We start from the raw sequence: 144,179 nt of genomic DNA, 5'->3' as shown, positions 1-144,179 counted from the left end.
ACTGCCTTGCCTGCTCTGAGAGGGGGCTTTCAGCCTGTTATAAAGTCATATGCCATGGCTGTGGTTGATACAAAGAAAATGCTGTTCTCTACCACCATTGCATCTACAAAGTCCTGCCCAGCAGAATTGTTTCAAGTTGTTGGCAGCTTGGTAAACCATAGCTTCCTCCACTCTGAAACAGTCAGATTTTTCTTGCTGGAGCTTTTTGTCTACTTTAAGGATAAAGATCCTGTGATGGGTTGGGTCACAGAAACCCCCTTGGGACTGCCACCTGATGTGCTGAGACTACCTTTGAGCCCGTTTTCCCTGCCAGTGTGAGACTTCAGCACCCTGCCTTGTTGAGCCAGACACACTAGCCTGCTGCAAACACAGACCCAGGTCTGAACAATGTCCCCCAAAAGCTTCAGGCTTAACAGAAAATGGCTTAAGAAGTCCTCCTGTCTCTAGCACCCAGACCCCAATGGGATCCAAACTGCAAATAAATCTGTTTTACCCTGTATAAAGCTTCTACATGGTAAACTCATAAATTGTTCGCCCTCTATAACACAGGTAGAGGGATATGCACAGCTGTTTGCCCCTCCCCCCAGGTATTAACACTTACTCTGGATTAATTAATAAGTAAAAAGTGATTTTATTAAATACAAAAAGGAGGCTTTAAGTGGTTCCAAGTACTAACAGATAGAACAAAGTAAATCACCAAACAAAATAAAATAAAACACTCAAGTCTAAGCCTAATACAGTAGGAAACTAAATGCAAGTAAATCTCACCCTCAGAGATGTTCCAATAAGCTTCTTCTTAATAGCCTCCTTCTAGTCTGGTAATCCTTTCCCCTGGTACAGTCCTTGTTCCAGCTCAGGTGGTAGCTAGGGGATTTCTCATGACTGCAGCCCCCTTTGTTCTGTTCCACCCCCCCCCGTTATGTACCTCTCACACAAGGTGGGAATCTTGTCTCTTTGGGTCCCCACCCCTCCTTCTAAATGGAAAAGCACCAGGTTTAAGATGGATTCCAGTACCAGGTGACATGGTCACATGTCCTGGGAGACTCCAAGCCTTCATTCTTCCTGGCCTGACTCTCAGGAAGGCTTGCAAGTAAACAGAGCCATTTACAACCAATTGTCCTAGTTGATGGGAGCCATCAAGATTCTAAACCATCATTAATGGCCCTCACTTTGCATAATTACAATAGGACCTCAGAGTTAGATTTCATATTTCTAGTTTCAGATACAAGAATGATACATTCATACAAATAGGATGAACACACTCAGTAGATTATAAGCTTTGTTATGATACCTTACAAGAGACCCTTTGCATGAAGCATATTCCAGTTACATTATATTGACACTTACTAGCATATTTTCATAAAATCATATGGAGTGCAATGTCACAGATCCATCTTTTCATACCAGTCTGGCTTTCATTGTGGTAGAACAGTATCAGGAAGAGACAAAGGCACCATCTTCTCTGATTGGACATAGGACAGTACCATTTACTAGAAAAGCAGTGGCAACCTATAAGTTGGGTCCCTGCCCTGCCTAGCTGGTGAAAGCAACCGGAGATATAGTATATAGGGTTGAGATTGGTATCACCTGTGTGTGTGTGTATCTGGGTGCTGCTGCACAAATATTTGGCACTGGCAATCTTGCTGCCTCTAATTTTCCAAGCAGCTTGGATTACACTTGGGAGGGCTGTCAGGTTTCACTTGCATATTCTGGGCAGTCAGAATTTGAGCATGGAGAGAGGAAGATGTGGTGCAACTCTACGTCTCCAGTCATGCTCCTCTGTCTACCTTTTCTCACCTCCCACTTACACATGTGTATTCCCTTCAGAGACACGCTGAGCAGTAAGGGTGAAATTCATCCCTGTGCAGAGAGGCCAGTACAAGAGATATCACTTAAGCCCTCAAAGCTTAAATTATACATAAGGCTTAAAATGACACATAGGACTTGTACTAACCTTCGTGGGTGAGTTGCACCTGCAGTGTGTGACATACTGACTGCCCCTGTTAGCCTGGCTGTTAGGCACCCTGTATATTTTACATTTGAAAGTAAATGTATTCCTGGTAGTTCCATGCTAGTAGTCACCATGTGAAGATGGAACTAGAGTCTCCTGCAATGGAAGATGAAGATGCAGGCGTTTGAGACAGCTTTGGTAACAACAGCCCAGCTGCTGTTGTGGTTCTAAGGCTGTATTCTATCAGTAGTGAGAGCTCTTGGAACAAAACTTTTGTGTCTATAGTCACAGCCTATGCAGTCAGCTATTCAGCACTTAGGAATTGCCATACTGGATTAGCCCACAGTTCATCTAGTCCAGTATCCTGTCTCTGAAAATGGCTGGTACTTGAGCATTCCACATACTGCCACAGTTGAGAGAAATATATACAAAGGTTTGCATGTCACCTTTAATACTGAACCTCTTTCAAATCAGTGTCACACTATTGAATTTATTAGCTTAAAAGTTGAATGTTGCAATTCCAAGAGGTTTTACTGTAGCAGGGCAGAAGAAGTAATAATCTGTATCAGAATTACCAAGCAAGTAATTGTCCCTTATAGGTATCATTTGCTTCCTCAGACTTTTTATTTTAGAAAGTTTCTCATTATTGTCTCTTTCAATAAAACTGCTAACAGTATGAACCAAGGAAAATGTGCACTCAGGCAGCACTATTTAATATTTTGTAATTGGATTTATGTTTCCTCTGACTGTATTTTCTATTCTGTTTTTTGCATTTGCCACTTTCCTTTAGATATCAGGATGATAAATGGACCATGCATCTTTGAAAGCTGTATGTTTGTGGTGCTGGCATCATTCTGTTCCAGAGAGAATGGCAGAGCACAATACTTGGAACAGAGAAAAGTGTGTGGTCCAGTTTGAAACCACAGTATGACTGTATGTTCTTGTGCTATATTATAGCCCTGGGATAATGATTGAATTTCTTAAAAATTATTGGGTTGCATTACTCAAACACTTTTGTAAAATTAACCAGTTAATCACCTCAACAGTCTTGCAAAAATGTGAAATTGTACCTGCCCGGCACAAAATCTATCTGTCCATACTGGATGATTATGATGATAATAACTAAAACAAGAAATATTTGACTCACGGCTGGTTAGTGGGCAAATGAAAAATTACATAGCTACAGGATAACAACAGCTCCCTACTGAAATTTAGTAGCAATATCCTTGCAGATGGTAGTATCAAATAATCAAATTGAAATGCAACTGAGATAAGAAAAAAGCGACTAATACTGGATTATATGAGGGCATCATGAGAACATGTCTAGAGATATGTATTTTGTGAGATTATGTTTGTAAAACGTATGAGTAATAAAAAGGATATGACTCAAGAATGACTAACGGGAATGAGTTACAGAGTTTACTCTTGGGACTCAGATTTCTGGCTGTGGTGACTAAGTTTCTCTGCCTCCAATTCCAAGTATGAGATGAGTTTCTAAATCTCATTCATGGCGATGTTGTAAGAGTAGAAGGACTTTGTATTAATTTATGTTAGTCTTAATTTGAAAGTTAAAAATCCTAGACTGGGGCTCTATGATATATTGCACAGTACAGTAAAAGTTGCTTAGCATTGAAAGCTATATAAAAAGGTCTCAAAATGCTGTTTGTCCAATACATAATAGTGTTATTGCAATCACGTTAATGAGATGCATGTTAGGAATTATTGGTGTAAGTATTTCAGTATGAAACTCTCCAGAAAAAGCACTAAAAATGGAGAGCTGTGCCCAAGAAACCCTATGATAGCTGCAGAAACCACACCTGGACTGTCATTTAGGCCAGGGCAGTAGCTCTCAACCTGTGGTTTGTGGAAGACTATGCCTAAGGGGTCCACAAAAGAGCTGAGAACCACCGATTTAGGGGATTGCATTGTTGAGTCTCTGTCTTGTTTGGAGTCTACAAAGTAGTATCAAGCACAAAAAAATATACTGCAAAGAATCTTTAAAAAATAAGTTCTCAAATAATGTGAAAAACTTGGATGAAATAGACACATCTGAAATTCCTAAAGGAAGGGTTGTGTGAAGTTTGACTTCAAAAGCAGAAAAAGCCCTATCTGGAGTGTTAGAGGAGGAAATGATCATAGATCACAGAAATGTAGGACTGGAAGAGACTTCGATAGGCCATCTAGTCCAGTTCCCTGCCCTGAGGCAAGAGTAAATATTATCAGGACATCCCTGACAGATGTTTGTCTAACCTGTTCTTAAAAACCTCCAATGACAGAGATTCCCCAGCCTTCCTAGGTAATTTGTCCCAGTGCATAGCTATCCTTACAGTTAGGAGGTTTTTTTTAATGTCTAGCCTAAATCTCCCTTACTGCAATTTAAGCCCATTGCTTCTTGTTCTGTCCTTGATGGTTAAGGAGAACAATTTATCACCTTCCTCTTTATAACAACCTTTTACATACTTGAAGACTGTTATCATGTCCCCCTTTAGTCTTCTCTTCTCCAGACTAAACAAACCCAATTTTTTCAATCCTTTTTGGTCATGTTTTCTTGATCTTTAATCAAAGGGGCAGAATGGACTAATATTCTAAAGGGGGAAAAAAGCAGCCGTCACCATCACATGGAATACACAGGCAATGAAATTCACAGGGAAGTATCACCCTGATAAACTATCAAACAGTTCAGCAATTGCACATTGTACAGGCTGTAACTGATGCACTGGAGACTGCCAGACTAGCAAGATGTGAATTGCAGTTGCTTAGACATGATAGTAGAAGATCAAATAAGAATTGATGAAGCATCCTTGTCAAGAAATTGATGTATTATGACAGTATTTTGAACATGGGTGTGATGGGGCATCCGCCCCACACAGCATTGAAAGGGATTTAAGTGGCCGGGCAGGCCAATGAACTCCACTGGGTGCACCTGGAGGAGGAGCCAGGAAGCACGCCATTAATTAGAAGTAGGCTCAGCTGGGCAGGGACAGGCAGGGACAGTATAAAGCCCAGGAGCAGTAAGATGCAAGGAGGCTGTAGGAAGGCAGGGAAGTAGGCTACAGTTTTTCTCTGAGTGAAGGGAATTGGAAGGCTAGCAAGCCCAAGGAGCCAAATGAGTAGGAAGAAGCCCAGGGTAACAGCAGCAAGGGGTCAGACCATGCAGAGACCTTGGCTGCTTGTTATAGGGTCTCTGGGATGGAACCCAGTGTAGAGGGTGAGCCTGACTTTCCCTACTATTGACTGGGAGGTGGCAATGGTATTGGAAATGCCACCCAATCAGCAGTTCTGGAAGGACTTTGAATTCCCTGGAAGGGGGGACCTTTAGTGAACGAGCTGGAGGGCCCAGCCATGAAGAGGAGACAGCAATCCCCAGAGTGAGAGGGCTGCAGGGTGAGACAGCATGGGGGAAAGATCCTGCTGGAAGGAGAGTGCAAGCCTGGCAGAGTAAATAGTCAAAATAGTCAGCAGGAGGCGCCACTAGTGGTGAGTTAACTCTGCGACAATGGGAGGAAGAAAACATGTGGCTATTACACCAATGTTTCATCCAAATAATAGCACTGATCATGAACTAAGGATGAGGGCAAAGCTTGGATGATTCATGCAAACAGAAACCTGCTGGGTGGTTTGAATCTTCTGTCCCTGAGAAAGCAGGGTTACAGTAATAAACTGTTCTGGTAGCATAAAGAGTTTATTAAAATGTGTGCAGCCTCACTTGCTGGCCTTCCTTGGACCTGCTGAGTGGCCTGGAAAGTAAATAAGGATGTCTCCAGAAAGTAAGGCCACTTGAGGCAATGACCATAACAAAATAAAAGTCGCAATGTTTCTGGGGTTATTCCATGCTGCTTATACACCACCCTTCCTCAGAGTTGTGCCTGAAGGCCAATCCTGCCCTTAATTAAATAGCTCCTAGTTTCCATAGGAATTGATGAATTAGAAATGCATATAGCTATCACTTTCAGAGGTGTCATAGTGCTTCACAAACAGTAGCGTATAAGGGGGTGATTTTTCAAATGCACAAAGGGCAGTAAAGCACCCAGTTCCCACTGACTCAACCTCCTTCTCATTTGTGCTTTTGAAAATCTCCCCAGTGTTCTCCATCTGATCCCTGTGAGGCAGTTAAAGGGCCGAAATAAGAAGAAAAGGAGTACTTGTGGCACCGTAGAGACTAACAAATTTATTTGCGCATAAACTTTCGTGAGCTACAATTCATTTCATCGGATGCATTCAGTGGAAAATACAGTGGGGAGATTTATATACATAGAGAACATGAAACAACGGGTGTTACCATACACACTGTAATGAGAGTGATCACTTAAGGTGAGCTATTACCAGCAGGAGAGCCGGGGGAGGGGAGGGAGAAACCTTTTGTAGTGATAATCAAGGTGGGCCATTTCCAGCAGTTGACAAGAACGTCTGAGGAACAGTGCGGGGTGGAGTGGGGGAATAAACATGGGGAAATAGTTTTACTTTGTATAATGACCTATCCACTCCCAGTCTCTATTCAAGCCTAAGTTAATTGTATCCAATTTGCAAATTAATTCCTATTCAGCAGTCTCTCGTTGGAGTCCGTTTTTGAAGATTTTTGTTGAAGAGTTGCAACTTTTAGGTCTGTAATCGAGTGACCAAAGAGACTGAAGTGTTCTCCAACTGGTATCTGCTACTCAAGATCCATAAACCTGGAAATCCTGGATGCCCCATCATCTCAGGCATTGGCACCCTGACAGCAGGATTGTCTGGCTATGTAGACTCCCTCCTCAGGCCCTACGCTACCAGCACTCCCAGCTATCTTTGAGACACCACTGACTTCCTGAGGAAACTACAATCCATCGGTGATCTTCCTGAAAACACCATCCTGGCCACTATGGATGTAGAAGCCCTCTACACCAACATTCCACACAAAGATGGACTACAAGACGTCAGGAACACTATCCCCGATAATGTCAAGGCAAACCTGGTGGCTGAACTTTGTGACTTTGTCCTCACTCATAACTATTTCACATTTGGGGACAATGTATACCTTCAAATCAGCGGCACTGCTATGGGTACCCGCATGGCCCCCACAGTATGCCAACATTTTTATGGCTGACTTAGAACAACGCTTCCTCAGCTCTCATCCCCTAACGCCCCTACTCTACTTGTGCTATATTGATGACATCTTCATCATCTGGACCCATGGAAAAGAAGCCCTTGAGGAATTCCACCATGATTTCAACAATTTCCATCCCACCATCAACCTCAGCCTGGTCCAGTCCACACAAGAGATCCACTTCCTGGACACTATGGTGCTAATAAACAATGGTCACATAAACACCACCCTATACCGGAAACCTACTGACCGCTATTCCTACCTACATGCCTCCAGCTTTCATCCAGACCACGCCACATGATCCATTGTCTACACCCAAGCTCTACGATACAACCACATTTGCTCCAACCCCTCAGACAGAGACAAACACCTACAAGATCTCTATCAAGCATTCTTACAACTACAATACCCACCTGCTGAACTGAAGAAACAGATTGACAGAGCCAGAAGAGTACCCACAAGTCACCTACTACAGGACAGGCCCAACAGAGAAAATAACAGAATGCCACTAGCCATCACCTTCAGCCTCTAACTAAAACCTCTCCAACGCATCATCAAGGATCTACAACCTATCCTGAAGGACGACCCATCATGCTCACAGATCTTGGGAGACAGGCCAGCCCTTGCTTACAGACAGCCCCACAACCTGAAGCAAATACTCACCAGCAACCACACACCACACAACAAAACCACTAACCTATCCTTGCAACAAAGCCTGTTGCCAACTGTGTCCACATATCTATTCAGGGGACACCATTATAGGGCCTATTCACATCAGCCACACTATCAAAGGCTCGTTCACCTGCACATCTACCAATGTGATATATGCCATCATGTGCCAGCAGTGCCCCTCTGCCATGTACATTGGTCAAACTGTACAGTCTCTACGTAAAAGAATAAATGGACACAAATCAGGTGTCAAGAATTATAACATTCAAAAACCAGTTGGAGAACACTTCAATCTCTTTGGTCACTAGATTACAGACCTAAAAGTTGCAATTTTTCAACAAAAAAACTTCAGAAACAGACTCCAATGAGAGACTGCTGAATTGGAATTAATTGGCAAATTGGATACAATTAACTTAGGCTTGAATAGAGATTGGGAGTGGATGGGTCATTACACAAAGTAAAACTATTTCCCCATGTTTATTCCCCCCCTCTACCCTCCCACTGTTCCTCAGACGTTCTTGTCAACTGCTGGAAATGGCCCACCTTGATTATCACTACAAAAGGTTTCTCCCTCCCACATCCCCACCCCCGCTCTTAAGTGATCACTCTCATTACAGTGTGTATGGTAATACCCATTGTTTCATGTTCTTTATGTCTATAAATCTCCCCACTGTATTTTCCACTGCATGCATCTGATGAAGTGAGCTGTAGCTCACGAAAGCTTATGCTCAAATAAATTTGTTAGTCTCTAAGGTGCCACAAGTACTCCTTTTCTTTTTGCGAATACAGACTAACTCAGCTGCTATTCTGAAACCAAATAAGAAGAGTATTTTTGCCCAATAACAAATCTGGAATAAAATACATTTGGAATAAACCCCAGCTCTCTAGACTCTTAGTCCTGTTCTTTAAACACTAGACTGTGATCCTTCTATAAAAGTAGTTTGTTATGTCATGGTGTATGGCCTAGAAACAAGTATTAAAAGCAGCATTAGTGAGACTATTGCACCAAAGCTCTAGTAGATAATTAAGGGAATTAGAGAGTTGAGAAGTATAGACCATTATATAGCTGATGCTGAATAACCGTTTCCATTAATACTCCTGGTTTGACATGCTTATGTCTTTCTGAAACAAGCAGTCCAGAGGAGCCAATACTCAGCCTTGGTCTCTTCCTGAAAGTAATTTGGGTGTGCATGAGAATTTTGAGCAAAATTCTTCTAGCCATTTTCAGTTAAGGGGTAGTGGAAGGGAAAAGAGCATTTTCTTCTTGTAAAAGTGTTTGCCATTATAAAATAATTCTAGCCACACTTGTGTGAGCAGCATTCCAGCAAAAACAGCTGAAATCTGAAACTTGTCCTCAGTGTATTCAGTAGACCTTAATGATGACAGAATTGATAATCCTTTTATAAAGGGTATTTAATCCATAAAGATCAATGCATGCTGGGAATATTTGCATAAGGAAGATGTAAATGATTCACTGAAACCCATCCTGACACATCCTCTAGGAAAGAATTGCAGATAAGACAATTATGGCCACAAATGTAAAACTTTCTTCTTTCTAGGGCATTGGAAAGAGTGATAAGTAGCTATTGATCTCATTAATTATCCTCTATGAAGACGTTTCCTATCTAGGCTCAGTGCAGGTGGACAGACTGAATGTTCTGTTGCCCTGCTGCCCTCTTCCCCAGCTGGTGATGAAAACACTTCTCCCATTTGTAGATAGGGCCAACCACCTATCCCTGTTGTCAGAGAGGATACTCAGTCCTGCATATGCTCACTCCATAAACACATGCCCTGTTAAGTCAAAGTAACAGTGATGGATTTAAAGAACAGAATCCAGGAGAGCGATAAATCTCTTCTACAAGAGCAAGCTCTAAAGACCACTCTGAAAGCATTCTGTAGTGGGTAGGTTAAGGACACGTGGGGTTAGTTTAAATAACCTTTCCAAAGTGCCTTTCCTAAACATGGGCCCTTTTCTGCAAGGTGCTGAGTGCCTTCCAGTTCCACGGACTTCAATGAGAATTCACAGCAGTAAGTGTCCATGCATCCTTTACCTACACATATCACTTCCCCTATCACTAAAATATGACCATAGCTGGGGTGGATGTGGGGACTGTTTAGCATTGCTGGGCAATGTCAAATTTTATACAACAGTTTAGGACAGGAGGTGAAGATTGTAAGTGTTCAAGGAAGGGAGACATTTTGATAGGCAGACTATAGTTGTTCCAGCTATATTTGGCCAGGACACTAGGATTAACTCACTTACTCTAGAGAAAAGTTCCAATGGACTGTTTACTGTTCACAAGTGATTGGGATGTCAGTTTTATGTCTTACCTGAAAGACAACAGCACCGCTAACAGCAAAGTGCTCCCAAGCCTAGGGCAGCCACTGGTCCAGTGCTGACTCAGGGTATGTCTACACTGCAGCTGGGAGGGTGCTTCCCCACGTGGCAGACAGACGTGTGCTAGCTCTAATTAGCTACAATGCTAAAAACAGTAGAGTAAGTGGGGATAGCTCAAATAGCAGCTTGTGCTAGCTGCTAGAGTATGTACCCAGGGCATCTGGGTAGGTGTGTAGTCAGGTGGCTAGTCTGAGCTGCTGCTGCTACCCCAGCTACATTGCTATTTTTAGTGCACTACCTCAAGCAGAGCTGGCACGTCTCTGTCTACCTGCCCTGGGAAGCACACTCCCAGCTGTAGTGCAGACATACCCTCAGAGAAAGTGTTTTACACTAGTGGATTACAAAGATCACGTCTTACACTACCGTCCTCGGACATCTCCCATCCATATATTGGCCAGTTCTGATACTGTGTAACTTGTTCTGAAAAGATTAAAACTAAGAAAGTATGCCTGTAGGTTCCAAATTGAAGACTGACTCAAGAAGGCAGTAATCCAGGCAAAATGAAATTACAGTACTAAATGTAAAGAAATATTTATTGTGCAGGGGGATGGGGGGGGAAAGGGCATGCAATGTGAATATAAATCAACACTTAGAACAAAGTTACAGCCAGGCCTCAATCTCGGCTAGCTGAGGGATGCTGTGTATCACCCCAACACCACAAAGTGGTTCTACAGTCAGCATGGTGAGCCCCTAATGGATCATACAGAGATTAATCAATGGCCATCATAACAGCTCTTGTCCTAACATCCTCACCCTGTGGCTGGATTAAGGGGGCTGGCTGGGGGGAAAGGAGGTATGGCCGAGACTTCCCTATGCCTCAGAATCTCTGGCTGTTGTGACAGCCGCTGGGGGCCAAACTAGAACAGCCTTAGGGCTACTGTAACTCGTGTCTGGGCTGGCCTAGTGCAAAGTTGGCTGAAGGCCTCTGCACCTCCCTTTCCTCAGATGCACTAGGTGCTCCGTTCCTACAACTGAGGACTGAGGTTACACTGGATATTTTTATTTGTAATATTATGTAATATACTGTCCAAAATGAATCAGAGTGCCCCAAGAGAACTCAAAACTCACAGCAAACCAATGGCTAATGCATCCTTCTGTTGTTGAGCCACTAAACAAGAGAGATGTATTGCAGTTATACTTCATAAACACGATATCTATCCTAACAGTTCTGTCGGCATGTGAAGCAGTATGTATCAAGGTATGCATTAATATTGGGCAATAAAAGAAGAGAAAAGAATGCAGTTAACTAAGAAGAGGACAACTAAAGCCAAAGCAGAACCTGTATCTTGTTAAATCACCGTACCATTCAGTAGCATACATTTCATTAACACTCCAGGTTTAAGGGAAAAATAAACAAACAAAAACCCTAGAATGCTTCAGGAAGCATTTTCTTATGCATTAGGAGAAGACTGGACAGGAGGATCCTGGATTCCTCAAAGGACATTGACCTCGAAGGGCTTGTCTGCACTATCGTGCTGCTGTAATGCTTCACAAAGACACTACCTACACTGGACGGTGAGCTTCTCCCATTGGCATAGGTACTCCACCTCCCCGAGAGGCAGTAGCTATGTCAACAGGAGAAGCCATCCTGTGGACACAGGGCTGTCTACTCCCGGAGTTAGGTCGGTATAACTGTATCGCTCAGGGGTGTGGATTTTCAACACCCTGAGCGACATAGTTACACCAGCATAAGTTTGTTGTGTAGACCAGGGTTAAGATCCAGCGGGCTCTCCGAAGGATGAGAACTAAGGCAGAGCCTTACATGCAGGTGCTTGTTGTTACAAAGGTATGTGTCTGTCTTGTGCTTTGTCCGAGTGTGTAAATATTTTTAGGAAAGGGGAGAATATTAAATGGTTCTTTAAGCAAGCAGAGAAAAGCATAACGAAAAACAATGGATGGAAGCAGAAGCCAGACAAATTCAAATCAGAAATGAGGCACAAATTTTTAACAATGAGGCTGATTAACCTTTGGAACAAACTACTAAGGGAAGAGGTGGATTCTCCATCTCTTGATGTCTCCCAATGAAGATGAATGTCTTTTTGGAAGATATGATTTAGCCAAATACAAATTATTGGGTTCAGTACCGGGGTAAAATTTAATGGCCTGTGATACACAGGTCAGACTTGATAATCTAATGGTCCATTCTGGCCTTAAATTCCACAAATCTATTAAATATGACTTAATAGTGATCTGCTTTAAAAAGTAACATGAGAAAGGATAGACTGATTTGTATGTACAGTCTTCTCTGATAGATGTGGGATACTAATGGCTCAGTTTGAAAGCTAAAGAGTTAAATTTAAAAAATGTCAAATTAACCAGTCACTAACTGGTTCACTAGCCTATCATGGGTTTGAGTCAAAGATATGAGGCAGCCTAACCAAAGATTAATCAAGTTTGTTTGCCTGATATATTCAGACAGATTCAACTCCACTGTTCTGAGTTTGCTCTTATAGCTTCTTTTTTGCTATCACATCATGATCTTCTAGATAAGGGAGAAAGCCTCAAACAATAGAAGGTCTGTGTAATATACACACTGTTAGCACAGACGCTTTGCTGTTACTTTAAAATTGGAATGCTTTAATTTGGTATTTACATATACTGTATTTTATTCCCTACGATTATTAGCACAGTCATATTAGTGTTTATGGACAGATGACTAACTCTAATAAGTATGTTAAACTTCTTCTACCATGTTGTAGACATTGTAATATATAATGAAACAAGAATCTGATAAATCAGTTTTAGACAAGTCATGTTGTGATGTCACCATGGCAAGACACATACTCCACCTGCTATTGATTCACACCCTGTTTTTCCTCCCTGACATCCCTGGAAGCTAAAGTTTCATACCCTCCAAAACAATATTTTCCATTTATTATAAATTATGTCACCAAACAGCTGCCTTGTAAGGTGTTACCTTCTGCCAGATTTCCAAGATGTTTATGCCAATTCCTCCTCTAAATCCTTAGTGAAGTCAAATTTACAAAATAAATTCTTCAAGCAGCAAAGTACTGCTGTCACACCCTGGGTTTGACCCTGCAAGTCCTTAAGTCATGTGGAGAAGACAGATGCTGTGCAGGCTGAAACCATCCCATATGAAAAGGAGTACTTGTGGCACCTTAGAGAGTAACCAATTTATTTGAGCATGAGCTTTCGTGAGCTACAGCCGATGAAGTGAGCTGTAGCTCACGAAAGCTCATGCTCAAATAAATTGGTTAGTCTCTAAGGTGCCACAAGTACTCCTTTTCTTTTTGCGAATACATACTAACACTGCTGTTACTCTGAAACATCCCATATGAGAAGTGCACTGTGCATCCCATATAAGAAGTGCAAGGTGATCCAGCAATTCTACAGAACCCATTAAAAAAAACTATGGGAGGGGCATAGAGGTTGGGCATGTCTGGTACAATAGTTCTTAGCTCTCAGACATGGTCAGAAAACAAGAATGACAAGAGTTAGTTAAGGAGTTTCTGCTTTATCCACTGTGTCCTCCCTAGATGGTGAATCACTGCACCAAACTGAGTGGCCTTCTTGCCCCCCCTAGTGGCTCTCCTAACACATCTCCCTTCTTTCCCATCCAGGAGCAAGCCCTCTGTAGAATGTACATGCTTTTACTAAAGCATGTTAACTGGGCTTGCAACAATCTTAAATATTGTGTGCAGATCTGGAGAGATTAAAAAGATTGGGACTCTTCAGACTAGAAAAGACACAACTAAGGTGGGTAAGATAGAGGTCTATACATCTTGACTGGTGTGGAGATAGGGAATCAGGAAATGTTGTTTACTCCTTCAAATAACACAAGAACTAGGGGTCACCCAATGAAATTAATAGGCAGCAGGTTTAAAACAAACAAAAGGAAGTACTTTGTCACACAGCGCACAGTCAACGCATGGAACTCTTTGCTGGGGATATTTTGAAGGCCAGAACTATAACAGGATTCAAAAAAGTAGATGAGTTCATGGAGGATAGGTCCATCAGTGGCTATTAGCCAGGATGGGCAGAGGGGCAGTAACATGCTCTGAGTATCCCTGGACTCTGTTAGCCAGAAGCTGGAAGTCGCTGACAGAAGATCATTTGATTGCCTATTCTGTTCATTCCCTCTGAAGCACCTACCATCAGGCTGTCAGAAGACAGGATATTGGGCAAGATAAACCATTGTTCTGACCCAGCGTAGCCGTTCTTAATCATTGCATTCCTGTAGTGTAAAATGATTACTGGAGTCCACTGCAGGGGTGTTCTATAGCATTCTGAATGCTATGGAAAGATAACTGAATTTGCTGTTGCCATGTTCTTGTAGTGTTGATCCCAAGATATTAAAGAGACAAGATGGGTAAGGTAATTGGTCCAATAAAAGATATTACCTCACCCACCTTGTCTCAGTAATTGAATTTGCTGAATTTTCAGTTGAATAGAATATTTTTAAAATTTGACATCAGACAAACTCTACAATGTGTAGTGCAAACAATAAAAACATAAATAATCAGATTTGTTTTCTTAAATTATAAATGACTAACCCTGGGTGAAATCAATGAAAGTTCGGTACCCAAATACCTTTGATCTGTGCCTAAACTCTCTGCTTTTTTATTCATGAAAAAATGCATAAATTACATTTAATACTGGTCAGCTTGAAGTGCCCACTTGTTCCCACTAATCGCTTATTGCTGTGAAGTCAGGGTAACACATTAGAGTTGGAGCCAGTCTGTGTGCCTGAGTAAGCTCTGGCTGGGGAAAAAGGGAGGAGGCTGCTGTGGCACAATGCAGCTACAGACTCCATTGGGTTGGGAGGAGCAGAACACAGCTAAAGCCGTAGCTCCCCAATTTTTTTCTCCATCTGACTAGATGTCCTGGACCCCTTCCATTTCTGGTACTGCCAGCATGCCTCTACGAGGATGGGAATGCCCCTTTCACAGCATGGCCTCTCACACACCATGCATGAAAGGTCATGCAGCAAAGGAAGCCATTTTGAAAACAAGCTCTGCAAGCTGCATGAAAACTTTTTAAAGACACCATAATAGAGACTCAACTTAAATGTATACCCCAAATTAAAAAACACAGTAAGAGAACCAAAAAAGAGCCACCGTGGCTAACAACAAAGTAGAAGAAGCAGTGAGAGGCAAAAAGGCATCCTTTAAAAAGTGGAAGTTAAATCCTAGTGAGGAAAATAGATAGGAGCATAAACACTGGCAAATGAAGTGTAAAAATACAATTAGGAAGGCCAAAAAAGAATTTGAGGAACAGTTAGACAACCACTCAAAGTAATAGCAAATATTTTTTTTAAGTACATCAGAAGCAGGAAGCCCCCTGAACAACCAGTGGGGCCACTGGACAGTAGAGGTGCTAAAGGAGCACTGAAGGACAATAACGCCATTGCGGACAAACTAAATGAATTCCGTGCCTCGGTCTTCACGGCTGAGGATGTGAAGGAGATTCCCAAACCTGAGCCATTCTTTTTAGGTGACAGATCTGAGGAACTATCCCAGATTGAGGTATCATTAGAGGAGGTTTTGGAACAAATGGATAAATTAAACAGCAATAAGTCACCAGGACCAGATGAAGGAACTCAAATGTGAAATTTCAGAATTACTAACTCTAGTCTGTAACCTATCTTTTAAATCAGCTTCTGTACCAGATGACTGGAGGCTAGCCAATGTGATGCCAATTTTTAAAAAGGGCTCCAGAGGTGATCCTGGCAATTACAGACCTCTAAGCCTGACTTCAGTACTGGGCAAACTGGTTGAAATTATAATAAAGAACAATATTGTCAGACATATAGATGAACATAATTTGTTGAGGAAGAGTCAACATGGTTTTAGGAAAGGAAAAATGTGGCTCACCAATCTACTAGACTTTTTTGAGGGGGTCAACAAGCATGTGGACCAAGGGGATCCAGTGGACTTAGATTTTCAGAAGTGTACTTAGTGTACTTAGATTTTCAGAAAGCTTTTGACAAGGTCCTTCACCAAAGGCTCGTACAAAAAGTAAGCTGCCATGGGATAAGGGGGAAGGTTCTCTCATGGATTGGTAACTGGTTAAAAGATAGGAAACAAAGGGTAGGTATACATAGTCAGTTTTCAGAATGGAGAGAGGTAAATAGGGTGCCGCCCCAGGGGTCTGTTCTGGGACCAGTCCTATTCAACATATTCATAAATGATCTGGAAAAAGGGGTAAGCAGGGAGGTGGCAAAATGTGCAGATGATACAAAATTACTCAAGATAGTTAAGACCCAGGCAGACTGCGAAGAGCTACAAAAGGATCTCTCAGAACTGGGTGACTGGGCAACAAAATGACAGATGAAATGTAATGTTGATAAATGCAAAGTAATGCACACTGGAAAGCATAATCCCAAGTATACATATAAAATGATGGGATCTAAATTAGCTGTTACCATTCAAGAAAGAGACCTTGGAGACGTTGTGGATAGTTCTCTGAAAACATCCACTCAATGTGCAGCAGCAGTCAAAAAAGCAAACAGAATGCTGGGAATAATTAAGAAAGGGATAGATAATAGGACAGACAATATCATGTTGCCTCTCTATAAATCCATGGTATGCCTACATCTTGAATACAGCGTGCAGATATGGTTGCCCCAACTCAAAAAAGATATATTGAAATTGGAAAAAGTTCAGAAAAGGGCAAGAAAAATGATTAGGGGTATGGAACGGCTTCCGTATGAGGAGACATTAATAAGACTGGGACTTTTCAGCTTGGAAAAGAAATGGCTAAGGGGAGATATGATTGATGTCATTAAAATCATGACTGGTGTAGAGAAAGTACATAAGGAAGTGTGGTTTACTACTTCTTATAACACAAGAACTAGGGGTCACCAAATGAAATTAATAGGCAGCAGGTTTAAAACAAACAAAAGGAAGTATTTCTTCATACAACGCACAGTCAACCTGTGGAACTCCTTGCCAGAGGATGTTGTGAAGGCCAAGACCATAACAGGGTTTAAAAAAGAACTAGATAAATTCATGGAGGAGAGGTCCATCAATGGCTATTAGCCAGGATGGGCAGGAATGGTGTCCCTAGCCTCTGTTTGCCAGAAGCTGGGAATGAGCAACAGTGGATGGATCACTTGATGATTACGTGTTCTGTTCATTCCCTCTGGGGCACCTGGCATTGGCCACTGCTGGAAGACAGGATACTGGGCTAGATGGATCTTTGGTCTAACCCAGGAGGGCCATTCTTATGTCCTCCTTGTGGCAAAAGTGCCAGTATGCAATTCTGGCATGTTCCCTCCCTGGCTCAAGGGATGGAACTCCACATAACCCACAGCAGACTCCCAGATGTCTGGGGATCTGACGTCGGGAACTACTGAACTAGAAACAGAGGTCTGTAAGTTCTGCCAGCTTTGGGTCAAATTGCTTATGAGCTTTGCTACCAAAGCCAACATAACTTGCAAACTCTAGGAGCTTATTCCAACCCCTCCTTCCCCTCCACATTCACTTATTCTTAAAGAAAAACATAGGAATTTTAGTGCAATAGTGGTAGTAAAGTGGTCATCAAGGGGTTAACTTGAGGTTATTCAGGACAGGTCTACACTAGAAGTGCTATATCGGCGCAGCTGCAGTGTGCCTGATGAAGATGCTCTATGCCAACAGGGGCATAATTACTTCATCTTTGCAAGAGGTGGAAGATGTATCTGCAGGAGAGCGTCTCCTGCCAACATAGCACCAGTGTGGACAGTGTTTAGGTTGCTGTAACTAGCATTGCTCGGGGGTGGGGGTCTGTTTGGCAGTTTCATAGCCCTAGCACCTCTGGGCTTGCCATGCCAGTTATAAATATAAAAAAATTGCTTGAGCCCTGGCACCTCTTTCATGACAAATTAAGCACTGTTAGTGTCCCTCCCCACACATATAGTTGAATAAAGCAGCATGTTCCCCTCCTGCAGTACTTTAAGTAAAGTGTATTTCTTGTCCTCTGAGTGGTCCCTTTACAAAACTGACAACAAGGAAAATCATAAGAATAACAACTTCATGGAGCAAAGGAGGAGTGACGGCAATATAGTCAAAGATGGGGCCACTCATTTCCTGTCCATGAGATTATAGATAAGGACTTGAACACTCAGAAAGCAATTTTCCTGAGTCTCTGTGGCAGTAGCACCTACTCCCTCTTGGGGAGTTTGTTACAACCTCAGAATGCGGGAAATTAAAGTTTAGAAGACCTACCAAAGATCTCAACAGAGCACCACACTCCAAAGCCAGACGTTACTGTGTGTAATGGTTCAAGTTTTAGAGGAGATTGAGGAGGCCAGAGGAAAAGGTGCCTGTGTATGTGGCAGAGCTACAAAGATTAACTGAGTATTGCTCGGTTAGAAATGTCCCAGAGGAAATGCTGCAGGACAGATTGGTTTGATATTAATAATGAGAGAATTCAAAGACAACTGCTGGTTGGAGAGAGGGGAACTTAACCTGGCCCAAAGCAGTAGAATTAGCAACAGCGATGGAATCAGCAGTGAAAAACTGACAAGGTTTGCACTTAGAAGGCAGGGCCAGTGAAACTGACTCAGCAACAAAAGGGACTCCTGACAGCTGTTTCTACTGTGGAAATGCTCATTTTGCATGTGTGTGTAAATTTAAAATGGCCCAGTGTCATAAATGGTTGGACAATTTGTCATCTTTGCATTTGCTGGCTATCAAACAGTGTCTCAAGCCCAGGAGGGTAGACCCCAACAGACCAGAGAAAAAGGAAAAAGCAAAGGGGGAGGAAGACACACAGGAAGCGGTTTGTACTGTCTAAAAGGGAAGAAAAGAATTTGCAGGGCCAGACAGGGGGAGAATATTTTTTCCTAATTATTAATTTATTTAGGTTTAAAATCCTTGCCATGTAAATATCAAACAAAACAATCATTACAACAGTGAGCTTTTGTTTAAAGAGACATATAGGAGTAGAGTCATCAGACCTTTCTATTTAACAGGTATTACCATATTACAGAGTGAGCAACATTTCTAGTGCCTTCATTAAACTGAGTGAAATCTCTGATTACACATTAAACAGATCAGGCGTGTCTAGCAAATATTAATATTCAAAAAATTTGACAGGTGAGTATGTTTATCCTCTGTCTGTTTTGCTGGATATATAATTGGTGTATTAATTTTTCTAACAATAACCTCCCATATTATTTGAACCATTCCTTATGGTTGGACTACATCCAGGCTGTCAATTAAGAGGGGAGGGATGTAGTATAGTGGTCTTAAAGGGGGTAACTGGGTTACTCAGAGTATTATGGGTTTGAGCTATGCTCCACCTCACCCTTACTTTTTTCTTTTAGTTAGTGTCTCTTCCCTGTCCCCGCATCTGTTTTGTATATAGCTGAACAATGCAGCACCTTCCCAGCCTGCAGTACTAAAGTGTTTCCTGTGCGCTGAATGGGCCTTTTACAAAATTAAATTTAAGATATTGTGTGCTGTTTGTATGATGGCATCTAGGGCCTCATTGCATAGGGCTCTGTACAAGCACATTAAAAACACCCCCTTCCCCAAAGAATTTGCCGTCCAAGTAATTCAGCCTTTTTTTCAATTAATAAAACTAGGAAATCCAAAACTGCAACATGAAAATAAATGCTATTTTCTACTCACTGTTAAATGTGTAGCTTTATGTTTCAACTAATCGTGTCAGTAGATGTATGCCATAACACTCACAGGATGAGCAATGCAGCTGCATTGATGTTGCTGTTGAGTGCTTAACTTTTTCTAGTTTTTTGTGATTTTAATTGTGCAATCTGAATATTGCATTTAAATAGGATTTTTGTACTTTTGCATTTAATTATAAATTTCCTTTTCATTAAAATGTCATTCATTGGAATTTACTTTGTGTAATACACACCAGAACTAACTTAAAATAAAGTTAAGGCTACAGCACACTGAAATTAAAATAAGAATATTTACAGTTGAATAAAATATACTATATATACTCCAACATCTAGGATAAAGATGTTCTCTTAATGTAAAATGTAGTCCTTGACATGTGCATTTAATCTTAAAAGGAATTGATATGATGCCTAGCTAAAGCATGAATATTTCATTAGATCAGATTAGCTTTCGAACAGATCCAGTGGCAAACACCATGTCTGGCATTACAGGGTTCTTGTGTTCAGAATTGATTGACTCTGAGATAAAATGCATACTGGGTTACACCAAAAGAGAAACTTAAGTTCATCCATATTGCTGAGTAAGGATACAGTTAGGCACTTGTTTAACTTTAAGCACATACCTAAGTGCTTTGCTGAATTGGGGCCTGTGAGAAGGCAATCTGCCCCAACACTAGGGCAATACCTGCTGGTACATTAGACAAAGCAAGCTATAACATTGACTTGTGTGCTACTCCCTGATTTTCCTGTGCACTTCAGATAGTGCTGCTTTGGTTCACATTTCCAGAGTTTCCTTCACGTGCATGAGGGCTAGATGCATGATTTTTTTTTTTACAGTGAAAGCTGAGATTCTGTAATACAGTTCTATAGCAGTTTGGATACTGTGGTACCAGAACCATGGAATACAGAGGGCTTTGGGCAAAGATAGCGGAAAACAAATGCTCTCCTAGTGGGAGAAGTTGGGCTCTGGGTTTGCCCCAACCCCCAGAACAGCAGTTAAGAAAGGACAAAAAGTAGACTTTCCCCTCCCAGCAACTGAAAGGGGGGAGGAGGGAGGAGAGTAGAGGACAGGAGTGTGAGGAAAGATAGTGGAGCGCCTGCCATTCCAGCAGCCAGGAGGTGCATGGTGCTCTGACCTGTCTCTGTTAGCAGACTGATTAGTAGGTGTCTGGCATATCTCTTGAGCCTTTGGGCCAGATCCTCCAAAGATGGTGCAGGGAGGCCAGATTAAATCTGCTCCATAGAAGGGACTAACCCCAAACTGCCACTCTCCTGCAATACACACACCTTTCCCAAAGGGTCGGGTCCAATGGAAGGGGTATCTCCAGCTTCCAATCAACTAGCATGTACGCTGTTATCAGCCCCCACCCCTGAGTTTGCTGTAAATAAAAAAAAAAAAAATCCTGCCTTGTGCTAGAAGGATTCCTGTTGCAGAGGCTGCATCTGCTAGTTTACCTGCTCCAGACTGCTGTGCTAGCTGCTTCCACCAAGGACAGGACTAAGTCCTTAGGGCATCACAATGACTTTTGGGGTGGGAGGAGAACCCCTCCTCCCCAAGGCTTCTCTCTATACACAAATTTGACTAACCACACATTGTTCCAGCACCCTTCCTAGAATATATAATCTGAAGATTAAAATTCTGTACCAAATGTCCTTTATTCTCCCGGATAGCGTGCTTGTAGGTAACTCCTAAGGCTGTCTGTAAGAGAATTGGTATCACAGGGGGGGAAAAAATGACTTTTATATTTCCTGTTTGATATCAAGACAATGATGGATCAGCTAATGGTTACAATGTAGTGGTGAGATATCAAATGCCAGTAAACTAGTCACCAAAAAATGACTATATTTCTTTCCCATCCTGATGACAGTTAGGCTGAAGCACCTCAAGAGTTTTTTTTTTCTTCTGTTACTTCAAAAGTCAAATATTATGTCCAAGACCTGATCCAAAGTCCACTGGAGTCAATGGGAAGGGCCCTAAATGACAGCTGTGAAATACAGCCTTCTGATTTCTTAGTCCTTCATTGACTATTTGCTAGGTGGCAGTGGAATTTTTTGCAATAGTTAAATATTTTAAATCCTTGCCATGTTTCAGAGGGTGAAATTACACAAATGACAGGCTTTGCAATGGGAGATCTAAAGATGTTTTGTAGAATTCTCTAAGGGTATGTTTTCACTGCATCTGGGAGGGAGCCTCCCAGCCTGGATAGATAGACTCTTTTTAGCATGCTAAAAATAGCACTGTGGACATTGTGGCTCAGGCTGTGGCGCAGGCTCTTCAGCTCCAGCCATTGTGTCCACACTATTTTCAGCCTGCTAGCTTGAGCCCCGTTGTGTTGCACTGTCTGTGTGGGCAGGGAGGCTTGCTTCCACCTACAGCATACATGTATCCTGAGAACTCCCACAAAGCTCAACAAAAAGTTCCCAGCTTGTATTTGATGGTACCCTTTACATACACAATGCATAGTAGATACATACTTAGGTTTCAGAGTAACAGCCGTGTTAGTCTGTATTCGCAAAAAGAAAAGGAGTACTTGTGGCACCTTAGAGACTAACCAATTTATTTGAGCATGAGCTTTCGTGAGCTACAGCTCACTTCATCAGATGCATACCGTGGAAACTGCAGCAGACTTTATATATACACAGAGAATATGAAACAATACCTCCTCCCACCCCACTGTCCTGCTGGTAATAGCTTATCTAAAGTGATCATCAGGTTGGGCCATTTCCAGCACAAATCCAGGTTTTCTCACCCTCCACCCCCCCCACACAAATTCACTCTCCTGCTGGTGATAGCCCATCCAAAGTGACAACTCTTTACTTTATACTTAGGTTTGTATTTGAAGACTATGGGCCTATTCCAATGTCCATTTAAGTTAATGGAAAGCTTCTAATTGACTAAAATGGACTTTCCATCAGGCCCATGAACTCTGTGATCTTTAATGCAAGGCAGTGTATGCAATTATCTTGGATGACAACACATTTCCAGTGCATTTTGAGGTACAAGGGTGAAAGCAGATATCTAATGCAACTACATTTTGAGTGTTATTGCTTTGGGTCCTGATTCAGCAAGGTATTTAATGTCTAACTTTAAGACCAGTAGTTCTGTTGTCTTCAGTGAAACGACTTACATGCTTAGTTAGGCACACGCTTAAGTATCTTGTTGAATCGGACTCTTTATGATGTGGATTGTTACCTTGCTTTATATAATAAGTTACCTAATGAGTTCTAACCACTGCAGTTATATCAGAAATCAGCACAGATGCTACATTTGTTCACCAATCAGAATGATCTTTTCTATGTGAATATTATGTCTCAGTGCTTTTGTGTTCAGGTCTATTTTTTCATTAATATATCCAGAAGGAGAATTTCTTGGACTATTCACCTAACATTCTAAGAGAAATATTGCTGAGTGGGAGACGTTTCACTGCAATTTCTTTGGTGCTGACAGTGTTAATCTTAGAATCTTCAATTTGTTCAGCTTTGTAGAAATTCCATAAAATTAAATATTCAGTAAACAAGTGGAAGAAAACCTGAGAGAGATGAAAAAATCAAGAGGAACCAAGATAAAACAGCAAAGAAGGACTAAAAATCTATGTAAATGCATATGGATGATCATACATATAAGTGAAAATACATAAACTAGATGTTCATGGAATTTCTAAAAGACATGGGCTAAATTCAGGTAATCACTTTTGTGTTTGAAAAGATCTATTGATTTTTAAACTGAATGCAAAGGGAAACAATTGCATTTTATTTAATACAGAACAGGATGCTTCACAGTAGGTGTAACTGAGAAAGCTACTGTGTGTTGATGGAAAACAGATAAACCTTTAATGCAGCTTTTGAAGAAAGGTAATATGCCAAATGCCAAATCCATACCTACAGAGTATAGGATTGTGCCATAAATCAGACTTTATTAGAAAGCTGACAGCGTCCTCGCTCTCAAATGGCATTTCACTTAATTGTAAAACTATCTCACCCAGCACATTTATTAACATCTTTAACTTAAAAGATTAAATCAATTTGTTGAGTTGAACCACCAACATTCTGGTTGTATTAAATAACTGTTCATAATACAGTCAGAACTGTGCAAGCTACAATCCTTTAAATACAGTTGTTGCTAGCATTTCTAGGATGGGGTTCTCTGTAACATGGATTGACTAGTATAATTCTCAGAAAAGTAAAAAAGAACATGGAAAAGAATTGATTATCATCTTCTTTATATATTTGAAGATTGTTATCTTCTTTTCTCAAGACTAAACATGCCCAGTTTCTTTAATCTTTCCTCATAGGCCAGATTTTCTACACCTTTATCGCTCTTCTCTGGACTATCTCCAATTTGTCCACATCTTTCTTAAAATGTGATGCCCAAAGCTGGACACAATACTTCAGCTGAGGCCTAACCAGTCCAGTATAGAGCAGGACAATTACCTCATCTTATATACAACTCTGTTGTTAATACACTCCAGAATGTGATTAGCTTTTTTTTGCATCTGCATCATGTTGGGTCCTGTCCAATTTGTGATCTGTTATAAACCCCCAGATCCTTCTCTGCAGTAGTACTGCCTAGTCAGTTATTCCCCATTTTCTATTTGTGCATTTGATTTTTTTTCCTCCCTAAGTGTAATGCTTTGCACTTGCCTTTATTAAATTTCATCTTGTTGATTTCAGACCAATTCTTTAATTTACCAAGGTCCTTTTTGAATTGTAGTCCTGTCCTCCAAGTGCTTGCAGTCTCTCGCAGTTTGGTGTCATCTGAAAATTTTATAAGCATACTCTCCACTCCATTATCCAAATCATTAATAAAAATATTGAGTAGTATTGGACCCAGGACAGACCCTTGTGGGATCCCACTATATATATCCTCCCAGTTTGTCATTGATAACTACTCATTGAGTATTGTCTTTCAACTTGCTATGCGAACATCTTATAAGTAATTTAAACTAAACCACATTTCCCTAGTTTGTTTATGAGAGTATCTCTGGGACCGTGTCAAAAGCCCTATTAGACTCAAGATATATCACACACACAGCTTCCCCTCTAGCTACAAAGCCAGTAACCCTGTTAAAGAAGGAAATTAGGTTGATTTGGCATGATTTGTTCTTGACAAATCCATGCTGGCTATTACCCTATAACCCCTAGGTGCTTATAAATTAATTGATTTGATAATTTGTTCCAGTATCTTTCCAGGAATTGAGGTTAAACTGACTGGTCTATAATTTTCTGGGTCCTCTTTGTTTCCCTTTTAAAAGATAGGTACTGTTTGCCGTTCTCCAGTCCTCTGGTACCTCACTTGTCCTCTATGAGTTCTCAAAAGATAACGGCTTACAGGTCTGAGATTGCTTCGGCTAGTTCCTTAAGTATGCTAGAGTGAATTTTTTTCATCAGGCCCTGCCAACTTCAATGCATCTAACTTATCTAAATGGCTGTATCTTGTGTATTTCTGTTCCCAGCGGCCTCACACTAGCTTAGAGAAAGAAATGAACAAACCACACACATGCCTTTCTACAAGGAGTTCAGAAACAACTTTATAGCTCACACTTTTTTTTTGCTAAAAGTGCATAGTAATTATGTATACAGTAGTCAGCATCCAAGACTTTACAGAGAGCAAATTCCTCAAAAAACAAACACAATCCAATTGAAACGAAGATTCACACTGTTTTATTCAGTTGCATGCAGAGACCCTTAAGCAAGATATCTCCTTTATACTAAAATGTGCTTGAATCAGTAGCTGATAAAAAGATGCAACTGTCGCTGTATTTTTTTATGCCTCTCCATACTATTGACTCCCATTTGCAACTGCAAGCCTTAAGGCATTCACCTACAGCAGGAAGGTGCAATTGGAGGCTCCTTGAGATTTAAATATAGCCAGCAATGAAAAAGCTCCCAGGGAACTGGAAGTCTACTGGTGGTCTTTCCTCTTAAATAATTATGGGAACTTGCTCTCATTTGAGTCAATTGCTAAATTGCCATTGATTTCAGTGGAGCAGAGTAGGCCCTCCTTTAGCAAACTGTGAGGGGAAGAAATCATTTAGCTTCTTTCTACTTCAGCCCCAGCAGAAATAAACATATTGAAAGGAGGTCTGTATCTTTTGATCCATGTAAAACCTTCTTATCTTCTTACATCTCACCTGAGTATATAAAGGATGGTGCTCCACACTTCATACCCTTAGCTTTAAATTGTGCCTTAAAAGTTATGCAGCTGTACTGCTTGTAGCTGTGATTCTAGAGGATTTCTAGAGAGAAGGGCAAAATGGATGAAGAGACGGATCAGATGCGTTATGTTCAGTTTTGATGCATGTAAAGGGCAAGGCCTGAGTTGGCTGAAGTCATTGGGGTGTATGTATGTTAGATCGATCCAACAAATGAACAAAGTTTACTCTTCCCTAAATATTACTTATTTAATCAGGACTGGTGCAGCAGGTCTTTATCACTGAGATAAGAGTTAACAGAGTACAAAGGCCATGAGGCCAGATCCTACTCCCATTTACATCAATGGAAATCTTTCCCCATTGTCATCACAATAACTGGGAATAGGATCAAGCCCCAAATGAACAACCAGGACTCATGAATGCTAAAGGGCTGCTCTGTACAAATGAATCACTAGTCAGCATTTATAAAAGAAAAGCAAGCCTCTTTTGCTTTCCTCCCTGCTTCTCTGCTGACTCCTTTGCATTTAGTTGGCTTGTAAAAAGGTGTACCGTTCATTTGAGGCCTTCTGAGGTCCCCATCGAAGTCAGTGGGAGTTTTGCCATTGATCTCAAAGGGAGCAGAATCAGGCTCTTCTAGAGGTAGGACTATGAGGAGGATAGATAGGGTACACAGCCCACTTGTTTGTCCAGGAGTTCCTGATTTTAGAAAGAGCCATAGTCCTCTCTCAGGGAGATTAAAAGCCCCTTCGAATATGACATTCCTTGTGTCCATGAATATTACTTAGCACCTACAGAGTACTTTGCATTTTATTAAGCGCTTTACAAACATTAGCTAATCCTCAGAACACTCCTGTGAGGTAGGTAAGGTTTATTATTCCCATTTTACAGATGGGAGGAGCTCCTGGTTCTCAGGCCTCTCTTCAGACCACTTGATCATGTTGACTGTTACAGTCAATAAGACTTGCTGTGGCTATCTGGGTTATTACTGTATGCATTATTTGGTGCTATAAGGCATGTGGATGTCAACCCAATGACTTTAACCAGTCATGAAATGCAGTAATTCCTTACAATTGCACAGCCTGGAATATTGTACTGCAATGGAATTTATACATAAAAATAAAGCAAACTATCAGATTCACACTTTCGTTGGGTACTGTTGACATAAACATGATAAATGAGGCTGAATTCAGCACAGACACAATGAGCGGGGAACTTTAAACAAATAATCAACTCTCACATGAGAAAACATAATAATGATTCTAGTTCTAACTGCCAAATCTCTCCCCTGGCATGCAGACTAGAACTCTGTGTATCCATACCCTTTCACCTTGTTTCCAGAGCTCAGATGCTAGCCTTGCTGTGAAACAGCTGTGAGCTGGCTCAGCATTCTAGATTCTAACATACAAATGGATACACAAGCTTCCCACGTGAAGAATTCCAGTATTGCCATAGCACTATAGGAGAGTTTCTACAGACCAGCTGTGTAACTCACAGGAGTAATTTCTACTCTAGTTCACATGCTACATGTAGTTGGGAAGCTTGTCATTCCTCATGGACATGTCACTACCTAAGCTACGGTGCTGGGCACACATTCATTACAAAATAATGTTGTGTACCAACATTCTGTGTAGCAGCAGCCCCACACGTGGTCTGTGCACACCTGCACAAGTGTGTCAGGATGGGGACCATTGCTGGGCCAAGAAAGGAAAAGCATATAGAAAGCATAGGTCATGCTTCTGAGCCCTAGACACCAGCCCTCCATGACTCCGTTCACAAAAGCTCTGAAAAGTACCCACTCTTCAGGACTGGAGCAGAAATCTTTCACTCTCTGCTCTCTATGCTAGGTGTGTGTTTTCTGGCAGGTGCCTATACAATGCCCTGCAAGATTTTGTCCCCTACAATGCCCCCCAGGCTCATAGCTATTAGAAAGCAGACCTGCTGTCTAAGCTCTAGACATGACTGTGGATGCACTGAATTCTCTTAGGTATGATTGCAAGCCTAGGAATGGTTCCTACTCCAATTTAAGCCAATAGGAGTTTTGCCATTCACTTCAATCAGAGCAGAAATGGGTCCCATAATTGAGGGTGGTTTATCCCACTGCTGGCCTCCCTAACTCAATTATATTTTGTCTATATTCATTAAAAACTGGCCATCAAATATATCAGATTGTGTTGTTATCCACATATGTGCCCTTCAACAAATAAATATAAACATTCAAGTAACAGCTCCCTAGAAATTCTGCAGAGAAATGTGGCAATTATCATTGTAACCATTTAATATTAATCTGCATTTAAAACAAAAAGATATTAGTTATAATTCTGGAAAGCTAGGCAGACCTACCTGTACTCACTCACCCTTTGATACATCCAGTGCATTGACAATATAGTAAATCAGAAAGCTGCATTTGCGATCAGCATTCATAAATCATTCTACAGATGGGCTTAGATGTTAAATACACCTCAAAACTTTGCTGAAATACAAATGTTCAGAATGAAGCCATGTCCTGAATATTACCTAGTGGTGCCTTATTGAGCACAAATCTATAAATCAGGTGGGATTTACAGCCACGATTTATGAATGGAAGTAAGATTCCAGTTATACTTGCAACCATAGATAATCCAAGCCCATGTACTGTTGTCTGTAATGGGGATATATATAGATGATCTCACATTGCCTAACTGCAAATATCAAATGTATTTTTACAAGTTAGCCATGGCCTTTTTGACATTGCTTCTCAAGATACCCTCTACATTGTTACTGACAAGCACAAATAAAACTCATTATGTAATATGGTTTAAAGTCTTTCTCTACATTTGGATTATACTCTCAGCTGTTTCTGAACTGTCTCTTAGCATTGAGAGTTGTTCTTCCTGGCCTTTCTGATTTCTCGTACGTTTCTTCATTACTGGTTGGATGCTGTAATGCCATCTCTTAAAAAAAATCTTTGAAAGAAATAATTTATTTTGAAGCTTGGATGAGCCATCTAACTAATAAAAATGTCTTCTTTTAATGCGGGTGAATCACACCTGAAACATCAACATTAATTTCAAACTCACTGTATATGTGCATAATATATGTAGATGTTCTAACAGTGTCATGGGTCAGATCCTGCAGTGGCTCCACACTCAGGACTCCCTTGGAAGTCGGGGAGTTTGGAACATGGTGCAGCTGCCTGAGCTGACTCTGTATTTATCTAAAAGATTTTCAAAACTTTTCAGTGTGAACCACATCTTTAATAGAGAGACTGGTCCTTGAGATAATCTCCCCACCTACTGACTACTGTGCAGACCACCTCCTATCTTACTGGCAATTGAGTAACACCACTGGGGAAACTATAATCATTTACATGGATAAGTAATATCAGGAAAATGTTTAATGTAGTTTTAGCATCTTTTACTGCAGTTTAGCAGCTGGAAACAAGGAGACAGGCACATGGGACCAGCCTGCTCTCTACAGACCATCAATAAATACTCATGGACCACAGTTGCAGAACCACGGATTTACACAATTTAGTCACATACTTCATGACTCCTCAAGTGGCTCTTTCACAAGTTGTGTGTTAGCAGACCCATGGCTGACAAAGAATGAATGTGATATATTTGTGTTGGGCCATATCCTATTAAATACTGTAGCTCGATAAAACCAAAACTACGATAATGTAAAAAATATGTAGGGAAATAAGGTGAAGTGTACCCCCTTTTCCCTCTATTATCCACCTCTTGGGTCATGAGAAAAACTGCATCTCATTGGGCCACAACATGCCTCAATAATCACCAGATGAATGTCATGGAATGGGGAAGGATGAATTCTCTGTCTTAAACAACCTCAAAAGTAGGCAGTGAAGAGGAGAATTTATCTATGGATTCAAGCAGCCCTAACTCATGATAGGCGTAATCCTCCTTGCCAGATTGAAACTCTCTCTGACTTCAGTGAAAGTTTTGGGTGCACAAAGACTGCCAACTGAGTCCTATCTGAAAAGAGTGGAAGAAGTCATTGGACCAACGGGTCTTAATGGAAGCCACACTGGAAAACGTCTGCTTCTGCTCAGGCACAAAGGACTCTAGTGATAAGCATTCTGGGAAATATGTGCAAAGGCATAAATGGGAGTTTAAATGCACCACTTCCATTGACTTTCAGTGGAAGTGGAGCATCTAAAGGGTTTTTGTGTCTTTGAAAATCTCCTTGTGTTATGAGAGCGGTGGTTTTTGGAGTGACCCAAGCCCTCCTCAATGCCAACTGGCAAGGGGGGTTACAATATTATTCTGATTCTGGTATGTACATTCTGGTTCACCAAAGAATGTTATGTGAGGTCTTAAACGAAAAGCTGGGTCACACTGCTCATTGTCATTGTTGTGAAGTGTAGGTACAAATACTGTACTATGTAAGGAGTTCTGTATGTATACTGAAAATATGTTCTTAGAGTCTGTATTACAGCAGGGGTGGATAGAGGTTTCCTGTCAGACAAGGGATGTTTATTTATGTATTCTCTGTTGAAATGTAAATGAAGTATTTTGTCATTCACAGTGGGTCTTCCATCACCTACCTAAGATGAATGCAGATGGTTATAAGAATTTCAGCAAGAAACTAACAGAGAAACACAGCAGGGGGAAGAGAAACTTATCTTCAGATATACTTCAAAGGTTTGCTGAACTATATTTGGGGAACAGAGTAGATACCCCACCATCCTGCATTTAGGAAGTAAATGGGCAGTGTGTTTACATTAATGAAAATGGGATCACAACCAGCCTTCACTGAAGATGTTGAAAAAGGCTTTGGGTGAGAAACTTCATTCGACAAGGAGGCTAAGACAATAGTTGAGTTTAGTCTCTAGAAAGTGTGTTATGATTTTGTTTTATATGTAACCTTTGTGTTTCCATTACCCTTATTCACCAGCTCTTGAATCTCTGAAAATAAATTTATGGTTGTTTTTCACTATAAATATATCTCAGTGCTGTGGTATTAAGCAAGGTATTGATCCTGTGTTGAATCAGAAAAGTTGGTGTGTACACTGTTCTCTTGGGGGCAGAAGACCAGGTATTTCTGTGACATGGTATTTAGTGGATAAGGGGTTGGACATTACAAGGGAACACCTCAAAGGGTTTGGGGATTGGGCTGCACCTATTGTTAACCTGCAAGGTAAAGTAAGGGCTGGTATAGCCCAGAAAAAAGTACTTGTGTGGCTAACAGGCTGGTGGTGTCAAGGAGCTAACACCCAGTTAAGCACAAGCAAGTTTCCCTCTCTCTGGAGGCAGGAGGATAATAAGGTGACTCTGTCCTGGGTACCTTGAGAACCATCACAGGAGCTCCCTCTATATATGACAGTCACTGATGCATTCAGCCTTCAAAATCATGTTTGTGTGAAGACTTCAACCTCAAATTAAGGGCCTGATCCTGCAATCCCTACTCAACCACAACACCCTTTGATGACAATGGGAGTTTTTTCCTAAATCAGGACTACAAGATTGGACCCCAAATACTTAATTAGGGCTTGATGCATCATATCTTAAAACAAATGTATAGGCAGAAATGTATTTCCACAGGTAGAGATGAATCTGCCCTGTATAAAGAGTAGTTAAGTTATTGTGCAATATAAGACTAGAGTTCCAGTAAGTAGCGACATCATACATTTTTAAAATGGAGCATAACAAGTAGTTTGCCACCTGAACTTCGACCGTAATTTCCTTGTATTATATTATTGCATGCTTGTTGTTTGTCCAGTCATATAACCTTAAAATATTTCTGTTTAAAACCCCATCCATTTATAATCTACAAAATCTTTATTAGTATCAATAGTATGTTGTTAATAATTAAGTCATCCCTTTGCTGATAATACCTGGGTTACTGTGCAAAGACACTGCAAATTTGTATTTTTTTAAAAATCTATTCATGGGTGTTGTTAACCTGTAAACTGGAAGAGTCACCCAATTAAAACTTTTGGCCTCTGAAACATCCACAGCACAGCCACTTAGGTAGGGCTTTAAAATGTCCAGCTGCCGCAGAGGTAAACTGAATTATGAAGCAGCGGGGGAAGGATGTCAAAATATAAAACTGAGTACTTATCTAGAGCCAGATTCTGCCTCCTATAACGCATTCAGTAGTTCCTATGCATCTTCTGTAGTATCTTATTCTATAGTAATCTAAGGTGACAGAATCTGGCCCCAACTAACTAAAGAGCAGAAAAAGAGGGGAAGCAGAAATCAGGTTAATATACTTAATAACTTTAAAAAATAAATCAGATGTTGTTGGATTAGGGTCTTGAGGGTGAAATCATGTTCTCAGCTCCACGAACCTCCTATTGAAGTCAATGGGAGCTTTGTGTGAGTAGGAAATTAGGTTTTGGTTCTCCGGGCTTGATCCTCTTCTGGTCCAATGACTTCAATGGAACTGTGCCAATTTACACCAGCTAAGAATCTGGCTCTGTATTTCTATTTTGCCTTGGAATGACTATACCAACCATTCAAGCTTCAGTCGCACAAAATGACCAAAATCCCTTGATCAAGTTATAGCTCCCTAATAGTTCACAGTTGTTGTTTACCTTTCTCTCTAAAATCTTAGCTGTAGCTTGGTTGCCACAAAGGCAATAACACTAGGGGGAAAAAAACTATGGACAGCTGTCAACTTGTTTGCATTTAAAATCCAGTTCCAGTGCATGTGACCTCAAAGGGCTATTACAGTAGTACAGAAGAAGAACTTCAGTGCATAATCTGCTAGGGAATTCCACATAGGATTTGATTAAAAATCTGTGTGTATAATCCTGATGCCGGTGCATATATTGCTGATTTAAATAATCTCCTAAAAGTCTAGAGTTAGTAAAGGGGCCTTCACAGTTCATGCATTTTTTTTCCTAGCAAATTAAACAGTAGTGCTAAATGGTTTCACCTTGTGTCCTAAACAACAATGTAGGAGTAGTTATAAACAATAGTGCTTGATTTCTTCCCTTGGGAACCTAGTTGTTTTAAGAGTAATAGTAGTATTCTAGCAGTTCAGTGACTGACAGGAGGAAACAACCACTTTCAATAGAAAGGTACCAGGCTCCTTTGTAGATTTCATTTAAATTTTGCAGCATCCTCTAAAAAGAATAAGAACAGGAATCACAATAGGAATAAATATACCTGGCCACTTAGTCCTGTTTGCAGAGATCTGCAACGTTCAAAAATTTCCTTATGACCATTCCCAGGCAAAGCATTAAGAGCAGCATATATCCAATGGTGCCTAGGAAGGTAGGGGAGGCAGGTGGGGATTTGAGGAACTGCAACAGCCCTTCTTCTAGATAGTACATCTGGTCATAGATGCTGAGGAAGGTGAAGATGTGGAAGAGCTGGTGGCTGTGCCCGATGATGTCAAACAGCCCCGGCTGGATCCTCTCGGGGATCTTGCTGACGTTGAAGAAGGCGGCCACCAGGAGCCAGAAGTAGCGCCTGTAGAAGTAGACGAAGAGGGTGGGGTTCTGCCCCCGCAGATCGAAGAGGAAGCTCTCCAGCATGATGGGGCAGGCCATGCTGAGGGGCATGGCGAAGACGAAGGTCCGGATGGCGAAGGGGTAGGCGCACCACTCGGAGCGGCTCTTGCAGCACGCCACGGTGCAGGTGACGGCCAGCACAAAGGCCACCGGCAGCACCAGGGCGCTGTAGAGGGCGATGGGGAGGCTGCAGTCCAGCTGCCAGCCCAGGCGCTGCTGCAGGTAGCGGCTCATGGCCCGCGCGTCCAGCAGGCGCAGGCCGGGCAGCAGGTAGTAGGAATAAGCCACGGTGCTGGCGAAGCCGTAGTAGCTGATGGAGGCGTAGTCCAGGTAGAAGAAGGCGGCGCGCAGGCGCAGCGAGAGGCAGCTGAACACATGGGCCGTGCAGCTCATGGCAAACGTGAGCAGGACGCCCGAGGCGTAGCACCAGAGGGGCAGCAGGAAGGGGTGGTGGAAGGGCAGCTCGCCGGCCCCGCTCAGGAAGAAGAGCCGGCAGAACTTGCTCAGGAAGAGGAGCAGGGGGATGAAGTGGGTCCAGAAGTTGAGCGTCTCGTTGGTGGGCTGCAGCACCGAGGCCAGGCACTCCTGGGCGCTGCAGTGCAGCCGCCGGTAGCCCGACAGGATGAAGCACTCCACGAAGTCATCGGGCACCTCGTCCCAGCGCAGTAGGGGGGCAGAGGGAGGAGGGGGAGGCGCCTGGTCCTTGGCTGCCCGGCCTCCAGGCATGGTGCCCCCCTCCCCAGCCCCCTCGGCCAGCCGCGGCGCTGCTCCGCTGCGGGGGTGGCGGCGGGGGCGCGGTGGGGGGAGGAGAGGGCGCCTTTGGGGCCCCGGAGCCGCAGCCGCCGAGCCGGAGCGGGGCTGGTGATGTAAGCCGGCGAAGGAAAAGCCGCTTTCCCCGCCGCCGCCGGAGGAGGAATTGCAGTGGATTTGTGCTTCTCCTCCTCCTCCTCCTCCTCCCCCCCAGCATCGCTCATTGCAGCAGCGGCAGCATCGCCCCAGCCGACGCGCGGAGGCAGCTCCTCCTGCAGACGAGCCCAGCCTCGCGGTAATTCAGCCCCTGCCGCTGGAGGAGACCGAGACCCTGCCCGGCTGGGGGCCCCGAGTCCCCCCGGGAGAACGCGATGCCTGCTCCTGCTCGGTGGACGCCTCCCCCGCCGTGCCGGTTAATGATTGATGCGCTGTGAGCGCAGGCGGCGGGTTCCCCCGGCTTGGGCGGGGGGAGCCATTGATTTGTAAGGCCTGGGACAGTTCGCCTACCCCGCCCCCGTCTCTGAACACCCGATACACTGTCAGCCGGGGGATGAATTTTCCACTCCTCTCCGCGGTGCTGTGGTTTGCATGTCACTGTCATCACGGTCTCTCTCCCTCGGCTCCCTGTCGCGTCCTTCTAGGCAATTCACAAGGCAGCCACTTTGGGGAAGGGAGGTTAAGGGGAGGACGGTTTGGGGAGAAATACACAATAGGTGCTTTGAAACGGGCACGCTATTGTATTGTCTTTTTTTAAATTGGCCACATTGGAGTATAACCGACACAAGTGGAACATTAAAAAACCTTACACATTTTAGTGTGTTAAATGCACAGTCATACTAAATGCATCAGATCTGACGCATAAGAAGCCCTGACAACAGTAAGGAGGGGGCCCACTGGGAGAGAAGAGACAGCAATGCCAAAATCGGGAACCGCTGACCAAACAAAACAAAGACCTGGCAACCCCCTTCCCGTCCCCTAGGCGAGCTACCTGGTTAAACTTTAATTCATTTGATCTTTACACTCTATATTTCAATGAATACATCAAAGAACCATGCTGGCCATGTTTTCTTTTGGTGACATTGTACTATGGAAAGGACACCAATCTATGTAAAAGACTTGCGGTGAAATCTTTATTCTGCATGCCTGGGAAGAACATATATATATATACTGTACTTATGGTATGTAATGTGAACAGGAGCTTTCTGCATGCTGTGGGATAGTGAGAATCTGCAATTGGCTTGACAGCCGAGGCTCTGGATTGATCCTTAGATAAATCCTACATTTATCAACCATACAGTTATGTAATTGGTACAGTTACATAATCAGAATGTTAAAAGTGATAGAGAAAAATGCACTGTAAACATGTAACTACACTGAAAGATAGTAAATATAAGACAGTACAGAAAGTTCGGTAAGGGGCTGCAGGCTCATGGTCAAATGAATAGGATGTTCTTTGCTGTTCTGGTGTGTTTCCCCTTTTTGTTTGTAATTTGAACAAATCTTTCAAAAACACTTGGCAACTGTAGACCATTCTAAAATAATGTCTTTATCACATTGTAATACATAAAGAACAAATTTTCTACATTGTAATCATGTATAGTCATGGTCCTTTTTATATAATCTCTTAACATATTTCAGGTCCCTCCCATAGTCTTCAGGTCTTCCCCTGGTCTTCTTTTCTCAAAACTCAACATGCCCAATTGTTTTAACCATTCCTCAGAGGTCAGGACAGGTTTTCTAAACCCTTTATCATTTTTGTTGCTGTCCTCTGGAGTCTCTCCAGTTTGTCCACATCTTTCCTAAAGTGTAGCACTCAGTATTGAATACAGTGCTCCAGCTGAGACCTCACTAGTGCAGAGTAGAGCTGGGACAGTTATCTCCTGTGTCTTTCACTCCTGTTAATACACCCTAGAATGATATTAGCCTTTTTCACTGATGCTCACATTGTTGACTCATATTCAATTTGTGATTCACAATAAACCCCAGATCCTTTTCAGGAGTATTATCACCTAGCCTTTTATTCTCCGTTTTGTAGTTTTGCATTTGATTTTTCCTTCCTAAGTGAAGTACTTTACGCTTGTTTTTATTTAATTTCATCTTGTTGGTTTCAGATCAGTCCTCTTCCCTTTTTGTTCACTCCTCATTTCTGTTTTTCTTCAGCAGAACCTCTAGGGTATATATTCTATCCTGATATATTCTGTGCATCCCTATTGACTTAATAGTGTAAGTCTGGGCAGAATTTGACTTTACTACAGTAAGGTTAGATCTAAATTCCTACCCAGACTTTCCTTCCTATCTGTTTCCACACTGACATCAATGTTAGATCTAACTACCTGGAAGATCAATTAACTATTCACAACCAGCCAAAATGGCCACACAGGGCTACTGCAGCTGGTTAACCTCAGACTCAGATTGAGTTAAGAGAATATTTGGTGGTAGGACCCTGACACTAAACCTCCTTACTAAAGCAGAAGCAGAGTCCAGACATAAGCACACTTGGCTCAGAATTCCATACCCACTTGTTTTGTAATGCCTTCCACTAGGAATGTCTTCTCTCTTCTGGACAGTATTTTTAAAATTAAAATGGCAAGTAATTCTTTCCTAGCCAGCATTCAGTGGAAATAAGGGATACAAGGAGAGTAAGAAAGAGAGAAGAAGAAAAAGCGAGGGGAAAAAAAAAGTAATTTAGATTCACGGAGACAAAGTTCTTAGAGTTTCCTTTGTGATGTTATAGGTGAAAGTCTTTCCTGTGGAGAAGGCCAGTGCACCTCTTGTGCCCTCAAAATAGGGTTTAAATGGGACTTAAAGTGATGCACAGGCTTTGTTCTGTCCTTCTCACAGGGGGTATGTTTTATCCTATTAGTACTACCTAAACATTTGTGCCTGGTTCTTATATACAACAGTGAGAAGCAAAACGGAAACAGCTAACAGAGGTACCTATCTTCTAAGACAGTTTTTGAGAGTGACACATGCTGATCCATTATCCCATTATTGTTAGATGTACAACTCAGCTATTTATTCAAGTTCATCTATTTTTTTCTCCCAAAAGAAATAATGAATTTACCATCCTCTTGGGGACTTATTTAGCTAATACATCACAAAAATATCACTTATAACAGTCTGATTGGATCTGTGTATACTGAAAATTGAAAGGAGATTAAGGACCCAATCTTGCACTGCACAGAGATGTTACTTCTGTAGGAGTTGTGAGTGCTAAGGAATGCAGGGTCAGACTCTACCAGTACCCTTTCCAAGAGTCTGATAGCAGCAGCCTGTATGTGCACACCTCCTTGGTGTGGCATAGGGGGATCCTACACATTTTTCTCAGTGGGCAATATTCTTACGTAGTTAGAAGATAGTTTTTTTTCTTGAGTAAACATCTGTGCTGATGTTTAATCATACAAATATGCATCATTCTGATAATTTGGTTACTGTTTCATATGAGCTCTTATCCCTTGTCATGTCCATATCAACTCCTTAAACGGCTATCCTGACAGATTTCAGAGTAACAGCCGTGTTAGTCTGTATTTGCAAAAAGAAAAGGAGTACTTGTGGCACCTTAGAGACTAACCAATTTATTTGAGCATAAGCTTTCGTGAGCTACAGATGAAGTGAGCTGTAGCTCACGAAAGCTTATGCTCAAATAAATTGGTTAGTCTCTAAGGTGCCACAAGTACTTCTTTTCTTTTTATCCTGACAGATAATTTTACAGTGAAGTGATTATTATCTTTCATAATAAATCAGTACCCAAAATGATTTAATTTAGGAACCAGGATAACTTGCCTCCCCAGAGTTCTTTTTAGACTGAATAGACAGGAATCCTTGCATAATTTTCAGTTTTATCTCTCTGGTGTGACTAATTACACAGACTTTATAAACAGATTGTTGTTATGACACAAATAAAATGTGAACATGGGTCTCTTGGACCATGGATGTTCCAAGATGCCACATGCACCTAAAGGCCATTTTTTAGTTCAAGCTTAGAAAAGACAGACATTATAAAGGGAGTGAAATGACTGAGATAATTAAGGTTGCATGATAGTTTTCATTCTAATCCCTTACATTCAGGAACTTTTAAGTTTCTGACCATTTCATCTTCTGAGTTGAGTTTTTCCAGGCTTGGTCTGTGCCTGAAGTTAATTTTTCTTTTAAAAGTTTGAAATGGTTGCATTAATTATGGCTGCAAGCAGACTGGAAAATATACTTTTTACATTCTAAAAAGATTAAAAATAATGTAGTGGTTTTTTTGAACAGCTCACCAGAATGGCTGGGATAGAAATTTGATGGGGAAATAGCCTACTCCCAGGACAAATATTATGGTGAAATTAGGTTTGTTTTGACTGAGCTATGAGTCTTTTAAAATGGCAGTAGATTTGTATGTGCTTTCTTGCTCTAGGACCCAGTTCTGTCACCCTAACTAATAATGAGCCCAATCCATTCCTCCCAGAGGAGAATACTGCTTGTCCACATTTAGGGTGGCAAAACTTTTGGTGGCATGAGCTTAACCCAATTGGCTCTCTCTTATGTGCCTCTCCTTGTGATGCAGATGCTTTGGACATAGGCATAGGTTATTGGGAGCGGACTGCTGCTGGACCCCAGGAATGGATGATAAGTGCTCTCAAAATATTACTGCCTGCTTCTTCCCTCGAGAAACTACCTATAATGGAAGAGCAGAAATCAGGAGAGGCCCCAGAAGCTTACCTAATTTGAAAAAAAAATGCTGACAGCTCTCTCTGATTCATTACCCCAGACAGAAGAGAATGGGATTATCACTTCCCATTATCAGGGACCTGAATTAGTACAGAGCACTTATGCAGGACTAAATTCTCAGACAAAAATGACCATGGGGGCTGTGGCTATAGAACACCTAACCTGGAATGAACTAGTTGCAAAAATCAAACAGGCAGGGGATTTGCTGTGAGAGACTGGCATCTTAAAAAGATAAATCAGCAAAAAGACTACCTCAGAGCCAGTACCCGCGATCACATTTGTGAATAATGTTCCTCACTCTGCCAGTCGCCCTCCCAATGATAATCCCCCTATTTCCCACAACCCTGGGCAGCGCTGACCCAAGGAGACTCTTAGGAACATCATTTGGTTCTTCAACCTCAGACTTTCTGAAGGAGGGTCAAATCCACTTAAGAAGGCATGAATATCTCTCACATAGCACCTGTATGCTCCCTTGATTGGAACTAGCCATAAGGGTTGGGATGAATGGGTAAGAATGTGGCAAGGGGTCGACCAAGTAAGTAGAGTAAAAAGGGAATTAAGTGATTGGATTGAACCTATAGGAACAGGAATCACTTTAGTTGATGCTGCAAACATAGAAGTTCTGGCTAATAAACTATCATATACAACCAAAAATATAGGAAAGATGGGAACCCCATTAACAGCATCTTTGAAACAGTTAAGTGAGGAACAGCAAGCAGTTAATAAGTAAAGTATTTCCTGGGTGGGAAAGACTCATAGAAAAAGATTAAGAGTTAAGAGTTAACACTTCATACAATCACCACCAGCAAAGCTTGCAGTTATTCTTGAGAACTGTGACAGGCAAAGAAATTAGAGTAATCCACCCAGTAGTCTCACTGGAATTACAGATTAATGATAACTCAGTAATGTATTCCAGAGATCCTAACACTTGGGCTTGGCAGAAGGATAATGTGTGGAACACAGTAAATGTAAAGGGTTTAGGAGAAAAGAAGGTTTGGGCTATATCTGTGAAGACCAAGCATTGGAGGAACATGATGAATGATTCTTCCCACAACCTGGGAATAAGTCTCACTGTTCCTTCGATGTTATCCAGGAAGAGGGGTCTGTTATTGTCTATGTTGGTAAAGCATGTGTGTGTGTAAGAACGAGAGGTAATATTGTATTGATTAATGGACATTGGATTCAACCCATGTGCCTCATGTTAATCACTGTTTCTGTAATGTAACCACTATTGTTAGCTGTGATATTACGTTTACTGTGCCTATATGGACTGTACAACATTTGAAAGCCTATCCTGAGCTCTACAAGGAGGTTTCCCCCATTTCTCTGGGGATGGGTCTCACTGCCATTAAGGGACTATTAACTCATCCCACCTTAGAAACTGAGCTGCAGAAGCTCCAAACTTTGGGGGAAAATGGCAAACTTGAGATTCAGCACCACAACCAGGAGATCTCTAGGCTAGCAGTTACAGTTAAAAACAGAGGCCATCACTCCTGGTGGGAGCCTTTGTTTGGGTGGAGCCACAGTGCAACAGATCTTTTGAATATCATGCTTCACTCCATTGTGGTGATCATTGGTTTCCAAATTATACTAGCAATTGGTCTGGTTCTACTGGTTTGCTGGATCCAGCGACTGATGCGGCAGCTGCAATGGATTGAAGATGAGACCTGGAACAACGGAGTAAGGATATGATGGGGATACTCGCTCAGTGCAAGCACCCCATCAATGGGGGGACTCGTTACCTATCAGCTCTGTGTCATTGTGTTTGACTCACAAAAGACCTTTCCCTCCACCCCCCACGCAGCCTCTGCTTGAACCAAAACTGATCAGAAGAAAGACTTATAAAAAGCAATGAAAAGGCAGTGGGAGACACAACTAAACCCCTGGGACAAGGTGACAAGATTAAGGAAACTCCCCTAGCCTCATTTGCATTGAAGATGGAACAGGGAGGCATCTCCAGTAGCATACAGAATGGAGAACAGAGATTCCAAGGCAAGACCCGCATGGAACTCTGGGAGGAGAAAAGCAGGGAAGCACTGCATGATGGGGGATCTCTGCTCCAGATATTATTGAACCCATGCCTGTACATACCAAGCTCAGTAGTTATCAGACCAATTCTAGTAATAAATCCTTTATTGGTAACCAAAATAGTGAAACTCCCTAATTGCATGGTGAGCTCCCTCCAAGGAACACCGCTCATAGCGTGGAATGATCAGTTCCTATTGTCTAGCCTGCACAAAACAACTTTGGTATATTCCCTTGAGCCACCAGTTTACCCATAAAGAAATCTAGTGTTCTCCCTTGAACCATTGTTGTTTCCCTACAAAAACCCCTACCCATGCTCAAGTAAGTGTTCTGATGGCTGGATCCAAAATCTGCATCAGTTCCATGGGGACATCATCTTCTCCTGACTGATTGTACTGGGGGCTCTGCTTGTCTCCAGCACTCCGGCCTCTCAGCTACCACCACCACCATCTGAGACTCCTGATCGATTCAAACTTCCTGGAGTGGTGAGAACCCATCTCTCTCTCTCTCTCTCCTCTTCTCCCCCACCCCAACCTGTGGGTGTTTTTTGGCTTCCTTATTCGCTCTGCAGCAACGCTTCTTGTACCTAAACTAAAAGAACCCTGCAGTGCCCAAAAATTGATTCAAGCTTCACGGAGTGGTGAGAACTCAGCTCTTTCTCTAGGTATAGACTTCTGACCCTGACTTGTGTGATCAATTATAGTTTTCTAAAGCTGACTTTTATAATCAAGTTTAAGTTAGATTTAATATTATAACTGTTTTTTGTTCGTTTGGCTCCCCTATGGTTGTTACCTGGCAATACATAACTTTCATGGTTAAGCTGGTTGCTTCTCTCTCTCTCTCCCTCCCCTCCTCGTGGGTGTTTTTTGGTGTCCTCATTCACTCTGCAGCAACACTCCTCATACCGAAGCTAAAGATTCCTTCAGTGCCAAAAATCCTGTGGGGTTTGCTCATCAAGTGGATTACTACTAGAACAAGTGTAACGTGAAAGTGAGGATAGGGACGTGCTGAACCTGGGGCATATGACGGTGGCAGCTTGGAAGTGTTGCTCGCCCCAGTTTGCTCAGGAGTACTCTATGCGGTGCGGTGCTCCTGGCATAGGAGGGTGACAGCTTGGAGGTGCTGTTCCACCCAGCCTGCTGAATCCAAGGGCCTATGAGGGTGACAGCTTGGAAGTGCTGTTCCACCCAGCCTGCTGAGTCCAGGGACATCTAAGGGGTCAGCTTGAGAGTGCTGATTGACCCAGTCCTCTCAGACACTCTCTGTTAATGTGTGTGTGTGTTTGTTTGATTCTGGAGTGGAAGAACCCAGCCCTGTGGAACCTCGGTCCTGCAGGATAGTGTTATCCGAAATTGGGCCAGCTAGTAAGCTTAGGGAGGACTAATGACCACCAGAGTTTGGCAGAAAGCAGCATGTTTATTATTCTGATAGCTAAGCTCAAAAGAAAAGGAGGGGGGGAGTCATACTCACACTCACATACTCACGCTCCCAGGACAGGCACGGCATTGGAGATGCCAGGATCTTTCAAGGTAAGTGTCCCACAGCGCAGCAATGGATGGTGTGATGAAGATAAGTCTTCCCAAGGCACGATGGAATGCAACGCAGCGGTACACGCTTATGAGCGCACACTTGAGCACATGGCCCCTTCCCCATTTAAGGACCTGCTCCTCATGGCCTGCGACTAGAGAGGACTTGGCCGCATCTGGTTGGTCACACTCCACCTCAGGCAGTGTCCAGGCAGTGTCCATGCATTGGGTGTGTGATCGCTGCCTAATTAGAGTCCCAGACACTTTGTCTACCTTGGAGCTCTTCTGAAGCAGCCCATTCATCCCACAAGCATTCCAGGAGGGAGTGGGAGGGGGAAAGGCACTTCACAGGTATTCAAAGAGGGAGAGGAGACAAAACCGGGGAAGGGGGGGAGGGAGGGAGGAAGTGTAACAGACCTTTTGAGCATAGAGGTTATACATAGCGTAGTCATACAGAGCATACAGATCACTGCTGCTCCTACAACACTCTGCCCCTTGATCTATGATCATTACAGTAGTTGTTGTCCTTGTAGGGCACAGGTGATCTGTTGCAAACAGACCAAACAATCATAACTAGGTCAATATATCTAAAATCATTACAATTGACTAAACACCAGATATAATATAAACACAAATGCAAACAATCACAATTATAATAATTGGGAATACAATAAAACCATCATCATTACAGTAATTGGGTACATTGACAAACAAAATGAGGCCCAAGTTTAATGCTGCAATAGCCATCAAACAATAAAAGTCAACCCTAACCCTTAAGTATACACAACAAATAAGATTTGTAGGAGTACCACAGTTGGAAAGTGGAATTAACAATACAAGAAAATGTAACTAACAATACAAATGTATCAATAACAAAACTTAACAGCAAAATGATTATTAGAGAACCTAACAAAAAATAAACCTGATGTATTGGGGACCAAAGTCTTTTGGACAGAGGTGGATGTGAGTGATAATTTGGTTGGAGATGGGGGAAGCAGAGAGAGGAAAATGCATTTATCCTGTCTAGTGTAGTATCCCCTCTCTCTCTGGGCCCAATGCTAGCACAAGACACCCACCAGAGACAGACACAGAACATGCAATACAGACTTTGCCGCGACACTATCACCATGGTATTTCTATAACTCGTCAGCTGGTACCAGCTCTCCTGATGTTCCAGTTTGGAGGCTGAAAGATAGAAGCTCAGAAACAAATTAGAACAGTGCTCCCGCCGCGGCAGACCCTGATCTTTGAGTTGTCCGTGGTGTACCCATTTTCTCTCCGGGGTTTTTGCTAACTCTATTGCTTGCTTGAGAGTCAACTCGGTCTCTGCCACAGTGTGTCCAGTACTTGGAGCTGCCTTTCTTCCTGCGGGTGCAGGCCCATAGTTTCAGACCACCCTCTGGACAGCTGCAACATGGTGTCTGGGGTTTGGCCATCTGGGGTCCGGATCCAGGGGATCCAGATCAAACCAGATATCCCTGTCCCAATCATCATATGGTCCTGCATCCCCCTGGGCTTTCACCCCAATGGCAGCAACCCAGGCTGAATAAGCCCCACGGACCCTGTTCTCCCAGGCGGACCCCTCCAGGAACAGATCCTTCAGGCAGGTAACTGCCTGGCTCAGAGTAGCATTCTCTGTTTCCACCCGCTGCCTCTCCTCCTCTGCTGTGGCTGCCTGTACTGCTGCCACAGAGAGGGAAGAAGCCTGGGCGCTAGCAGTCAAAGTCTGCGCCTTCCACATATCCCGTTCCTTCTCCAACTCATTACATTGGTCCTTGAGTGAATCTATTTCAATGGCGAGCTGACTCTTTGCTGCCTGCCATTGCCAGCCTGCTTGCCACAGGAGCCAGGCAGCTGCAAGATCCAGTCCCACCTTATTGGGACTGTTTATAAGTGCATATTGATCCACATGAGCTCTAGTTCAGGAATTGTATTCCCAGGTGGAACTGCCCCTGGCATCCAGGGGTCTGCCCCTTTCTTTTGGGGCCATTCTAACAACACCCCAGGCGGCCAGAGTTTGGCAGAAAGCAGCATGTTTATTATTCTGATAGCTAAACTCAAAAGAAAAGGGCGGGTGTGTGTGTGTCACACTCACATATTCACGCTCCCAGGACAGGCACAGCACTGGAGATGTCAGGATCCTTCAAGGTAAGTGTCCCACTGGGCAGCAATGGATGGTGTGATGAAGGTAAGTCTTCCCAAGGCACGATGGACTGCAACACAGTGGTACAAGCTTATGAGTGCACACATGAGCACATGGCCCCTTCCCCTTTTAAGGACCTGCTCCTCGTGGCCTGCGACTAGAGATGACTTGGCTGCTTCTGGTTGGTCACACTCCACCTCAGGCAGTGTCCAGGCATTGGGTGTGTGATCACTGCCTAATTAGAGTCCCAGACACCTTGTCTACCTTAGAGCTCTTCTGAAGCAGCCCATTCATCCCACAAATGTAACCCTTCTGCCCATCAGAGTTGGCAGCAACAAGGGCCGGGTTCAATATCTAGGGGATCCATTCCAATAACACAATGCAAACCGGCTCGAGCCCCCACCCAGTGACCTGGGACAAATATATACCACCCCCGCTGGGCGCCTCCAAGAGGTAATACTTCCCATCTCGCAAGCACATAGTCTGAGTGTAGCAAAAAGCCTTTTAATAACAGAAAGAAACAATGTGGCATTATGTTGGGGAAACACCGCCAACAGGATTCGTAACACAACCCATGAGCAAAAAACCCATCGCAAGCAAATTGGGGCATGCCCTTTCCCTTTGGTTCTTGAGTCCAGCAACCCCAAATCACCCAAAGTCCCAAAAGTCCAATGACCCAAAAGTCTCTGTCCCTGGTCAGGGCAGCCCCAGAGTTCAAAAGTTTATCTGCAGAGCTTTACCTCCCAACCTGAGTGGAGATGGGGGCGGGGGTAAAAGGCACTTTACATGAACTGAAGCTGACCGCCCCACAGCTCCATAGGCCTTCGCTCCGCTCCGCTCCACTCCACTCCACCAGCCGCCCCACAAACTGCTTCACTCCGCTCCGTGGCCCACAAGCAGCTCCCACCGTCCCATGAACTGCTCCACCAGCCAGTCCACGAACTGCTCTGCTCCGCGTCCCACCAGCAGCTCCCGCCGTCCTATGAAAACTGCTCCACCAGCCTGTCCACAAGGCACTCCAACCGTCCCGCAAACTTCTCCACAATATATCTTCAGGTTCCCCCACTACTTAATACAACACTCAGTGATTTCAGCTCTTAGTCAGGTCAGCTCTTTGGTGAATTCAGCTTGTAGTAGGGGAGCCTCAGTACTAGTGCACCATTAGCCCAAAGTGAGCTCAGCAGCCTGTAACTAGACTCCAAATGAAACCAAAATTAGCTCTGATATTCCACAGTAGAGAGAGGACAAAGTGCAATTAGCATGTAAGGCCCTCACCAAAGGGCCCATGCCACCAAGTATTAATACTTGTCCCCAACCTCTCTCAATTCACAAAGTTTTGGAACCCATGACCCTTGCCTAGCGAGTGCTACTTAGTTGATGGTGGGTCCCTTCATCATAACAAAAGGCCAAGTACAGTTCCAAGCACAGTTCCCATAATCAGGGTAATAACAATTTATTCTTCCTGCCCCAATAACAGAGACACTGGGGATCCCACTGCAGCCAAAGTGACCATTTGGGCAGCTATGGCCTCATTCTAGGCGGGGTGGGTGTGCCTATGCAAATGAGATCGGCCCCTGAAGTTCTTTTCCACAACTTGCCACACCTCACCACCAGATGTCAGGGTGGAGCTCATCCTGACACTGCTTACACAAGCATTCCAGGAGGAAGGAGGAGGAGGAAAGCCACTTCACAGGTATTCAAAGAGGGAGAGGAGACAAAAGGAGGGGAGAGTGTAATAGACCTTTTGAGCATAAAGATTATACATAGCATAGTCATACAGAGCATACAGATCACTGCTGCTCCTACAACAGATAGCACCACTGGGCGGAAACTTGCAGCAGGGAAAAGTAGAGCTCCGTATGAGAACACAAGTATCACAAGCAATACACTGATAGAATTACAGACCTCCCCTCCCCCAGAAGAGTAACCCTGATAAATGAGCATATCCCAAAGTAACAGGCAAATCTGGTAACACTAATGTTGGTTATTATTGTGATGACAATAACTGAGGAGCTCCGATACCTGCATCCTTCCAGACCCACTACATTTTACTGAAAATATGTACAAGTGCCAAATATTATTTTTATGATTTTCTTTTTATTAGTCCATCTCTCCCGGTAGTAATCCTTCATTGATTTCTGCATCTCTGTGATGCCTCACTTAAGCCCAAGAGATGGCATGATATTATCATTCACTCACTGTATGCTGGCTGCTATTGTACTACAGGGCTGCTGCATTGCTTTATAAATAGCATGGATTCAGGAATTCACTTTAATTTGAAATGTATTGTTAGAGATGACTTTGTCACCCCTCCTTTTCTCAGCATACTCTGGATCATATTGCTCTTACTTTGGTACAATTTATTAATTACATGTTCCCGGAAGCTGAGCAGTAAGCAGCTAGATGGAGACAATGAGATGAGTAATTAAAAGAATTAATGAAGTGGATTAAATGAATGGATTAAAGCCAAAATGGGGCCTGCAATCACCAAAATGGTAGGTCTCCCCCAAAATGCTGGTATTCCCACAACACACACCCTTCCAGCTGGACATTTGTCTTTACCCAGAGTCCTTGATCTTCCTTCTAATCCAGGTATCTCAGTCAGTGCAACACCAGGTTAGTCCAATAGCATCTTGCATCCCCTCCTATTGCATCATCTCCTGCATCTCTGTGGGTACTTTCTATATATTTCATATTCTCCTGCTGCTCTGCCTCTAACTCAGGGCTCTATCTGGGCCCAGAGCTACATAATAAAAGATGGCAAGGAGTGGGTGACAATGCATATTAATCCTGTATCAAATGGGTAGGCCATCAAGAGAATTCTAGGAAGCTGGGGGGATTCCCTCATTGTTGTTGTCCAGACCACAAGAATACAAGGATCCTTCTTTATCCACCCCTAAAGATTCACTGGCCCAGATCACCCCTTCCTGTGGCAATTCCTTTATGACCAGGTTTGGGGGGATGTAAAATCTCCCTGACTGAGTTTTTCCTAAATCTTCTTGTCAGAGGAAGGAATTATCTTCCTCCCACTTCTCCCCTCAGAACTGACAGTGGTTTCACTCCAAAACTCGGGATGGAGCCCAGTGGATTTGTAGGAGGCTCATGCCCTCCCTATGTGGAGCAGGTGATGTATAAGGAGGTAAGTGTGGCTGTGGAGATCAAAACTGATTCTTCAGCATGGAAGGTGGGGTTCTGAACGATAGGGAGCAGAATGGACTGCAGCAGGCTGTAGTTTACAGCAGTCTTTGGTTGCTGTGTTATGTAATATTTAAGTAAAATCAATGGGGTGTTAGAAATAAGCTCTCTGTGCCCTTAATAAGAACCATACACTCTGTAGGGAGGATCTGTGGCTCCATACCAGTTGTAGGGGCCCCTACTGGTGTCCCCAGCTTCTTAGTTACACTGCTGGGGAGTTGTTCTGCATGGAGGTGTGTGTGTGCATGTGGCTTGTGTGTTAGTATGGCTGTTGAAGGTAGGGAGGGGCAGAGAGAAATGGGCATTCCCCCACATGCCTCCTCTGTGTCCAGCCACCCTCTGCTCAGCCACACAAGTGCGATCCTTCCACTCCCCTACCATATTGGAAAGTAATCCAATTTGTTTTGCTAAATTTCCTTTGTTCAAGTTTCTTTTCCGTGAATCAGAAATCATACTCGTCAAATGTAAAATCAACATCCATTCCAAATTTAAAATAAGCTATTTTATGATCGGAATTTACTCCATAAACGTAACAGATTTCCTTACAAGTGGTCTCAGGCTATTTTCTATTGTGAATAACTTGAATTTCCTCTTTTCCTTCTTTTAAACATCCTCATGAGAGATAACTGACATGCAATTTGAAATTTGGGCCCATACTCAATCCACTGCTTGTGCCTGCAGTAGCAAAGCATACATAAACTCCCAATGTAGACCAGAAATAACACACAATGAGGACAAATGCATTCCCTGGAGTAACTCAACTGAAGTCAACAGAGCTACATGAGGGACGAATTTAGCCCACTATGATCACTAACAAAGCAGATGCACTTAGATATAGAGATGTAGCCGTATGGAAATAAATGCTTGACAAAGAAACCTGCCAGTATTCCAGAGTAATGCTGCCTCCAGAAATTAAAATCTGCATCCTGTGGTGTACATCACATATGCTTGCTTACATCCATGGTTATGTGTAATTTTGTTTTCCTTTTGAAAATCAACTGTGCCATATGTGCCCTCTAGTGGGACTGGATAATTACACAAAGTGTGTTCTGCTCTGAAAAGTACCTTTTTACTCAACAGATCAACTCCCTGTGTGTATTCAGAGTCATACTCACATTAGGCTCCAAAAAAGTTTGTACAGTTTTTTAATCTTACTGCAAAGCTAATGCAATAATCAGCAAGTGAGCTGGATTTTATTCTTGCTGTGCATCAACAAATTCCAATTGCGGGACCAGATTATGTGCTCAGTTACACTTGTGTTACCCCGCTGAAGACTTACAATGTATACAGTCGTAACTGAGACCAGAATGGGAAGATAATGGGATTGAATAGGTGTAACTCTGGAGAATTTGGCCTGCAGAATCTTCATTACTTGTGATGATGAGTCAGAAAAAATCCATCCTGACTTTCAAAAAACAGACTGAGTCTGCTGGGTTGGCAGTTAGAAAATATCCTTCTCTTTAGCTATAAACTAAGCAAATTTGGTATGGAGTCACTGAGACACAGTACACATAGAACCCCAGTATGCCATTTGAATGAATTATCTCTGAGAGGCTTTTTACTAACCAACTGTAAATTTTCTGTACTCATAAAATAAGAAAACAGCAAACAAATCAATTACCACATTAACACAAATGATAATTTTAATAAGAATTCGATATGGAAATTCAATTTCCACTGTTAACAAGTTATTTTTATCAGAAGTTCTGACGTGTAGATTATGAAAAAGATTAAGTTAATCCATGCAAGGTGATTGTTTGAAAAATGAAAGAGGAACAATTAATCTCTGTATTATTTAGTGTGCATATGCAAGAGAGAAAGAGATGGGGGGTGGGAGTGCAAGGTCTCCCAAATAAAGTCAGCCTGAAACATTGTTTAAGGCCGGAAGCAAAACAGTTTTGCAGTTATATTACATGGAAAAGATTCCAGCACCATCCTCCACAAACTAGGAGTGGGAAACCTACATCGGTAGTATCATAAATATAAAGAGAAGGGTAAACCCCTTTGAAATCCCTCCTGGCCAGGGGAAAACTCCTCTCACCTGTAAAGGGTTAAGAAGCTAAAGGTAACCTCGCTGGCACCTGACCAAAATGACCAATGAGGAGACAAGATACTTTCAAAAGCTGGGAGGAGGGAGAGAAACAAAGGGTCTCCGTCTGTCTATATGCTGTTTCTGCTGGGGATAGAACAGGAATGGAGTCTTAGAACTTTTAGTAAGTAATCTAGCTAGGTATGCGTTAGATTATGATTTCTTTAAATGGCTGAGAAAAGAATTGTGCTGAATAGAATAACTATTTCTGTCTGTGTATCTTTTTTGTAACTTGAGTTTTTGCCTAGAGGGATTCTCTATGTTTTGAATCTAATTACCCTGTAAGGTATCTACTATCCTGATTTTAGAGGGGATTTCTTTACTTCTATTTACTCCTATTTCTATTAAAAGTCTTCTTGTAAGAAAACTGAATGCTTTTTCATTGTTCTCAGATCCAAGGGTTTGAGTCTGTGGTCACCTATGCAAATTGGTGAGGCTTTTTATCCAACATTTCCCAGGAAAGTGGGGGTGCAAGTGTTGGGAGGATTGTTCGCTGTTCTTAAGATCCAAGGGTCTGGGTCTGTAGTCATCTAGGCAAATTGGTGAGGCTTTTTACCAAACCTTGCCCAGAAAGTGGGGTGCAAGGTTTTGGGAAGTATTTTTGGGGGAAAGACACTTCCAAACAGCTCTTCCCCAGTAACCAGTATTTGTTTGGTGGTGGTAGCGGCCAATCCAAGGACAAAGGGTGGAATATTTCATACCTTGGGAAGTTTTGACCTAAGCTGGTAAAGATAAGCTTAGGAGGTTTTTCATGCAGGTCCCCACATCTGTACCCTAGAGTTCAGAGTGGGGGAGGAACCTTGACAGGTAGCTTCACCAGGCTGCCCACCTTGACACTGTGGATCATACTCTTCTTCTCAAAATCCTGTCATCCTTGGATTTTGTGAACATGCTTGACTACTCTCATGCACTGCCCCCCAATCTCCTCCCTTTAATTAATGATAAAACCTGATCTTCCTCACCATAATCATCCTAGCAATAAGTTACAGGTCTCTCACCCCAACTTTAGAGACAGGTTATCTTTGGCTGACATTTCATCTTATCAAAGTTCTGTAATATAACATGGTATATCCACAAAGCATCCCCATGATGGCAATTGTGTATGTAGCTATAAGCATGTCCATTGACTTAAACGAGACCTAAGTACAAGGGTGCTTCAGTGTTTTGCTGATCATAACCAGTACCTAAATCTTCACCCACACAGTGCAGTATGGAGCAGTAATGTAAAATGCTCCCACCAGCTCACCTTGCTCAGAAGCTGGGCAACCATGTTCAACACTAGCTGATGCTTCCTAGAGTATGTCTACACTATGATAAGAAACTCATGGCACTGAGTCACAGAACACAGGTCAACTAACTTGGGCTAGCAAGGCTTAGGCCACGGGCCTAAAAATAGCACTGTTGACAGTCAGGCTGGAGGACGTAGGCTCTGAGACCCTCCCCACTCATGGTGCCTCAGAGGCCAGGCTCTATCAACCTGAGCCTGAACATCTGCAGAGCTATTTTATTGCCCCACAGCCTGAGCCCTGCAAACCCAAATCAGCTGACCCAGGCCAACTGCAGCTGTGCCACAGGCTTTTTATTGCCATGTAGACATATCTCTAGTGGCCTTTGTAGACAGCCAGGTAGAGCCTGTTGCAGGAATCAACTCTGGAGATAATAAAGGCATAGATACAATTTCCCCCACCCCCGCCAGCATTGAAGTCCAGATTCAGCAAGACACTACTTAGCTTTAAGTGCATATATAGTTCTACTGAAGTCAATAGGCTATTCATATGCTTAAGTACCTTGCTGATTCAGAATCTGTCTTTCTCCTCATTCATTTCCCTCCCCTTCTCTGTCTATTCTTGGTCTCTCCCTCCCTTCCCCTTTGCTCTGCCCCTTTCTTTCTGCTCATGTTCTTTCCTTCTTACCTCTCTGCCCACTTTGAGTTCCCTACCAACCTTCCAGTTGGCTTCTCATCCCGTTCCTCCTTCGTTTTTACCCCCTTATGCCACCATCCATTTTTCCTCTTTTTTTCTATCCTTTCTCCCGCTTTCTTACTTAAATATTAAGGGGCATTTTGCTTCCAAAGTTCTGAGCTCCAAGCTTGCCTCATTATCCTACCCATTGTAAAGGCCTGGGAGAAGTAGCCACTCCAACAGCACTCTCTCACTGATGGGGGATCTTCTCCTGACTTTGCCTCACAGTGACATGCATGCTACAGGCAGAATGAGAAGCAAAGTCCCAGCTGCATGAAACAGTGCACATCTGGTGGCATGGGAACTGCATACAGAGATCAGGTTTCAGAGTAACAGCCGTGTTAGTCTGTATTTGCAAAAAGAAAAGGAGTACTTGTGGCACCTTAGAGACTAACCAATTTGCTCAAATAAATTGGTTAGTCTCTAAGGTGCCCCAAGCACTCCTTTTCTTTTTGCATACAGAGAGCAGCTCCCAAAACTGAGAGCAGGATCAGCAAGGGAATTATCATTTGAGTAAAGTACCAGAGCAAACATAAAAAACGTAAGAATGATTGTACGGGTCAGCCCACTGGTCCACCTAGGCAAGTATCCTGTCTTCAGGCAGAGGCCAGGGCCAGCACTCTGCCTAATCCCCCACCCTGTTACACCCTTACCAGTACACTCACTCCTGGGGCCTTCTTCACCACTCTCTTACGCCAGTGTTAAGCTGGTGTGACTCCAGTGCACTCAATGGTGTTACACGGGGGTAAAACGTGCGTACGTGACGGGAGAGTCAGGCCCCCTGACACAAACGCAGCACACTGCAGTATCTTTAGGTCGACAACGGCTGCCGCGCGCTCATCAGGCCGAGCCAGACCCGCCGCCGCATCCCCGCCGTCCGCATCGCTAGCTCGGCCATCGATTCGTCGCACTTCCCCCCCCCCCTCCTCCGCGCGGCCTGTCCCCTTTCCTCTTCAATCGGTGCTCGATTCCTTGCCGCCAGGGCTGAGCCAGGGAGAGAATCAAGATGGCGGACAAAACGCCAGGCGGGTCGCAGAAAACCAGTGCGAAGGTGAGGCCGCCTCGCGGGCCCTGTAAGCGGCGCCGCTGCTCGGGGCCCGCTCGGGGCACGGAGGGTAGCGGCATCCAGCCCCGGGGGCGGGGGAGCCAGGGCGTGCGGGACGCACGGACCCAGGTGCGCAGGCCGTGCGGCCTGCTCCGTCCCTCCCCTCCGTGGCGTTCCTGCGGGCTGCTGGCGGCGGGACGGATGGGGCAGCGGGGAAGGGCTAGGGCAGCAGGGAGGTCGGGGTCCAGGGTTTCTCCTACTGCTTAGCTAGCATCAAAAGGTGGGGGAGGTCTAAGGCCTGTGGGAAGCGCCCCCCTCCCTGCACCATTAGCCCGCGGGGCCCCCTCCCGGCACCCAGTGCTGGCACCACGTTCTCCCGGGGCGGGGGTTGTGTTGGGGCAGAGCGGGGTGCATCTGCAGCCTTGCTCCTCTGGGTTTGCCCTCTCCCAGCGCTGCACTTCTGGGGGGGTGGGTGGGATCGATGCCCCCCCCCCCTTTACCTGGATTCATGTTAAACTAGTTCTCTTGCTCATTTGGGATGGATTTTGCCACAGTTTTGTTTCACTGAAACGCTCACAATCTCAGTAGCTTTACAGGGCCTTGTTTGAAGGCCTTATTTTTAAAGCTTCTTGCTCTGGTGATGAACAGTTTTGTTGTAAATTTCAGTTCCAGATTGAAACCATTTCCCCTTTACTCTCTGTTTTATGCCTAAATTATTTGTTATAATGTCTCTGTTAGGGTGGGGGGCAACTCAGGTGTTCTTAGGCCATGTTTACATTACCATTTATGTCAGTAAAACTTATGTCACTCAAGGACGTGAAAGAAACACCCCACGAGGGACATAAGTTTTGCCAGCATAAATGGTAGTGTGCACAGCACTATATTGGTGGGAGAGTGTCTCCTGTTGACTTAGCTAGCTGCTCATTGAAGTAGTTTTATGTCAACCAGAGCACTCTCTCCCACTTTGGTATAGAGTGGCTAAATGAGGAATCTTACAGCTGCAGGGCTGTGCATCTGTAAACTTGCTAGTGTAGATGTGGCCAGTGACTCTGAAGAAACAGACAGAGACGTCCAAAATCACATGGCAAATCAGCATTTTCTAGTGTCTGATTCCTAGTCCTGTGCTCAGACTGCTAGGCAGTTTTTCAGATGTTTTTGGTGTGACAACTTTGCAGCCTCATGGAATGCATTTTCTCTGTGTTCCCAATTCCCATTGCTGACATGATTTCCTATAATACTGGAATAATCCAATATTTCCTACAATCCTGCAGCAACATTTGCACAGATCCTGTGTCCCCGTGGAGCCCCCATGCAGTTGTAGGATTGGGGCATATGAACCATATCCTCTGGACTCAAAAGTCTAGAAATGTTTGGAGTTTATATTTTTGTGGTAGTGGATGGAAATGAGGAAGAGGTTGTTATAATAATCAAAGGCCTCAATCCTGCAGACACGTGCATGTGCTTAACTTGATTCACATAGGTATTCCAATTTCCTACTTTGGAAATATTAAACCTGTTTAGGGAATGTTTCCCGATTGTGGATTAGAAATTCGTAGTTAATTTGAGATTGACTTTTCTGTTTCCATCTCCCGCTTCTCACTTCTGGTTGAAATCATTGGTGTTTTCCCTCAGTGAGCCAACTTTATTGTGCATATTTAACGCTGCTGAGGATTGAGAGGCTCGAGTCAAAACTATATGGTAGCCACTGGCTGGCTTGTTTAAAGCCACATAGGAAATCTGCATTTGATCAGGGTGGATGCTTAGGAGTAATACCTAGAAGTGGGAGAAACATTTGTTGCCTGAATCTCCCACAAAAGTGAGGAATTAGTAGGGACTATAGTCTACTCCAATGGTTGGGTGCTCTCCAGCACCTGGTAATGATCCTAGGGATAGTGAAGCCATAAATTCTCTTCCACTCAATCCCATTGCAGGTATTAAACTGTGTCTATACTATGGACCTTATAGCAGCACAGCTACACGGCTGTCAGCTACACGGCTGTCAGCTACACGGCTGTCAGGTCTCCTGTGTAGCTGCTCTATGCTCACGGGAGATTAAAGCACTCCCAATGAGCAGCAGTAGCTATGTCAGCATGAGAGCATCTCCCACTGACATAGAGCTGTCCACACCAGTGCTTTTGTCGGCGAAACTTATGTTGGTTTGGGGTGTGTTATTTCACACCTGTGGCCGACAAAAGTGCTATTGTAGACAAAGCCTTAGAGTGGCCAGCCAGTAACAGTATGTAGTTCTTCCTAGTAGCTGGCTATTCAGTCTTCCCAAGCGGAAGGGTCGTGGGCCAGGAATAGGATATGGGACTTGGAGAACCAAGATTCTGTTTCTGTTGCTACTCAATATGTAAATTATTTAACCTCTTACTCAATTTTTCCTTTCACCAAAGTGGGGATAACTTATCCAGCTCAGATGAAATGAATGATATATAGATATTAAATATATAAATGTCCCCCATCACTGGGGTGTTGTTTTTTCCCCCGTTGATCTATTCCAAGTATGATCAGAGAGCCTTATTTCCCCAGTCACTGCCTTCAATCAGGAAGTGGACCCAGAGTTTGGGAAGGGAAAATATACACTCAAGCTAAACTTTATATATGGGGACTTAGCAGTGGAAGTGTTTTATGTTGAAAACTGTTCTTGTATTCAAGGTAATTAGGAAGAGGTACATTAAAGTGTTGACCCGAATCAATATTTTGCCTTCCTCTTCAACATTGGGTATGGGTCATTAGAGTAAACAGTAGATTCCCTATAACTTGAAGTCAAAAATTGTCATCTTCATCACTTAACAGTGCAAGGAAATGCAAACTCTGCATTGCTTTAAGTGAGGCAGTGTATTAATAAAATCTGGGAAATAGCACTCATCTTTTTCTGAGTTAACAGCTTTCTCTGGTGAGTCACTATGTGCCAGGAACAGTGAAGTAAAATCTACAAAAATGTGCTGAGTTTCAGTGTGGTTGCTGTCCATAAGATTTGAAGAAGCAGTGGTGTTAACTTTCAGGTGGCATTTTAATTTTCATTGTGTTTCTACTTAAACTTGTAAGCAGGAATGAAAGATGTGGGTACTCACTCCTTCACCCCTGGAAAAATATAAAAGAAGTATGTGTCCTTCTCTTTCTTCCTCTGCTTTCCAGCAGCGATGGGTTGAATACCGGCTGCACCTGCTTTTACAAGTTTAGCAGTAGCAGTATAGTAATAAATTAAAATGTCATGTGCTTCAGAAGAAATGACTTCTAATTCTTTATTCAGGTCTACAAGTGATACAGATTTAACTAGTGAAATAGGAAATACACATAGGTATAAAATTTAATTTCCAGAAATTTTTGCTTATTTTGATATAAACTTTTTGTAGACAAGTATTTTAAGAGGAGGGGTGAAGAAAGTAGTGGGCCTTGAAAAATGCAGTTTCTCTTAGTGAATGGGAAGATTTCCCTTTTGAGCATTAGAACTTAAATTATTAGTTTCTACTGAGTTAAAGCTTATATACGAGTATAAATGTGAAGCCCTTAAAATTTCAAGATAACCCGTATAATGTGGGCAGATACAACATTGTCTTTCTGATGTTTTAGACAGCAATTGCTTTTGCTACTTTTCATAGTCTTGCCCAGCAGCAACAATATGTATTTAACAAAACTCAGTTTCAGTGCTGCTGTTCAGAATCCTGTGAGCAGTAGTAAAACTACTATATCAAGAATCCTGTCAATTTCACCCTGTGAGTTAGGTTTTTAAAAACCTATTGGGGCCACTGCCGCTCCTGCAGCTACATTTTATTATTAAAGCTCACGTTTGGAATTATTTACAGGGAAGAGGGCTCAAAATAAAAGGTTGGAGGGAAGCCTCTTTTCTTCCCCACCCTTTATTTGTAGCAGCCATGGGGGGACATGGGGGCGAGGGGGGGGGGAGTTTGTTTGAAGAGCTGAGGCCAGATTTTCAGCTCTTCTGTAGGACTGTTTGCACTTCTCTGGTGATAAAAAGCAGCTGTAAATGTGGCTTCTCTGGCACCATGAGCATTGCTCTTGTGGAAGCAAAGTGGCTAAGTGGTGTAGAGCCAATGTATTGGCATTATCTCACCACTTTTCTAAGCCTTTACCCTTAAAAGTTAGATCAACCTAGCTGCTTTGCTCATGAAAAATTTTGTGTCCTGAGTGCCGAAGTTAGGTTGACTGAACTGCTGGCATAGGTGTGTCTGTGTCAGTGGTCCCCAAACTTTTGTATTGGGGACCCCTTTCACACAGCAAGATTCTGAGTGCGACACCCCCTCCCCCCAAATTAAAAACACATTTTTTAAATATTTAACAGTATTATAAATGCTGGAGACAAAGCAGGGTTTGGAGGTGGAGGCTGACAGCTGGTGACCATCCACATAATAACCTCATGACCCCCTGAGGGGTCCCAACCCTCAGTTTGAGAACCCCTGGTTTATGTCAGTGGAAGATGTCTCTGGTGCTGTCGTGTAGACATGCTCCTACTATGAAGGTGTGATGTGGTGTCCTTATGCCTCAGTGATTCCCAGCTGCCAGAATAGACCCTTGGGGGCTATTGGCCATTGGTGCAACTTAGAGATGCTTCAAGTTGTGCCTTGAAATCCTCTCAGTAACTTCATGATCAAATGGCTTAAAGCTGTAAAAATCTGCATCTTTGAAGCATTCAGGGGGTTCTCCAGGAGAAGAAAGAGATACTCTTCTTCCTTTGAGGAGTTAGAGGGGAGATAGAGCTCAAATGTATTAGAAACTACTAGCTAGAAGCTGATAGGAATGCTGGAGTCTCAAGAAGTGGCTTTGGATGGCATCTTGATAATAAATTCTAGTGTCTGGAGGAGTGGAGGCTCAGTTTCTTTCCAGTGCAGTGACCCTCACCTATGGGCCCCTTGTCTTTTGTATCTGCTTGTGTCTAGTAGGCTGAGTTTTCTGGCTAGGAATTTTGTATGGTTCAATTTTTGGCAGCCCAGTTTGACACTTTAAAGGGGCCTGACTTTTCAAAAGTGCCGAGCACCTCCCTTCTGAAAATTGGGACCATACAAGGTTTTTCAAGTTCGGCACCAAAAAGTAGTCACTTCTGAAAATCTTGACCTTTACCTAATTTTGTTAGTAGGTAATGTTATCATAGTTTATAAAAATGTGGGTTTATTAAAGGAATTATGGGCTACGTAGGTCAAAACAATATGTTCGCTATCAGCGTTCCCTCTAATTTTTCCCACCAATGTGCGGAATGATTTTTATGTTCACCAATGTGGAGATGGTATGACACATCACCTTCATATCAGTGCACATAACAAAATTCATGTGGGGGGGTGGGGCCTAGGGGTTCGGAGTGTGGGAGGGGGCTCAGGGCTGGGGCAGAGGGTTGGGGTGCAGGTGTGTGAGTACTCTGGCTGGGGGTGTAGGTTCCGGGATGGGGCTGGGAATGAGGGGTTAGGGTGCAGGAGGGTGCTCAGGGGCTACAGTGGGGAGAGAGGACTTCCCCCAGCTCTCTATCCCCGCAGCAGCAGCACCTGGGCTGGGGGGGGAGAGGCACTTCTCCCTGCTGCAACAGCTCTGGGGTTGGGGCTGTAGGATAGGCGCCCCTTCCCCTGGCCCCAGCAGGTCTGGGCCAGGGGAGGGGCTGCGCCTGGGTCTGGATCAGGCTTGTCTGGCCACGGCTGGGGCCAGGCTGCCCCACCCCAGCCACGGCTGGGGCCGATCTGGCCACGTCACCCCAGCAGATCCGGGTGACCCATATGCAGCTGGGTTCAGCCACGCCGCAGCAGAGTTCGGGCTGGGGGAGGGGTGCCCCTCCCACGGCTGCGCAGGTCCACGGGAGGGTTCCTTAAGTGCCTGCATGGCACTAAATAGGCTGCTGCACGGCTGCGCAGCTTGCTGGTAATTTAGTTGGCTATGGTCCCAAATTAAGGTTTGTGAAGTATTTTGAAAATAATGCATCTCAGTGCGTATTTTAAAATGGTTTTTCATGTAGTACTGTGGAAGTGATATGACTTTTGTGATCTGACAATATTAGGGAATTTAAATTAAAAAATTTAAATCAGAACATAAGAATGGCCGTACTGGTCAGACCAAAGGTCCATCTAGCCCGTATCCTGTCTCCCGACAGTGGCCAATGCCGGATGCCCTCAAGGGAATAAACAGAACTAGTAATCATCAAGTGATCCATTCCTTGTTGCCCATTCTCAGCTTCTGGCAAACAGAGGCTAGGGACACCATCCCTGCCTATCCTGGCTAATAGCCATTGATGGACCTCTCCTCCATGAATTTATCTAGTTCTTTTTTAAACCTTGTTATAGTCTTGGCCTTCACAACATCCTCTGGCAAGGAGTTCCACAGGTTGACTGTGCGTTGTGTGAAAAATACTTCCTTTTGTTTGCTTTAAATCTGCTGCCTATTAATTTCATTTGGTGATCCTTAGTTCTTGTGTTATGAGAAGCAGTAAATCACACTTCCTTATTTACTTTCTCCATACCAGTCATGATTTTATAGACCTCTATCATATCCCCCCTTCATCATCTCTTTTCCAAGCTGAAAAGTCCAAGTTTTATTAATCTTTCCTCATATGGTAGCCATTCCATACCCCTAATCATTTTTGTTGCCCTTTTCTGAACCTTTTCCAATTCCAATATATCTTTTTTTGAGATGGGGTGACCACATGCATGCAGTATTTGCATGCAGTATTCAAGATGTGGGCGTACCATGGATTTTTATAGAGGCAATATATTTTCTGTCGTCTTATCTATCCCTTTTTAAATGATTCCCAACATTCTGCTTGCTTTTTTGACTGCTGCTGCACATTGAGTGGATGTTTTCGGAGAACTATCCACAATGACTCCAAGATCTCTTTCTTGAGTGGTAACAGCTATTCTAGATCCCATCACTTTTTTTATAGTTGGGATCATGCCTCTTATGCTTATCAACATTAAATTTCATATGCCATTTTCTTGCCCAGTCACCCAGTTTTGTGAGATCCCTTTATAACTCTTAGCAGTCAATTTTGGACTTGAGTAATTTAGTATCATTTGCAAACTTTGCCATCTCATTGTTTACTCCTTTTTTCAGATAATTTAGGAATATGCTTAGTGGCACTGGTCCCAATACAGATTCTTGAGGGACCCCCAATATTTATTACTTTTCATTTTGAAAACTGACCATTTCTACCCTTTGTTCCGTATCTTTAAGCAGTTACTGATCCATGAGAAGACCTTCCCTCTTATCCCATGACTCTTTACTTTGCTTAAGAGCCTTTTGTGAGGGACCTTGTCAAAGGCTTTCTGAAAGTTGAAGTACACAATATCCACTGGATCCCCCTTGACAACATGTTTGTTGACCTCCCCACCTCCCCCAAAGAATTCTAATAGATTAGCGAGGGATGATTTCCCTTTACAAAAGCCATGTTGACTCTTTCCCAACATACTGTGTTCATATATGTGCCTGATAATTCTGTTCTTTTACTATAGTTTCAACCAATTGGCCTGATACTGAAGTTAGGCTTAACAGACTGTAATTGTCAGGATTGTCTGTGGAGCCTCTCTCAAAAATTGGCATTGCATTAGCTATCCTCCAATTCTCTGCAACAAAAGATGATTTAAGAGATACGTTACATACCACTGTTAATATTTCCACAATTTCATATTTGAGTTCCTTCAGAATTCTTGGATGAATACCATCCGGTCCTGGTGATTTATTAGTGTTTAATTTATCAGTTTATTCCAAAACTTAATCTATTGACATCTTAATCTGAGACAGTTTCTCAGATTTGTGCCCTAAAAAAATGGCTCAATGTTGGAATTTCCTCACATCTGGTGCAGTGAAGATTGTTGCAGAGAATTAATTTAGTTTCTTCACAACTAAGTGCTCCTTTAGCTCGTCAATTGTACAGTGACCCCACTGCTGGATTGTCAGGCTTCCTGCTTTTGATGTACTTAAAAAAAAAAAAAAATGCTGTTAGATTTTGTGCCTTTGCTAGTTTTCCTTCAAATTCTTTTTGACCTACCTAATTATATTTTACACTTGACTTGCCAGAGTTTTTCTTTTCTATTTTCCTCAGTAGGATTTGACCTCTTTACACCTGCAGCCGCCTCTTTTACTCTGTTGGTTAGTGAAGGTGGCATTATTTAGATTCTCTTACTGTGGGTTTTTTTCATTTGGGGTGTGTATATATAGTTTAAGCCTCTATAATCGTGTTTTTAAATAGTTTTCATACAGCTAGCGGGCATTTCACACTTGTGACTGTTCCTTTTAATGTCCATTTAACTAGCTTTCTCATTTTTGTGTAGTTTCCCTTTTTGGAGTTAAATGCTACTGTGGTGGGTTTCTTTGTTATTTTCCTCCCTACAAGGATGTTACATTTAATTACGCTATGGTTGCTATTACTGAGGGTTCAGCTATATACACCTCTTGGACCAGATACTTGCCCCATTTAGGACTAAATCAGGAATGGCCTCCCCCTTGTGGGTTCCTGGACTAGCTGCTCCAAGAAGCAGTCATTAATGGTGACTAGAAATTTTATCTCTGCATCCTGTCCTGAGGTGATGTGTACCTAGTCAATATAGGGATAGTTATAATCCCCCATTATTATTGGGTTTTCTGTTTTTGTAGCTAGAACCCTGCGCGGATACAAAAATGTGGATCCGCACCTGATCCGCATCCGCCAGGATCAACCCACGATTCGACCCATGATCTGTTAGCTGTCTTTTACTGGTCTCCGCATCTGCACCAGCAAGCCGTCTCACAACGGCTAGAGACCGGGGAGGGGGATGTGGGGAAGGAAGTGGGTGGCAGGGTCTTGCAGGGAAGAGGCAGCGCCAGGGTGGGGACTGGGGGTAAGGAGCAGCATGGGGGTGGGGTCTCGAGAAGAAGGGATGGCGCAGAATGGGGAATGGGCATCGCATTGTGTGCTGCTCCTGGGAGCTTGTGAGCAATGGCACACGGCAGCAGCCGTGCAGGTTGCATCACAGTAGGGTGGGGTGCCGGGTCCCTGTTCGCTCCAATCCCTTTGGCTAGGGGCAGCCACTGCTGCCCAGGAGCTGCCAGGCCCAGGACTGGGAGTGCAGCCAGTGCTGCCGGGCCAGGCCATGGTGGGGACGCTGATGCTGCCCAACAGGCCCAAGCTGCGGGACAGGAAGCGGCTGGACTGGCTGCTGGCCACCGACCCCAAGAGCACTGCATCCCCCAGGTTGTGCAAGCCAGGTACCACGGGCCAGGTACTACCAGTGAGTAGAGCCATGCATGGTTGTATCTGTATCTGATTCACTATCTGCAAAAATGGTCCGCAGATATCTGCAGATTTGCAGGTCTCTATGTGTGGCCTCTCTCCTCTTTCTGAGCATTTCACAGTCACTGTCACCATCTCAGTCAGGTGGTTGGTAGTATGTTCTTATTGCTGCACTCTTATTATTCAAGCACTGAATTTCTATCCATAGAGATTCTGTGGTTTCAGAGTAGCAGCCGTGTTAGTCTGTATTCGCAAAAAGAAAAGGAGTACTTGTGGCACCTTAGAGACTAACCAATTTATTGGAGCATAAGCTTTCGTGAGCTATAGCTCACTTCATCATGCACTTTATGCATCCGATGAAGTGAGCTGTAGCTCACGAAAGCTTATGCTCAAATAAATTGGTTAGTCTCTAAGGCGCCACAAGTACTCCTTCTCTTTTTAGAGATTCTATGGTAGTTTGATTAATTCCAGATTTTTGCTATATTTGACTCTATACTTTCTTTTACATATAATGTCCTCCCCCAACAGTGCGAGCTATTTTGCCATTCCCGTTTATTTTATATGCTGGTATTACCATGTCCCATTGGTTATTATCATTCCACCAGGTTTCTATGATACCTATTATATCAATATCTGCATTTAATATCAGGCATTCAAGTTCATCCATCTTTGTATTTACACTTCTAGTATTTGTGTACAAGCACTTATAAAATGTATCAATATTTAGATATCTGTCTTTAAGTGATGTAATTGAATAGAACTTTTTTTTTTAAATTTTGACCTTTTTATAGTGGAATTGATAGTCACCTCTGTAATTTAGGTGGTAAAAATATTTCAGTTCTAAACTTCTGTTTCAGGTGTTTATATCTTTTTAACACTTAGGGCAAACATTTTCAGTGTTTAGACGCTGCTTTACATTGAATTATTTTTTGAAAGTTTGAACAAAATTGTTTGGATGCAAGTGGAGAGGGGGGAAAACAGCAGGCCCTCCGTTCGCGGCGAAAAAAGGGTATTTTTCAATCAAGTTAGCTTATTATGATTGAAAAGGCCTATTCTAGGCTACAGCACAACTGGATAGCACCTTCAGACTTGTTACTCTATATCTTAATGAGTGTTAATGTAACACATTTGAAAAGTTCTCTTAACTTAATCTAACACAATTGATAAACACAGCCTTTTGCAGACTAAGGGCTTGGCTACACTTGCGAGTTACAGCGCAATAAAGGAGCCCCGGGCGCACTAGCTCATTACCCATCCACACTGGGAAGGCATGTAGAGCGCTCTGACTCTGCGGCCACCGCGTTGCTGGTACTCCACCTCAGCAAGTGGAATAACGTTTGCTGCACCCCTGCAACGAGGTGTTGCATTACTGCGCTCTGATCAGCCTCCGGAAATGTCCCATAATTCCCTTAAGTCAAGTGGCCACTCTTGTCATTGTTTTTGAATCGCTGTAGGAATGCGGATATGCCCTTTGAAAGCTCTGTTTCTGACAGCAGGCTGCTTATCTGCTCCGAGACAAAGCAAGCCATTAGTGTGGAATGCTGTGTGTGAGAGAGGGGGGTGGAGGGGTCTGCTGCTGTCTGAACTTACAAGGTGGCATGCTGACGTGCTCCCAGCCCCCCACATACAAACAACACATTCCCTGTCACACTCCACCCCCCCCCCATTTGAAAAGCACGTTGCAGCCACTTGCATGCTGGGATAGCTGCCCACAATGCACCGCTCCCAATGCCGCTGCAAGCCGCAAATGTGACCATGCCAGTGCGCTTGAAGCTGTCAGTGTGGACAGACTGCAGCGCTTTCCCTATTGTGCTTCCTGAAGGCTGGTTTAACTCAAAGTGCTCTACATCTGCAAGTATAGCCATGCCCTCAGGCTGTGTCTACACTTAAATTGCTACAGTGGCAAAGGTGCAGTATCACTTCAGTGGAGACATGCACTAGAGTGACAGGAGGGGTTCTCCTATTGTAGTTAATTCATCTCCTTGAGAGATGGTAGGTAACCCTATCTTTGCAGGAGGTTAGATTTTTTTTATGCCTCTGGGTGATGTAATTGGATCAACCTAACTTTTTCATGTAGACATGGCCTCAGACACTGTGGAAGAGGGAAAGACACTAAACCATGAGAAAAATGACAAGCAATGACAGTTTCCTTTGGGGTACTTGGTAAGCTGTGAGCAGCAGCAGAAGCAGGGACTAGAGTTATTCATGGAAGAGTAGTACAGTAACTCCTCACTTAAAGTTGTCCCGGTTAACATTGTTTCATTGTTACATTGCTGATCAGTTAGGAACACGCTCGTTTAAAGTTGTGCAATGCTCCCTTATAACGTTGTTTGGCAACCACCTGCTTTGTCCACTGCTTGCAGGAAGAGCAGCCCTTTGCAGCTAGCTGGTGGGGGCTTGGAACCAGGGTGGGTCGGAAGCCCCCCATCAGCTCCCCGCTCCCCTAAGTTCCCTGTGCAGCAGCTGCCTAGCAGGCTATCAGTTGCCTGTAGTTCAGCTGTCCTTCCCCCTACTGCCACGTGCTGCTCCTGCCCTCTGCCTTGGAGCTGCTCCCTAAGCCTCCTGCTTGCTGGGGGGGGTGGAGGGGGTGGGCAGGGAAGAAGAAGCGGGGGCTAATGTCAGGGTGTCCGCCTGCACTTTGCTTATCCCATCTCCATAGAGTAGGGGGACACACAACAGGGCTCAGGATGGAGGGAGCTTCCTGGCAGCCCCTGTGGTCTCAGCTTGCTGATTAACTTAACAAGGCAGTGTACTTAAGAGTGGGTCAGCATACTTAAAGGGGAAATGCGCATCTCTCTGTCTCACACACACACAGGATGTGTGTCTATGGCCTTGGCTACACTTACAGATGTACAGCACTGTGAGTTAAATCCGCCTTCGTACAGCTCAGTAGGGGAAGCGCTGCAGTCTGTCCACACTGACAGTTGCTGGAGAGAGAGTGGGTTTTTGGGGTGCTGAGAGTGTGTCAGCACGCTGTCTTGTAAGTACAGACCCCTCTCCCTCCCCCTCCTCTGTCTCACTCACTGAAAGCAAACTTCAGCTGTTTCTTTTTTTCTCATACACAAGATAAGCAGCCACTCCCCAAAATGGACCCCAAACTCCCTTTCCCCCCTGCTCTTCAAGCAAACATTAGCAGTCGGCAATCCAAGGAGCCCCCCTGCCTGCCTCTCACTCATTCAAAGCAAACAGTAGCTGTGTTTGTTTTTTTGACAAGCAGCCCCCAAATCGGAGCTTTGAAATGTCACTTCCGTGTCCAGAGTTCACAACAAAACAATAGAGGACACTTCAGTTAAAAGGATTATGGGGAGTTTCCGGAGGTCAATCAGTACGTAATAACATTACTCCCCCCTTTTACGCTGGAGCGTCTCAGCCAATGTGCAACAGCTGTTAATCCTCTCGGGGAGGTGGAGTACCAGGAGCACTCCAGCCAGGGAGTCAGAGCGCTCTACGTGCCTTGCCAGTGTGGACGGGGAGTAGGGTAGAGCGCTCTGGGAGGCTTTATTGTGGTAAAATGTGCAAGTGTAGCCAAAGCCTCTGTCTCCGTCTGCCATGCTGTCTCCCCTCCCTCCATTTCTGCTGCCTTCTAGAGTGTGAGGCTACATTAACAACGAGTTTACCCCTTGAAGACTCAGCCAACTGCTAGTTCATCATTTAGCAATAAGGCATTCCCTGGGAAATATCCCACCCCTCTGACTTCACTCCCTCAACCAACCTTCACAATCATCACTGCTGTGTACAGTATTAAATTGTTTGTTTAAAACTTATACTCTGCGTGTATGTATATTTTTAAAATCTTTTGTCTGGCAAAAAAAATTTCTCTGGAACCTAACCCCTCCTATTTACATTAATTCTTATGGGGAAATTGGATTAGCTTAACATTGTTTCTCTTAAAGTCGCATTTTTTAAGAACATAACTACAATGTTCAGTGAGGAGTTACTGTACTTGAAAAATAGATCCTGCTGTAATGGTAGAGTAGTGCAAACTCTTCCCCTTTGCAGCAGCCGGGAACAACTTTAGGAGGTTAGAGTGTCACATTTATTAGACTTCTATAAGTGTAATGTGATACAAAAGCTGGAGTCCAAAACAGCCTGTCAAGCAGCACCTTAGCAGAAATTCCATCACCCTTCCTGGTATTTAGGGTTGGTTTCTTTCCCAGCACATTGCTGTTGGATATGTTGGTGGAATATGGCACCCCCTCTGTTTGGTAGGTTTTTTTTTTTTTTTTTTTTTTTTAACATCTTCTGTCTTGTATGTTTAATCCTTTAGGAAATTTACAAATGTGATCACATACCAGGGTGGATAAAAATCAATGATTAAAAAAAATAAATAAATAAAAACATTGGATTTTTTTTATTTAAATCAGATTTTTTTGATAAAATGCTTTTTGAGGAAAGAACCTATCTAAAGATAGTTTTAATTAAGATACATTATAGCTCAAAGATATCTCATCATGGAATAGGGATTATAATGTCTAATTCTATAGTATGAGACATTATATTGGGAGGGGATAACTCAGTGGTTTGAGCAATGGCCTGCTAAACCCTGGGTTGTGAGTTCAATCCTTGAGGGGGCCATTTAGGGATCTGGGGCAAAAATTGTGGATTGGTCCTGTTTTGAGCAGGGCGTTGGACTAGATGACCTCCTGAGGTCCCTTCCAACCCTGATATTCTATGATTCTATATTCATATAATGTTTAAGAAAAGTTTTGTAAATGAGTTCCAATAGTTCATGGATTAGGGACCCAATTTTATGGGGTTCCAGGGGCTTCTGTGTAGATTATTAGGCTAATCTTTCTAGCTATACCGTTAGGGATGCTTAGTTTTGCAGTTCTCAAACTGTGGATTAATGTTTCCAGACACAACACATTTTGTTAACAGCAAAAATGTTTTAAAATACATAATATATAAAGGTGAGAAATAACACACTGCAACCCTATTGTCCCTGTGCAAATTTGTGTACACAAAGTCAATCCTTTACCTCTCTAAAAGTGCAAAGTTTCAGAAAGTTCAATGAACAGAAGATTGTTGGGGGCGGAATAGATCTGGACAAGGGGAAGAAATCTGGAGATAAACGTGAGAAGGGCGGGACAGGCAGTAGAAACAAAAGTGAAACTGTTTGAGCAGTATATTCCAGAAGTCTTGAGGTCTTTCTGAGTGTAGCTAGGGTGACCAGATGTCCCGATTGTATAGGGACAGTCCTGATACGTGGTGCTTTTTTCTTATATAGGCTCCTATTTCCCTGCCCCTGTCCTGTTTTTTCACTCTTGCTGTCTGGTCACCCTAAGTATAGCTTTCATTGATTTGAGGTCTACCATACCATTCTCTCACTAGAAGGGAAAACTTACAATGGCAGCAGGCCGTAAAAGAGACCTAGTTTGGGAATAGGAACCATTCAAGAAATATCTGTTTGCTGATAATGTTTTAAAGAAAGTCACATCAGTGAACTGGTGGAAGTCACTTAAGCACTTGGATTCAGAGACTGTTGACATGATGATCTCACTTTCAACAGCAGTAATTTCTGCCGGTGTAGAAAGAATATTTTCTTCCTTTGGACTAATTCATTCCAAGTTGAGAAATCGTTTGGGATCTGAAAAAGGAGAAAAGCTTGTTTTTCTTTTCCAGATTATGAACAAACAGGAAAATGAAGGTGAAGACTACTGAGTTAGTTGCAGAAGTAAATATTTTAAGTTTCTCATGTTGACCTGGCTGACAGTCGATTTTTTTTAAAATATTTCATTTAACTATTTTAGTTAAAAACAACTTTATCAAAAACAAACCTGATTTTAAAAAACTTGAATGTTTAACTAAATTCAAATGCTTGTTTTGTTAAAATATTATATGTTTGCTGTTGAAGAAAAGAATCCAGAATACATAACATTGTTGTTTTAGTTGACTAAAACAATTTAAATATCTGTCTGGTGATGTTCTCCTAATATAGCATGGCAAGAAAATCCTCCAAATATTAATGATTAACCTGTTGAATTGGAGATAGTTCACCTCCCAAAGACTTCATAAATATCTGCTTCAGTTACCTTTGGTAAATAAAATAACCAAACAATCATTTATTTTCTGATACAGCTGTAAAACTAATCTGAAAAGTTTTCAGAATAAATCACTTAAAAATGTATAGTGTGTACCTTCTAAAAATGAAATCTACATCTATCTCTGAGTTGTGAAGAATATGTATTAAGGTTATAACAAACAACAAGAATGCACTTTTCTGTAGAAATCCATGATTAAATCGAGGCTTCCTGACTAGTGATTTAAATCAAATCTACCCTGTCACACACTCTCTCTCAGACTAACACAGCTGCTACTCTGAAACCTCTCAAAAAATAGTGTACAGTATTATTCACTATAACTTTACAACAGTGGCTATGTCTATACTACAAGCTTCTGTCAGCACAGCTGTGTCAGTCGGGTGTGATCGCTGACTGACATAGCTGTGCTGACAGAAGCTCCTAGTGTAGATGCAGTTATACTAGCAAAACTTCACTTTTACTGGTACAGCTTGCTTCTCTCATGGAAGCATGAGAGTGTTACTATACTGATATAAAATGCAGCTTTGCCAGTATAGGTGTGTCCATGCTAGGAATGGTTTTCTTGTATAGTATATTGGTGTTCCTGTACTGGTAATGTACTTCTTATGTAGACATAGCCTAAGTGTTACGCTTAATATGCTGGATCATATGCCTCTGTACCTGCCTCTGCTGATGCTCAGAGTTTTCCAGTGCCTCTAGTAAGGAACTTACAAGGGTTTTGTTAATTTAATTCCGCTGCTTAAGACAGCTGTGGCCAGCAGCCCAGGCACTGGAATTTTCAGTAGACCCAGGAAGACGACACTGCATCAGTTCATGTTTGGAAGGTTATTTTCAAAACATCAAGGTTAGAAAATTATTTTCTTTAAAAGGTGGAGAATTTCAAATTATGTGTAAGCCTTCCATGTTTTCCCATAACAAGTGAGAAGGGCGGGTGTTTCAGGCTTTGCTGTGCTCTTATTATTTTTCAAAATATGCTCATTTTAATGTGTGGTAACCAAATCATCCCTGCCATTTGTCTTTCATCCACTCCTGTCTTGTCATACACCTAGCTTGTCACTCCGAGGCAGGGACTGTCTTTTTTTATTACATTTGTGTAGGGCCTAGAACAGTGTGTCTCTGGTTGTAGATTGGGGCCCTTAGGCACTAGTGTAACACATCATAATGGGATATGGAAAAAAGGTTTGAAGTTGGTAGTTGGAAAGGAGGAAAAAGTGTTTTCAGAAAAGAAGTGTGGCTTTTTAATTTACACCTATATTCCCAGTTGCGCCAGTGAACTGGTGTTACTACCACCACTATGCTTGAGCTGTGCCTTGTGTTACCTCAGTAGTGAAAGTAAGACCTGTTGGTGCAGGTGAAGTGAGGAATGTGAAGATAGAATTGTATGGAGGATGGGAGGTGACACAGTTATTGTTTTCAATTTTTGAAGCCTGGCGGCACTTTGTATCTCCTTGTGGGCATTGTATCCTTGGCTTTTGTGGCTTTGGACTTGTCTCCACATGAAACTTGGAGTTCTCCCATTGGTGATGGTAATCCACCTCCCCAAGAGGTGATAGCTAAGTCATCAGAAGAATTCTTCCATCGACCTAGCGCTTATTTTCTAGTGTAGACCAGCCCTTTATTTAGTTCAGTTCTTGAAGCTCTGTCCAACATTTATCTTAAATGGATTTGGTGGTGTTAAAAATGGAGGTGGTTTCCTTAAAGCTACACAGTGCTTGCAGATGTAAGTGCTAATATCTTGGTCAATTGGAAACTGGCCATAATCGTAGCAAAGTATTTCTTAGACTACTGGTGCCTGCATTGTTCCAATCTGGATTGATGAGGAATAACATTTTCTTAATATGACATGTTTAAAAGACAAATTTCTTACAACAAAGAAGTCTGTTAATGCTCAGTAGCTAAGACACCTCTACCTCCATATAACGTGACCTGATAGAACACAAATTTGGATATAACATGGTAAAGCAGCGCTCTGGGGGTGGGGGGTGGGGCTGCACGCTCCGGTGGATCAAAGTATGTTCGATAAAATGCAGTTTCACCTATAACGTGGTAAGATTTTTTTGGCTCCCGAGGACAGCGTTATATCGGGGTAGAGGTGTATTGAGGAAATTTAAAGAATTACCAAATTTTTAGTTATCTCTACATTTTACTTTTAATTTCAATTTAAACATAAATGTTGTATGAAACAGCCATAAGTTACAGAGGATCCTCCTGTAGTAGTGGAGATTTCTGGAACATATGTATTTAATGTAATTTGCACTTTTTTCTATTCTGTGGCATCTCTCTAAAAATGTTTTCGATTAACAATAATCATCTAAAATTAAGGATCTTACTCGTTGAGAAGGGAAAATTGAACTTTTTCAGCCACTGTTAAGAAAGGTTTAATAAGGAACCTCTTCTAAACTAAGTACCCTATTTATGATGAGACCATATGTATATGTACTGGTCTTCATGTTTTGTCATGTATGCATTAGTTTATTTAATTTATTTAATAATAAATTGGATATCTTTAAGTATAATTGCTTTTACATAAGGATCACTTAAAAAGAGACATTGTTTTGTTCAGCCATGAACTAAAAGCTAGCAAAGCTTAAGAACTTGTTGCCAAAAACCATCTGTCTTTGGCAAGGCCTATCTGTTGCACATACTAGCAAACCTTTCTTCACAGTCTTTTTTAGATAACTAGAATTTCAGTGAAAGGTGAGTAGGGGATTCTAATTCTGTTACTTGTCTAAAAAGATAACTCTGCAAATTGCCTTTTGCCTTTCTGTAAAGCACTGAATTATCATTCTGATTTTCAGTATGATATGTTGAGTGACAATAAAAGCCAAGTAAATATAGATATTACATAAGCACCAGTGTAAAACTGCATGGACTGAGTCATCTTCATTTTGTTAATGGGGTAAAATTAGTTTGTATCAGTTTGAATTGAGTTTGCCAGTTTTTAATAACAAAAGTAATTACTAGGCAGGTTATAGTTCACTATAAACATTAATATTTGATTTTTTATAGATAGTATTTATTGAATGAGAGAGGTAGGTTGAGGTTTATAAAGTGTGTTTATGGAAAAGGTGCCACTTCGTCTGTAGCTTGAAGGTAAACTTTATCTTGGATTTTCAGGCTCATCTTCTCAATGTTACTACAGGTTGAATCAGATAACTTCCTGGCTCTATGTTCTGGGAAGAACATAGCTAATAGTCTATACTCCTGGGGGAATTTTGTGCCAAAAAATTAAAATTTTTGTGCACAATATTTAAGATTCTGCAAAATTCTGCATATTTTATTTGTCAAAATAACACACTATAATCATGCCAATTTCAATTAATTTGGTAATTTTTTTTCAAAATACCTGTCAGCAAGTATGCCTGTAACAGTACAGGTTTCCTGCATCCCTCAGAAGCTGTGCAAAGACTTGGGGGAGTCAGGGGTAATGGAGGAGCTGAGGGAGAGGGAAGTAATTGCTGGGATGGAGCCTGGGTATGGACTTAAGAGGTGGTTGGGTGTGGGTGGGAGAAGTATGGAACAGGGTTTTTTTGGGCAGAGAGGGATTGTTAGGGAGCCTCCACCATGTAGACCCTGGATGACCCCAACCCTCTCATTCAATCAGACACATCTGCCCCATCCTCATGTGTCCCTGCATCCCCTTCTCCCATCCCTATGTGGCTATGCACCCCACTCAGCCACCCCTTCCCCTATATGTCCCTGAAGACCTTCCCCCGTTCCCATGTGTCCCTGTGCCCCCACTCAGCTACCCCCAACTCCTATGTGGCCCTCCACCCCCACTCAGCCACCTCTTCCCTTCATTTGTGCCTGCACACTCCTCTCCCTGTCCCCATGTGGCCCTGCACCCCCACTCAGCCTCTGCCCCAGTCTCCCCCCGCATAGCCTTTCTGAATCTGTCTGTGACCCCCGCCATGTGCCCCGTGCTGTCCATCACCCCATATCCCATGCCTCCTAACCTGGCCCCACTGGCAGGCGCTGTGCAGAAAGCAGCTTCTTTCTCTTCCCTATTCCTAGCTGGGGCTTCTCCCACCGGAGAGCAGCTGCTCTCTGTTCTGGTGCCATAGTGGCCCATGGTGGGTGAAAGGAGTAACTGCAACACCTTTCCGGCAGAATGTATTTTCTACAGGGGGAAAAAAAAATTCTGCATGGCACATGAACAAGTAGTTGCTGAACCGACTAGAGGGGATGCCATTTTAGATTTGGTCTTGGTGAGTAATGAGGACCTCATAGAGGAAATGGTTGTAGGGGATAATCTTGGCTCAAGTGATCATGAGCTAATGATTCAGTTCAAACTGAATGGAAGGATTAACAAAAATAAATCTGCAACTAGGGTTTTTGATTTCAAAAGGGCTGACTTTCAAAAATTAAGGAAATTAGTTAGGGAAGTGGATTGGACTGAAGAATTTATGGGTTTAAAGGTAGAGGAGGCCTGGGATTATTTTAAATTAAAGCTGCAGAAGCTATCGGAAGCCTGCATCCCAAGAAAGGGGAAAAAATTCATAGGCAGGAGTTGTAGACCAAGCTGGATGAGCAAGCATCTTAGAGAGGTAATTAAGAAAAAGCAGAAAGCATATAGGGAGTGGAAGAAGGGAGGGATCAGTAAGGAAAGCTACCTTATTGAGGTCAGAATATGTAGGGATAAAGTGAGACAGGCTAAAAGTCAAGTAGAGTTGGACCTTGCAAAGGGAATTAAAACCAATAGTAAAAGGTTCTATAGTCATATAAATAGGAAGAAAACAAAGAAAGAAGAAGTGGGACCGCTAAAAACTGAGGATGGAGTGGAGGTCAGGGATAATCTAGGCATGGCCCAATATCTAAACAAATACTTTGCCTCAGTCTTTAATAAGACTAAAGAGGATCTTAGGGATAATGGTAGCATGATAAATGGGAATGAGGATATGGAGGTAGACATCACCATATCTGAGGTAGAAGCGAAACTCAAACAGCTTAATGGGACTAAATCGGGGGGCCCAGATAATCTTCATCCAAGAATATTAAAAGAATTGGCACAAGAAATTGCAAGCCCATTAGCAAGAATTTTTAATGAATCTGTAAACTCAGGGGTTGTACCGTATGATTGGAGAATTGCTAACATAGTTCCTATTTTTAAGAAAGGGGAAAAAAAGTGATCCAAGTAATTATAGGCCTGTTAGTTTGACATCTGTAGTATGCAAGGTCTTGGAAAAAATTTTGAAGGAGAAGGTAGTTAAGGACATTGAAGTCAATGGTAAATGGGACAAAATACAACATGGTTTTACAAAAGGTAGATCGTGCCAAACCAACCTGATCTCCTTCTTTGAGAGAGTAACAGATTTTTTAGATAAAGGAAACGCAGTGGATCTAATTTACTTAGATTTTAGTAAGGCGTTTGATACTGTGCCACATGGGGAATTATTAGTTAAATTGGATAAGATGGGCATCAATAGGAAAATTGAAAGGTGGATAGGGAATTGGTTAAAGGGGAGACTACAACGGGTCCTACTGAAAGGTGAACTGTCAAGTTGGAGGGAGGTTACCAGTGGAGTTCCTCAAGGATCAGTTTTGGGACCAATGTTATTTAATCTTTTTATTACTGACCTCGGCACAAAAAGTGGGAGTGTGCTAATAAAGTTTGCAGATGATACAAAGCTGGGAGGTATTGCTAATTTAGAGAAGGACAGGGATACCCTACAGGAGGATCTGGATGACCTTGTAAACTGGAGTAATAGGAATAAGATGAAATTTAATAGTGAGAAGTGTAAGGTCATGCATTTAGGGATTAATAACAAGAATTTTAGTTATAAGCTAGGGACGCATCAACTAGAAGTAACGGAGGAGGAAAAGGACCTTGGAGTATTGGTTGATCATAGGATGACTATGAGCTGCCAATGTGATATGGCTGTGAAAAAAGCTAATGTCGTCTTGGGATGCATCAGGAGAGGTATTTCCAGTAGGGATAAGGAGGTTTTAGTACCGTTATATAAGGCACTGGTGAGACCTCACCTGGAATACTGTGTGCAGTTCTGGTCTCCCATGTTTAAGAAGGATGAATTCAAACTGGAACAGGTACAGAGAAGGGCTACTAGGATGATCCGAGGAATGGAAAACTTGTCTTATGAAAGGAGACTCAGGGAGCTTGGCTTGTTTAGCCTAACTAAAAGAAGGTTGAGGGGAGATATGATTGCTCTCTATAAATATATCAGAGGGATAAATACCAGAGAGGGAGAGGAATTATTTAAACTCAGTACCAATGTGGACACAAGAACAAATGGATATAAACTGGCCACTAGGAAATTTAGATTAGAAATTAGACGAAGGTTTCTAACCATCAGAGGAGTGAAGTTTTGGAATAGCCTTCCGAGGGAAGTAGTGGGGGCAAAAGATCTATCTGGCTTTAAGATTAAACTCGATAAGTTTATGGAGGAGATGGTATGATGGGATAACATGGTTTTGGTAATTAAATATTCATGGTAAATAGGACCAATGGCCTGTGATGGGTTTTTAGATGGGGTAAGATCCAAGTTACCGGGAAAGAATTTTCTGTAGTATCTGGCTGATGAATCTTGCCCATATGCTCAGGGTTTAGCTGATCGCCATATTTGGGGTCGGGAAGGAATTTTCCTCCAGGGCAGATTGGAAGGCCCTGGAGGTTTTTCGCCTTCCTCTGTAGCATGGGGCACGGGTCACTTGCTGGAGGATTCTCTGCTCCTTGAGGTCTTCAAACTACAATTTGAGGACTTCAATAGCACAGATATAGGTGTGAGGTTTTTTTTAGGAGTGGTGGGTGAAATTCTGTGGCCTGCATTGTGCAGGAGGTCAGACTAGATGATCATAATGGTCCCTTCTGGCCTAAATATCTATGAATCTATGAATTCTGTGCCTGTGCAGTGGTGCAGAATTCTCCCAGGAATATATTATAATAGTATGTCTGGATATGGCTTCTGTTTAAACAGAGGCCCAAGGAATCTGTATTTAAACAATATAGCTTGGTTAAAAACATTTTGTCACCTAATGATCATATCACACAGACTTTATACTTTAATTGAATATGCATTCTGTTATACTTCAATATACTTATTCATAAAAAGGAGTGAAGTGGTGGGAAGGGAGAAGTAAATCAAGCTAATGTCTAAAAGTAGAGCTGTAAATTGCAACTCTACATTACAATCCTTAAATAATCTTTCTGAGGTTTAACTCTCAGACAGCAAGATATTTTTCACTAAGTTTGCAAATTCTTCAAGTGAGCCATTTTGCTATGTGATTTCATACTTCTGAATTGAATATAGCCATAAAATGATTGGATAGGTGAATTAAGTGATTAATTTCATGCGAAAGTATTAGAATGTTTGTCTAAAGATAAACTTTTTTGAAAAATTAAAAAAATACTCCCCACAACTTAAAATGCCACAAACCAAATCTCCTTCCAAAACGTCAATGATAAAATTGTAAAATAATCACAAGAATGCCAATAGATTATAATGTGTTGCAAAACCTTGAGCAAGTAGAATGGATGCATGTTTTTGTCCTTTCCTATCAATTTCTGGTTTCCCAATACTAGGCTATGTGGAGCCATATTTTCTTCTGCACTGAGGTCTACTTGTCAGAGCAGGTTGTGGGAGGGTGCCATTTGGGAACCAGTTTTACAGCTCCTGGACTCTTTGGGCTTATCTATGCTTGCCTTGCACATTAGAGCAGCCTATAGATCTGAAGGAGTTTCTATGCACTGCCTGAACAGCTTTAAATAGTAGTTTGCAGGGTATGAATCCAGGCCATGACTTTTCTAACTCTTGGATTACTTGCTTGAATTTGTCCCTAGTTGGCAATGATTAAAAATTATTGCTACCTGTTGGATTTTTGGAGATCAGTGTAATCTATCTTGTTGGTCTCATTCTAGTTCTACAGCATAAAAAACCATCGGAAAAATTAATACTCTTGTTTGTTCTCGGACAGCACAGATTGAATTGATGTTGAGATTGACCCTTTTCTTCTCTCCCTCCTTCCCCCAAAATTTCTGGAATGGCGCACTGGTGGGATAAAATAGAGAACGTTGTGCTTTTATGCATTCTGTACGTGAGTTTCAAATGCTGTGTCCAATCTGGGATGTTCCACATTCACCAAAGATTTTTATCCAATATGCTGTCCTATATCCCTTAGGTAACATAGATGAAATTTCACATTATACATATCCCCACTGTTGTTGAATAAGTTATGTACTAATGAACAGATACAGCCCTCCAAAGGGTAATTTCTCAATCTCCTATATTATGCTTAATAAAACAGCTTAATTTACTTATTGGAATATAGTAGGAAACAAACTTAAGATTTGGTCTAGATGTCCTTAGGCTCCTGTATAAATTCCCTACAAGTATTGTACTTCTGGGTGCAAAATGGTTGCTTTAATCCTCGTTTCTTTTTTGGAAAATTGTAGTTCTAGCAGCTGCAGGCTTGTGGATTACTATAATAAGAGGATTACCTCTTGTATACTTAGTTTTACCATGTTTATGGTGTTAGAGATGTTTTCAAATGCATTACAGTTTTCTTTCTGTCTTATTTGGTAATTGATATCCTTCTCTTTTGCGGATATAGCTGTCCTATATACATACAGACCCCTCAGTGTTCAAGTGAAAACATTCTCTGCAAAATAAAGGTTACTAACGTCTACCAGCTATGAGGTTAAAGGCTAATATTAGAAAAGATAGCAAGAAAGAAGTAGAAACAAGCATATCTTTTAAAAATACTAAATTTACTATTCAGAGAAAAGCAACATGATCTTTACTTTTTAACAAAATTTATTCATCAAGCTAATATCAATTACATGAAATACATTTAAAGTTTAATTTAAAATAAAATTTGATGTCAGCTACTATGTGTGTCACTAGTAGGGGTTAACTTCATTGGGTTGGAGAGGTTAAGATTAATTCCATCCAGATCTGGTTAATCACAACGTAGTAATAACTTGTACTAATATTACTCCTGGGGGAATTCTGCATGCACAGAATTCGTATCCCCTGCATATTTCTGGGGGGGGGGGGGGACTTTTGCCAGGGAAGCAAAGGGAAGCCCGCAAGAGTGGTCACCCTCCCTGGCATTGCAGGCCTGTTGGTTTGGGTGCCTGGAGCAGCTGTTAGAGATGTAAATCACTGCTGGGACTTGGTGGAGGGTGGGAGCTCTGCAGACTTGCAAGAAAGAGAGACGTTCTGTCTCTCTTGCTCACTATTGTGGCACACTCGGCATGGAGAGGTGTGGCTTTGGGGTGTTTCTGAGGAGATAGGTGTGGGGCAGAGCAGAATGTAGCAGCCTTCCTGCTTAGTGAATTGTTCCCATTGTCTCTGTGAATTCCCCCAGGAGTATAAAACAGGTGTAAAAGTTTTAAGGCTCCTTTACATTGCCAGAGTTGTGTGAAGGACAAATGCATATGGTGATTTAGTGATTAGAACTGGTCTAAATTTTTGGACTGAAAAAAATTCCTTTCAAAATGTGCTCCATTACCTGTTCGGTGCTGTCCTTTTTGGAGATGGTCAATAGCCAGCATAAATAGTGAGTGTGATTTCCCAGCCCTCACTTGCTCTTCAATTGCCTATGATGTAACACTTAGCATATGGCTGCATATATTTGTTGACTAATAAATAGAAATAAAGGGTCAAACCTAGCAATATTACTATTAGACAAAGGGAGTTTGGGGATTTCCTCCAGTGCACCCCACTCCCATTCTCTAGCCATTGTACTGTATTCTAAATAAATTACCAAAATAATTGAAACTGGCATGATTATGTTGCGTTATTTTGACAGATAAAATATGTAGAATTTTGTAGAATTTTAAAATATTGTGTGCAGAATTTTTACATTTTCACGCAGAATTCCCCCAGAAGTATAAGATCAACAAATCAAATTTAGTAACTAATTTTATAGCTTAAGACAAATGTAATGAAGCAAATAACATTATCTTTGAAGGCACTTCATGTTGACAGTGTCTAAGCAGGATCAATGCAACAGGCCTGGAATTAGTGTTTAAGATGGCCTCCCTCCCTTCCTGAATCCTGGTGGAAGTGATGAGTTTGTGAAATCCAGAGAGCTGAATTGAGATGTTCATGGATAAGGGCAAGAGCCTTTTTTCTATATCAACCCACATTGAGTATACCAGTTGTGTTGCTCAAATATTTAAAAAAAAATCTTAAATATATGAGGGTAAAGATGCATGCCAGGATACTGGTGGAAATGAGAATGGAAGCCCATCAGCTGCATCTGAAAGGGCCAATGTCTTTTGCTTATCAGTAAATGCTGCTAGTATATTCCTAAGTGACTTTTTTCCCCATCATTTGCAGGTCAGACTGCCAGATGCGGTACAAACAACTGGATCTGCTGATAGTCACGTAAGTCCTAAAGAATATAGCTATTAGATTGCAAAGAATACTTCACCTATTTTGCCACAGTCAGCCCCCACTGCTAGGTAATAATATAAACTATCAATATTCATTAGTAAATGATTCACAGAATTATTTTAACCTTGCTTTCGAGTCTCATGCATGTGTGTCTGCCTCTTGGGTTTTTAGCGTAATCCATTTGCACGTTTCCGAGATATGACACTCCTCATTTTAGCACTTCAGAATATTCTTAAATAACTTTGAAAACAATAATTGCTTAATGATGGTACTAGAGAATTTGTCTTCCCCTCACCTCTTTCTTGCCAGAAAGGGGTAGAATACTAGAACAAGATCCTTTCCTTCATAATAAATACCAATATTAGAAGAGCTGTATATAATATTCTTTGCAACGGCAATAGATGTTTGAATAAACTAGTTGTAAAGAGAGTATATATAGTTGAACAATTTCTTCAGTGTTAGACAAAGTGTAGCTCCTTGCCTGCTAAATTAAGTGATCTTTTAAGTGATCTGGTGTGTGAACTATTGTTTTCTAATTTAAACCTCTGCTTTTTAGAATGCCTAGTAGAGCAGATTTCTACAAAATCGACTGGTTAGGTTACTTGTTCTTGCTTTAAAAAAATTTTTTTTGCCTTCTTCTGATGATTTCTTATTTATCACCGTTATATAGCTGGTAAATTGATAGGTACACCAGCTTCTGAGCCAACACACAAATGATCAGCCAATATATTCAATGGCCAGGGTTGGGTACACTGGATGGGGAGGGCTCTGAGTTACTGCAAAGAATTCTTTCTCAGGTGCCTGGGAAATAGAGCTCTGAAACACAGCACCAAGCTTAGTTTGCGCACAGGATTTTTTCAAAATTTCAGTCTGTGTATGTTAGGTGTTCTGTTATCAGCTGCAAAATTGCATATAAATCACCAGCATTATTGTTTAATGACAGGATGTAAGCAGCTTCATTACAACAAGCATGGCGTTAGTCTTTGAGGTGGCCTCCCTCCCTCAATCCTGGTGCAGAGCCTTTGTACGAGTTAGAAAGACCTAGTTTGAGTTCAATTTCAGGTTGAATTTACAGGCCCGGTAGTTACAAAAATATCCTTTTCCTTTATTTAAAAATTTTTTTTTTGTGGTTTGCTCTGAAAGTTGAGACAGTAAGCCTGTGGAGCCCCCGATCCTACTTATGGTTGCTTTTTAGACTACCACTGCACTTCAAAGCTGAATCAGTGCATAGCTTAACAAAAGTAAAAAAAAAAAACAAAAAACACCTACAATGTTGATGATTTACAAGCAATTTTGAAGCTGATAATGGAACACTTTACATTCACAGTTTCAGTCTAGTTTTGTATGCAGGATGGTGTACCAGGTATGGTCACAAGCCAATACTTGTGGCTTCCTTCCCTCACAGGGGAGAAATCACTGTAGACTTCACCAGCTCAGTTTTGCCTTTGCTGAACACTTGCTCCCCAGCAGAAATGGGAAAACTTGTTAATAAGCTTGCTAGCCATATGCCCACAAAAAAGATGAGGGGTGCATCAGCAAGCTCTGAAGACAGTGCCGTGGTGAGAAATCCTTTATCCACCCCAAGCCTCTAGGAAGGAAGAAGGTGCTAACAGAGCATTGATCCTGGATCTTGCTTGGGCTTTCCATCCTTTGTATCAGCCTCTAGTTAGCAAGGCATTTGTAAATGGGGACATTTCTCTTCCCTCCATGCTCCAACCTGACTATTTAAATGGAAGCTTTCTCCTCCCTCCTTCTGTCTCAATTACTCTCCTCTTCCTGGCAACCTCTTTTTTTTTGGATGGGGGGTATTCCCCAAAAATTTTCAAGTACCTGGCTCTTTTTATAGTTTTTCTAAGCAGTATATAATTCTTGTCAATTTTGTAGCTGCTTACAGGATTTTGTATTCCAGCAGTGAAACAGTCTAGAACCTTGTTAATTTCATGCTGCTTGGGGAATTATTTTTTCCAAGTCTGCTGACAAGACTGTATTCGTTCACATTTGGAAAGTTTTCCTGGGAATCATAAGGGCACAAAACTGCTTTAAGATGAGTGAGCTACTTCACTCCCCAGGCCAAACTTCTCAGTGTTCAAGAGCAGTGAGCCTTTGGCCTTCTTATTCTCTCGTTCCAATTGTTGGACTCTGTTCTTGTCACACATCTAGGGCGGTGCATGTATGGACACCAGGCAAGTATTGTAGCTCAAGTTATTTCAAGCAATAGCTTCCTACAGTGCTATTTTCATGTTGTGTAAAAATGGCTTTGAGTAGGAAACTTCTATTAGAAGTGGTGTTAAATGACTAAGGCATTGACATTTCTGATAGAAATTCCATTCCAGACCGAAGTTTTTCCAAAGCTAACATTTATTTTTTTTGCAGCTGATTTTGAAATCTCTTTGGTATCATGACTAAGTTGTTCAGCTTACTCACTTTAACTTCTCACAAAGTGTGGGACCTGTTATTTAAAGAGGTTATGTGTTGCTGAGATAGCAGTCGTTAGCATCATTGTGTATAAATGAGTTGATAGCTGTGGTAGGGCTTCAAAAATATTTTGGAGGGGGTGAAGTGTCATACTATATGTAGAGATGTTCTGGTGACTACTGGGGATGTTTTCCTTATTCCCATATTGATTCATAGTTTCAATAACAAATAAGTTAAATTATTTAAAAATTGAGATTAATTTCTACTGTCTTTTGACTATTGGAATTTCAAAATAAGTTTGCTGCCTTGTCTCTTCTTCCCTTGCCAAACCTCCCCACTGCCCATTTCTTGGAGAAGTTGTCCTCCTTCTCAATGCCTTACTATCTATCTTCAGTCAGCGAAGCAGGAGAATCCTGCAGATGATGAGTTATTACTATTTCAGTATGCAGGTGTAATTTTGCTATGTGATCTTCCTTCTTTGATAGTCTTATGGGGGAGAGATGAAATTGGGAGAGTCAAGGAGAATGCGATATCGGGGAATGAAGGTTTTAATTGCCCTGGGGCTGAAAAGGCTCAAGAATATAACTTTCCTCTGTATCATCCCACAGCAAAAACATATATTGAAATTCTTCAATACTCCTTTAATTTTATTTCTATTAAAATCCTCCATCACAACTGGCTAGGATCACAAAATATTCTTCTGGCCAGGAGAATTTAATTAGCTGCAGCTCTTTTCAGTGCCTGTCCTTATTTCTTAAATGACTGCAGGGGTTGCCTCTGAGTTATGGAGCATATTGTTCTCCAGGTTTAAGCAACTAGGCATCTTCAGCAGTGTCAGCTTCTGCTGACACATGTACTGGGCTCACAGACTTTGTTAGGTTTCCCACAGGTTAGCGCAGAACATACCACAAGACCACCAATCTAGCTCATCTAAGGTTGGACGTTAAATGCTTCCTCCATAAGCTATTGCGGAATAGCTTTAAATTATCAAAATATTTCAAAATTGTGTTGCTGTTGGAAAACTACCTGTCCTGAGAGACAAGTCGAGGAGGACTTCAGTTTTTTTCCAAGTAACTAAATCAGCAGATTGGGTGAGTCCTTTCAGGTAAAATGTTACTTTGGATGTTAGATTCAAATGATGAAATGCATTTAAAAATTACTTCTCTAAACATTTTGTTTTCTGTTCCTTTTGTAGCCTCTTTTGGAAAACAAACTTAAAGCATTCAGTATTGGCAAAATGAGTGCTGCCAAGAGGACTTTAAGTAAGAAGGAACAAGAGGAGTTAAAAAAGAAGGTAATGGTAAATAGACAAGGTTTTTTTTTCTTCTTTTATATATGAAATTATCTTGCCATTTACTTATCCAAACAAAGAACTGGCAGTGAAAATAGAAATTCTGTTTCAGAGAATTAGTTGTAACTTAACTTTTTAAAAATTTAAATAAATAATACTGTAACTGTACTAATTTATTTCATGTGGTAATTTTTAAAACATTTGCTGCCAATTGTATTGGGGCGCACAGAGGTCTGCCTTTGAAATGGGAAAAAAGCCAGGTTAAGTCTAAATGAGAGCTCAGATTCTGTGGCTTTCCTGAAAGCTTTGGGTTATGACAGACTGAATGTCACAACAGTCACTGGACTGTAAAATCAGTCCCTCCCTTTGACCTGCTATCGCCTCAGGTGACTTTTCTGTTGTGTGGTTTTATGTTGTATATTATTTTATTTTAATTTCTACCAAGAGAATCAGTGGCACTGTTCTGTTTAGATATTTCAGTGCTGAAAATGTTTTATTCTACAAAATAGATTTTATTTTCAAACTAGAGATTTTTATCTTGGGAACATAGTAAATTTATGTTAAATATGGTTTGGTGCAGAAATGCACATATCAGATGTAAAATGGCTTAAGAACATCTTGAAATTTGGAATTTTAGTAAAGGCCTTTAACATGTTTCAATATATTATAACTTCTTGCTTTAGCTTGTGTGATGTCAACTCAGCTAATTAAAGTTGGGGGTTTTCAAAGAGCCTAAACAAGTTAAGTTCTCAACTTTCTCTGAATTTTCAGTGGGATCTAGCTTCCTACCCTCCCAAGACTCCTTTGAAAATCCTAATGTAAGGCAATGCAATGGTGTTTAATTTAATTTGCTATCTCACTTATTTTTATTAATTTGTCATTTGTGAAACACACCATTTAAAACTGAGCCCATTATTAACTTCATCCAGACACACAATTTGACTCTCATAGTATACACTAAATATTTTTTTGCAACACACAGACTAGCGCAGAATCTAAGGTCTTCGTCGTGTTTTTGTGTTTGCCATCTTCTTTTTACCTCTGAAATTATAAATCATTAAAAAAAAATCAACTCTACATTTATTAAATGAGTAATCATATTTGACTATACAAAACTGTTTGTCTCTAGTTCTTGTGTTGTTAATTCTTTCCACATTCCTGCTCTGAAATATTGTCTTGTCTGAAACTGAACCTTACGCTGAATTAGGACAAGTATCATGACCTCTAGAAAATAAAAAGGAAAGCTGTATGGCTACTTAAGGTTAGATGTCTCATGGATGCTGTTTGTAAAAATAGTAAACAAATTTAACATTTGGTGTGTAGGAGGATGAGAAGGCAGCTGCAGAAATTTATGAAGAATTCCTTGCTGCCTTTGAAGGAAGTGATGGTAATAAAGTGAAAACATTTGTAAGAGGAGGAATTGTTAACGCGTCTAAAGGTAAGACTTGAATATTTTATCCCCCACAACGTCTGATTAATTACAAAGAAAAAGGTTAGGTTTGGATTTTATTTTGTGTTTAATGCAGTATGTTGCTTGCCAGAATTTTTCATTATGCTTTTCGGAGATGTTTGTATAAATTATCACTTTTTTTATATTTAGAGGAAAGTGTTCTTTTTTTTTTCTTTTTTTTTTAAACCAACTACACTTTACACATGCTTTTCCTGAGTATTACATTTAAATTGCAGAGTGTGATACTATTACAGCATTTCATTTTGATTTATAAATAACTAACTAATTTTTTAGATTCTGTGTTGGAGACAGAATTTCAGAAATAAATACAAAAAACCTGATTCTTTGGGTCATTATTATGCAGTAACTGTTAACTGAGTTCCTTTTTTAAATCCAGATGAACATGAAACAGATGAAAAACGAGGTAAAATCTACAAACCTTCAGCACGATTTGCAGATCAAAAAAATCCGCCAAATCAGCCATCCTCTAATGAGAAGCCTCCATCCCTTCTAATGATAGAAACCAAAAAGCCTGTAAGTTATTCTTTTCAAAATATTTACTACCTGTTTAATCCCTCTTCAAAGCACTTATACACATTAACTACTTAGAGTGGTTTTATCCCCATTTTTCATATCAGAGGAACCAAGACATGGATATTAAGTGATTTGCCAAACCATATAGTAAATCATTGTAGAGATTAGAATGTGAAGGTCTACTAGTCCTGTATGCAGACTGGTATCCATGGCTCTCTAAAAATGGTGCTCTGTCTTGAATTCGTTCAGAAGAAATATTGTACATGCTCAACTATTCTTTTTAATCAAGATAACTTCATCATGAATTAGTATTTGGTGAATGTTAAAAGAATGTTCCCAGTCACTATTGAAGATATATATGGTTGGTACCACCAGCTATTCTGAAGGTTTCAAAACAGTTTTCATTTTAACCATCCGTTTTCAGATGCGTGTAACTTTAAGAAACTTTTATCTTTTGGACTGATCTATAGTTTCCATGCTTGGTCTCTGTCTTAAGGTGATTTTTTTTGAAGCTTAAGCAAAATCCTTCAGCTCTTTGAGTTATGACCAATAGCCTGCTTGACTTGCAAGTCTTCTAAGATGAAGCACTTACTTTCTCTTTCATTTTTCTCTCTTCTGTCAGTTTGCATATACATTGTTAGTTTGATTTTGTTTTGCTTTTAAAAAAAAAAACTGGAAAAAAATACAAATACTGTTAGGGGCACATTAAGACTGTGCAATACTGAACACTCAAGTCAGAATATGTGAAAGTTAAGGTTTAACCTGCAGACTTAATGCTGTTTCTGTGTCAATTCATTATGATGGTCTTTAACTACTTAATCATGTTTCCTAAATAGAATTCTTTCTACAATCTTTAGATATGTGTGAAGCATCTATAACATTGTGTGCTAGTGATATTAGTAGTAACAAGTGATATTAATGCAAACTCACTCCAAACATAAAACAATTTATGGATTTAGATAGTAGAGTCGGATATTAATGGACAACATAGAAGATATTTCACAGTGTGCAAAGATTTTCAATTACACAAAAGAGCTACTTAGTTGCGCTTCTTGAGTGCATCTTACTCCTCCCCCTGAGTCCTTCACTGTCACGTTGCTGTAAAAATGTTACTGCCGATGTAGCACTGTAGTGAAGACTTGCCCTTTGTCACTAAGGATGTAGTCAACTTTTGTGATTAAAATAAGTGTTAAGACTGACAAAGACATTTAACATCTTGTAATTCTATCTTAAGTAGTAAAGAGAATGTTTGAGCATGAGAACACAATTAAAGGTTGCATCGTAATGTATAAGCATGAAAACAGAGTTAAGGTTTACATTCAACTTTAACTTTTGTATTTCCTGACTCTGTGTTCAGAGGGCTCAGCCTTAATGTTTTTAAAGGAGGATTTTTTTGTCTGTGATTCAGTCATTAGGAAACCTGTAGACCAAAGACATTATGGATTGGAAATGATCTAAAATACAGGTGTCACAAACGTTTCTTTGACAAACCATTCATTGTGTGGTGTTCTGAAATATTGGCTGATGTATCCTTTATTTTAGCCTTTGAAGAAGGGGGAGAAAGAAAAGAAAAAGAGCAATTTAGAACTCTTCAAAGAAGAACTAAAACAGTAAGTTTGACTGTGCATGGAATGCCATCATAAATTAGCAAAAATGGCACAAATATTTGAATTTTTCCCTCTTACAGAGATCAAACCAGGGCTGAGATCATCACATCAGGTCTCAAACACTTGAGTGTTATGCCAACAAAGTATATGGCATCCACTAGCCCTTTGTGGGGAGTCAGATTTCAATGTTAGTAGCCAAAGAGTTTGGTTCTTTTTAAGCATGCTGTCCAGAAGTCTTAAGGCCCATGTACCAGATGGATTACACTGAGTATGTGCAGACAGAGAAGCCAACAGGGTCTGTTACCTTAAAACTTTCACAGCAGATAGATTACTCAAGGGGTTAAGCAGTAAGCCTTTGAACTTTACTAACTTGCCAGCGTCAGTTTGAGTCCCAAAATGGGCAGACCTCTGGGAAATGTGGTAAGAGACAGAACGTGTCAAATGTTAAAATGTCTGTTGGATTTTTTTTTAAATTTTGGGGGAATGTAATTTTTTTTTTCATTTAAAAAGACGTGAATGCTTGCTAACGGGGAGGGGAGCATTTTTGGGGGTGGAGGAGTGGGAGGAATGGGTTGAGAGGGGCTTGGGGCTGCATCATGAGGGGAGAGATAAATGGGGTTGGGTGGGAGTTCAGGTGGGGGACACTGGGAAAAGAATATGGGGGTAAGTTGCTGGTAGACCAGGATGTATGCAAATATCCACAGATACAAAGCAGGAATCTGCAGATTTGCTGGGCTCTAGTTCTGTGTTTCAGGGAATAGTAGGGGTTGGTGGGATCTTTCCTCACATGCTTAAAGTTATTGTAGCTGTCATTTAATAACATTATAAAGTTCTTGGGAATCAGACCGTATCTGAGATTTCTCTCACTGGCTTTGTTAGCAACCACACACTCCAAACATTTCAAAGCATGACCATTATTCCCATTCCATTGCAAGAAAGTGTGCCGCAGTAAGAGAGAGACAACACTTTGGAATCACATAGCAATGGGGAGAACAGTGGACTGTGACTCAGAAAACCTGGGCGCACTATTTGTTTTGTCACTGGCTTGCTTGGGTGACTTTGGCCAAGTCACTTTGCCTTTCTATGCCTCAGTTTCCCCATCACTATAAAGGGAAAAATGTTTTCCTTCTTGAGATCTAGTGATAGCGTATCTAAGAGTTAGGTATAATTATCATTATGGGTCCACAGGTAATTAATCTGTCATTAACTACACACCTGTTTGGTAATTACAGCTGCCTAAATGACTGCTAACTTCTTCTAACAATATTTCTCATGCTGTTAAAAACACTGGGCAATTAAATGGGAAAAAATCTTAGTTAACTCAGAGGTCAGGATATCTGTCTATAGCTCGTGTCTTTCCAGAGCGTTGAGTTCAGCAAAAGTCAAACTAGTGAAAACTAGGAAACACAGAGTTAAGGTACAAGCCCATGAAGTGTTAACTCTGTCGTCTTTGAGCCATTTCCCAGTAAGTCCATAACACACACACTCATAGTCTGCCTTTGCCCTGTAAGGAACAGGAGTTTCCTATGCTCTTGTACTTAGCGTACTCCACAGAAAGAACACCACATCTACTAGATTTTACAACTTCTTCAACCACTTTTACTCCCCCTTCACCCTTGTGCACACAAATCCATCAAACACCTTGCTTTTACTTATCCTTCATTCATCCCACAAACTACACCCATCTATCGCCTAATTGCTGACAGTCTCCAAGGGGACTACTGTTCCTCATTAGTGACACAACTCAGTGCTGAAATGAGGCATACTGGATTTCTGAAGGTACATATTACACCTCTTTTCTTTGATCTCACACACAGGATTTGGGGAGAGGGGTCACATATACCCGCAAAATGCCATGGCCCCCCAGATAACCTCATATCACAATCACAACTCTTCTAAGCTGTGCCAACTAATTCCTTCACCATTCAATATGGCTACACCTACACAGTGAATGCAGCTGGGGTTCATGCTAATGGCTATTGCCAACTCCAGGGGGCAGAGTTAAGGTTGTGTGGGTGTGTACCTTAACTCTGCACATCCTGTTTTCACAAGTTTGAGTTTTACTGAACTTGATGTTCTGGAAGGGCACAAGCTTTTGCTGGATAGCCTTAAATCTGGGATAACAGAGTCGTGTTTTTGGTTGGTTTTTTTGCCATTTAATTTATGCTGGTGTTCTTGCTGCTACTACCACCTCTGGGATTGAACTGGTCATAGCAGCAATGGTAAGTGTTTGCAAAAAAAAAATCCTGTTGTAAGACTCAACATTAGTTGAAAGTCTCTCTGCTAAAATGATCAGCAAAACTATTAACAGTGTTGACACTTAAAACTTTCTCTTTAGGGTTGAATCTCTCAGAGCTGTTTCAGTTTGTCTGATTGTGGCTTTTGAAACAGTGGACTATGATCTTCCTACTTAGAAAGATATCCTTGTAACTAGAACGGTTAGGAATGTAATTCAGTTTAAAATGAGACCTAAATTTTGCAAAAGATACTAAAAACACACAACTCTGTGTGGAGAACCTACATTCCACAATATGTCTGAAGTATTTCCAGGGACTAGCAATGAGTAATATTCATTAAGAGTGCTTTTGCGGATGACCCAGGATGACTGCTTTTGGATCAGTTAGCTGCTCTTGCAGTTTAAAGGGTGAGTAGAGATCAGAGATTGGATTGGATCAACCAACCACCAACATTATACTTCAATATCCAGCTAGAAAAACTGGGATCAGGGCATCCTCTGTTTTGCTAGATTGCTCTCAGTGCAACTTCCATTCAAAAGAAGGGACTTAAGCTTTTTTGCTCTTCCTGTTCCTTGAAAGTGAGCCACTGAATACCTTCAGGAGTGAGTACTACTTTTTATCTTACCGTCACTGGTTATATTATATATGGAAGTTGAAGCAAAATGATCAGATACTATAAAAAAGAGGAAGTTGAGGCTTCTCTTTTCACTCCCTCAGGATCCAAAGAAACAACATGTATTTCAGTAGTACACTTGTTCCACTTCCTGATCGGAATAATGAACAACAAAGTATTTGATTGTGTCTGTGTCTCTTACACTGTGGCCAAAGGAACTGTAGAGTGATACTGGTGACGAAAGATTCCATTTTTTTCAATGAAGATTGAATACAAAAGCAGTTTAGTCTAAACAAACCAAAACATGAAAATTCTTTGACTGAGCTTTGCACGTATCTCATTGGCTATGCCAAGGACTTCATGTCCCATGGACCAGAGGCAATTTATATGCTTCTGAATGTTGCCTGTGATCTCTGGTTTTATTAGATGACTTGTGGAGAATAGTATTGTGGAGAGTGGGGTGGGAGGTGGTAGCTTCTATGTGTGTGCTGAGCAGATTGTAGCTGAAGGGAAAACAGCCAAAATATCTTATTCTTGGATAAGAAGGTGTGCAAAGGAGGGCAGGATGGTCTGGGGGATGGGAGGTGGGCAGGGGATCGAAGAGGTTTTTTATAAACTTAATTGAAGAGCAACGGTCAATCTACAGTTCAGATAATTTTTTTTAATGAATGAAATTGTTCTTCAAAAACCAGTTTGTTTACATTGGCTGGCACGGGTTCCCAGTGGCCGCTGTTCGCTGTTCTTGGCCAATGTAAACAAACTGTCTCGCAGCCCGCCAGTGGATTACCCTCACTGGCCACAGGTTGCCCACCACTGCTCTATATCCACAGATGATAAAATACGTGTATGCCATGATATTAAATGTTTTGTTTTGGTAAGGTTGGATAGGTGCAAAGGACACATGGGAGTCTTATGGTAATTGATATAGAGTCATTGGGTTATAAATCCACAGATAGCCCTTGTTGAGAGTGACCAAACTTTATTACCGTCTCATGGCTAGTTTGTGAATATGAAATGAATTGGTGGTCTTATTCTAGTTCCTAAAACACAGATATCTACATTAAGAAAAATGACTACATTCAGCAAAACTTCTAATGATTGAATATTAATTTGTGTGACATTAGTGTCCAGAGGCCCCAACTGAGATTGGAGCCTCATTGTGCTGTGTACTGTACAAACATGAGAACAGGTCATACACCAAAGAGCTTACAGTCTAAATTTAGACAAGACAGAGAAAAGGTAGGAGGGGAAAACAGGTACTGAGAAGTGAAGTGACTTGCCCAGAGACACATGGTAGGTCAGTGGCAGAGCAGGGCACAGAACCCAGGTCTCCTTATTTTTTTCAAACCTTTGCCCTAGACCTTGATCTTGTAAATTGAACAACTTCTGGCACCTACAGGTGGCCCATCCAGGTTGGGGAAAAGGCAAGCTAATGGGGTAAAATGGGGAAGATTACATTTATGACTATTTCAGTTGTCCCATTTCTGTGGGAAGTAGAAGTGGGCTAAGTGGAAAACTTTGACTGGCAACTTGATACTTTTTACTGACACTAACTTCATTTTAAAATGACTGCTAACAAAATATTGAAGAATCACATTTTAGAAGATATTATTTTAAAAATTATTTATTAGAAATAACTTGATTTGTAGATAATTACTATCTGTATTTAACATTTTTGTAGAATTCAAGAGGAGCGTGATGAAAGGCATAAAACAAAAGGTAGATTAAGTCGTTTTGAGCCACCTCAGTCAGATTCAGATGGCCAGCGCCGTTCCAGTAAGTAATCATCATTTTATTATGTTTGTTTGTTTTTATAAAATGTATAGACTAAATGTACATAATCTCTTTTTATATAGTGGATGCTCCTTCAAGAAGAAACAGATCTTCTGGTGGTAATATAGATTCTTTTTTCATTTGTACCATATTATGTCCCTTAAATTAATGCATTGGGTTATAATAATCTTCTCTTCATTTTAGTACTGGATGATTACGCACCAGGCTCACATGATGTTGGAGATCCAAGCACAACGAATTTGTACCTTGGAAACATTAATCCTCAGGTAATGTTGGATCTAGCCATGTAACTAAGAGCAGCAGTTACATTGGATCCAGTTGAACTCTTTCAGGAGTTTGCTGTAGATTTTTATCTCAGTGAAATTGTGGTTACAGACTATACACTTAAAAAAGTATTATATATTAGTGAAAAATGTTATGGCATTGTAGAGATCCAGGTTTAGACAGTCGAGTACCTAGGGTAGGGTGTTTTCCGGGGAAGCATTTCTGCTATAGAACTCCTTGCTGGAAAAGATCAAGCTGAGCTGAAGCCTGATTGTGGTTGGGTCAGAATATGAGACGTTCCTTTTCAAGAGAGCCCTCCCCCTAGAATGGCACCCATAAGCAGCACTACCCTGAAAACTCCCAAGCATCTACGTAATCTCCTGTTTTTTCAGAGAATTGAGAGAAATAATATCACAACACTTAGATAACAAGGTGATATAGGTGCCTTAGAAAAACCGTAACTAGATGTTCATTCTGGTTTCTTTTCCTATAGATGAATGAAGAGATGTTATGTCAAGAATTTGGGCGCTTTGGACCATTAGCTAGTGTTAAAATTATGTGGCCAAGAACCGATGAGGAAAGAGCAAGAGAAAGGAACTGTGGTTTTGTTGCCTTTATGAACAGGAGAGATGCTGAACGAGCATTAAAGAATTTAAATGGTAAATGGGACTTTAAATTGTGTCTAGTCATAATTACCTTTTGGGGGAGGCTTGAAGTATAAGTTTGGGAGATATGTATCTTAGAATTAAGTTCTTTCAAAATCAAATAATGGAAAATATTGTGTGTCGTAGAAAAGGTGGAAACTTACCATATTTTTATTTTTTTTTACTTGCTAGTGCAGTTTGAAATGCCATTTTAAAAAATAAATGACTTAAGTCTCATAATGGCTTCCTTTTCTCTGAGAGTGAAAATAGTCTTTTCCAGAGGGTATGAAGGATACTACCATATTATAAATTATTATTTTTGCAGAGAGTGGGAGGGATACTTCTATATTATAAATAGTTAAAACGGTTAACAGTGAATTGGTTATTTTTGGTAAATTGTTAAAGCTGTGAATTGAAGCCAGGTCTATACTTAAAACTTGTGCTGGTATAGTAATATTGATTAGGGATGTGATATTTTTACATCATTTTTATATTTGCCAAAATCTTATTGTAGATGCAGACATACTTGCAAAAAAGTGTTTTGACGGTGTAGCTTATTTCATTTGCGGAAATGGTATAACTATGCCAGTGAAAGCACACTCTTGCTGATACTAGCTGTGTCTACACTAGGGGCATGTCTACTCTAGTGAATGTAGAGCAGCACAACTGTACTGATCCAGGTGCGCTGCTGTAAGATTGCTCATGTCTCCACTCTATGCCGATGGGAGAGAGCTCTCCTGTGGACATAATAAAACCACCTAAACGAGAGGCAGTATCTATGTTGGCAGGAGAGTGTCAGCTGTGCACATGAGCGCTTATGCTGGCAAAACTTATGTAGCTCAGGGGGGGTGTTTTTTTCCACACCCTTAGCAACATAAGTTTTGCTGCAAAAAGCGTAGTGCAGACATGGCCTAGGTTACTAGTATGGTACCACTGTATTAGCAAATCTTTTTTAGTGTAGACTAGGCCTAAATAACTCTGTACAGATTATTTTATAGCTCATCAATTTGATTTTAGTATTACAATCAATTGAATTTAACACAGTGATCATAAAGTTTTAGACTTGATGCACAAACCTTGTGCTGTAATACTGGCAAGGGATAAAGAGAAGAGTCTGCCAAGTGAAGATACAACATAAACCTTGAAAGAAAAAGTACTTATTAAAGTACTGCTTTTACGTAGGGGGATGAGGGGAAAGGCTTTCTCTCCAGCCCACATTTCCATTTTTGTTGTTGTTGCCAGTGAGTATATTATGATGAAAACATTTTTTCTTGGATTAAGGAAGATATGACCAGCTGTAGAATGGCTAGTGGTGGTTAGTTCAATTTTGCCACTATGACTGCTAGTGATTGCTTTGAACTTGAAAGTTCCCAGAGGGCATTCTGGCAGAACTTTCTGGATAATGAAGAGAGATCATGCTCCAAAAGTGCATTTAAAATTTGAGTGTACAGTTTTGATTTGCACTCATTAAAATGTATGTTTGTGAATAAAACTTCAGATTTTTTTTAATATGGTAGTTATTTATTCTCCAGTTTGGATAAATATTTAACAATTTTTATTGTCCTTGCTTTTTATATACTTCCTGTTTTGTAATGAGAGCGTCTTACCTTCTCTGTATCCTACATTCATGCTATCTTTGGCCTCCCTTAAGGAGTAGCTTGTTGTTTAATGTTTAATACTCATTTCAGAACTTCCATATGGAGAAACCTAGTATTTGGAAAGCTAATATTTGCTGAAGCTTTACCATTCTAACAACATTTAGGGTTTAAATATAGTATGCTGACCATGTTTCATTCTGTTTTACATGGATTGTGGAACAACATTCAACTGTGGATCAGCCAAAATGATTGCAGCTGTGGTCAGACATGGTGAAATGTCATAGTATAGACCAGGGCTTGGAGAGTTAAGGTTCAGTATATATGCAAAGAACCTGTGATTACCTGGATCTTGTTGGTTCTTTAAATATTTGAGTTATGTGCACTCTACTCTCCTGAAGGCATACTTTGAAACCATCCAGAATGAAGTATGTAGTGGGCTTTCATTTTGGTACGATGTAACCTGCAGTCTTGGTATAATCTTACCATACACTGTAAGTGAAAACAGATTAACCTTAGTATAGGCAGGCACAGGCCCAAAAGCCGTAATGAAACATTGCAAACAGTGGCACAGCTTTGATATAGCTTTCAGTTTTATCAACTATAACCTTTCACTTTTGCAGGCAAGATGATTATGTCCTTTGAAATGAAGCTAGGTTGGGGTAAAGCTGTACCGATTCCACCACACCCAATATACATTCCACCTTCCATGATGGAACACACCCTCCCACCACCTCCATCAGGACTGCCTTTTAATGCTCAGCCTAGAGAGAGATTGAAGAACCCTAATGCTCCCATGTTACCACCACCAAAAAACAAGGAGGATTTTGAGAAGGTAACTTAAAAATGTACCCTGGGCCATATCTAATTTTAAATATTAAATCTATGGTAGTCTTTTTCAATGGCTTTATAGAATTGCATTGTTCAGTCTGTTTCTGGCAGCCCTTAGCTACACAAACTGAGCTGTTCCCTGCCTTAGCCCAAGGGACCTTTATCCCTGAGGCATTGTCTGAGTACATTAGGCCATGGTATTGGGCCTTGTCTTATTTTCATTACTCTTTTAAATCTGGCCATCATTTTCCCCCTCCAAGCTCCCTGGGTTTTTTTCTCCTACGTCCCCCCCTTTTGTAAGCTGCCAAATTTGCAGTATCTAAATTATTTCCTTTAAAGCAAATGCTACATTTGAATTCAGATAGCTTATTTTTTACACTAGAATGAGCTCATAAAATAGTTCTTTTGACTAGATGACTGCTAGTAAGTTCAGATATTGAGTCAGTATTTGAGGATAGTTCTGGAGTCAGAATAGTTTCAGAGGTTTTTAGAACATTAGTTATGACAGTAAAAATGAAGGGTAAGTATTTTTTTTAAACACAAACCAATTTGATTTACATTTGTAAGAATTTGTTGATTCCTTAATGAATGACACTTAAATGATAGGGTTATTTTTTAAAAGGCTTGGGAACAGAGTAGCAAAAATCAGTATGAGCCAGGTCAAATAGTTGAGAATTGTTTCATAAATCAAAACTCCTTAATTATTCTCAGTGTAGTACTTATTCAGTGCATTGACGTGCATTCCGACAGGAATGTTCTAATACTTTGCAATTAGTGAACTTTTGTGATTCACTGAACACAACCATCTGCTTTTTATGTAATTGCTTAGTTATAACTTTCCAGCAGTGATTGCCTGCAAATCTTGTGATAGATGTGTAGTATTTTCAATGCATATGTATATTTTTGCTTGTTACTTGTTAACAATACTCACATATTCTATGTTTATTATCTGATGTGACTTCATATACAGACTCTGTCGCAAGCCATAGTCAAAGTGGTTATCCCAACAGAAAGGTACATGTTTTTCTTTATTATTACTGATCTAAATATAGAAAATATCCCCTTCGGAATTTTAAAGAAAAATTGTGATGTTGAGGAAAAGGTAATGGCTTGACTGAGCAATGGTTCTTTCATACTACTTATAATGGAAATTCATTTGTTTTACAGTCTATATGTCACATTTAATATTTACCTCAGCAGTTTTTGTTTGGTGGAGAAGAACAGAATTATGATTCTCAGCAGCCAGAGTTGAATACAAAGGTGTAGTTTGTGTAATTTCATCAGAGAACATTAGTCTGAGAAGCATTTGAGATTAGTGATAATTTTGTAGGTCTTGCCATTAACACTTGAATACATTAGGTCTATAACATTTCTGTTTCTAATGTAGTACTGCTTTCTTTTCTGAATTATGAACATATAACTCAGAATGCTGGTTCAGATGACCCTATTAACTGAGCTTTAAGTTACCCTTTTTTAAAATTTTACACACAGCAGTCAACTAGATATGTAATCAGGTGGAAAAGGGTGTTCTGTAATGCAAGGAGTATGTATTTAATTTTGGCCTCACACTAGTGTAGCAGTAGAGGCACTGATGTAGGTATACCCTTGCTCAGTTAAGCTAAAACCTTTTCCCAAACATAGGAACACAACACTGGTTTAAAAAGTAAATAGCACAAAAGAATACCAAATTCTCTTTGACATTGGCCTTGGTGAGCAACACCAGCTGAACTGTCTGCGGCAGCGGGGGACCAGGAAAACATCATGGGATGGATTGGGAAAGTATACAGTTTTTGACCAGACATTGGTACGATCGGCTCCAATAAATGTGGTTTTATTGTAACTGAAAGACATTTTTTGTTGGCCAACTTACAATAATTGACATTTTTAAATAATGCACTTTAAACTATCATCCTTTTGTACTACACTGTTTTTATTGTCATAAAATAGCCCCTATTTTTTTTGTATAAAAGCTTTTGTAAAAATAGTTTAAGGCAGTAGTATAAACATATTTTACAGTATACTCAAATACAGTGGTAAATTTTGCTAAATTTCAGGGTGGTGCAACTTTTGAACAGTGATGTGGGATAATTATAGTGGCCAGCAGGAATTTGCCTGTAAAATCAGACTTAGAAAGATTTATTGGTTAGTAAAACAAGTATTAAACTAGGAATGTGTGTAGTGCAACTAGCTTTCAGAGAAAACTATGCTCCCATTTTATGTATTGCAGCATTTTGAAAGCTCACATGGTGAGGAGTACTCCTCAGATATTAACTGAACTGTATTAGAAAATAACTTTAAATTCAACATTTTTTAGTTTCCTGTTGGTAACTTGATTGAAGTGACATTAGTGGTGCCAGTAGTGGAAAAATACTATACAATGTCCCTATTGTGCAAACATTTAATTTATGTGATTGACTTCAGTGGGACTAGTCACATGATTACAGATAATGTGTAAATATCTGCAAGATTAGGGGCCTAAGATTGTAAAGCCAGTTTCCTTCCTGTTGATTTGAACAATATTTAATATTGCATATATTCTAAACACTGAAGATTTTCTGTTTGTATTTTCATAGTTTTGCAAGAGAAACTGGTTTTAAAGTATTGGATTCTCACTGTAGATATTAGGAGTGATACGACCTTTTCAGAAGTGTGATGTGCTAAATCTTTTATCATATTCAGTCTTGCAGTTAGGACTGGATATCGTTCTAAAAATATTCTCTTGTTCAATCGCAAGTTAATGGAGTTGATGATGGAGTTGCTGGGTAAACTTCCATGGCTGTGTTATGCAGGAAGTTGGTTTAGATGATCATAGTGATCCTTTCTGACCTTAAAAATCTGTGATTTTTATCAGCATCAGGAGGCTTGAAAGTCTAATTGTAATTTTACACTGATATTTTCAAATACAGTTAGTTTGTACATTGTGAAACATTCTTGCTACTTGAACTTTCAGAACACTGCACTGAATAAAATGGCTTGCAGAATTATGTTGAGTATGTTTTCTGCAGGATGTTTCCAAGCTTGTCAAATGTATTAGTATGCAAAAAACCCCTGAGTTCTAGGTAGGGCTTAATTGAAGTACTGCTTTTGGTCTTTTGTGTGATATATGAAGGGAAAGTAGTCCTAGTAATAATTAATACATAATTCAGACCATTTGCCAATTTCTAAAGCTATAGGGACAGATTTTGTTTCTTTAGTCTTCAGTTTTTATTTTTCATTACATTCTTTAGTTTTGTGGAAAAAAATTGTCCGCTTAAAAACTTTACATCTGTGAGAGCTTTGAACTATTAAGACGGTAAAAAATAAAATAGTCATCACCTAGTAATCATATTAAGCACTTCGGTACATGGAGACACAAATGAAGTAATTCTGTATCTTCTTTTATGAACAGGTTTCAGAGTAGCAGCCGTGTTAGTCTGTATTCGCAAAAAGAAAAGGAGTACAAGTGGCACCTTAGAGACTAACCAATTTATTTGAGCATAAGCTTTCGTGAGCTACAGCTCAATGCATCCGATGAAGTGAGCTGTAGCTCACGAAAGCTTATGCTCAAATAAATTGGTTAGTCTCTAAGGTGCCACTAGTACTCCTTTTCTTTTATGAACAGTTACCAAATTTTAAACTTAACACTTTATGGGTTATAACCTATTTGGGGGTCACTGAAAGGGAAATATATGTACAATGTTCAAAGAGCCAATATCCTTTTGTTTTGCTTTAAATAACTGATATGGGGTAAAAACACAAACCAGCTAAAAGTAAAGCTGCATTTGTTTTGCTTGCACCATATCTGAAATACTTCCATCGTGAAGCGTCTCATTGATATGTGTAGGCTATGACCTATATTTGAAAACTTAGGGCCCTGTTTCAAAATATAAACCAATTTGCATCCTACTTTAATAGTGGTTTAGCCAACAGAAGGTCACTGTTAAATAGTAAATATTTTCTGATTGAAAATCAGTTTCTACCATATTGCAGGAGTTGTTTTACCAGTCTTTAAGCGGGCCTAAATTTTCAAATTAAAAAATATTTTCAGATTTTCATCTGACAGATTCATCTAACTGTGAATGTCTAAGGCTGTTGTTTGGAGCAACATGGGATCTAGCAATCTGTATAGATTTTGGAATTGTAATTTGGCTCATTGAGTTTGGGTTGCTACAAAATGGATGAAACATCAAATGGTATGTCTTGATAAATGATGTACAGGGTTGTTTTAATGGCATATATCTTTAACGTTGACCAAAAGGATGTTGGTTCCTTAATGGCCTAATTTTAATAAAATCTCCACCTGGTTTGTGTCAGGAATGCTGATGCACAATTTTGCACACCCAGATATTTCTTTCTTTTGTATGTCTTTAGCTTGAAAGCTGGATGGAGTTTCTATTAAATAGGTTAAAATGATAACTTGTATTAATTTTGAGTACTGCAAGCAAACAGTAGACACAGTCTACAGAATACTGACTAAGTTTTTAAATGTATCTGCACTAAATGATACATTTTAGATTTAATGTATCAGCACTAGTTCAGGGATCACTTTTTGTTGATGTAGTTCACTTTTTGGTGTTCAGTTGCCCTTTTTTATAGCTAAGATCATTATGTTAGCTTTGACTAAGGCAAAGGTTAGTTTTGACTAAGGCAGAAGATGACTGCGCGCTAAGTTGTTGACGTTTAGGAATAAGAGCTTCACTTAGAAAATGCACACTCCACCTTTATCAGGCATCATTTCATTTAGCACGGTTGCTCCACGTTACCTTATTTTTATACTATTTTTTTAACAGTACAGCAAAATAATCTCCTGCACACAGTTATAGTATCTTAGGTGGAGTGTAGTTTTGTATAGCGTTAGGTCTGAATCCATTTTTCTTTAACTGTGTTGTTGTTGTAGGAATTTGCTCGCATTGATACATCGAATGATAGAGTTTGTGGTACGTGAAGGACCTATGTTTGAAGCCATGATCATGAACCGAGAAATCAACAATCCAATGTTCAGGTGCTTATTTTTGTTTAATTTGTAGTAACATTGAATCTGTTTCAGTTATTGCTAATAATTATCTTTTTTAAAATATTGCAGTAGGAGATGCCTTCTGGGTGGATATCTTGAATGTAAATAAGTAAAATTTTGGAAATGAGTGAGTTTTACTAATTGTTCATGTATCCTGAATCAGGATGAAAAGCCAGAACTTCAAAATTTTTTGTGAAATGAAATTTCCTCCCCCCAAAAAATTTCTAAACAAAATAGTTTCAAAATGAAAAATTGAAGATTTTTGTTAAATAACAAAACATTCAGTTCTGGCATTTTCAACATGATTTTTTTCTAACTTTTTAAAAATGAAATGTCAGTGCAATTTAGTGAAATTCTGGTTTGTCAAAAGGATGTTTTTCCAGTGGTAAACTGTTTCGGTGAGCTCTAATGCTCATGCCATTAAAGCCATTGGTGAAGTCAACACCTTACTGATGATCTACAGTAAAATTATCTTTCAAATGACATGTGACTCCTAGTAGTCTGAAGAGTTCAATGTCATTGATAATAGTAGAGTACAAAATGCATATTTTACACAACGTGTTACATGAATGCCAGGCTTCAGTAAAAGTTAGGAGTCTTTCTATCAACTTTGAGCAGGAATTGGATAAGATCTGTGGTTGAATTTCAGAATTTCTGTCTCACAAGAAACTGACATTTTGAAATTTCCTTTTGTCCTGAATCTGAATGGAACTTCAAAATTTCCTGCAAAACAAAATTTATGAAAAACTGCAATTCAGAAAAATCAAAACAACCTTACCTTAATTTCAATAAGTTTGAAGTGTTTCATGTCAACTTTGTTTTAACTTTCATCTTAATTTATGCTATTATATTATAAAATTCTAAACAAAGCACTTTGGCCTGCCATAATATTCCCACAGAATGTTTAGATTTTGTCAAATCATCATTTACAAGTGGAAAACTGTTCAGTTGAAAAACTTTTGACCAGTTCTAGTCCCTCATGTACAACTTGAGTAACTGAACTATATTCTAGAGACTACCTTTACAACTTCCAGTGTAGTCCTGGGGGCTATAGTAGCCCTTCAAGCTGATGTCTCCCCCTTGCAATGGGGCAAGCCACTTAATTTTTGTAGGTCCAGTAGCTGTGCTACCAAAATCCTACTCAGTCCTGTGGCTCAGGGAGCTCTAATGGAGTTTTGCTTTTCATCGTGCCGCTTATGTGTGTCTCCATGTGTTGGTTCCCCAAAGCTGCTCTCACTGTGCAGGCTCAGCACTCTACTTCTGCTGCTCTTGGGTCGCTCTGTGGCCAGAGTGAGACGAGGGGAAGGAGTTGCATATTGATGCCTTTCATTTCTTTAAATAGTATTTCCTTTGAATTGTGTTTCAAATGTATACTTGCAATAACATGCTTTACTTTTTATTTCTCCCTGCCCCGGCTTAGGTTTTTGTTTGAAAACCAAACTCCAGCCCATGTATATTACAGATGGAAGCTTTATTCAATTTTACAGGCAAGTAATATGTTAGTGATAATTCACAATGTTGTACATGATAAAGTACAGGAACACTGTGACATATTATTGCTCTTTTTAGGGAGACGCTCCAACCAAGTGGAGGACAGAAGATTTTCGTATGTTCAAAAATGGATCATTTTGGAGGCCACCACCATTAAATCCGTACCTGCATGGGATGTCAGAAGAGCAAGAAACTGAAGCGTTTGTAGAGGAACCTAACAAGAAGGGTGCACTTAAGGAGGAGTAAGAATTTAAAAGATCTAGTGTTTTCAGTGGTGTCATTGTAATGTCTTACCTGCTAATTTGTTTTTTTTATAGTAGTATGATATGCCATCCCAGGCATCCTATTGTGTTTTACTATAATGTTAGGAATTTGGAACTCTCTTAGAACTATTGTTATGTTTTTAGTACAGTTCATGGATTTTTAGTGTGATTAATTCCTAGTCACCTTTTGCTTTTGACTTAGATTATGTTGAGTTGGCTTGCCCTGGCTTGTTTAACTGCTTGAGAAGTGCTCAGACTGTTTACGTCAGTGTAGCCCCCTATTTATGGGGGTTTGGAAGGATGATGTCAAAGTATTTGTTGGTGTCTTATCTCCAGCTGTTGGTGGGTGAATTTAATTCCAGAGTCTGGGCTGGAGAAAATAAATGAGCAGGTAAACATTGCCTGCTTTGGATGTCTGAAAAGAGTTAAATGTAAATATTGTCCCTGTTCAATCATCCTATCACCAGAATTTGATCTATCTTGACTTTATTCTAATCTGATAGACTTTTAATAATTTTATATCCACTGATTTTGTTGACTGAAAATTAAAATATGAAATAGCTACTAATTGCAGAGAGAAACTTAGTTCACAGGGCAATATAAAGTTCTGTTCTTCCATTTGCTGTAACTGCGATGACGTGTTAACAACAGTAGTGCACAAACTGTTATGTTACAAAAGGAACTTTGTGGCTGAACTTATTGAAAACAGCCATGTTAACTGCAACTCAATTCAAAACAGAAGCTAGAAAATTAAATTATTCTCCCTATAGTCTTCCATTTGATAAACAAATTCTAAGACTATTGTACACAAAAGAGAGTTCACAATAAGTGTATTCTTGCATATACCCTTTTGTATCCAAAACCCTCATGAAAGATTGAAAATCACAGGCATGATACTCCTCTCATATAGACATAAATTAGGAATAACTTTACTGAAATCAATGTAATTGAATCACTTGTTACACTATTATGAGAGGAAAATAGGGTCTAACGTCTCTCTCCTTATAAACATCTTCCATTTTGCCAACCTTTTTTCCCCATATGTTGCTAAAAGCCAATGTGTGGACTTCTATTTCATTATTTGTTCTTTCTTTTCACCAACATAATTATTGTAATATGTGTTTCAGAGTAGCAGCTGTGTTAGTCTGTATCTGTAAAAAGAAAAGGAGTACTTGTGGCCACTAGTCGTCACCTTCAGCCCCCAACTAAAACCTCTCCAGTGCATCATCAAGGATCTACAACCTATCCTTAAGGACGATCCCTCACTCTCACAGATCTTGGGAGACAGGCCAGTCCTTGCTTACAGACAGCCCCCCAACCTCAAGCAAATACTCACCAGCAACCACACACCACACAACAAAAACACTAACCCAGGAAACTATCCTTGCAACAAAGCCCGTTGCCAACTGTGTCCACATATCTATTCAGGGGACACCATCATAGGGCCTAATCACATCAGCCACACTATCAGCGGGTCGTTCAGACCGAGTCAATCTACCAATGTGATATATGCCATCATGTGCCAGCAATGCCCCTCTGCCATGTACCTTGGCCAAACCAGACAGTCTCTACGCAAAAGAATTAATGGACACAAATCTGACATCACGAATCATAACATTCAAAAACCAGTTGGAGAACACTTCAATCTCTCTGGTCACTCGATTACAGATGTAAAAGTCGCAGTATTACAATAAAAAAACTTCAAAACCAGACTCCAACGAGAGACTGCTGAATTGGAATTAATTTGCAAACTGGACACCATTAAATTAGGCTTGACTAAAGACTGGGAGTGGATGTGTCATTACACAAAGTAAAACTATTTCCCCACGTTTATTTTTTCCCCCTACTGTTCTTCACACGTTCCTGTCAACTGCTGGAAATGGCCCTCCTTGATTATCACTACAAAAGGTCCCCCCGCTCTCCTGCTGGTAATAGCTCACCTTACCTGATCTCACTCGTTACAGTGTGTATGATAACACCCATTGTTTCATGTTTTCTGTGTATATAAAATCTCCCCACTGTATTTTCCACTGCATGCATCCAATGAAATGAGCTGTAGCTCACGAAAGCTTATGCTCAAATAAATTTGTTAGTCTGTAAGGTGCCACAAGTACTCCTTTTTCTTTTTGTAATATGTACAGTTTTGAAAATAGGGTATAACTTGGCGTAGACTAGAGGAGAGTTTACAGTAGCCTTTGGTCTGTTTTAGTGGCTAGTTTGTCTTTAATGTTTAAGAGGTTTTCATCTTAATGAATATGTATATCTTAATCACTGAAAACATATAACAGATTATAATATTAAGGTTACTTTGGCCCTAAACAAGTTGGTCTCTCTACAAGCTTAATTAGAAATTTATAGGCAAAGTGCTGTTAAATTTATATGAAAATGTGAAAAACTGTGAAATTTTAGGCAGAGAGACAAATTAGAGGAAATCCTGCGTGGATTAACGCCTCGTAAGAACGATATTGGCGATGCAATGGTTTTCTGTCTTAATAATGCTGAAGCTGCTGAAGAAATTGTAGACTGCATTACTGAGTCATTGTCCATTCTGAAGACTCCTCTTCCTAAAAAGGTATGAAGAATTTCTTTAATTGTACTATATATAATTAGGGGACCTTTCTCTATAATGGGTGCATGCAGTTAAAAGCATTGTTCCCCATGTTTAAGATGATACTGAGTTTCTATATTAAAACCAGAGTTTGAAGTTGGCTTTCCATTCTTCTGAAAAGGGCCATTTTGTTCAAGCAAATTCTTATTCTTTCTTTGCCTAGTATTTTTCCATTCAAAACTTTTCACATTTTCCATTCCTTCTAAATTAGCCTTGTGTACAGGGGGGCATAGATGGATGGGAGGTTGCCTTTTCACTGTCTGAATAGAATATTGTGAGTTTTCATAAATATGAAAAACAAATCAGAATTCTAATCTTTACCCGATACGATTATACAGCAAATGTATGTACTAAAGTTCTGATGACTGTTCTTGCTGAAAATGATTATAAACATAGAAAAGGAAAGCTGGCATCAAGCTAGTTTAATTTAATTTAAAATAGACCAACGTCTCTTGAATTTGCATGTCTTGTATTTATCCCAAGATATCACAGTATTGTCACAGCATAATTTAAATTTTAAAAAGTTGGTCTTAATTTGGATGCTCTTTGTTGTAGATTGCAAGATTATATTTGGTGTCGGATGTGTTATACAACTCTTCAGCTAAAGTTGCCAATGCTTCATATTATAGAAAATTGTAAGTATCGGTTTCTTACATTCTTTATAGAAATAAAGGAATGTAATCATAGCTTTAAAAGTACATTCATCTAGTTTTTCCCTCTGGATAAAAGGGGCAGTGCAATATTGTATTGTAAATAGGACAGGATAAACCTTACTTCATTGGTGTGGGTATCATTATCGCGCACTCTCATAGTATATAGCATGCTTTTAAAATATGTGGTAAGTTTGCCCTTTTTGCTTGTTTTTTTTTTTCTCTCATGACCATCTTTTCATCTATGCACATGGTTTTCATTGGCTTGAATTTTAGAAGTGACCTTAAGATCCCAGTACCCATTTGCAACAGTTAGGCTGCTGCCTTGAACAACAATTTTCTGTTGTTTTTTCCTTCCATTCCTTGCACAGTTTTCCTCACCTAGCTTCTTAGTTTTCATCTTACTCTTGTTACCCTTTTGTAGCCTAATTCGTATCAGTGGATCAAATAGTAGCAGGAATTAGAATGATAGGAACAGCTGCTCCTTTGTGACATAGTTTATCACCTCAGTTTCTTATTTTGTGGTCAGTTGTACTGAATTTACTTCCAAATGTGCTGAACTTTTGGAGTGAAAGAGACAATGTCAACTTGAAATCAAATTCATTTAAAAAATACGAGTTGTTAGGAGTTTCAGATATATCTGTCCCTAAGTTTCCTTGCTGAATTTTATTGTTTTACAATCACATTTCTTCTCTCTCGTGTTACTGTGTAAAAGGCCCACATAAACAAGGAGAAGCATATTGTACAAGGAAATCATGAAACTGACTATGTATGAAATCCTGTCAAATGCACAATGAATACAACTGAAAGAATAAAGAAATATTTTTTCCTCCTTCCAGTGATGTTCCATTGTTAGCTCCCTTTCTCTCTCTCTCTCCTCCTTCTTCCGCCTCCACCCCCCCCCCCCCCCGCCATTTCTGCAATTAGTCATGCAGGTGGTCCCACACACCAATGTGGAGCCCCATTATAGAACTGGGGCTGTTGATGTTATTTGTAATAATAGTATAGCAAGTAAATCTAGCAGACAGAAGTGTCTTTTAAATGTTGACTTTGTCCTTTGAAAATCTGGAAGATCGCTATAGCACAGAATCTAAACTCAGAATTTTCCAAGCACTGTAAGAGGCACAGTATAGAGAACTTGCAATCAGGGAGAGGGAGCAAGCCTTTGTACACTTTTGCTCCTGGGTTTCCTTGGAGACTTGTTAAAGTTATGGCAGCCTCCTAGGCTGCAGCACTGTTTGGACTCCCCCAAAACATTGCAGCCCTCCACTCAGCATGCCCCCGTGTCAGGCTTTATAAGAGAGGCTTATGGCTGGAACAAATTTCACATATGGTATCTGTGTTTGGTTTATAGTTCAGTTCATGGCTACAAATCCTCATGATGAAACCCCAGTGTTTAAAAGGAATAGGTACCAGGTACATGCAGTATGAACTAGATTACAATCCTCATGTTACACTGTTTAATTTAAGAAATGTGTTTAATTCCAGTTTTGAAACAAAATTATGTCAGATATTTTCTGATCTCAATGCTACCTACCGTACAATACAAGGCCATTTACAGTCTGAAAATTTCAAGGTATGTGCATTATTGTTAAATGACATATTGAAAACATGAATTAGTAATATACTTCGGCACAAGAGAATGTGTTCATAAACAAAAGTTGATTAAACCCCCAAACTTCCAAATTAAGGATAGTACCATTTTGAACATGCAAAGTTCCATTTCTGTGTCTTCTATCATAGAAGAATTTAAATTTGTGTTCAAACTGTGTCCTTCTACAAATGTTACTTTAAAAATGCTTAGAAGAAGAAAAACAGCTTTTCTATTAGAAGGTTTTTGCTCGAGAGTAAAGATCAATATAAATGAAGAAAATACAACAACTAATTAAGTATATACTTAAGGAATTGGGAAAGAAATGAAGCATTTGAGAATGGATTTGTTCTGGTAGGGTCACTTTTTAGTTTTGTATTAGACAATGTATGTTTCAGTGTAAGAAATCTTAATGTGAGAAGAAATTGCCGGATGCAGAATACACAATCTTATTTTCACCCTTTTTGTTTGTTAGTGGTCGATAATTAGACTTTATAAAATCTTAACAGAGAATGGTCATTTGCTACTTTTAAACTAAATTTATTTCTAATTTCTATGTGCAGAAAACATACAGTATTATTTTTCTGTTGAAAATTGATTATATGCCAAATGCATGTTTTTAAAACTTTATAGTTTTATAGTGGTGTGCTATAAACTTCTGATAATTTTAAAATACCTCTTATTACAAAGTGCTAGTATTTTTCTATTTTTAGCAACGGGTAATGACATGCTTCAGAGCATGGGAAGACTGGGCGATTTATCCAGAACCCTTTTTGATCAAACTGCAGAATATTTTCTTGGGACTTGTAAATATTATAGAAGAAAAAGAAATAGAGGTAAGTGCTTGTCTTAACTAATGCTAAACCTTGATAATGGTGCAACTGGGTTGAAGCAACCAGAAAAAATTGCAAGGATTATTTTGGCACCCCTGATTGAGTGAGTGCTGCTGCTGTTTATGACAGGTTTGAAATTTATGAATTTTGATAAACTTGAGGTGTCTGTTGGCTGCTCAGGCGGCAGCTAAGAGAACTTCTTTCCATCTGTGCCCTGGAAGATAAATGTGACAGTTTCTTTCAGATATGGATGTTGCTACCATAATTCATGCCTTTGTCACTTTCAGACTAGATTACAGTAATGCAGTATATCATGGGGTTACATCCTGAGCTATTTGGAAACTGATGCTAGTGCAGAATGTAACAGGCCATTTACTTTGTACTCTAAGTACCTGGTAGAGCTGACTTGTGAATTTCCAGGTGGAATTTAAGGTGTTGGTATTAACCTTTTAAAGTCTCTCTTCGTCTGCCATAGTATCACAGTTGGAATTAGTGGAGCTACTTGAGCTGGAAGTATCTCAGTTTAAATGAGGGAACTGTTGGTATGTCATTATGCAGGATGGCCTCTGCAGTTTGCTTACCCCCACCTGGGTCTATCAGAGCCAGGAATTGCTTTTGTTTTTTTCCAGGAGAGGAAGTCTGAAGGATGTCTGTGTGAGGTGCAAAAAGAAAAGGAGTACTTGTGGCACCTTAGAGACTAACCAATTTATTTGAGCATGAGCTTTCGTGAGCTACAGCTCACTTCATCGGATGCATACCGTGGAAACTGCAGCAGACTTTATATACACACAGAGATCATAAAACAATACCTCCTCCCACCCCACTGTCCTGCTGGTAATAGCTTATCTAAAGTGATCATCAAGTTGGGCCATTTCCAGCACAAATCCAGGTTTTCTCACCCTCCACCCCCCCTCCCCCACAAACTCACTATCCTGCTGGTAATAGCTCATCCAAAGTGACAACTCTCTACACAATGTGCATGATAATCAAGGTGGGCCATTTCCAGCACAAATCCAGGTTTTCTCACCCCCCCACCCCCATACACACACAACTCACTCTCCTGCTGGTAATAGCTCATCCAAAGTGACCACTCTCCCTACAATGTGCATGGTAATCAAAGTGGGCCATGTCCAGCACAAATCCAGGCTCTCTCACCCCACCCCCCCTTTTTTCTTTTTTTTCCCGGGGACACACACACACACACACACACACACACACAAACTCACTCTCCTGCTGGCAATAGCTCATCCAAACTGACCACTCTCCAAGTTTAAATCCAAGTTTAACCAGAACGTCTTGGGGGGGGGGGGTAGGAAAAAACAAGGGGAAATAGGCTACCTTGCATAATGTCTTAGCCACTCCCAGTCTCTATTTAAGCCTAAATTAATAGTATCCAATTTGCAAATGAATTCCAATTCAGCAGTTTCTTGCTGGAGTCTGGATTTGAAGTTTTTTTGTTGTAGGATAGCGACCTTCATGTCTGTGATTGCGTGACCAGAGAGATTGAAGTGTTCTCCGACTGGTTTATGAATGATATAATTCTTGACATCTGATTTGTGTCCATTTATTCTTTTACATAGAGACTGTCCAGTTTGACCAATGTAAATGGTGAAACCTGTGTGAGGTGCCTGGATGTATAATTACAGTGGGATGCACTGTAGACTCCTAGTTGTTAGAACACCCAGAGCATGGGATGGGTCCTTACTGATGTTTTTTTATAATTAAATATATATATGTCCTAAATGAGGAAGATCAAATCACTTGGGGCTAGTAAACAAATACAGGGTAGGAACAAGTCTTTGCATTGCAGCACTGCCAAAATATAGTATACAGGAGTTGGTAACTGAAATATAAATGGAAAGTAGGATTGGTCTTATTGTATTGTGAATGCTAACAATAGAATCAAGAAAACATACAAGCCTGAAGGAAAGTGCTTGCTTGTGCTTACTGTAGTAGAAAGATTATTTAGGGATGGTTAATTATGTGAATATTGCTTTGTGTTGCTACCAAGGAGGGAGACTATTTGCCAGTTGCTCAGTTTAAAGTCTTTCAGGAAATCTTTCACGTATCTGAAGTCAGGTGCACAGCTGTGTGTCCTTCAGTAAATTAAAGCATTTGCCTCATGAGCCAAACCTGTACTTTATATATGTGTTTCATCGTCCTTTCCTTTGGATATGGATATTGCAGAACTCTTAAGTAATGTGTGGACAAATTCGAGCTTCCTAGTTTTGTGTGAGATAATTTAGTCACTTCTGTTGAAATTACACAGCAGTGTAAGGAGCAAATATCAGTTTAGAGTAATGTGCTAATATATGTGCTACCAGGAACACTTCGTTATTTTCTATTTAAGATGTGTTTGAAGCTATAACTTAAAAAAAAAAAAATCCAGAAAGTAAGTAAATGTTACCTGAAATGAATTAGAGAAATTAAAGTAAACAATTTAGATCACTCATTGCACAGCCCCTAGCTGAAGGAATTTAAGTATTTACCATAAATATATTTGCCTACAGGAAGTACCAGATGATCTCGATGGAGCTCCCATTGAGGAAGAGCTTGATGGTGCACCACTGGAAGATGTAGATGGAATTCCTATTGATGCTGCTCCGATAGATGATCTTGATGGAATCCCCATTAAATCACTTGATGATGATCTTGATGGTGTACCTTGTAAGTTCAACTTGTAATTTGGAATTCTAGGTTTCCTGATACAATGTACTTAATGCTGATATAGGAGCTTGACTTGAAGAAGTTAATAGCCTTGTTCCTCATTGTAAACTTGAATTTCAAAATGAAGTACACCTAAACATTGAGCAGCAACAAGGAATAAGACAGAGTATGTAACAAATAGAATGTTGAGTTGATGAGTGACTATTTTTAATCTTATGATCTCAACAAAATTAATTTATAATTTGTTGTTTTTAGATTGTAATCTCTTGGTGCAGGGACCATGACTCCCTAAATGTTTGTGCAATGCCTACTGTGGTGGGGCCCCAATCCTGATCCTTTTGGGTGTTAATAGTGATACAAATAATAAGTAAGATGGCACAAGGCACTTAAATATTTTATTAGACTGCAAATGCCCTAATAAAATTCAGAGTTTAAGATCTACTGAGAGAACTTTGGACAATGATTTTCTTAATATTTTTTTCCTCAACAGTGGATACTTCTGAAGAGTCTAAAAAGAATGAGCCCATATTCAAAGTTGCCCCTTCAAAATGGGAAGCAGTGGATGAAGCAGAATTGGAAGCTCAGGGTTAGTTTAAAAAAATGTTTAAAATTGAGGCACTTTTGTAAGTAAATTGGAAATTTAATGTTTTACTTGGCTGCTTTTCATGAACACTTGTAAGCAAGCTATCTAAAACTATTAATGCAGTTTAAATACCTTCAATGATAATCTCTTCCTTCAGCTATAACTTTCTGTGAAGTAAATTGAGCTTTGTTCTGCATGTTTTTCATACTTTAGTAACATGTCAACTTTAAAAATCTTCCAGTGCCTAACAAATAAATATTGGAAATCATTTAGTGATATACTACAGATTACCTATTCCCAAATCTTTATTCTAAGGATAAAATTTTTAAAGAACACCCAGAGTTGCATTTTCAAAAGTAATGTAAGTAGTTGGGCTCCTAAGTTCCATTGATTGGTTTTGAGACTTAGACTTATAATTACCTATATAATTTTTGTAAATGGGACTTAAGCTTCTGAAAGTTACTCAGGTGCTTTTGAAAATTTTACCCTAAGTTTGCTGTGTGTTGTCATTAAATAATAAATCAGAAATATATTTAACTATTCTGATGAAGTGCAGTTTTGAGTAAAGATGTAATTCGTTTCAATGAAGAGGGGATATTTGTAGTAAACACTGGATGCTACAGAGTTGTACATTTTGCATTTTTTAATTTTTACATATGACTGTCAAATTTCAGATGAAGTAACTTTTGTTTATCTTTAAAACTTTCTTATTTTTTCTTCCAGCTGTTACAACTTCTAAATGGGAGTTGTTTGACCAGCATGAAGAATCAGAAGAGGAAGAAAATCAAAAGTAAGGCTCTAAATGTTTCTAGTTTACCCATGTAGGCTTCTTAAAGTTAAGGGCTGCCTTATTGAAGTCTATGGCAAAACTCTTGTTGACTTCAGTTGGGCCAGGATTTTCATCCAAGCTGATGTAATAACTACCTTGGTGTAAGATTACAAATTCTAAACCCTTTTCGGGAATTTTTTGAAATTCAGATAATTTTGAAAAATTATTATCCCTCTGATTTAAGAATTCCCCAGTGCATTTGTATATACAGTAGTTCATTAGGTTACAACATTCCATATAACAGTAACGTGTGACTGGCAAACTAACAGCGTATTGATTTTAGTGTAAAGGTCCATTCCAAGCTTGGATTTTGGTAGCAAGGAAATGTCATCTTTATTGAATAAAGGCTATATTTAAAATATTTTTGTTTATGTAAACAGTACAGTTTTGTTTCTAGATTGCTTTGAAAGCAATATTTAACATCATATAACTTATTACAATTATAGTGTACATATGCATTTTTAACTGTGAGAGACATCATTTTAACTATTCTGCTTACCCTATGCCAGAGGTCCCCACTCTGTGGGGCATATCCCCCCTTGGGGGGTGTATGGAAGAACTTTAAGGGGGACGTGGCTGGGCCCAGGTCAGCCTCCATGGGGGTGCGGGAGTGGGGTGGGAGCGCGACCCAGCTCTGCTCCTGGCCCCACGCCCGGGATCCTGGCTGCCAGTCCCCTTACCCCTGTCCGCATTCACACGCCCACCCCCAAATCGTGGCCCTGCTCCTGGCCCTGGTTTGGGCGGGGAGCTTGGACAGGGTAAGTGGCGGGCGTGAGGTAAAAAGTTTGAGGACCACTGCCTTATGGCGTGTATTCTTTAGACCCTTCTTGTTTACAGTGTCACCTGAAAGTGAGAACAGGTGTTCTCATTGCACAGTTGTAGCCAGTGTTGCAAAATATTTATGTGCCAGATGTGATAAAGATTTATATGTCCCTTCAGAAGCAGTGCAGACCGACACGTGTTCATTTTCATTATCTGAGTCAGATGCCACCAGCAGAAGGTTGATTTTCTTTTTTGGTGGTTCGGGTTCTGTAGTTTTTGCATTGGACTGTTGCTCTTTTAAGACTTCTGAAAGCATGCTCCACACTTCATCCCTCTCAGATTTTTGAAGGCACTTCAGATTCTTAAACCTGTTGCTATCTTTAGAAATGTTACATTGGTACCTTTTGCATTTTGTGAAATCTGCAGTGAAAGTGTTCTTAAAATGAGGAACATGTGCTGGATCATCATCCAAGACTGCTATAACATGAAATATATGGCAGAATGCAGGTAAAACAGGGGACATACAATTCAAGGAGTTCAGTCACTGCTGGCTACAAATGTGCCATGCAAATACCTGTTCTCACTTTCTGGTGACATTGTAAATAAGAAGAGGGCAGCATTATCTCCTGTAAATGTAAACAAACTTGTTTGTCTTAGCTATTGGCTGAACAAGAAGTAGGACCGAGTGGACTTGTAGGCCCTGAACTTTTTACATTGTTTTGTTTTTGAGTGCAGTTATGTAACAAAAAAAAAATCTACATTTGTAAATTGCACTTTCACGACGGAGAGAGTGCACTACAGTATTTGTATGAGGTGAATTGAAAAATGCTATTTATTTTGTTTATCATTTTTACAGTGCAAATATTTGTAATAAAAAATAATATACACTTTGATTTCAATTACAACAAACAATACAATGTATTTGAAAATGTAGAAAAACATCCAAAATATTTAATAAATTTCAATTGGTATTCTATTATTTAACAGTGCAATTAAAACCGCAATTAATTGTGATTGATTTTTTTGAGTTAATCGTGTGAACTAACTGCAATTAATTGACAGCCCTAGTTAAAATCCGAATTAAAATTTGAAAAGAGGGAGAATATGAAAATGTAGATATGAGCAAGATTTTTAGCACTGCATACCTTTGTTAGTCATTGCTACATTCTGATTTGATCAGTTATTCTCTGTAATAATGTCAGTTGAACTCTTTCAAAAGGAGTTGTATTCAGTAACCCATTAGTGTCAAATAGTATATGTCTAATACTACCTGAAGTTTGACATGTGAGACTTGCATAGAGTCTAAAGGTTCTAGACCATCTAAAGGTTCACTTTCTACTTTGAATCAGAAGAGCAGGTGGTAGCTTTCCCAGATATATGATTTTCTTGATACTACGAGACCTCGTGCAGTGTTATAGTTTTTGAGAAGTCTCTGGTCTTTTGTTCTTTAAGTAGTTTGAGAGCATCAATAATAATAATTACAGCATCTTAGACTGCATTATGTGTTGAGCTGCAGCACTCTAGTGGCAAGTTTGGGAATACCATTATACAGTTAGATACTTCTGATGTCTGTTCCCAGGGCTGAGAGAAGAAATGTAAAAACAGAATACTTTTATTTTGTTTTGGAACTAACTACATTTGAAGAAGCAAAAATTGCATCACTTAGATCAATCCTGTAAATATTGTTGGGTCACCATTTTTAGCTTCATAATTATGAGAATAATTATGAACTAAGTGACTGAGTTCATATAGTTTTTGAAGCGCTTTGTTGGGATGCATTTAGTGTACAGTGTAAATAACTGAAGCTTAAATGTATGTTTTATATATTAAAAAAAAAGAGAGAGAGAAAGTATTAGGGTAGCTACCTCATGCACCTGGTCTGTCACACAGTACACCATTAAATTGCAAGTTTAGGTGTATCGGTTAGTAAGATTAACTTACCTAGAAATCTGCAGAAGTACAGACCTAAGACTGTAAGAAGTACAGACCTTTCAATAAGTAAGATTTGTAATGTTCAAGCAAATTATTGCATCAAGCAGATATCTGTATACTAATGGATTCTGTACTCTTGCCCTTTAAAGTCAAGAAGAAGAAAGCGAAGATGAGGAGGATACTCAGAGTTCTAAATCAGAAGAGCAGCATATGTATTCCAATCCCATCAAAGAAGAAATGCCTGAATCCAAGTCATCAGTCAAGTACTCTGAAATGAGTGAAGAAAAGCGTGCCAAACTCAGAGAGATTGAGGTCAGTGTGTTTAAAAAAAAATAAAAATAAAATAAATTGATTTATACCAGAAATATAATTGTTTTATATTTTGAATTAAATAACTCTAGTCCTGCAGTATGGATTCTCCTAAGTTCATTCTATTTTATAGAAGAGTTATATGTACTTAGGAATATCCACCCACAAAAATGCATTAAAGAATGAAAAATGTGGGCATGAAGGGTCACATGTGAAGTACAGCCCTATTCTTCAGTTCTGTTGTTTTGCTTTCCTTCCACTCCACCATCTGCCTCAGTTTGCTCCTTGATCCTCCTTCCCCTCTTCTGGCAAGTAGGCGTGACTCTTGGGCTATTCAGGGACTGTCAGGTCCCTTTGTGGCGCTGTCTCTAATTTTCCTGCTTCAAAGTTTCTTCTCTTTCCAGTTTTTCTTTCTGTCTATTACTGCAGATAGAACAAGTGCTAGAAGTTACTGCTCCAAGTACCAGGGCCACAAAGCAAGGGAAGCAGAGACCACCTAGGCAGGTGGGGAATTGAACTGATGATCTTAGTTCAGCATATAGTACTTGCTCCTTCTCTGTTCCTCCTCCAAGCGGAGTTGCAAGAATATCTGCTGAACTTGGGGAACACAGATTCTCTCCAGCCCCTATCCTCGCACACACCTGTAAGTGGCTGATTGGCTGAAGAGCTAAGTGGGAGTGGAACTAAAGATCCTTACTCAGCATGGGCTCAATCAGCAATGGGGGGCTTTTTGTTGCAGGTGCAATACAAAAATGCAAGACTTAAAACTGCACCATTCTCTCCAGCTTTTATTCAGTTTAAAGCTCTGTGAATTGGGCTGTGATACTTGAAAAACTGAGATCTCTAGTGCACCCAGACAATAAATAAAAATGACACTACAAGGCTGTTAAGCCATGTATTGTAGATTCAGCATCTTGTGGAGACAAAACATTATTTACGTTTTGGTTAATGTATTGTATGTGGCATTGCAACCGCTTACCCAACAATCACTACCAAAGCACTATTGTTATATACAACCAGTATATAAATATACTCCCACGATACCTTTAAAAGACATGAAGAAATAATATTTTGAGCATGCCAATTCTTAGTTTTTTCCGAATGTGCTTTGATATACACTGTTTAACAGCTCAGATTATTAAAATTAACAGGCCATAATTGAGCATTGTGCCCTCCAAGAGTTTGAAAATTTACCTGGTAAGAAGCAGTTCTGATAGATGAAATCTGAATAATTAAAAAATTTAAATAGAATTTATTTCTGATTCTGCTCTTGGTGGCAATAATCTTGCAAAAAAACCCAACAACAACCCCTCACCCACACACACATTATGCTAGTATAATGAAAGTTCATTTGTAAGCTAGCTTCCAATTTGCAGTAATATTTGTTGTATTACTGGTTTGTTGTTAAACTCTGTTCAGTATGGGTATTTGTAATGTACCAAACACCCTTGTGAATGTTGAAGCAAACTGCACGTTGGTTTACTATTTCACGTACTACTAATGTTAACATCATATTTTAGCAATGGTGCAATTTCAGCTAGCGCATGCATTTGAAATTTTTTTTTAAATGATCTCTTACTGTTTGTTCTTGGTGTTAGGTATATTGCCATTTGAATTTCAGACTTCTGAGGTCCTCAAAAAATCTTCATTTTTAGTTTTCAAAGCATCTCAAGAATTGTGTAGTAAAACTTAGATTTTGAACTTTCTGCTTCAGGTCACCACTGACAGAAAACAGTTGAAATTTGCTCCTGATCAGAAGTATATTAAGGCATATTACCATACTTTTCCCCCCTCTCACTCTCAGAAATGAACTTTGTAGCCTGACTTGAAAATAGTCTTCAGTAAAAATCCCCTCAAAACGATGATGTTTCTAAGCAGTTTTGCAGTCACTTTTCTGGACTCTGCCTTTTGGCCACTACTATGGACCATTGTTTCTTTCAAGACGTCCCTTGTTTAGTTGGCCATATTTAAGTTTTTCTCTCTGAATGAATCCACAGGCTGTTGAATTGTTAAGTCTGGTGCTTTAAGAGGCATCTTATATCTTCCCTATTTTAAACAAAATACTTTATGTTGCTGGTGCTGGCCTAGTTCTTGATGCTGGTTACAGTTTTGGGATGTTCCTCAAGCTACAGTAGAATCTCAGAGTTTTGAACACTAGAGTTGTTTGCAGAGACAAAAAACAAATATAGTACCGTGTAAAACATAAACTACAAAAAAAAAAAAAAAGGCAAAGCAGCATTTTTCTTCTGCATAGTAAAGTTTCAAAGCTGTATTCAATCAATGTTCATTTGTAAACTTTTGAAAGAATAACCATAAGGGTCTGTTGAGCATTACAAACACTTCAGAGTTGTGAACAACTTCCACTCCTGAGGTGTTTGTAACTCTGAGGTTCTGCTGTACTTGCAATCATGATTGGATTTTTGTTCTGGGGGAGAAAAGGAGAAAAATCCTTCGAGAAGCGGGAAATGTATACCTTATAAGCCTGCTTTTGTGAGGATGTCTGTCTGATAGGACTCTTTCCTCCACCTACCTTTTCTCAGAGTGTATTGAGGTACCTTTAAAAAGAAAAAAAAAAAGGATTTATTGCTCTACCTTTCTTTAAGGTACTGTTTTTTCAATCTTTTTTTATTTTTGTGATTGGCTTATTTTCTTTGGGGAGCCTTTGATTTCCACTCAGTAGCATTCCATGGGTAGCCCTTAGAATACATAGTGGCTTTTGTCCCGAGACCAGTACAGCCGGTAACCCAAAACCTTAAATTTGGCATTCTGCCTGTCTGATGCTAGGGAACATAAAACAGGAGTAAGAATCCTGCCAGAATATCTGCAGAGAAGTGTTTACAAGGTATTTTCTCCATATGCAATATGGCTGAGTTATTTTGCTCTAAGAACACTTAACTTTCCATTTTCTCAAAAAGAAAAGGAGGACTTGTGGCACCTTAGAGACTAACCAATTTATTTGAGCATAAGCTTTCGTGAGCTACAGCTCACTTCATTGGATGCATAACACGGCTGCTGCAGACTAACACGGCTGTTACTCTGAAACCTTTCCATTTTCTGACTCTTAACTCATGCTGGCACCTTAAAGACTGATAGATTAATTTGGGCATAAGCTTTCATGGGTAAAACACCACTTCTTCAGAGGCATCTTGTAACCCACGAAAGCTTATGCCCAAATAAATCTGCTAGTCTTTAAGGTGCCACCAGACTCGTTGTTTTTGTGGATACAGACTAACATGGCTACCCCCTGATACTTAACTCATGTTAACATTTCTTTGCTTTAATAAATATATTTTTTGAAAAAGGTGGCTTTTTGAGGAAAAATAAGTGGGTGACTTTTAATATCTAAGTGGACTGTAGAGACAGCAACAAATGTTTATAGATACTGGAAGACATAATGTAAATAGTGCACAAATCAGTAATGAAGCAGGTAAATAAAAGCAGGAAGCATAGAGCATAGTCAGTTGGAAGAGGGCTTAATGATTCAGTGCTGCTTATATGCAGAAACTGAATAGTGTTAAATTAAGGCTTTAGAAAAAGGTGAGAAGTTGGAGTAAAGTTTTATGGTTTGAATCAGTTTGATGGAAAGTTTAATGTGCAGAGACAAAAATGAAGTTCCTCACAGGAAAAATCACAAAGACTCCCTGGCTACTACTGTGACTCGTGGTGGAGGTACCATCACAGTAAGGACAACATTACTTATAGCAGTGCTACTGAGCTGAATGTCACTACTGTAATGGGCAGTGAATGAAAGAATATTTACATCATTAAAATAATCCCTCTTGAAAGTGAGTTAGTTTACCAAAAAATCCCAGAAGAAAAGGATAATTTTGGCTTGTGTATCACAAACACTTCATTTCGGTCAGGTAGAATTCGGGGTTAAATGAAAAAAGACAATTTCTAAGAAAACCTGCAAATGAGAGATTGAAATGGTATGGTAAGACACCCAGAGTAAACTTTCATTTGCAAGAAATATGTAGGCAGTGTTCCGAGAGAGATTTTAGGTTGTAGCAGAATCAAATGATGGACACTAACTGAGTAGAATAACTGTAAACAAATCTCAGTCTTCATTTAGTTCTTAAGTATGTAAACGGTTGCATGAGACTAAGGTCAAATACACAATTTCACCACTTTGATGTTGATGTCCTTTCATATGTGACACTTGTACATTTAATATTGTGAGAACAAAATACCCAAATAATTCGTTTCAACCAAGTTTCATTTTAAGCCAAATTGTCTGTCTAATTGTCTGTTGGATAACTAAGTCCAATAAAAATGTATTTGAAATGGTGGTTATTAATTTTGCAGCTTAAGGTGATGAAATTTCAAGATGAATTGGAGTCTGGAAAAAGACCCAAGAAACCAGGCCAGAGTTTTCAGGAACAGGTTGAACACTATAGAGACAAACTTCTTCAGAGGGTAAGAAATGTTCTTTATATATTCAATACTGATTCTAGATTTCAGATGTAGTGTTGCACTAAGGCAATGTATTCACAAATGCATTTAGTTGACATTCTACTGTATTGTTAAATTAAGTGTTTCAATCCAAGTGCTTTCTCCAGAATGGATACCTTTTTACTTTCCAAAGTATATAACTCATATTTCTCAGTTCATCATGATTTGGTTCCTTGCCATCAGAATGTGTTGAGAAGAAAACACGCAACAGTTAAAGCTCTAACAGTAAATTTATTTTGGGGAAAAAACAATGCATAGAAAAAGTGCTGCCGAAAATAGCTTGTAGCGAATGAGTCAAGAAGTTTGAGAGTCACTTATGGACCTTATTGAGTATATAAAACAAGGTAGACTGGCTTGAGTGGAAACAAATCTTCAGTTTACACTTAAAGATTTTTGACTGTTCCGTTGGTAAATTGATAAAAACTTCATTTTGTGAAATGCTTTCAAATAGCGAGAGAGAGAATGGCATTCAGGACACACATTACTCAGAACTCTTCTAGTTTCCCTACACCTCAGTTTGTTCTAGCTAGCTCCAGCTTGGTGCTTAAACCCCAGAATGAATCATTCTGCAACATTACCACTACCATTAGTCTTCTGTGGCCTCCAGAGCCAGCTCAGAAGAAAGTGGTATCTTACAGAATTTTTAAAATATATCCAAAACAATATAAAAATTGAACTTCTCAAAACCATGGCAAGTAAATGAAAAACACTTTTAACCTGAGTTTCTCTGGTCTGACTTCGTAGTTTGAGTTCTAGTAATGGTGGTTGTCAGGCTATCTGGGGTGGCTCACGAGCGTAAATACCAACTTCAGGGCAGACTGTGAGGAAGCAGTGCACAGACCCCAAATAGGGTGCAAGCCCTATACTTAGAGTTCATCAGGAGTTCATACGTGACACTTGATTGAAGTGCTATAACAGCCTTAACATGGAGTCGCAGATGGTCCCCTTGGGTACTCAGCCTGTCTTGCCACTTGGGCAAGCTTACACCAAAAATCACAATAATATTCGGTTTACTCCCAGTTCCAAAGGACCAGTCACTTACCCCAGGTCAGCTGCACCCTAGATCTTTCACCAGAGACAATACTTGTAGCCAATCCTATTCATAAATCTTTAGTCAGTTTATAAACTAAGAAAAGTAATGAGAGTTATTTACAAATTTAATGCAGGTAAACACACACACACGTCTTAGGCTCCAAAAAGTAATAGAAGCTGCTGTAGTGTGCAAGCTCTGTTGGCATGTCTACACAGCAAGTAGACACCTACGGCTGGCGTGTGCCAGTAGGTTCGGGCTGCGGTGCTGTTTGATTGCATACTTCTGGGCTCAGGCTGGAGCCTGGGCTCTAAGACCCTGTGAGGTGGGAGGTCCCAGAGCTTGGGCTTTAGCCCTAGCCCAGAAATCTGCACAGCAATGAAATAGCCCTGCAGCCCAAGCCCTGCAAGCCAGAGCCAGCTGGCATGGGCTAGCTCGGGTGTCTAGTTGCTGTGTAGACATACTCTGTATGTCCTTTAGGGCTAACCCAGGCCAAGCCCCGGGGAACTCTTGCTTATGCTTGCAAATCTTCTCACCTCAGATTTCAAGCAGCATAGAGTTACTGTTCCTTTTTCCAGGGGTTTTTATTCTCTTCCCTCAGAGTTCAAGCTGATGGGATGAGTCCACCTGCATGTCTCCTCTTCTTTGGGGCAGGGTGTGTGTGTGTGTGTGTGTGTGTGTGTGGTGGGGGAAGCACCATGGCTCATTTGGTTTCAGTGGGCCTTCTTGGTGGTCAGGACCTAACACCTTCTGTAAGAAACTAGCATTTCTACATTAATTAATACCCCTTTCCTGTTTGTTGACTTACACAATTACAGAGGTTTACAATGCATAAAACATAGGGCACAGATATTATAAGGAAGATTAACACATGTGGCATGCTACAAGCATTCCATAAAGACTAAACACATTATTGTAAATCTAATACCTTTTTTTAAAAGTACTAACACACAGGTGAACCAGACTGGTTTTCAGCTATGCATTTGTCAATGTTCAGTGCGGCCTTGGCGTGAACTGGCACCTAGTCTGCCAGCATCTCATAGTCTTACAGAATTATTGCTTCTGGCATGTCACAGCAAAGCTTGGAACTACCCATACAATTTATTAGAAGCTAAATATAAATGTAGTAATTTGTGTTGAGTACTTCTCTGACTCTTTTCCTTTGGGGCATTCAGCACACAAATGTAAGGGTAACTCACTTAAAAAGAAAAGGAGTACTTGTGGCACCTTAGAGACCAATTTATTTGAGCATAAGGTCTTTTGAGCTACAGCTCACTTCATCGGATGCATTCAGTCAGAGTGACTGAGTGACTTACCGTCCGACATCTGTAACAATTTTATATATGCCAGATCCAGGGATGGAGGACTGGGAGTAACAAAGCTCTCCAGCCTTATCCCTTCTATACAGGCGAGGCGGTTACACAGAGTTGCACACTCTAAAGACTGGACAATTCAGTACATCGCATTGGCTAATGGCATAGAGGACGAATACCAAAAATTGTGGTTGGTCGCGGGAGGACACCAGGAGGCAATGCCTGCAATAACAGATCCAGTGATCATTGATCACAGACTGCCACGTCCTTGAGTTACCGAACGAATGGGAGAAGCCGGCTCCCAAGGTTGTCTATCCAATCCCTTGCAACTGGAGAGCTACTGAATTCTCCCACTGGGAAAATCTACCATGCCAAGGCAGTGGAGTCACTCGTTTTGGAAATGACCTGATCAGCAATGACTGGCTGAAACATCATCGTGGGTTCTCCGAGCGTCAATTCCTTACTGCCTTAAAACTGAGAGCAAACGTGTATCCCACCAGGGAATACCTAGGGCATGGCAAAAACAATCGCAATGTACAGTGCAGGCATTTTAATGCCTCATATGAATCGCTTTCTCATGTTCTGTGACAATGTCCGGCAGTTCAAGATGCACGTATCCACAGGCACAACAAGTTATGTGGAATACTCACACAAGAAGCCCGTAAACTTAAGTGGACAATTTATCAAAAACCACATCTGCACACTGCCAATAAAGAACTATGAAAACCAGACCTTGTTTTTGTCAAAGATGGAACAGCCCTGGTTGTTGATGTCACTGTTTGCTTTGAATACAAAGACCAAACTTTCTCTGATGCGGCGGCTGAGAAAGTCCGACACTATGCATCTCTGACAGATGAAGTCAGAAAACTAACGGGAGCCACTAAGGTCAAGTACTTTGGCTTTCCCCTCAGCGCTAGAGGAAAGTGGCCCAAAATAAACGAGCAAGTCCTCTCGGCCCTTAGTATGTCAGAGTATGTGCAAGGAAGAGCTGCTAAACCCTTCAGCCGTAGAGCTCATCCGATGAAGTGAGCTGTAGCTCACGAAAGCTTATGCTCAAATAAATTTGTTAGTCTCTAAGGTGCCACAAGTACTCCTTTTTGCGAATACAGACTAACACGGCTGCTACTCTGAAACCTGTCACTTAAAAATAGATTTGCAGGTCACCTTTAGGAAAGAGACCTGTCAAAGTCCAGAATGGTGATCTATGGAGGAAATGTACACATCTGGAGAATGACAGCAGCTGTTAGTGCTTACTGGTTTCAAACACAAACTTCTGTTTTAAATGTAGTTGACATTTAAAGAGTCTTTTTTACTCTGTCTTAGCTATAATTGGAGAGAGAAGTGGTGGTTATCTTGAGTAGCAAAGGTGATGTATGTAGTAAACTGGAGTCACTTAAAAAAATAAAATCACAATCAAGATAACCATGTCAGATGCTGTGTGTTCTGCAATGGCTTGATCTTGATTGGTGTTCATTCTAGCAGTTTGTAAGCATAGATTTCTATGTCATTAGCTGGCTTTGTTCTTTTTTTAATTTTCATTAAATTATAAATATGTAAATAAAATGTAAAAAAATATAAATTATAAATGTTAAATATGGCAGTTATAACGGACATTATTTACAATACTGGCATCAAGAGAGTGCAGTTTTTCTCTATTTGGTGAATAATTCTTTTCTTTGGGTTTGCTACGAAATAAACCTAGCAGTTCTGCCAAAGCGTGGTGCATAAATGGCTGATTTGCAGTTAGTGCATTAAGCTTTGAGATGGTTGCCCTTTTCTGCCTATTTAATTTACAGTAAATGAGCATTTCAAGGGTAAAGTTGCCTCATAGTATGGCAGTCAGTTTGAGAAAATAGCAATGTTTAGCTATTTAATAGCTTCATTGTTGCTAAATGTTCAAGGTCTGTCTAGTTGAAACTAGTCTGCTGTACTACCAAATGTGCCAAGTAGCCCATTAACAATCCATTGACTTCAGTAGCATGGTAGTGTGTCATTGTACTACAGCAGGTTTAGTGGACTAGCAATCCAAAGTTAATGCTTTAACTGTAACTATTTCAAATTTAAAAGATGTGACATTAGAAATAATATAGTTGTCCTGGGATTTACTGTAATGTAGAACATAATCTTTCTGAGAGATCTAAGCATTTGAATTATAATCCAAATAATCTCAAAAGTCAGTCCATTTGAATTCCTGGGCTGCTTTATTAGCATCTATAATTATGGTGCTGCCATGCATCTGTTATCTCAGCATCTGGAGTGCTTTATCCTCCTTTCATGCTATAGTGTATAGCAGAATTTTCCCAACTACAGAGGGAGCTTTGAAATAATAAAAATGTAGACATTATGTTGAAGCCCATATTTTATCTTGTTTCAGTACCTATGCTCAAACTCACTAACTGTATAGTCCTGTCTCCTGTAATCCGGGGGGGAAGGCGGGGAGGGGAGGGGAGATCCAGCTGGCAAAATTAAACTGAACATGTTCAGCCATCAACCTGTATGGTCTCCTTTCTAATTTTATTGTTGATGCATGTGACAACATACACTGTTACAGGGAGGAGTGGGGACTGGTACAGTACTTTGATTTCATTTTTCTATAACATTGGATAAACTGTCATAAGGTAGTCTATAGTTTCATTCTCAAGACAGGGACCAGAATGTATATATTTAAGTAGATAGAGGTACCTCTTATTCCTGAAAATGGAAATTTAGAAAATGTAGGTGTTAAGATGATGATTAAATTTTCTGAAACCTATCAGGAAAAGTAAATGTAAGATTTGTGGGTTGGTATAACGATTATTTTCTCCAGATTCAGATGTTGATCATGTCCCTCCAAACTTGTAACCCAGTAGTGGATACACTGGATACCCTTTCTCCGTATCATAGAACAAATCTTACCTAATCTTAAATTCTCAGTTGTTTTTAATAACTCAGGAAAAAGAAAAGGAGCTGGAAAGAGAACGAGAGAGAGACAAGAAAGACAAGGAAAAATCTGAATCCAGATCCAAAGACAAGAAGGAAAAAGAAGAATGTACACCAACAAGAAAAGAGAGGTGCAGCTTTTATTCTGTCCCAGAGCACATGGAAACCATTTGTTTAATAGCTTTGAAGACAATATTAGACTTTAAATTAAATTGTATTTGTGGTTCTTGCCGTAATAAAGGAATTCAGCTACTTAAAATTTAATCTAATTGTAGGACAGTAAAACACAGGATTCTGAGTTTAACAGATCTTGTATTCTAATCTGCCCAAACCACTCCTCAAGTAACTTTCTGAACCTTTTGTTTCAGTCAATGCACCTGGAAAAGTGGGTAAAAATAGGACTTCTATGAAAACAATTAACTGTGTTTAGCTGTTATTTTGGGAATAAATTAACTGTGAAATAACTTTTTGGTCTGAAAGCTGGACCTAAAACTAAATTACTTCGGAAAAAGTAAATTGCTCACGTCTAAATATTCTTCACCTCACTACAAAAGTATAAACAGTTTAAATTGTACAGTCGCTTTTAGTCTGTGTGCTGGCCCTCTACTAATGTATGTGTTTAGCTGGAGTCTTGGCGCTGCCTCAGTAAGCATAGCTACATTATTTGTAACTTGTGTTGCTTTTTCAAGAACTTGTAGCAATATTGTATTTAATTGCAGCTTTGTCACTAATCCATAAACGGATCAGTCATAGGTTGTAGTTTGTGAACCGGATAAAAAGTCTGACCAAGTACTGAACTATTTGGAAGCTGTGATTTTAAAAAAAGTTAGCACTATGCTATTTTTAAGGAATGACTGAATGAAACTGCGTATTAAATTGACAAAGAATCTATATAAAAGGAGGTGATCCCTTTGTAGGGGTGGTGTGTGTGAATTATTATTTTTTCGGTTCTTTTATAAAGGAAAAGACGGCACAGTACATCACCCAGTCCATCTCGCAGCAGTGGCAGTAGACGAGCAAAATCCCCATCACCAAAATCGGAGCGCTCAGAGCGATCTGAAAGATCCCACAAAGAGAGCTCACGTTCCAGGTCATCTCACAAAGATTCTCCTAGAGATGTCAGTAAAAAAGCCAAACGGTAAGCTAGGCATCTCTTCTGGAAATCTACCCTAAATTATACAAGGCAGCAGTACCAATAAACCACATGATTCAAGGTCCTTCCTTTGCCTAATGCCAAACTACAATAATAATGCCCCAGTTCTGGGATTGACAACAGAGTTGCACACCCCACCACAGTATTAATGATTATTCATTATCTTTCATGTCATGTTTGGGAAATGCAGCTTAAGCGAAGATTCTCACTGGTGAGAGACCTGGAGTAGACTCAAGTTTTTGGTGGTTTATGGAAGACATTTTAGCAGTGTAGAGAAGAAAACCACTGTTGTCTTGTCTTGTCTACACTGGGGCTTCCAATGATGGAGAATTACTTCCTAAATTCCTGACTCTAGATATGGCATAACAGTATCCTACTGCTCCTGTCACCAAAATACTGGTCTCTGGATTTATGCTATGCATGAGATGAGATATATTTCTCATTAATATTTTGTGTGGTTTGTATTACTCTGTTTGCATTCCAAAACTCAGGATTGCTCTGGAAGTCTAGATGCATGCTATACTCATGCATTTTGTTGCAGTCATGTTACTGAAGTTTCAGCTTCTACTATTAGTGACTCAGCAGAGAAGAGAAAAATTGTTGTTGTGCATTATGTTTGTGATGTTTCTTCTTCAAGCAAAAGTATGTAAGCACCTCCTCGTAGACAAAGTTAGCAATTATATTAAACCAGAAAGTTGTTTGGGGATAATTATATCTTTCTATAGAGTTCATGCAGTGGTCATATAGCCTGATGAGGCATGAAATCAATTTAGATTAGATGAGATTAATCATGTGCATTAAGAGTGGACCAGATGGTGCCGTAGGTTTATTCATTTTCCATTTGTCTGTAGATTCCTGGGTTCAGTCACAACCCATGAACATGTTTGGTTAGAGTGCTAGATATTTTCCAGATATTAACAACACGAGTTAACATAATCGCATGGAATAGAAATGAGCAATGTTGGAATAAGTTGGTGTTAACGCAAAGGCTAAGGTGCATTTGCAGAAAGAACCATGTAGGAAAGCTTGTACATTATTTGCCTTCTTTAAGTGACACTGATTGGTGCTGTTTTTCTCATACTTTCTGAGCACTGAAACTGAGTCAGTGCACATACCACGGGGGGAGAAATTGTACATGCTAACTGATGTTCCTAGGTAACAAATTTCTGTTTACAAATGACAAATACAGTAGAACCCCCTTTATCCGAGCCTCCATTATCCATCTCTCCGTATTAACCACCAGCACACACACAGGAATATGGGAAATTAATGCTTCAGCCTCGGGCAGTGGGGCTAGGGCTGTCAGCCTGTGCTCTGCGTGGTGGGGCTGAAGCATTTAACTTAGCTGGGCCCAGTGTAGTGTGGGGCCCTGGGCAATTGCAACTAAAAGGTTGAGAAAGGTAGACAGTCTCTATAATGTTCAGGGTTAAAGAGTAAAGAGTGTAAAAATGATCAATACCTGTACAACTTGTTAAAAACTCATGTTGGTTTTCTTGTTAATAAATGAACAAAACATTGTTTGCAACAACTAGGGGTTTGTATATTCTGTTAAGTAGATAAGAAGGGGGAGGGCATGTGTTAATGCTTCTCTGGGAGGGGTCAGCTAATTTAAAAGCAACTCTACTTCTTGAAATGATTGCCCATTTTCCTCATTATCCAAATTTTTGATTATCCGATCTGGTCCCGGTCCCAATTAGATCGGCTAAATGGAGTTCCCCTGTATTTTATTCTAAAGTAGATCAGAAGAAAGGGCCATATAGCTGCAGAAAAAAAGCAAAGGAATTATCTATCCGTATGTAATCAAACTTTATTTTTCAGATCACCATCTGGCTCAAGGACACCCAAAAGATCAAGAAGGTCACGATCCAGGTCCCCTAAAAAGTCAGGGAAAAAATCCAGGTCGCAGTCCCGTTCTCCACACAGATCTCACAAGAAGTCAAAGAAAAGCAAACACTGACAAAATGTTCATATTTTTTATGATGGTGTCACTTACTGGAAATGCGGTTTTGTTTTTGTGCCTGAACAGTCTGTTTAAAAAACAAAAAAATCAAACAAAAAAGCATTCCTGAATTTTTTGTGAATGCATGTGTATACTCATGAGTAACTGCATCTGTAGACCTGTCATTGTTTTATATTGTACAAAATATCTTCATTGTGACTATTTCCCCAAATGAAACATTTTTTGTGTTTAGAGATTTCATCAGAAATGTGTGTATCTGATCTGCTGGCGGTAGTGATATTTTTGTTTTAGAATGTTGTGACATAGCAAAAATAACACAAATGTTTTCCCCTTTTTGTAGCTTTGACAATTTGAATTAGATTTCAAATAAAATCTGAACAGAAATTTAAAACGTGGTTTTCTTGCCCCACTTATGACACAGATCTTTAAAGGCATTCATAGTTTGTTTGGAAGTACTGTGTATTTCAGACATACTATGCTGTTTAAAAGCTTTCTTCAATGGAGTATACAACATCAACGGCTGTGGTCCTTTTTCGTTAGTTTGAATATCAAAATAAAAGCACCTTTGAATCCAGCTGATGGGTATAATTTCCCATTGTGATGCTTAATGTAGAAGCATTTTACCAGTTTGGTGCCTACAGTTGGGCACACTTAAAATTTCTGATGTACTAGAGATGTTACCAGTTCTGGTGGTATTTCTCTATTTTAAGTATGGGGAATATCTCTGAAATCAAAGTGAATTTTAAGTATAGGGGTACTATGTGCAATGATGCATCTATAAGCCACATTAGTGGCATGCCTTGGGAACAATGAAAGGAAAAAAAGGCCAAAGGCTGGATGATTTTCCTCAAGAAATATAGTTACAATGATTGCAACATCTAGTACATTCTGATTTGTTTTTCTAAAGTGGATTTTTATTCCAAAAGCAGAGCTTTTACATTACATGTTTTTTATTGACTAGATTTCCCAATTGTGAAAACTGTTCAAAATAGATTAGAAGAAATTAAATTTTTATTAACTTGTTTTTTTATTTAATCATATGTTTGAACCAAACAACTGTAACTTTTTCTTCATTTTAGATTTTCACCTCCTTTACTCTGCTCTTTAGGCCTCAATGTAACTTTAAATCCCTTCAGCTTGGTCTGCAACACTTACTTTCTTTTTTTATGGAAGAAAAAAAAATCAGGAGGGTTCAGTGTTAATACTTGGAGGTGTGGGTGGATTGTAATAAAAATTTAAAATAAAAAAGGGACCTGGCCTCCTGTGAACTGTTTCTGAAAGGCAAAGCTGTGCTCATCACATCCATGGAGTGCTAGATGACCTATTATTATGCTGGCGTACTTGTGGCTTTTAAAGTCTGAACTTTAGAAAAGGGGGGAAAATTGTAGACTACTTGTATGTCAGCTTAAGATGCGGAAGATGGTTGCAAATACAGGTTCTAAAATACCTTTATTAAAACTTTTATATTTGGCCCCTTAATCTTTCCTCCTCTCTTCCAGGAGAATACATGTGTGCTACAAAGGCTTTCTTGGCATGAGTTTTCAGTGGAGGCATTACTCACAAGAAGTGAATACACAGTCATGTATTAGTTTTTGTAAAATGGAGTAAACAATTGTAGAAATGTTTGAGTTCATTTTTAAAATATTTTTCTTATCCTTTTGCCTATAAAACCAGACAGGCTTAATACAAAGAATTCAACTATACAGGCCTTGGAATGAAATAATTATATTATTATTTTTTTAAAATGATCTCAAATAGCTTCTATTTCAATACTTTGATTTCAAAATATATAGGGCCAGAAGCAAATATGACACGAGTTGAAGGGGATAGTTCTTCAGTGAGAGAGCGCTCCTATTTTAGGTCAAATAAAAACAAAAGCAGAGTGCAGTTAATTCAGATAAATGCAGTTTATCACATGAACATCGTACCGACATTTACAGTATGAAGTGTGGACGTTATGTTTGGGGGAGGGAGGAATGTCATTGTTATAAAAAATGAAAAAACATGTAAAGCCTACTACCGTACAAGAGTTGGGAATTCAAAATTATTGTAACATTACAATCAGTTATTAGTCAAGTTCCAAGTCAAGTAGCTATAGACCTATAACAGCATGGCTAACTTCACTGCTGTATTTTATAACCGCTTTTATTAGCACCTTTAATCCATAAATACTTCTATTGCCATTCCCTTCTATTTTGTTCTGTTTGCTCATTTTTCTGGCTTTGGAAAAGCTATTTAATAATACACTTTCAAGAGCTATTAAGAATCTGTAAACTTGATACCAATTCCTATTTTATTGTTGAAAAGAACGCCTTTTGTCTTCCTTGTACATAATTTTGTTTATAGCTTGCCTTGTCTGGCAATGTGGTGGTAAAAAAAAAAATACAGAATCTTTACACAGGAAATGCTTAACTAATATTGAAGATGCAAATTAAACTAAACAGAATAAAAATTTCTCCACATTGTCTAACTCTTGGCAGCATGACTAGATATAGCTTTCATCTGAAATTGGAAGAAGTACATTTTTCTGATTATGTAAAGGAGAAATCTGTGTTTCAAATGTATTGACTGAACTAGGGCCAGGTGATGCCCACTATAACTGAGGAAAAAGGGAAAGCACGGCCAGTGAAATATGCTTCACCTCTCCCTAGCCTTGGACTTATAGAAGCCCTTATGTACAGTTACTGCATGACTGAGGGCTCTGAGTTATTGGGTCTCGGTGTAGTCCGGGAGAAGGAATTATATGACACTGCTCATCTTACTGCAGGGATGGTGTGAACGTGTGGATGGAGGAACTGCTGGTGGTGGAGATTTGGAAAATGGCATAGAGAGGTTGGTCCTTATTCAAGCTGCTCTGTGTTTTGTAGAGTTGGGTTTTCTAATGATCATCTGACTATATGGCAATTTAGCAGAGCGACCCCCTATTTTTCCATGTGGCCTCAAACCCTCCCCATTTGACAAAAAAGAAGTATAGGACAATCAGTGACTCCATATTCTCTAGATTATTCTCTGGCAGGTGCATATGTAAGCCTTAATGATGTGGTTTATACAAAAGCAAGGAAATGGAGTTTAACCTGCTGTAGCATCCACAATGGAGTCCCATTCTGGCTGCATAGTGTCCCTGAAGCCTAAAATGCTAGGCGATGATGCTTACCTTAATGCTTCCTTAAACATTAGAATTTAATGTAAGCAGTGTGTGATTTAATCATCCTTTAATCTGGCATGCACATATTTAAATTGGTGAAGTGTTTTCCCAGTTGTATGCTAAACTCAGCATTATATGCCCTCCTGATAGGCATTGCAAAAGAAAGGTCTCTGGAGCTGATGGAATTCTGAGTAGCTGCAAATTTATCCCTTGTTGTTTATGAACTAGTCCTGACTTCTCTGAATATATTTGTGTTAGCCAAATTTACAGGATTTCTGAAACTTTCCATGTGTGGGCCACATTAATGGGGAGAGTCTCTTGTGACAACTATGCTTTTGTGGAAAATCCATATTAGGCAAGTTTAGGCATAGTATTTTAACAGGTGGAAAGGAGGAGAGTGAGCATCATCATATGGCACTCCAGTTCTCTGCAGACCTTCAGTATGTGCTTGTCAGACTACAGTTCGAAACCAGACAGTTTATACAATTTCAGCCTAAGTCTTGGTCTCCAACTGTTCAGTTTGGCCAAATTCACAAGGGGGTTTTGGGGTGAGTTGCAGTGGCTAATTTGTAGGTACCCAGCCTCCAAGTAGAATTCACAGCCCTGGGTTAGGCACCCCGGCTCCCTGTACAATGCAGGGGGAGAGTTAGTTATCTTAGAAAGATTCACAGAAGCCACCAAGCTGAGCAGGGAGCCATCTAAGCTAGCCAATAGGAAATGCCAAGGGGAGCCCCACCCCACAGAAAGAGTTGGGCACCTAAGTCCTAGCTGGAGGCAGGCGTCTCCCTCTAATCAGGATTCACAGCTGTGAGCCTGGAGTTAAGCACCTAAACCAGGTCAGTCTTTTCTCAAGAAAAACTCTGGTAGTGGCCCTGCTTATCCAGTAGCCCAATGGTTAGAGCGCTCATCTAGGATATTGGAGATATGGGTTCAAACCCCTACTCTGCCTAGTTTGGAGCAGGGTCTCCCACCTCCCAGTTGAGTGCCCTAGCAGACAGGCTGTAGCATATTGTGTGGTGGGTTGGTCACTGCTGTTGAAGCTGTCTCACTTAGGACTTAAGAATGCTTAAATATTCATTGGTTTAGAGAGGGAGAGAATAACTTTATTACCCAATAATTAGGGAACTCACCTGAGATGTAGGAGACCAGGTTCTAGTCCCTGCCCCAGAGCAGGCAGTGTAGGATTCTTTAAGTAGATACAACTGTGTATTCCCTTTCAGGTCCCTTGGGTGTGTATGCCCCTAGTGTGCTGGAGCCAGAGAATTTTGCCTAGCAGTACCGGGAGCGAGACAGTGCTCATGCTTTGTGGCTGTAGCCCCACCCCTTGCTATATGAGTCATCACCGTGCTGACCCCACTCAGTTCCTTCTTCCCATCTGTGGTTGTAGTTGGAGCTCTCTGTGTTTTAACCTCACAATCCCACTATTTTTAGTGTTTTTTCTAATGGTATATAATTAGTATCCTTAATAGAGTTAGAGTTAGATGTAGCATGCATTAGCTATGGTTTGTGTTTCCCTGGTAATGCCCTCATCAGGGTTTAAACGCTGTCTGTTGTGTGGGGTAATGCCCTTGCCAGGGTTTAAACATCTGTTGCTGTGCCTAGACAAAGCCCACGTCAAGGAGATAATTTGCAGATCATTCACCAAAGGGACTCAAGTGGCGAGGTATCTTCATCGGAAGCAGCACCTGCTCAAACAGGCCATGTAACCTGCTTTGAAACAGAGGCCCTCATCAGATCGAAGGTCGCCCTTGTGCTCCCACGTATTGTTCTGGAGCTGGCACCTCTCCAAAGAGATGAAGGAGTTGTTCCCTGTTGAGTGTGCTGTGGAAAAGGTTGCATACCACAGACCAAGGCTGCTCCAGGTCCCATGGGGGTTCATCTTCCTCCTCTAGAAGTAGCACAGATTGGCATGAGGTGAACGTTGATGCACAGAATGGAGCAGGCCCCATCAACTGTTGACTCTGGTTCCAGCCCCAGAGTGTCTGTTAAATCTGGTACCAACAAGAGCGATGTGACACTGGCTGTTTCCATGCTGGTGGTGTATCAGGCGGCAATGGATCTCCTCTGCCTTTCTGTCCCAACCTCATCTTTGATTCAGGACTTTGCCAGGGCTGTGTCTTTTATAGCCCCATTGGCTGGGTGGGCCACTGTTCTTGTGAGTCTTGTCAGCACCGTACGGCAAGATCTCCTTTCACAGTCAATGGGAGTGGAGCCAGTGCTTGGCTCAGCACAAGGGCCCTCTCCAGCACTAGGAATGTCTTTGGCATCCCAGTGACACTCACTGCCCTAGACTTCAACACCATTACTTTGGTACTGCTGCCAACTTTGGGGTCTACACCACTTCCAGCACCAGCAACTATGAGGCCTACTTGGTGCCACCGGTGCCGTTACCATCATCGGCACCAGCTCCTTCCTCATTCTGGGCTACAGACAAGTTGCACTGGTGATTTGCACCCACACTGGCTCCACCTCTATCCCCTGAACTTGGATGCTTTGGCATCCTGTTTGGGATCTTCATCCCCTCACTTGCCATCGCCTGACCTGCATGGGTGGCCATTCATTGAGCGCTATGGGTATTCCTACCAATGGCTTCTATGAAATCCATGGGATGCTTCCTCAGTGGCAGAGGTCCCACTCCTTGTCTCGCTCAAAGGCAAGATTGACCAGGTCTGTGGCTGTGACCATTGATCTGCTGAAGACGCTGGTACTGGTGAGCCTAGAGTCGTCCACCCAGGTCTGTTAGTTCTGGAGCAGGATCCGGCTGTGGCACATATAACTGCTCAATTTTTGTCCCCAGATGATTCCACAGTGCTGGGATCTTCCTCCCCTTAGGTACTGGAGGATTTCAAGATGCACCAGACCTTTTGCAGCACGTGGCTGCTTCCCTAGGTATCCAAGAGGAGTTCCTGCAGGAGAACATGCACAAGTTGGTGGATATCCTGTAGCTGTCTGCCCTGGGAGAATCACCCTCCCTATTAATGAAGTGCTCCTTGAGCCTGTTAAGGTCCTCTAGAGCACGCCGGCTTCAGTACTGCCTGCAGCAAAATGCATGGAGAAGCACTACTTTGTTCTGGTTCAGGGATTTGAGTGATTTTTATTCCCATCCAGCCCCAAATTCCCTGGTTGTAACCACGGTGAATGATACAGACTGGCCAGGCAGGTTTATCCACTCCTAAGGATAAGGACTCTAAATGAATTAACCTGATGGACAGGAAGACTTACGCCTCCTTTCCTTGCTGTTTTGAATTGCTAAAATATGGATTTTGTGAATTCTGGCTAAGCCTGAGTTTGCAGACTAGCTGCTTGAGGCCTCGAGAGGAATGTCAGGCATTTATCACTGAAGGCTGCTTGGTGGCTAAGACTATGTTGAAGTCCACACTACACAGCGTGGATACTTTGGCCAGAGTGATGGCCTTGGCGGTGACCATAAGGAAGGTGTTCTGGCTGCAGAATTTGGGCATTGCTCCTAGTGTCCAACAGGTTATAAAGGATTTTCCCTTTGATGGCCAAGCACTGTTTTCGGACAGGACAGATGCGAGACTGCACTCCTTCAAGGACTCTACAGTCTTTGGGGGTATACACGCTGGTGCTGCAGAGGTATCCGTATGCTGAGCAACAGCAGCAGCAATGTCCTCCCCAGGACATATTCGGACAGTCTCTCCCTCTCCCGAGAAGTCTGACTATCCAAGAAAGAGGCACAGATCCCAAAGGAGAAAACAGTTGTATTTGGGGTTTGAACAGTCCACACACCCTCCCCTGGAGGCCCCCAAGAACACATTTTTACTCCTTGGTCCAGATCAGTGTTTTAGTCGATGCTCCTTTCTCCCCATCTCTGTTTGGGGACAGTCTGGCCCACTTTCACAATGCTTGGGTACTAAGCACAATCAGATCAAGCTATACATCCAATTCCTCTCCATCCCCTGCACCCACCCTCCCTCCATATTCCTCCTCGGACTCTTCTCACATCATATTGCTAGTCGAGCAGGTTCACTCTTTACTGGCTGTAGGAGAAGGGGAGGAAGTTCCACCGGGATGCCAGGATCATGGCTTCTACTCCTGGTACTTTCTGGTGCCCAAATCTAAGAAAGGGGTAAGACCTATTCTTGACCTTCGTGGCCTCAGTAAATACATCAGATACATGAGGTTCCAAGTGGTCACACTATCGACTATCCTCCCTGTGTTGTCTCCGAATGACTAGTTTGCTGCTCTGGACCTTCAGGATGCCTACTTCCATGTAACGATTTTGCCATGCCACAGAAAATTCTTTCAATTAATTGCGGCAGAGCATCATTTTCAGTACATGGTACTTCCATTTGGGGTCTTTTCTGCCCTCAGGTTTTTACCAGTGCATGGTGGTTGTGCTGGCCTATCTCAGGAAGAGATAAATCTACATGTACTCATATCTGGATGACTGGTTACTGAGAGGCAGGTCCAGAGAGGAAGTTCATGCTCACATTGACACTACACTGCACTTGCTTGGCAGTCTGGGTCTCATCCTAAATACGTGGAAGTCAACTTTGGCTCCAACTCAGAAAATTGAGTTCCTTGGGACCCTAATAGACTATGAGTTCAAGAGTGTTTCTGCCGACTGACCGTTTTCAGGCAATTCGCCACCTTTGCCTCAGGTTGCAGTCTCAGCCTTCCATGACAGTTCGGATGTGGCTGAGGCTCTTGGTTCATCTCCCTCCACTGGTCCTGGACTGGTTGCAGAGGTGCATGCTTCCAGAGAATGTTTGTCAGGGTGTTTCCTTTGTCTGGCCCTCACCAACCAGGTCTGTTGTCACCAATGCCTTCCTGATGCTCGGAAAGTCCAAGGTCTGTGATCGGAGCAGGATTCCTCACTGCCTATCAATGTGCTGGAGCTTTGGGCCAAATACAATGCATGTCACGCTTCTCTGGATTGTATCAGGGGCTCAATGGTTCACACACAGAGAATACCACCATGATGTATTATGTGAACAAGCAAGGGGGAGCACACTCCAGCGTGCTCTGCCAAGTGGTGATCAGGTTGTGGCAGTTCTGCATCGAGGAGAGTACTACTCTGATAGCAGACCATTTGCTAGCAGTCTGGAATTATTTCATGGACCACCTCAGCAGGAATTTTCCCCTGAGTCATGAGTGGGCTCTGAAAACAAGTGTCATCTTCGCAGCTTGGGTCATCCCAATGATCAAACTGTTTGCTACAAAGAACAACAAGAAATACCATCAGCTCTGCTCTTGTGAGGGCTTCAGTCCAGGCTCCATCTGACACTTTCCATCTCCCCTGGCAGTCGGCTCTCGTGTACACTCCCTTCCCCTCCCCCCCCCGCCCCAATCTTGATCATCCTCAAGCTGATGGTGGTTTGGGCCATGCTTGTTCTTATTGTGCTGGTGTGTTCAAGGTAGTACTGGTTCTCTGGCCTTCTCATACTATCAATTCGTTCTCCTATACCACTTCCTCTCAATCCCAATCTACTCACTCAGAATCATGGCTGCACCTTGCATCCCATGCTAAGCTCTCTGCGTCTCACAGCTTGGCTGCTTCATGGCCAAATGAGGAGGAAGGAGCGGTGTTTGGCAGCTGTTCAACAGATCTTACTCAACAGAAGAAAGCCTTCTACTATCTGGTGAAATGGAAGCAGTTTTTGGTGTGGTTGTTGGCCTGTAGAGTTCAACCGATGCTGGCTTCTGTCTATCTGAGAGTACCTGCTCCATCTTCAGTCATCAGGACTTGTGCTTAGTTGACTGAAAGCACATTTGGCTGCTTCGTCTACATCCTTGAATCAAAGATTTGGTTCCTAGTGGCTTTAATGGGACCTCCACTCAAGTCCCTGGCATCTTGTCCCTTTCCTCTTCTGTGTCAGAAATCTGCCTTCGTAGTGGCGAAAACATCCAGAGAGTCTCCTTATACACAAAAAGAAAAGGAGGACTTGTGGCACCTTAGAGACTAACCTTTTTGCGAATACAGACTAACACGGCTGTTACTCTGAAACCTGTCCTTATACACAGTTCTCCAAGGACAAAGTGATTTTATGGCCATACATAAAATTTTTGTCTAAAGGGGTTTCTCAATTTTATTTGAATCAGATGGTATATTTACCTGTGTTTGTTTCTAAGCCACATTCAACTCTGGAGAAGCAGTGTCTTCATACACTAGATGTCAGGCGATGCCTAACCTTCTATCTGGACAGGACTAAACCACTTCATGCTTCACTTCACCTGTTTGTGTCATATGCAGGTCTCATGAAGGATCAGGCAGTCTCTTCTAAATGGATAACATTCTGCATCAAGACTGCATATGAAATAGCTTCGGCTATGCCTCGTCAGCAGATGTGATAATGTGAACTCATTCAACATGAGCACAAGCAACATCAAGAGCATTCCTCGTCCCACTCCTGGATGTTTGCAGGGCTACTACATGGTCATCCATCCATATATCTATGAACCATTATGCCATCACCGCATCTTCCAGGGTGGATACAAGCTTTGGTAGGGCGGTCCTGCAATCCTTTTTAGGTAGATTCTGAGCCCAACCTCCTGTGTGGGGGGAGAAGGGACACTGCTTGTTAGTCACCTAAGTGGAATTCATGGCTGCATTTACTCAAAGAGGAGGAAACGGTTACTTACCTTAACTGTGGTTCTGCTGAGATGTGATGCAGCTGTATAGTCCATGACCCACCCTCCATCCCCTCTGCATCGGTGTCTCATCTCTGGTCATTCGGTGCAAAGAAACTGAAAGGGGTCAGGTCTGCACCACCTCAGATAGCTAGGGGAGGAGCTACAATCATAAGGCACAAGTGCCGCCCCTCTATGGGTGCTGCTAGGCAAAATTCTTCGGCACGGTGGGTGTGCAAACAGCCAAGGGGCCTAAGTGGAATACACGGCTTCAGCACCTATCGAAGAACTGTAGTTACAGTAAGTAACTGTTTGATTTGAACCCTGGTCTTCCACATCCTGGGAGAATATTCTAACTACTTGACTATTGGATAAAAAGGGAGTGGGGGATGGTGCACCATCGCCTCCGGCTCTGGGGCCCAATCTGGTAGATCTGCTGTAAGGTGGCCTCAGCATTTCTACTGGATCAGGCCCTGCAGGTGAGGGAGACCTTAGGTTCTGAATCCTGCTGGGGCTTAGGTGTGAGTTAGGTGCTGAGCTCTGTGCATGGCCACCAGCAGAAATGTAGGTGCCTACTGGGTTAGGCAGCAACTAAACAGGGGTTTTGAGGATGTCATTTTTGGACTTGGGTGGCAACTAGGCACCTAACCCCTTCTTGTGAATCTAGCTCTTTAACTATTCACTATGCAACTGTTTAGCTAGGACTCATAGTATTTCTGATTGCAAGCCTGAAACATTTATAAACAGAAATAATATGAAGACTAATGCACTTCCAGTCCACACTTTGGACACAATCATTTGTGCACCTTTGAGGATTTGCAACCTTTTGCACAAACACAGTGTCCATGTGGAATACTTATCTATTAATGACCGTCCTGCCCCCATACCATAAACTCACCACTTCTCTTGCAAATATGTTCACAAATCACCTTTTGAATTAATCCAGCAGCTCAACACAAGAGGGCTCTCTAAGGTCCTGGTTCCCTGCATTTTCTGTTCTGGTGGTTTTTCTGGATTTATAAATCTAACTCTGTGCTATTTCAGTGTTTTGGGGTTGTATTCAATTTTTTTGTTAGCCTATCTTGCATTGACCTAGTTTCATTTTGTACAGACAATCCCTGCAGGGTAGCATGGATATGGTATTGTCCCGATTATTACATTTAATTTAAAAAAAAAACCCTCCCACCCAAAACAGTAACTTGACATTAATAGCTAGTGCTTAGCTCGAGTAGCTTTCTTTCAAACATCTAAATGCTGCAAAATCTTTGCTTTTGGGGTAACATTTTCCGAAGTACCGTCAGGATTTAATGCCTCCAATATTTTTATTACTTTTGCCTTTTCTAATTTTAGAGGGGGAAGAGGAAAGAGAACACAAGTTTTTAATTCATGGGTTAACACAAATACCACAGTGGTTAAATCTGATAAGACCTACAAAATGGGATGACTTTCCAACTTGGGTTAGATTTATTTAACAAATTTTTGAGCCAGATTTTAAAAAGTTAAAACCACATCTAAAACACCCTGCATTTATAATTAGTATGTATGTTTGAAACAGTCAAGCTATGGTGCACCCGAATTGAAAGTTCATAGCAGGAAAAATCCAATCTCCTTTAAGTAGAAGTATCACTGATGGTCGCCCAAGGTTTTAAGCAAGTCTCTGCACAATAAGAAAACATTGCTGCATTTCCAAATATTCATGTGGGGAAAACCTGTATTTTTGCATTCATTCAGCTCTTTCTAAACTGCCCAAGTAAAACCAATGGGAGTTTTGAGTGTGCAAGGAATGCAGGATCTAGCCTGAAATGTCTAATCCATTCTGGGCAACTTTAGTTAATTCTTTACAACTTTTTGTATTTCTCTGTTCACCATATACAGAAACTTTGGGAGGGACAGGGTTAAATATTTACACCAGGTGGAAACTGGACACAATCTGAGTCGGTCATCTTATTCTGTAGACACATTTAGGTCCCAGTCTTGCAACTGGTGAAATGTAATTGGATCGCTGTGCCCATGTGCTGTCACTTGCAGGATCAGGTCCATAGTCTCTATTTTACTAATCATTGCTGTGGTTCTACATTGAATGTCAGTATAAATGGTCATTCTCTCTGTAGCTGTATTTTTAGTTCAAGATTAATAAACTAAAATTATTTGATCTCAGCATGTTTCTATCTATGTGCATTTATGCTAAGCATTAATGTGCTTGCTTCTCAATTTGCTTATATCTGCTTCCCAGAATGTCAGTCTTGGCATGTGTTACTATGAAAGTCCAGCAAGACATGCAAGCTGCTTACAATTTAGGCTAATGATGGCTGAATTGGACAAGATGAGAATTCACTGTGACTCTTTTTCAAGCTATTGTTTAATGCTTATATTATGGGAATTCCACATTAAGTGAACTTCATTTCAAAAGTCATTGGGTTTATTATGGGGTTATGAAATTGAGCTAATTTCCAGAGCTACCTTTCCCAAACAAGGCTGTTTGAGTTTCCAACGATAGTGTCCAACGATTTCAAATAAGTTTTTGAGCAGTTGTAATTCCCCTTTGTTCTTGTTATTGGATGAGTTATATTCTATAGTTTGGAGTTAATTCATACTGTTATATAGATTGTTTTCACCTTGAATGAGCCAATTTCATTTTAGTGCTACAACTAAAATGCTAATGAATTTCATCCTCATGCTGTAGGACCCCAGAAGTCGTCTTATCTCAAGCAAATGCATGTTATTTTTTTACCTGTTTCAATCACAACACCATCTTCATGATAAGCATGTTACATTAATAACATCTCTCTAAGGGCTAGTCTTGTGTCGGGATGTTTTGCTGTTTAACTCTGTGTAGTAAACTAGAAAATTTTGCAGTCACTTCAAGAGCAAATGATAGTTTCACATTAGCTTTTTTTGCCTCATTTGCTTTGATTTTTGCACTTAGTGCAGAAAATTTTCTAAATTACATTATGAGAATAAAATTGTCAGTTTGTCAACATTCAGTTAAGTAACATTTTTATTTTTAACCTTTTATCTTTGGTGGCAATAACTTGTATATATTTATATTATGCTAAATACAATTTCCTGTCCTTGCTAACATTTCCATGGGTTGACTGTGGTTCTGCAAGTTCCTCTGTGTCATTTAACTGTCCAAGATTATATAATTTCTGTTGCTCTTCTCCCACCTACTCTTGCTATCCCCATTGATGTCCTTTGTTTCTCAGAAACCCATCAATGAGGCATGGGGTTGTCACCCTGTAGTTACCTGTATGCCCTGTCTTGGTCAAATAATACCTCCCACCTCTACTTACTGCTTAGATATCAAGGCAATAGGTAGTTTTTAAATACCTATGACAGTTGTGGAGGATTGTTTTGCTCTTCCTTGAGATTGGGAAACTGCTCACACCTATTACCCAACACAGAATCTGGGTTGTGCTCCACAAGACTTGTCTCTGATGGGCCTGACCTCAAGCATGTCTGGAACCCACCCCATATGCCCTGGTGCCACTATGTTAGACACTAGTGCTGGGCTGCTGACAAAGTATGAGCCACTGGCCAACAGAGGTCAGAAAGCATTTGGAGATTGTGTGGAGCGACAACACTCTTCTCAGTAGATCTGTATAATTCTATAGCTCTAAAATATTTTCCCGTTGAATTTCATAACAGGCACCCTTGAACCAATTGAAAAAAGCTCAAATCTGGGATTCAGATAATCTGGGAAGGAATGACATGGGTATGTGCTGGGATTGACTCATGCCCCCAATCCACAATATGCAGCATAAGCAGGATGGTTAGATTCCACCATCATCTATTTTCAAGACCCAGATCAGGTTACAGGAACCAGCAGAGACGTTTTGGCAAAGGTGAAAAGGAACTGTATTGATCGGATATTTCTGGAGGCCAGAATGGCTCAGTTATAACTCTTCTCCGGCTGGGCATGGTGGGGTGCCGATATCCCCTTCAGTGTAATCTGGTAAAACCAGAAGCGAACCACCTGGGAACTGAGGAATTTCATCCATGCCTGTGGTATGGAGAGAGCCAATGTACAGATATTTATTACAACTGGCTTGTGTTACTTTGACCAGTGTATGTGCGTACCTTTTGGACATTGGTGCTGGTTTTATTTTTCCTGGCACTTTTAGCTTATTTCCCATGCAGTCAGGAGAGGGAAATGCCTGTTAAGTAATTTGTTAGGCATCTAGCTGTGGGTAGATTATTGGAACAACATTAGCTAAATTGTTCCATAGTAGAGTTCTAGTGTGGGGGTGATTTGAGAGGTTGGGGATTTCTTTTCTCCCTTACGTTAGAAGCCAGTTGACCAGCAGGATTGATAGAAGTTTGGCCACAGGAAAGCCCAATCAGGGCTTATGCATCAGTGTGTGTTACTAGCCATTCTGTTGACCTTTTGAGTGCTCAGTTGGATGAGTAGGAGTGGGCCGCTGGAGTCCCTTGATAATACTTTAGAGTTTAGAGGAAGTAAGAGCTTGTTCCTCTCCCTCAGCTCTCAAGGACTTGCAGGCCCACAGGAGTTAGCGATCAGTTAAACAAAACTGTGGTTTCATTTCAAAATTATTTTCCATATGCATCCTTCTTAGCAGATTGTAGGTTAGTTATATAAACAATATTGAATTGAACAATTGCCAATCTGGATTAATATTTTAAGGCAGTGCAGTTAAAGTATAAAAGTTACCAAATGACTGTCTGAATTTCCTTTTGGAATATAGTGCAACTGCTTAACAATTGAAACAGGAATTGCAATTTCAATACAACTCAGAAATAGTGACTTCACTACGCAATAATGGCCTCAGGCCATTCACAACATTCTAGTGTTCCTTCAACTGCAAAAACAAGAATCTGCAAATAGCAAAACTTTATTGAAAATGCCACTTTGTCTAACTGGAGACAGATGTATAGTAGAAACTGGAGGAAAAAACAGTTCACTACAAATTGGATGCCCAATTTGTTAAATTCTAAGCAGTAGTTATCAACTGTTACTTTCATTTTGAAACACGTCACTTGGTTTTGGTGCTTCATTGCAGCACAGCCTTATGCATGAGCAGTTTTGAAGAAACAGCTCAAAGGAAAATGACTGTTTCATTGCTACACCAACAGTTTAGTATAATATCTAAGACTCCAGCCATTGATTGATTTTTACATTCCTACTAATCAATCAATCAGCAACTATTTCATGAGGCATTGAATAAGATGCTGGAAGTTATAAGCAGTGCTAAAACCGAATGCTTTAAAATATAATCATGCTACAATTTCAAAGACTGCTGCTCCATTTTTCTCCTTTCCCCAGCAACAGTATAGCTAAAATAAAATAAATATTTCCACAGCTTCATAGATCTTCAAGATCTTTCATTCCCTTCAGCCTTTTTGGCATCTGTTCAGCAGAGTAAATATCCCATTCACATTTTGAACATTGCAACATATTCTCATAACTCACATCTTGCTTGCAGAACCCAGCTTCCACAGGGTTTGAGAAACTAGCAGTGCATACACTTGTCCTTAACAGATCTGCAGATTGTGTTGGATAAGAAGTTCTAGATGTTAGTATTTATCTATTTAGAGTACTCACCTATGTCTATTACTTTTTCTAAGCACATTATACCCACATTTAAACCTCAAACTTTCATCAAAATAGATCAAACAACTTTTACAAGAAAGGACTTCCTGAAAATCTTCTCAATCCTAAAAAGGCCTCCATCTCCTCCTGCTCCCACTCAGTCCCTCCCACTGGGGAGCTGGACAGAAGGGTGAGTCCTGCAGCTCCTCTGGGAAGTGAGTGCCACAGTCCAGGAGCCCCTCAATGAAAATGTCTTCATAGAATCATAGAATATCAGGGTTGGAAGGGACCCCAGAAGGTCATCTAGTCCAACCCCCTGCTCAAAGCAGGACCAATTCCCAGTTAAATAATCCCAGCCAGGGCTTTGTCAAGCCTGACCTTAAAAACCTCTAAGGAAGGAGATTCTACCACCTCCCTAGGTAACGCATTCCAGTGTTTCACCACCCTCTTAGTGAAAAAGTTTTTCCTAATATCCAATCTAAACCTCCCCCACTGCGACTTGAGACCATTACTCCTCGTTCTGTCATCTGCTACCATTGAGAACAGTCTAGAGCCATCCTCTTTGGAACCCCCTTTCAGGTAGTTGAAAGCAGCTATCAAATCCCCCCTCATTCTTCTCTTCTGCAGGCTAAACAATCCCAGCTCCCTCAGCCTCTCCTCATAACTCATGTGTTCCAGTCCCCTAATCATTTTTGTTGCCCTTCGCTGGACTCTCTCCAATTTATCCACATCCTTCTTGAAGTGTGGGGCCCAAAACTGGACACAGTACTCCAGATGAGGCCTCACTAATGTCGAATAGAGGGGAACGATCACGTCCCTCGATCTGCTCGCTATGCCCCTACTTATACATCCCAAAATGCCATTGGCCTTCTTGGCAACAAGGGCACACTGCTGACTCATATCCAGCTTCTCGTCCACTGTCACCCCTAGGTCCTTTTCCGCAGAACTGCTGCCTAGCCATTCTTCCACCAGTTCCTCTCCAAATTAAATGAAGGGCTGTTAGCATGAGTGCCTCAGAGAATTGCAACTGACAGGGTAAGTGATCTCTCAACTAGTCAGGGCTCAAGTAATCTAAGGGGTTATGTACATTATATATTTATCTCAAAGTCAAGATTGATTGTTCCCTTTCCCTTGCCCACCTTCCCGACCCAGAATGATTCCCTCAACCCTGATATGTGTGTTGCCTATAGCAGAAGTTGAGGTAGCTACCCCAGTCAGCAGCCAAGGAGGGATCTCAAGGTAAGATGAATTGACTGATATTCAAGAAAGTCAAGAAAGCCCTAGTGTGGCAGCAGGGCTGTGACACAACAGTCAGTGTAAGAGAGTCCACCTATTCCTTCCCACAATGCCCCAGGAAACTTCCTATGGTGGCCTCTCTTGCCATCTATCTACTCTCCATTTCTAAGCAGTGACCCTGACTGAAAGTCACTTGCCAATTTATATAGCCATAGGTGCTGGAACATAGGTGCTGCCGCACTCCCTGGCTTGAAGTGGTTTCCATTATATACATGGTTTACAGTTTGGTTCAATGGCTCTCAGCACCCCCACTATACAAATTGTTCCAGCACCCCTGTATATAGCTTGAACAAGATCCAGATCCCCAATCATAAGCTGCTTCCAGTTCCAACAATGGCCACAGATTCTGATCCAGAAATCTGCTTGATAATGGCTGCTAAGAAGCCACTATCTCAGCATGCTGCTATCTCGCCAGAGGCTGCCATGAAGGTGTTGGTTATGCTTTGGTCTGAGGCTAGCACACACCATGGTTTTGGTAGCAGAAACTGAAATGCCAACCTGTATCACAAGATTTCTCAGCAGCTAGCAGTGATGGGAATCCCTTATATTGGAGAGCAGGGCAGGGAGAAACTGGAGGAGCGTAATGTGGCTTATTAAAGGGGTAAGAACAACAACTGAAAGCCAGGAGTGCCTCAATGCAGTCTCCATTTTATTAGCAACAGTGATTCAGGACTGATACAGAAATAAAGAGAATGGTTATCGAGAACCAGCTGGATTGTAGAAGCTCCTTTTTTCTCCCTATATTCCCCAAAAGGGACAGACACCTTTACCCATAATACCCATTGAAAGCATTCACAACACCATTTTCAATGGCTCTATAAACTTCCTGAGAAGTTTTGGATCTAACAGCATTAAGTGTTGCACCAGTGTGGATGCCTGGTGTACCAGAAAGCCCATTATTGATAGCTGTAGTTTGAACATGCAGTCTCATGCTAGCCTGAATCAAGATAAATTAATTGAGAGAGAGACTTAAATGAGGAAAGTCTGCAGCATAGCCATACCCTAGGTCGTTAAAGATTAACATATGAGGTCATAAGAGTGGCCATACTGGGTCAGATCAGTGGTCCATCTTACCCAGTATCCTGTCTTTGACAGCAGCCAGTGCTGGTTGCTTCAGATGGAATGAACAGAATAGGACAATTTATCAAGCGTCCAGTTCCTGCTTCAGAAGTTGAGGGACACCAGAGTATGGAGGTGCATCCCTGACCATCATGGCTAATAGCTATTGATGGATCTATCCTCCATGAACGTATCTAAAGTTTTTTTAGAATCCAGTTATACTTTTGGCCTTCACAACAGCACTGGCAATGAGTTCCACAGATAGACTGCGTGTTGAGTGAAGAAGTACCACCTTATGTAAACGTGCTGCTGCCTATTAATTTCAGTGGGTGATCCCGGTTCTCTTGTTATGTGAAGAGGTAAATAATTTTTCCTTATTCACTTTCTCCACACCTTTCATGATATTATAGACTTTTATCATATCCCCCTTAGTCATTGCTTTTCTAAATTGAACAGTCCCAATCTTTGTAATCTCTCCTCATATAGAAGCTGTTCCATACCTTTAATAATTTTTGTTGCCCTTCTTTGTACCTTTTCTAATTCTAATCTAACTTTTTTTGAGATGGGGTGACCAG

The 144,179-nt window shown here is 40.8% G+C and overlaps 2 protein-coding genes and 1 long non-coding RNA gene across 8 annotated transcripts; 1 reads left to right on the top strand and 2 right to left on the bottom strand.

Annotated features, from left to right (window-relative positions):
* Positions 1-29,194: 29,194 nt before the first annotated feature.
* PAQR9 (progestin and adipoQ receptor family member 9) lies at positions 29,195-34,272 on the bottom strand (the record flags this gene model as incomplete). Its single annotated transcript, XM_084639454.1, is given in 2 exon segments — positions 29,195-34,258; positions 34,261-34,272. Coding segments are annotated over 2 exon segments (1,311 nt in total). The 3' UTR covers positions 29,195-32,959.
* A 7,907-nt stretch (positions 34,273-42,179) lies between these two features.
* LOC311526003 lies at positions 42,180-52,583 on the bottom strand. The gene is made up of 2 exons (XR_014712924.1): positions 52,351-52,583; positions 42,180-44,522 (listed from the first exon to the last, which is right to left on the bottom strand). It is a non-coding gene; the product is annotated as an uncharacterized lncRNA (long non-coding RNA).
* A 61-nt stretch (positions 52,584-52,644) lies between these two features.
* On the top strand, positions 52,645-126,940 carry U2SURP (U2 snRNP associated SURP domain containing). Of its 6 annotated transcripts, none has more exons than XM_084638594.1 (27): positions 52,645-52,748; positions 78,290-78,337; positions 81,957-82,055; positions 83,376-83,490; positions 83,900-84,036; positions 85,579-85,646; positions 90,175-90,269; positions 90,350-90,385; positions 90,471-90,553; positions 91,045-91,210; positions 93,414-93,625; positions 94,592-94,635; positions 98,498-98,602; positions 100,035-100,101; positions 100,184-100,347; positions 102,778-102,940; positions 103,532-103,611; positions 105,115-105,202; positions 105,931-106,053; positions 108,561-108,717; positions 109,208-109,303; positions 110,024-110,090; positions 112,973-113,135; positions 117,438-117,548; positions 122,841-122,977; positions 123,808-123,984; positions 125,818-126,940. In XM_084638594.1, exons 1-27 carry the CDS (start codon positions 52,704-52,706, stop codon positions 125,954-125,956), a joined length of 2,985 nt encoding a protein of 994 aa, XP_084494720.1. In that variant the 5' UTR covers positions 52,645-52,703; the 3' UTR covers positions 125,957-126,940. The 6 variants fall into 6 exon arrangements, with proteins under 6 accessions (XP_084494720.1, XP_084494718.1, XP_084494723.1 ...); XM_084638592.1 differs by having other exon boundaries at positions 81,957-82,061; XM_084638597.1 differs by having other exon boundaries at positions 90,350-90,382; positions 122,859-122,977; positions 125,818-126,939.
* Positions 126,941-144,179: the final 17,239 nt, after the last annotated feature.

Source organism: Lepidochelys olivacea (assembly GCF_965140295.1).
Source record: "Lepidochelys olivacea isolate rLepOli2 genome assembly, chromosome: 9".
Classification (NCBI taxonomy): domain Eukaryota; kingdom Metazoa; phylum Chordata; order Testudines; family Cheloniidae; genus Lepidochelys; species Lepidochelys olivacea.
Note: the sequence above shows the minus strand (reverse complement) of the source record. Positions and strands in the feature narration are given on the sequence as shown.

Excerpts from the sequence above, each read along its gene's own strand:
- U2SURP (XM_084638592.1), top strand. The coding sequence starts at position 52,704 with ATGGCGGACAAAACGCCAGGCGGGTCGCAGAAAACCAGTGCGAAG. Across the intron at positions 52,749-78,289 it reads CGCAGAAAACCAGTGCGAAG|GTCAGACTGCCAGATGCGGT; the intron begins GTGAGGCCGCCT and ends CATCATTTGCAG. Across the intron at positions 109,304-110,023 it reads AGCAGAATTGGAAGCTCAGG|CTGTTACAACTTCTAAATGG; the intron begins GTTAGTTTAAAA and ends TTTTTCTTCCAG.